This window comes from Ranitomeya imitator, chromosome 4 (genome assembly GCF_032444005.1).
Source record: "Ranitomeya imitator isolate aRanImi1 chromosome 4, aRanImi1.pri, whole genome shotgun sequence".
NCBI classification, from domain to species: domain Eukaryota; kingdom Metazoa; phylum Chordata; class Amphibia; order Anura; family Dendrobatidae; genus Ranitomeya; species Ranitomeya imitator.
The window spans coordinates 435,199,992-435,344,170 of NC_091285.1; the positions used below are offsets into that span (position 1 = coordinate 435,199,992).

General features: G+C 44.3%; 2 protein-coding genes and 1 long non-coding RNA gene across 16 annotated transcripts in view; all 3 read right to left on the minus strand.

The window, feature by feature from the left end:
• The window catches only part of LACTB (lactamase beta), a 101,765-nt gene extending 79,894 nt beyond the window's left edge, over window positions 1-21,871 (minus strand). Inside the window, exons 1-3 of the mRNA XM_069765579.1 lie at window positions 21,586-21,871; window positions 14,528-14,594; window positions 8,477-8,667 (exon numbers count right to left, since the gene is read on the minus strand). Of these exons, the coding sequence (XP_069621680.1) occupies window positions 8,477-8,667; window positions 14,528-14,594; window positions 21,586-21,771 (444 nt within the window). The 5' untranslated portion in view covers window positions 21,772-21,871. The remainder of the gene's footprint in view (window positions 1-8,476; window positions 8,668-14,527; window positions 14,595-21,585) is intronic.
• On the minus strand, window positions 17,180-18,600 carry LOC138674177 (uncharacterized). The gene is made up of 4 exons (XR_011320518.1): window positions 18,384-18,600; window positions 18,034-18,176; window positions 17,845-17,954; window positions 17,180-17,422 (listed from the first exon to the last, which is right to left on the minus strand). It is a non-coding gene; the product is annotated as an uncharacterized lncRNA (long non-coding RNA).
• A 27,367-nt stretch (window positions 21,872-49,238) lies between the features above and the next one.
• Window positions 49,239-106,764, minus strand: TPM1 (tropomyosin 1). Of its 14 annotated transcripts, none has more exons than XM_069765590.1 (10): window positions 106,342-106,764; window positions 105,216-105,341; window positions 79,915-80,048; window positions 77,969-78,086; window positions 77,804-77,874; window positions 76,352-76,427; window positions 74,127-74,189; window positions 73,943-74,012; window positions 73,452-73,530; window positions 61,261-61,437 (listed from the first exon to the last, which is right to left on the minus strand). In XM_069765590.1, exons 1-10 carry the CDS (start codon window positions 106,453-106,455, stop codon window positions 61,434-61,436), a joined length of 855 nt encoding a protein of 284 aa, XP_069621691.1. In that variant the 5' UTR covers window positions 106,456-106,764; the 3' UTR covers window positions 61,261-61,433. The 14 variants fall into 14 exon arrangements, with proteins under 14 accessions (XP_069621688.1, XP_069621693.1, XP_069621692.1 ...); XM_069765594.1 differs by lacking the exon at window positions 76,352-76,427 and adding an exon at window positions 76,993-77,068 and having other exon boundaries at window positions 106,342-106,590; XM_069765593.1 differs by lacking the exons at window positions 76,352-76,427; window positions 105,216-105,341 and adding exons at window positions 76,993-77,068; window positions 105,540-105,665 and having other exon boundaries at window positions 106,342-106,589.
• Window positions 106,765-144,179: the final 37,415 nt, after the last annotated feature.

The following is a 144,179-nucleotide window of genomic DNA, read 5'->3' on the forward strand; positions in this document are numbered from 1 at the left end:
AATGGGTCAGAAGAAAGATTTTACGGGCTCTGAAAAGTCCAAAATTGTGAGATGTCTTGCAGAGGGATGCAGCAGTCTTGAAATTGCCAAACTTTTGAAGCTTGATCACCGAACAATCAAGCGTTTCATGGCAAATAGCCAACAGGGTCGCAAGAAGCTTGTTGGGCAAAAAAGGCGCAAAATAACTGCCCATGAATTGAGGAAAATCAAGCGTGAAGCTGCCAAGATGCCATTTGCCACCCGTTTTGCCATATTTCAGAGCTGAAACGTTACTGGAGTAACAAAAAGCACAAGGTGTGCGATATTCAGGGACATGGCCAAGGTAAGGAAGGCTGAAAAACGACCACCTTTGAACAAGAAATATAAGATAAAACGTCAAGACTGGGCCAAGAAATATCTTAAGACTGACTTTTCAAAGGTTTTATGGACTGATGAAATGAGAGTGACTCTTGATGGTCCGGATGAATGGGCCAGAGGCTGGATCAGTAAAGGGCAGAGAGCTCCACTCCGACTCAGACGCCAGCAAGGTGGAGGTGGGGTACTGGTATGGGCTGGTATCATCAAAGATGAACTTGTGGGACCTTTTTGGGTTGAGGATGGAGTGAAGCTCAACTCCCAGACCTACTGCCAGTTTCTGGAAGACAACTTCTTCAAGCAGTGGTACAGGAAGAAGTCGGTATCGTTCAAGAAAAACATGATTTTCATGCAGGACAATGCTCCATCACGTGCTTCCAACTTCTCCCAATTTTGGGGGGTTTTGTTTTTGCATGTCAGAAATGTTTATTTCTAAATTTTGTGCAGTTATATTGGTTTACCTGGTGAAAATAAACAAGTGAGATGGAAATATATTTGGTTTTTATTAAGTTGCCTAATAATTCTGCTCAGTAATAGTTACCTGCACAAACAGATATCCTCCTAAGATAGCCAAATCTAAAAAAAAAAAACCACTCCAACTTCCAAAAATATTAAGCTTTGATATTTATGAGTCTTTTGGGTTGATTGAGAACATAGTTGTTGATCAATAATAAAAATAATCCTCTAAAATACAACTTGCCTAATAATTCTGCACACAGTGTATATTGTAAAAAACAAGTGAAACATAACCAGTTATTTTCTTGATGCTCATCTGAGTAATCTTATTTTTTTTTTAAAACGATAATATAGTTCTAGATATGTGGACCTTTTTGTTTAGTGATAAATTTTATGGTCCTTATCAAGGGGGTGTGGCTCACAGGGTAATTATGCAGAGCAGCAAAGACACACCCAAGAAAATAATGTGAGCCACGGTCCCTTGATAAAGACCATAAAAATTAGCACTTCGTAAAAAGGGCCCACGTTTCTGCAAAAGTATTGTGGATTTTATAAAGTATAAAAATAGAATACTTGAGCACAGTGAAAATAAAAATAAAAGCAAAAACTGGCCATTTATGACCCGGCCCTCATTAACTTGAGGAAGCCAATGTTATAAACAATTCAAGTTCTCCAACAAAGAGGGAGAACTACCTCTCTCTAAATCATGAGCCAGAAAAGGACAACTGCAAGCCTCCTGGCAGGTATCAGTGGGCAAGAAGCCCTGCCAATGAGGTCAGAATACTTTAAAATGGGTATTCCCATCTCCAAGATCCTACTACATCCCTAATATGTAGTAGGTGTAAGAATGATAATATTAACAACTACCTCGTAATAGAAATGTATAGTTTTTCTGATTTGCTATGTATCTTTCCTCTTGTGGAGGCATCGCAGGAACTTAAGTAACCACTAGCAACTATCTGTCAATCAGTGGACGTAACCATGGATACCCAAGGTCCCGCAATACCTGCACATGAGGAAAGAAACATACTGAATCAGAAAAACTATACTACATTTCTAATTGGAGGCATTTGCTAAAATTACTATTATTACACCCAGGGCCGTATTTGACCTTCATGCTGACCTAGGTACTTCATGGTCGCGCCCCTTACTGACGTCACACACTGAGTCTGTGCACACGACATCTATTTAAGGTATATCTACTCTGTAAAATGCTTTAACCCCTTTCTGCCATCCGACGAACTATTCCGTCCATGTGGGGTGGGCCTTAATTCCCATGGACGGAATAGTACGTCCAGGGCGATCGGCCGCGCTCACGGGGGGACCGCGGTCGGGTGTCAGCTGCCTATCGCAGCTGACATCCGGCACTATGTGCCAGGAGCGGTCATGGACCGCCCCCGTCACATTAACCCCCGGCACACCGCGATCAAACATGATCGCGGTGTGCCGGCGGTGCAGGGAAGCATCGCGCAGGGAGGGGGCTCCCTGCAGGCTTCCCTGAGACTCCTGCAGCAACGCGATGTGATCGCGTTGCTACGAGGGTCTCCTTACCTCCCTCCCTGTAGCAGGCCCGGATCCTGGCCGCGGCATCTGGGTCCTGCAGGGAGGGAGGTGGCTTACCAAGTGCCTGCTCAGAGCAGGAGCTTGGTAAGCCTGCACTGCTCTCAGACAGATCGGTGATGTCCCCCCTGGGACAAAGTAAAAAAAAAAAATTTCCACATGAGTAAAAAATAATATAAAAAAAATTCCTAAATAATGAAAAAAAAAATATTCCCATAAATACAATTCTTTATCTAAATATAAAAAAACAAACAATAAAAGTTCACATATTTAGTATCGCCGCGTCCGTAACGACCCAACCTATAAAACTGTCCTACTAGTTAACCCCTTCAGTAAACACAGTAAGAGAAAATAAAAAAAACGAGGCAAAAAACAACGCTTTATTATCATACCGCCGAACAAAAAGTGGAATAACACGCGATCAAAAAGACAGATATAAATAACCATGGTACCGCTGAAAGCGTCATCTTGTCCCGCAAAAAACGAGCTGCCATACAGCATCATCAGCAAAAAAATAAAAAAGTTATAGTCCTCAGAATAAAGCGATGCAAAATAATTATTTTTTTTCTATAAAATAGTTTTTATCTTATAAAAGCGCCAAACATAAAAAAATGATATAAATGAGGTATCGCTATAATCGTACTGACCCGAAGAATAAAACTGCTTTATCAATTTTACCAAATGCGGAACGGTATAAACGCCTCCCCCAAAAGAAATTCATGAATAGCTGGTTTTTGGTCATTCTGCCTCACAAAAATCGGAATAAAAAGCGATCAAAAAATGTCACGTGCCCGAAAATGTTACCAATAAAAACGTCAACTCGTCCCGCAAAAAACAAGACCTCACATGACACTGTGGACCAAAATATGGAAAAATTATAGCTCTCAAAATGTGGTAACGCAAAAAATATTTTTTTGCAATAAAAAGCGTCTTTCAGTGTGTGACAGCTGCCAATCATAAAAATCCGCTAAAAAAACCCGCTATAAAAGTAAATAAAACCCCCCTTCATCACCCCCTTAGTTAGGGAAAAAAAAAAAAAAAAAAAAAATGTATTTATTTACATTTTCCCATTAGGGCTAGGGTTAGGGTTGGGGCTAGGGTTAGGGATATGGTTAGGGCCAGGGTTAGGGTTGGGGCTAGGGTTAGGGCTAGGGTTGGGGCTAGGGTTAAGGCTACAGTTAGGGTTGGGGCTAAAGTTAGGGTTAGGATTACATTTACGGTTTGGAATAGGGTTGGGATTAGGGTTAGGGGTGTGGTTAGGGTTACTGTTAGGATTAGGGTTAGGGGTGTGTTTGGATTAAGGTTTCAGTTATAATTGGGGGGTTTCCACTGTTTAGGCACATCAGGGGCTCTCCAAACGCGACATGGCGTCCGATCTCAATTCCAGCCAATTCTGCGTTGAAAAAGTAAAACAGTGCTCCTTCCCTTCCGAGCTCTCCTGTGCACCCAAACAGGGGTTTACCCCAACATATGGGGTATCAGCGTACTCAGGACAAATTGGACAACAACTTTTGGGGTCCAATTTCTCCTGTTACCCTTGGGAAAATACAAAACTGGGGGCTAAAAAATAATTTTTGTGGGAAAAAAAAAGATTTTTTATTTTCACGGCTCTGCGTTATAAACTGTAGTGAAACACTTGGGGGCTCAAAGTTCTCACAAAACATCTAGATGAGTTTCTTGGGGGTCTAGTTTCCAATATGGGGTCACTTGTGGGGGGTTTCTACTGTTTAGGTACATTAGGGGCTCTGCAAACGCAATGTGATGCCTGCAGACCATTCCATCTAAGTGTGCATTCCAAATGGCGCTCCTTCCCTTCCGAGCCCTCCCATGCGCCCAAATGGTGGTTTCCCTCCACATATCGGGTATCAGCGCACTCAGGACAAATTGGACAACAACTTTTGGGGTCCAATTTCTCCTGTTACCCTTGGGAAAATACAAAACCGGGGGCTAAAAAATAATTTTTGTGGGAAAAATTTTTTGTTTTATTTTTACGGCTCTGCATTATAAACTTCTGTGAATCCCTTGGTGGGTCAAAGTGCTCACCACACATCTAGATACGTTCCTTAGGGGGTCTACTTTCCAAAATGGTGTCACTTGTGGGGGGTTTCAATGTTTAGGCACATCAGTGGCTCTCCAAACGCAACATGGCATCCCATCTCAATTCCAGTCAATTTTGCATTGAAAAGTCAAATGGCGCTCTTTCCCTTCCGAGCTCTCCCATGCGCCCAAACAGTGGTTTACTCCCACATATGGGGTATCAGCGTACTCAGGACAAATTGTACAACAACGTTTGGGGTCCATTTTCTCCTGGTACCCTTGGTAAAATAAAACAAATTGGAGCTGAAGTAAATTTTTTTGTGAAAAAAAGTTAAATGTTAATTTTTATTTAAACATTCCAAAAATTCCTGTAAAACACCTGATGGGTTAATAAACTTCTTGAATGTGGTTTTGAGCACCTTGAGGGGTGCAGTTTTTAGAATGGTGTCACACTTGGGTATTTTCTATCATATAGACCCCTCAAAATGACTTCAAATGAGATGTGGTCCCTAAAATAAAATGGTGTTGGAAAAATGAGAAATTGCTGGTCAACTTTTAACCCTTATAACTCCCTAACAAAAAAAAATTTTGGTTCCAAAATTGTGCTGATGTAAAGTAGACATGTGGTAAATGTTACTTATTAAGTATTTTGTGTGACATATCTCTGTGATTTAATTGCATAAGAATTCAAAGTTGGAAAATTGCGAAATTTTTCAAAATTTTCGCAAAATTTCCGTTTTTTTTCACAAATAAACGTAGGTTTCAAAGTCATCAAGAGATTAAAATAGGTGACCTAACCATTGGTTCATTGAGGAGAGGCCCAGTGATATAGAGACATGCTGTCTGCTCATTCACCCCTCCTCTTTACTGAAGGCGTTCACAGGGCAGCCAAAAGCAGGCAGGTCGCAGGCTTCAGAGCGAGCCTGCAGCTACATTGTGTGCACCCACACTGACACTTGGAGTGCGCTGCTGCACTCATCCAGTTATTCTGGTTTCAGACTTGCATGTTTTTTCAAATCAGGCAAAATCAGTTTTTTCAGCCAAATCCTGATCCTTTCAGAATCCAGTTTTTGCCCATTCACTTTAATGGTGTCAGGTAGAATCCAGTTACTTCAGGTTGCTCCCTGACACCATTAAAGTGAATGGACAAAAAAAATGGTTCCTGAAAGGATCAGGATTTGGCTGAAAAACCTGATTTTGTCTGACTTGAAAAAAAGACAAGTGTGAAACCAGCCTCAGTGACTTGCAAGCTGATTTAAGACAGCACTCACTTTTACTAATGGAGCGCTGACAATAAAGACAAGCTTTAGTATACAAATACGAGTGCTGCCAAACACCCTCATTTGCATATTACATCAAGTAGATTTAACTTTATAGCGCCAATAAAAACTATTCTATAGGAATATGCCCCCTAATCCCCATTCTAAAGCGTCAGCCTCCCCCAATTCCCCAGCCTGCATAGCACCAGCCTCCCCTGTCACCAGTATATAGCAGCAGCCTCCCCTGTTCACCAGTATACTGCAACACCAGCCTCCCCTGTTCACCAGTATACAGCACAGCCTCCCGTCACCAGTCTCCCCTATTCACAGTATACAGCACAGCCTCCCTGTTCACCAGTATACAGCAAAGCCTTCCCTGTTCACCAGTATACAGCACAGCCTCCCCTGTTCACCAGTATACAGCACAGCCTCTCCTGTCAGCAGTCTCCCCTGTTCACCAGTATACAGCACAGCCTCACCTGCCACCAGTCTCCCCTGTTCACTAGTATACAGCACAGCCTCCCCTGTCACCAGTCTCCCATGTTCACCAGTATACAGCACAGCCTCCCCTGTTCACCAGTATACGGCACAGCCTCCCGTCACCAGCCTCCTCTCACCAGTATACAGCACAGCCTTCCGTCACCAGCCTCCGCTCACCAGTATACAGCAGCCTCGCCTGTCACCACTCATCTCACCTGTATACAGCAGCAGCCTCCCGTCACCAGCCTCCTCTCACCAGTATACAACAGCAGCCTCCCCTGTCATGAGCCTCCTCTCACCAGTATACAGCAGCAGTCTCGCCTGTCACCAGCCTCCTCTCACCAGTATACAGCACAGCCTCCCCTGTCACCAGCCTCCTCTCACCAGTATACAGCAGCAGCCTCCCGTCACAGCCTCCTCTCTCCATTATACACCTTCCCTGTCACCAGCCTCCTCTGAACCAGTATACAGCAGCAACCACCAGCATACAGCACAGCCTCCCGTCACCAGCCTCCTCTCACCAGTATACAGCAGCCTCCCCTGTCACCAGCCTCCTCTCACCAGTATATAGCAGCTTCTCTTGTCACCAGCCTCCTTCAGCTCTATGAGCGCTCACCTGCTCCTGTGTCCTCCTCCCATGTCGTCTTCCTCCTCCTCTGCTGTGATGTCTGCAGTGAAAGATGATCTCATCCTCCTCACATGCACAGACGCTGCAGCACCTCGGATGCAGGGACATCTCGGACCCCGGAAATTGCTGCGCCACTACTTCCTGGGTTAGTCAGATCCCTGCATCAAGGTGAATATGGAGGTGCGCCCCCCCCCCCCCCCCCTCCTCCAAAAAAACACAACAAATTTCCTGGAATGTCTAATGGAGAGGAGGAGAGGTTAAAAAAAATTTAAATAAAATTTTCTTCCCAGTCTTGGTGCCTTTCCCTGCAGCCCGGCGCCCTAGGCATGTGCCCTCCAGTGCCTAGTGGCAAATACGGCCCTGATTACACTTACTACTAGTGTTGAGCATTCCGATACCGCAAGTATCGGGTATCGGCCGATACTTGCGGTATCGGAATTCCGATACCGAGATCCGATACTTTTGTGGTATCGGGTATCGGTTCCATAGGGATGTGTAAAATAAAGAATTAAAATAAAAAATATTGATATATTCACCTCTCCGGCGGCCGCTGGACATCACGCTTGTAACCGGCAGGCTTCTTGGTTTAAAATGAGCGCCTTTAGGACCTGCTAATGACGTCGCGGCTTCTGATTGGTCGCGTGCCGCCCATGTGACCGCCACGCGACCAATCAGAAGCCGCGACGTCATTCTCAGGCACTAAACTCCTAATTCTAGGAATTAAGGACCTGCGAATGACGTTGCGGCTTCTGATTGGTCGCGTGGCGGTCACATGAGCGGCACGCGACCAATCAGAAGCCGTGACGTCATTCGCACGTCCTAAAGGCGCTCATTTTAAACAAAGAAGCCTGCCGGTTACCAGCGTGATGTCCAGGGGCCGCCGGAGAGGTGAATAGGAAGGTGACGGGCACAAGGGGGCATTCTTTGCGTCTGGAGGAGAGAAGGTTTTTCCACCAACATAGAAGAGGATTCTTTACTGTTAGGGCAGTGAGAATCTGGAATTGCTTGCCTGAGGAGGTGGTGATGGCGAACTCAGTCGAGGGGTTCAAGAGAGGCCTGGATGTCTTCCTGGAGCAGAACAATATTGTATCATACAATTATTAGGTTCTGTAGAAGGACGTAGATCTGGGGATTTATTATGATGGAATATAGGCTGAACTGGATGGACAAATGTCTTTTTTCGGCCTTACTAACTATGTTACTATGTTACTATATATCAATATTTTTTATTTTAATTCTTTATTTTACACATCCCTATGGATCCCAGGGCCTGAAGGAGAGTTTCCTCTCCTTCAGACCCTGGGAACCATGAGAATACCTTCCGATACTTGGTGTCCCATTGACTTGTATTGGTATCGGATATCGGTATCGGCGATATCTGATATTTTTCGGGTATCGGCCGATACTATCCGATACCGATACTTTCAAGTATCGGACGGTATCGCTCAACACTACTTACTACATTTTGGGACAGGATCTTGGAGATGGGAAAACCCCTTTAATGTTAATCTAAGCAAATACTATAACTGGACTGCGGGAGGAGAGCAGCCTCTTTGTGTACAGAGATTAAAAACATGGGGACTTTTTTTGTCACCGTAACACAAACCTTTTGGCAAATTATCACTGAAGGAATTAACACCACATTGCTCTGTTTCTAATTTTCTAAACTGTAAAGGAATACTCATATTGGCACCGTCCACACCTTTTCACCTTCAAACTCCTTTTCTGGAAACTCCGGTACGTACTTCTGCACTGGTGCATCTAGATCTAGACGTCCCTCCTGCCACAGTTTGGCCAGTGCTGCCATAGTAAAGGATTTGCTAATACTGGCCACACGCATGACACTGTCTGGTGAACATGGAATCCGGTTCTCCACATCAGCAAACCCAAGTCCTATAGAAAAGAAGCACAACATTCAAGCAGGGCTGTGCAGTAGGAGTCGTGGAGTCAGAGTTAGTTTTGGTCGGAGTCGGAGTCGGAAGAAATGTACCGACTCCGACTCCAGCTTTAAAAAAAATGTATTAATATTTCATAATTGAACTTTCATATGAATTTTATAAATGTTACTCAAATATATATGTTCTATCAAACTATGAACAACAGTGATAAGCAGTTCTGCTAGAGATAGACATTGCTTACTTCTTGTGTGTCACTGTTCTCCACTGCCCTTATCTAATCTTATACTTGGTTAACCTCATGCTGCCCCAACCCCCCTACTTACAATGTATGAAACTGAAAGTGAAAATGAAAATCAAAGAACACAGCCAGTACATTTCAGCAGAATTTTTCATGTGCACTAAAAGAAATTGAGAAATTTGACCGTTCATCAAAAATAACAGTGCAACAAGCGATTCCTCTGTATCCTGACATTGTCAGAGATGTTGCCCGAGTGGTTACTGCTTTGCCACCAACCCAAGTTAGTGTAGAGAGGTTGTTCTCTGCTCTCAAAATAATTAGATCAGATTTGAGGGCATCCATGAAGGAGGATCTGACAGAGGCAATACTTTTTTCTGAGGACAAATTTATAGATTTCTTCTTATTAACTGCATAACAGTGTTTATTGCATATTTAATTACAAGAGTTTAGAAAAGTTTATAAAAGTTATTTGCTATATTCTAACTGTATTCTAATAAATATAGTTTTTGCTCTAAGTGGTCTGATTACTTATATGATGGTGAGAAACTGAATAAGCACGATGTTAATATTTGACAACAGTAAATTTATTGTTACGAATTGGCCATTTATGAAGGAGTCGGAGTCGGGGCCGGAGTCAGAGCATGATAAAATCCAGGAGTCGGAGTCGCAACTGTGGCTTACCGACTCCACAGCCCTGCATTCAAGACTGCTTAAGTTATTATATGGATTTAGCACATAATTTGAATGCCATCCCTGTAAAATCTTAAAGCGATCTTAAGTCCTCTACAGCCCTTTATTATATTCTTGCAAACAAGTTATTAATATTCCTACACATTTACAATAATCTATGCAGTGTGGGCAGAACGGTGGCTCAATGGTTTACACAGCAGCCTTGCAATGATAGGGCCCTGGGTTCAAATCCCACAAAGGACACAATGCATAATCATTTATTCACCCACTACTGTTGTAAACACTGACCAAATACTGACCGTGTGAACATGGCCTTATTCAGGAAGATGCTCCCCCAAAGGGATGTACTGGTACGTCATGGTGATCATGACCGGCGCAATCACTGCAGAAGCACTGCTTAACTGGCCGCGAAGCTCCTGCAGGAACAGCCAGGGCAAGCACCGACCCTGGCTGTTTGATCTACCATATGCCATTATCAATAGTTACCGTGGATTTAAGATTGTGCTCCCTCTCTCAATAAATCAGCCTACTTAAAATGAATAACCACTGGGTCAGCCATGTATGGCGGCTTGATAGACCCTAGGTTCTGCCATAAATAGGGTCTAACCTACCTTCTGTCAGTACCACATTGACAGGTCTCATACACTGCAATATGCAAGTTTTGAAGAGGATTGCAACGCTGATAAAAATAACAAATCCCATAGAGGGACTTCGTAAAGGAAAAATGTTAGGAAAATAATGCATTTTTATGTAAAACAACAACCATATTTTGCCATCTCTATGTCTGGACCTACCCAATCTAAATGTTATTGAATAAAAAAAATATTGCAGCTTAAACTTTTAACTCTTCTAACATCCTAACGAGAATGAGACTTTAAAAATGATGGTGCAATAAAGTAGACATGTGCTAAATGTTATTTAATTGCTATTCTGTGAAACTATATGCTACCAAGGCGTAAAATTTCAAAGTTTGAAAATTGTTATTACCACAACGTGACATATATCAGATACAAATTTTAGACCTGACCAGGAGGGTGAAAACAGACTTCAGTGGAAAGGGGTTAAAAGCCCACGTGGACAACCTCATGCTTGCTCTTAGTTATTACTGCTACTATATTTTGCTGTCAAGCAAACTTTGGGTAAAAATGGTGTGTTTTTAATGCATTCATATATGGATTTGCATTTTAACAGATTTCTCTATTGCCTTTTAATTTAGAAGTCAGGTTTCTGATTAGTGATGTTGTGCGGGTCCTAATTCTCTAACCTGCCCGTTTGCCTGTAGATTTTTTTTTTTTTTAAATCAAAACGTTTTCATTCAGCAGAAACAGTTCTTACAAATTAGATGGTACAGAAATTACAGCAAAGTAAGAAATCCAGCAACAGCAATTACAAGATTCCAGGATTTTTTTTACTCATTTGAATGTGCATACATTGACAAAATTCTATTGTAATCAAAATAAATAGTTATAGTCCCAAGTGGGAAGGTCAGAAACCAAAGAAAAAAATAGGATAAGCTGTAGGTATTAACATAAACAGAGAGAATCAATCCTCCCAGCACCCAGGTTGTACAGATGAGTATAGAGTTGTGCTCAAAAGTTTACATAGCCTGGCAGAATTTTTGCTTTCTTGGCCTTTTTTCAGAGAATATGAATGATAACACCAAAACTTTTTCTCCACTCATGGTTAGTGGTTGGGTGAAGCCATTTATTGTCAAACTACTGCGGTTTCTTTTTTTAAATCATAATGTCAACCCAAAACATCCAAATGACCTGGATCCAGTGGCGTAACTACCGCGGTCGCAGCGGTCGCCAGTGCGACCGGGCCCGGCAGGTCAGGGGCCCGGGCCCGGCAGGCAGGCACGGACTGGCAGTGCCTCCCCCCGCTCCAGGGCCTCCCCCCCCTTCCCCGCCGCCGCCGCCGCTGCCTTGAATACTCACCCTGCTCCAGCGATGGTCTCGGCGTCTGCACTGCAGCTCGTTCCTGCTTGAGCGGTCACGTGACACCGCTCATTAAAATCATGAATATGCGCATATTCATGATCTTAATGAACGGTGTCACATGACCGCTCAAGCAGGAAGAAGGTGCTGCGCCGGCGCCGCCGTCTGGAGTCGGGACAGAGTGCGAGGGATGTCGGCACGGCCGTGCAGTGGGAAGACAGGTGAGTATGAGGGACGGGGGGACGGGGGAACGGGGGAACGGGGGGGGGATGAAGGAGGACATAAGCCGGCGCGCCGAGCAGGAGCGGAGAGCTAAGCCTGCATACAGGGGGGAATATGAGCCATGCAGGGGGGAATATGAGCCATGCAGGGGGGGATATGAGCCATGCAGGGGGGGATATGAGCCATGCAGGGGGGAATATGAGCCATGCAGGGGGGAATATGAGCCATGCAGGGGGGAATATGAGCCATGCATACAGGAGGGGTAATATGAGCTATGTATATGGGATAGGAGGGAGATGAGCCATGCATACAGGAGGGGGGTCATTATACAGTATTGAGCATCATGTGTGGCCGTTATACAGTATGCAGCATCATGCGTGGCCATTATACAGTATGGAGCATCATGTGTGGTGGCCGTTATACAGTATTGAGCATCATGTGTGGCCATTATTCTATGAGGGTTACATTGAGTTGTATGGCAGGGCTGCAGGGGGGGGGCCCCATTTGGAAGTTCGCACCGGGGCCCCTAACTTTGTAGTTACGCCACTGCCTGGATCAAAAGTTCACATACCCCATTTCTTAATAACGTGTATTGCCCCCTCTAACATCAATGACAGCTTGAAGTCTTTTGTGGTAGTTGTGGATGAGGTTCTTTATTTTCTCAGATGGCAAAGCTCCCCACTCTTCTTGGCAAAAAGCCTCCAGTTCCTGTAAATTCCTGGGCTGTCTAGCATGAACTGCATGCTTGAGATCTCCCCAGAGTAGCTCAATGATACTGAGGTCAGGAGACTGAGATGGCCACTCCGGAATATTCGATTTGTTCTGCTGTAGCCAATGACAGGTCAACTTGGCCTTGTGTTTTGGATCGTTGTCATGTTGGAACGTCCAAGTACGTATCATACACAGCTTCCGGGCTGATGATTGCAAATTTGCCTCCAGTATTTGCTGATAACGTGCTGCATCTTTCCTTCAACTTTGACCAAGTTTCCTGTGCCTTTGTAGCTCACATATCCCCAAAACATCAGCGACCCACCTCCATGCTTTACAGTAGGAATGGTGTTCCTTTTATCATAGGCCCTGTTGACCTCTCTCCAAACGTTTATGGTTGTGGACAAAAAGTTCAATTTTAACCCTATCATTTCAAATTACCTTGTTCCAGAAGTTTTGAGCCTTGTCTCAGTGCTGTTTTGCATATTGCAGGCGAGATACTTTGTGGCATTTGCGCAGTAATGGCTTTCTTATGGCGACTCAACCATGCAGACCATTTTTCTTCAAGTGCCTCCTTATTGTGCATCTTGAAACAGCCACTCTGCTAGTTTTTAGAGATAGTCTAGTATTTCAGATGATGTTATTTGTGGGTTTTTCTTTGCATCCCAAACAATTTTCCTGGCAGTTGTGGACGACATTTTTTGTTGATCTACCTGACAGTGGTTTTGTTTTTACAGAGCCCCTGATTTTCCATTTGTTAATCACAGTTTGAACGCAGCTGACTGGCCTTATCAATTCCTTGAATATCCTTTTGTATCCCATTTTGTTTTATACAATTTAACTACCTTTTCCCGGAGATCCGTTGACAATTCTTTTGCTTTCTTCATGACTCACAATCCAGAAATGTCAGTGGCTGGATGAAAGATACAAGAGTCTGTCTGGATCCCAGAAACTCACTTAGCTTTTATGCACACACACTGATTACAAGCAAACAGATCTCAGGTGAGGATGTTACCTTTAGTAGCCATTCAAACCCATTTGTGTCAATTTCTGTGCATGTTATCAGGCCCAAATCACCAGGGTATGTAAACTTTTGATCAGGGTCATTTGGATGTTTTGGGTTGTCATTGTGATTTAAAAAGAGAACACATTTTTATACTTCCTTTTTCTTGTTGGTATGGTTATAGTCCCTGGAAGTGCTGTTGATATAGACAGGTTCCTTTTTGGATACATTATAATACATGGACCACATACATATCAAAAGCAGCAAAATAGTGAAATGTATTTTGTCTAACACAGTGTACTATTTTTAAACAAAAGTGTATTAAAAATAACATCTCTGGACAGCTGAACATGAATATGGACTACCCTGTTATGTGAAAAAACACTATTAACCTGTAGGTTTGAGGTTAATCTGCAGGTTAATAGCACTCTAAAGCTGCCCAGGGCTCGTGTTGAAAGCCCAGATGTGGGCGGAAATAAACTTTAATCCTGACGGCAGTCTCCGGCTTTCAGTCAGAGGCACGGTCAGTGCAGCTTCAGTCACAGCTTACAGCTGCCAATTTGTTCTGAACGGTGACTGAAGGCGCACCAGCCACACCTCTATGACTGAAAGCCTGAGGCTGCTGGGAGGATTAAAGTTCATTTACTCCCAGTAGCCAGGCTGTTAGTGCAAATGCCGGACAAAATCAGAACACTATTAACTTTCAGATTAACCCCATATCTGCACGTTAATAGCATTTTGTCATAATAGGTTTCCTTTAAAAGATGTTACATTTTACTAAAACAGGTTACGTACAAGTAGCTAAAAGAGACCACACAAAACTTGGCTTCTTGCTTTTTTTGTGGACACAATAATATTTGATCAGGCGACCAAAAACACACCTGTGTGATACAAAAGAGTGTTTTGTCCTCATGACCGTAAATTGTCCTAATCATGAAATACCAAAAACAGATGGCTCATAGTGCTCGGTCTCTTATTTTGCCTGTACAATGTTACATTAAAGTACACTGTAATGATAATGCTCTTATAGTCAAGATGAGATTTAGGGAAAACTTACCTTCTGTCCAAACAGTTTGTCCATCTACAGAAACACCCACCACTATTCCTGGAGATCCCACTTCATCCTGAAAAAGAATGAAGAAGGTCACATCACCGGACAGGTCATTTGTGGTCAAACCTAGTGCCACATCTACAATAAAAAGCTCCATAAAGATATTCTATTTATCGTAGGCCTTTCTTTGTTAACCCTTTACAGATACCCTCAAAAACATGCACACAACTTTCTTACAAGCAATCTTTGGACATCCTACTCTCCTCTACACATATTCGTTCCTCACACAACCACCTCCAAGATTTCTCCCGAATATCCCCCATCCTCTGGAATTCCACGCCTCAACACGTCCGATTATCCACCACCCTCGGACCCTTCAGACGGAACCTGAAGACCCATCTCTTCAGGAAATCCTACAGCCTGCAATAACCATTCTGCCGCTTCACCACCACCCGAGCTGCTGCACCCCCGACCTTCTGTTTCTTCCCCATTAACCCGTAGAATGTAAGTCCGCAAGGACAGGGTCCTCTCCCCTCTGTACCAGTCTGTCATTGTAAATTTGTTTACTGTAAAAGATATCTATAACTTTGTATGTAACCCCTTCTCATGTACAGCACCATGGAATTAATGGTGCTGTATAATAAATAATAATATTAATAACCATGTGTCCATAATCGTTTGTTTGTTCCTTTATGATGAAGGTGGAGCTCCCAATATAGCAAATAAATAATGTGCACCAGATGGTAGCTTAAATGTAGAGCATATACGACCCAGACAAAATAGACAAACAGTATTAGACACAAATACTGTGCCAATAACAATGTCAGTAAGCCGGCCTGATAGATATATATATATATATATATATATATATATATATATATATATATATATATATATATATATATATATATATACATATATATACCCTCTATACCAAATAAACCTAATGCAATACAAGAAATGGCAAACGCCGCATAACAAGAGTGTTAGTATTAAGACGAGCACAAGAAAATGCGGGGAAGAATAGTAAACATACCGCATACGATCATATAGAAGACAGTCTATTGTGCAACGATAATTACTCAGTTATAATGAGCTGATAATAGTAACACCAAGCAATAACAGCGATGAATAAACAATGCTCATTATACACCAAAGGTGCACCAAAAAGGGAGCACACTCAGATGATATGCGCCGGCGCAGCACAAGCAAGTGCACATTGGACGTCGCATGACAGATAATGTCGATATCAAGGTGGGCACTAGAGATGTGCGACGAAAGTAAATACATGTGCCACATACGGTCGCATAATGAGCACTCCCCTGTACCACGTTACGTACTCAAAAAGCAATCAATTAGATTATTGTGAAAACCATATCATGATTACGATGAATAAACGACGCTCGTATAACGCATGCGCACACTGCCAAAAGCAATACTATCCTCCAAGTACTCAAAAATATGAAGAGGATATAACAGAGTGATGTTTCTTTATTATTTGGGTCAATAAGATAACAATGGCAAGCAAACTGATGCACCCAAAAGGGAGGGAGATGAGGAGAGGGGAGGCCATAGACCCTTACAAACTATTTGCCAATGCTGAAAAATAGGAATAAACGATCATAAGAGAAGATAGGCAGATAAATATCTATATTTAGACATAGTGACAGTGGAGTATTGAGGGCAAATAAAATTGCCCATAAGAACCACATGCCGGATGTACTGAAGACCACATTAATCGTAACTACGAACTATGTGTTTGGGCTAGATAGAAAGGCCCCAGACAACAGCTTATAGAGACTACATGTTTGATGATATATATATATATATACCAAATTACGTCAATGTATAGGCTAATTAGCAAAAAAGAAGAGCAACAAACCCCATAACGAACAAAAGGAGGAAGTACCCCTGGTGGCAGAATATCTCAGATTAAAGTTTTTTATAGAAGCCTGTAAAAAGTAATTCCTCATTGAGGCCCTTTGGTGCAAGACTCTGTAGGTTAAATATCCACTTGGTTTCGCAGCGAAGTAGACTGTTAGTAATATCACCGCCTCTAATGTTAACCTGAACACTTTCAAGTCCCATAACTTTAAAACCAGACGTCTTGCCCTGATGAACATCCAAGAAATGTGTCGCCACTGATGATAAAACTTTTTTCTTCTCTCGATCCCTGCGGGCCGTTGAGATGTTGGACAGGTGTTGCTGTGTCCGTCTTCTAAGTTCTTGTTTCGTTTGTCCAACGTATATTTTCAGACAGTCGCAGAAGATCGCATAGATTATATTCCTAGATCTATAATTGAAGAATTCCCTAGGTCGAATCTGGAAAGAAAGGGTAGAGACAGAATAACCATCTTGTGCTATCATGTATTGGCAGATGGTGCAGTTGCCACACGGATACGAGCCATAAATCCTGGTGCCACTATTTAGTCTCGAGGTAGGCCTTTGGTAGTGGCTGTGGCACAGGGAGTCCCTCAAGTTTTTGGCTCTTCTGGCCACCAAACAGGGAGATCTTGACACAAAAGGCACTATTCTTTTCTCACTCACGAGAATATCCCAATTATTATTGAGTATTTTACGAATATCCGCCCACCGATTATTGTAGGTGGTAATCAAAGAGAGAGGACGGGGGGGAGTCACGTACCTTTTTCGTACTCCTATCCTGCTGTAAGGCATGTTGAAAAGCACCCGAGATAGCCCTTTGGGGGTATCCTCTCTTCTTAAACCGATTCGAAAGATCTTTAGCCTGTTGCAAAAAGTCTGTTTCAGTACTGCAGTTTCTTCTTAGCCGGAGGAACTGTCCCTTTGGGATCCCATTTTTCAAATGATATGGATGAAAACTTGTATAGTGGAGGAGACTGTTAGTTGCGGTAGTCTTTCTGAACAGGGAACTTGTGATACCTGAGTTTTCAATAGAAAGTTTAAGATCCAAAAAAAATCAACGGTATGATCTGAAACAGCAGAGGTAAGTTTGATATTAAGTGAATTATCATTGAGGTCCATAATAAACCTCTTACATGCCTCCAAAGGGCCAGTCCATAACAGCAGAATGTCATCGATGTAACGTTGCCAAACAAGTACATTGGATGTAAACGCCCGATGTTTATAAACGATTAGCTCCTCCCACCATCCAAGAAATAGATTGGCATACGATGGTGCACAGCGTGCACCCATCGCTGTACCAAATAACTGCCGAAAAAACTTTATATCGAAGACAAAATAATTTTTGTCAAAGATAAAAAATAAGAGTTTAAAAATGAAGTCTTTATGTACAGTAACTCGATTTGAGTCTTTCTCAAGAAACTATGTGATAGCTTGCATACCTGATTGATGCCGGATACTCGTATAAAGAGATTCCACGTCCATGCTCACTAGGTATGTACCCTCAGGGATCTCCAAAGTCTCAAAAATTTGCATTAGGTGAGTCGAATCCCTAGTGAAAGATTTTAAAGAGGTGACCAGAGGTTGAAGAAAATGGTCCACGTAAATACAGGGTCGCTTAAAAATACTACCTATGCCGGAGACTATTGGTCTGCCAGGTGGTTCAGTTAGAGACTTGTGGATCTTGGGTAAAGCGTAAAAGGTGGGTACCACAGGATAAGGTGTCGTCAAGAAATCAGCCTCCTTCTTTGTGATGGCGTTTTCAAAGAGAGCCCTATTAATGAGTCAATTTTGTCCTTAAAAAACAATGTAGAGTCTGAGGGCAGCACCGTGTAATATTGCCCTCCATAAAGATGGTGCGTGATCTCTTTAACATATAGTTCATGTGGCCACAAGACAACATTCCCTCCTTTATCTGCTTCACGTACTATAAAGTCGTTATCGGTTATCAAGCGCTGCATAGCCTCTCTTTCGGTCTTACCCAAATTGTCTTGTTGGTGTGGGTCCGGTCTGAGTTTTTCAATGTCTTTACAAACTTTGTCAAAAAAGATTTGAACTGCTGGAAACAGAGAAAACGAAGCAGTTGCTTGAGAAGGTAGTCGTCTGGTAAATCTGTCAGAAATATCTTGAGATTCGTTTTCCTGCAACAGTTCCAAAAGATCACAAAACACTTGTCTCATTATCAGGCAAGGTATCAATGAGAGATGGTTGATGGTATAATAATTTGAAAGTTATTTGGCGACAAAACAGATACACATCTTTAACCAGAATAAATTTATCAAGTGGGTTCATGGGAGAAAAAGAAAGACCTTTCGAAAGCATCTGTTTTTCAATATCTGATAATACATAAGTAGATAGATTTACAATTTGCAGATTACCTTCTGATCCATTGTCACTTGGTACATCTCTCAGTGTTTCTTGTTGTATCTCGTCTCCCTCCTGTAGGGCAGTGACCAGTTCCTGTGTCCTCTGCCCTTCTTTCGAATGTAGCTTGGTTTTTCTGCGACCCCTCAGACAGCGCCTTCTGCGTCGCTGGGGTCCGAGGATAAAAAAAATCACTCGAAGACATGTCTTGTCTGGGGAGGGGTTCAACCATGCCCCTGGGTTCTTCCAAAAGGGGGCGTCTATTGCCCCGATGGGACCACCTATATGCCTTTCCATTGCTGTAGTCTGTTTTGTCTCTGTGGAATTTACTCCTTTTCCGATTAATAATCTCCTTTTCATAAGTGTCAATTAGATTTTTAAGTTTCAGTTGGAACGGGTTGACAAAAGTCTCATTATCAAAATCCACAAGTGTACCTTCACAGATCTTAATCCAATTTTTAATTTTAATTAACAACAACTGGTCATGTTCGATAAGCATATCGATCAATATGGTGGAGCATAGGCACCATAGGCACAGGCAAGTCCTGTTTCCCAAGTTTTTTGAAAGTCAGAGGTAGCCTCCCATGCTGGGAAGATCTGTACACTTAGCCCACTGGGTACAAACCCTGCTTTTTTATACTCCTCGAGACTCCTGATGTTCCACCATACTTTTGTAAGTGACTTATGCAGACTAATGATCTTCTGTGATAATGTCTGAAAATCCGATTCCTTACTAGGCTCACCCACAATAGTACTGCCAACATTATCAAATAGGCCCAAAGCCCTATTGCGCCATGCTGTTTCTCTGCTAGAGAGATCCATGCTTAGGCTGAGCTATTCCCTTTTTTGCTCTATGTTTCGTATTTAGTGCACTATTTATTCAGAGCTCATAGGTTTTTTTCTTATTTTTTGTATTTTTTTCTTTTGTCCTGGTTTAAATATTTTTTGCCATTTCTTGTATTGCATTAGGTTTATTTGGTATAGAGGGTATATATACATATATATAGTTATTATATCAGGCCGGCTTACTGACATTGTTATTGGCACAGCATTTGTGTCTAATACTGTTTGTCTATTTTGTCTGGGTCATATATGCTCTACATTTGAGCTACCATCTGGTGCACATTATTTATTTGCTATACTGGGAGCTCCACCTTCATCATAAAGGCCATAAGGACAACATGCCTATAGAGTAGTTATTGTATTTCCATCAACAGAGCAGCTGCATATCTAACATATCTATGTAAAAATATTTTATGCTATTTGAATGGTATATGCCACATTATATGTTTATACATTTCTTGGAATAAGCTTTTTTGGTCTTGGGGGGCATACCCCATTTGGGGTATGTACCATTTTGGTTTTTAAATGTTTTTAATTGTTTGGTGTGTCCTGTTTGACCATAATAAAATTTATTAGTGTATTTATTTTTTGGTGATCCCTGGTCCTTTGTATGTTTCTTTTCTTCTTTTACATTTGTTTGACATAATCCAGGTGGATCCCAGTTTTGCTATAGAACGATGGTGCCCTCCACCCTCCCTGTTTTTGGCACAGAGAGAGAGCGCCCGCGCAGGCACAGAGAGAGAGAGCGCCCGCGCAGGCACAGAGAGAGAGAGAGCGCCCGCGCAGGCACAGAGAGAGAGAGCGCCCGCGCAGGCACAGAGAGAGAGAGCGCCCGCGCAGGCACAGAGAGAGAGCACCCGCGCAGGCACAGAGAGAGAGCGCCCGCACAGGCACAGAGAGAGAGCGCCCGCACAGGCACAGAGCCTTACTTCTGAAAACAAAAGGATAGGGTGTTGAAATGCCAACTGCCTGATCCTTCTCTCCCCTGGCGTCGGGAGGCCACCAACACAACAGATTTTTAACCGGGATTTTGCCAAAGCCATTGGACGCGGCTTACTTTAGCCTGTAGGTGCATGATGATGATGATGATGATAAATTATATGGACAGGTGTGACTGTGACTTAGACTGGGGTCACACTTGCGAGTAACTCGCACATCAATACCCGACACTGCCCCTGGCTCTAGGGAGTGGAGCATTCAGCTACATAGAAATACATGCAGCGACACACTCCGGTCCTGAGGGGCGGTGGCAGTGCCGGGTATTGATGCGCGAGTTTCTCGCATTGCACTCGCAAGTGTGACCCCGGCCTAAGGGTATGTGCACACGATGCGGATTTTGCTGCGGATCTGCAGCAGTTTCCCATGAGATTACAGTACAATGTAAACCTATGGGAAACAAAAAACGCTGTGCACATGCTGCGGAAAAAAACACGCAGAAACGCAGCGTTTTATTTTCCGCAGCATGTCAATTTTTTTGTGCGAAATCCGCAGCGTTTTTACATCTGCTCCAATAGAAAACTGCAGATGTAAATCCGCAGCGGAATCCGCAATAGAAAACGCGATAAATCTGCGGTAAAAAAAAACGCAGCGGTTTTTCAATGCGGATATATCAAATCCGCTGCGGAAAAATCCGCAGTGAACCTTTCTACGTGTGCACATACCCTTAAAGGGGTTGTCCAGAGACACTTTCCATACCAACCAGTTTGGAGAGAACCATGCACGGGTCCTAATAATTGGAGAGGGGCCCACATGGTGGCTTCTGGGCCGCCCTCCTCGCAGTCATGGCTTTCTTTCCACGCCTTTTTATACTGAGTGGAAGAATATTCCCGGACAAGCCCCCTACATTATAGTCCTGTCCCCACAGACACCAGTGACCTGTCAGATACATGCCCCCAACACTGCCAGGCCCACAGAATACAACGCTGCAGAGCACGTTGGCGCCATACACTGCTCCGTGCAGCACGTCCTGCCGTTACCTTCACTCTGCTGAGCAGCTCCCTGCTCCTGGCTATGGCAGCGCTGTAGGCCTCACGGACTTTCCTGGGTTTCTTCCCGTCTTCCTCTACGGGCCCTTCAGCAACTTTAGCTGCTGCTACAGCGAGACCGAGACCGAGCAAGACCCGGGGAAGGCCGCGGGCGGGTCGCGTGATTCGGGAGAACATATTCGGGCGCCCGGCACCTCCTCGTCCTAAATGTTACACACAAAACCGGGCTCTAAAGCAGGAGAGACCGAGGAGGGCTGGGCCTTAGATTCCCCCCTGCAGAGATTTGGTACAGACCACTACTATAATAAAGTACCGCAGGACTAAGCCAAAGGCGCAATCGGGGGGAGCACTGTCACTATAGTGAGAGGTAGAAGGCCTGGAATTCATAGTCTATATAGTTTACAATGGTTATTTACGTGGAAAGTGACATTGTTCCGTTCAGTGTCTGCTCGAACCGACCTCTGTGCAGAGCTAAAAAGAAACCAGCAACACAAAACAGTCATTGGTTTTTCTTCACTAGTCGTAAATACTGTGGACATCTAAGCACATTAGGCTGTGTTCACACATTGCGTTTTGCCGCAGATTTTATGCAAGTATTTACGACTAGTGAGGAAAAACCAATTACTGTTTTGTGCTTCGCGTTTCTTTTTAGCTCTGCGGAACAAAACGCAGCGAAAGTGCTGAAAACCGGACCTATCTGCTGATCACCAGAGAATTCCGCCTTTTGTCTTTTCTGAACCCGCTATACTGTTCCTGAGTAGACATGAGCGAACATCGTCGGCTCCCTCCTTGTTCGGCAAGCTATAGCGCTTCCCGAATAGCGGCATCGGTAACCCGCGTACCTGGAGCGCTCCGACAATCAGGCGCCCGGCGCCGCAGCTGCATGTGACACTGCTGTATAACAGTCCTAATACACGGGCTCTCCATGCATGTACTATGACTGCCACACCGCATGCAGCTGCGGAGCCAAACAGATGATTATCGGCGCGCTCCAGGTATCCGGGTTACCGATGCAGCTATTCGGGAAGCGCTATAGCTTGCCGAACAAGGAGGGAGCCGACAATGTTCGCTCATGTCTACTCAGGAACAGTATAGCGGGTTCAGAAAAGACAAGAGCTTGCCGAACAAGGAGGGAGCCGATGATGTGCTCTCATTTCTAATCCTGAGGTAAGGGCCTTTTTTTTACTAAAGGGGTTGTCCAGTCTAAATCGATATGTCTGCAGTCACTTTGTGTCACTGCAGACGTTGCGGATTTTGCTGCGGATTCGCAGCGGCTTTCCATGCATTTACAGTACCATGTAAACCTATGGAAAACAAAATCCGCTGTGCCCATGCTGCGGAAAAAAACGTGCGGAAACGCAGCGGTTTATTTTCCGCAGCATGTCAATTCTTTGTGCAGGTTCCGCAGAGGTTTACACCTGCTCCATAAGGCCGGTTTCACACGTCAGTGGCTCCGGTACGTGAGGTGACAGTTTCCTCACGTACCGGAGCCACTGACACACGTAGACACATAAAAATCAATGCATCTGTTCAGATGTCATTGATTTTTTGCGGACCGTGTCTCCGTGTGCCAAACACGGAGACATGTCAGTGTTCGTGGGAGCGCACGTATTACACGGACCCATTAAAGTCAATGGGTCCGTGTAAAGCACGTACCGCACACGAACGTTGTCCGTGTGCAGTCCGTGTGCCGTGCAGGAGACAGCGCTACAGTAAGCGCTGTCCCCCCCACTGGTGCTGAAGCCGCGATTCATATCTTCCCTGCAGCAGCGTTTGCTGTAGAGAAGATATGAATATTAGTGTGTAAAATCAATATCCAGGTCCCCACCCCCCTCTCACCCCCTGTGCATACCCCCCCGCTGTGATTAAAATACTCACCTAGCTTCCGGATCCCTCGCAGCGTCCTGTCCTGGCCGCACCTTGCACTGTATGAGCGGTCACGTGGGGCCGCCGATTACAATCATGAATATGCGGCTCCACCTCCCAAAGGGGGTTCGCACAGGGGGTGGGAGGGGGGTGGGGACCTGGATATTGATTTTAGACACTAATATTCTTCTCTACAGCAAACGCTGCTGCAGGGAAGATATGAATGGGGCTTCAGCACGATGCCGGGGACAGCGCTAAACTTTAGCGCTGTCTCCGGCACGGTGCGTGTGGTACCCAGTGGGCACACGGGCGGCACACGTGTGCCACACTGATGTGCCACAGAAACGCACCGGCACACGGACACGGATAATTCCGGTACCGATTTTTCCGGTACCGGAAATATTTGGACGTGTGAGACTGCCCTAATAGGAATCCGCAGATGTAAAACCGCAGGTGGAATCGGCACAAAATCCGCAAAAAAATTGCAGTAATCCGCAGTGCGGTTTACCGGCGGATTTACAAAAACAGGAGCGTAAAAATCCACAGAGGTTCCATCAACGTGTGCACCTACCCTTAACCCTCTGTCAGGGGCAATATGTTTCATAACGAGTTTAGGGGCATTGCGCCTGTCCGGCACAGGCTAGAAAATTGCCTATATTTTCCTTTTTTTAAAATGTCAATGCTCTAAAAGTGATCAGTTACCTTAAAGGGACTCTGTCACCTGAATTTGGCGGGACTGGTTTTGGGTCATATGGGCGGATTTTTCGGGTGTTTGATTCACCCTTTCCTTACCCGCTGGCTGCATGCTGGCTGCAATATTGGATTGAAGTTCATTCTCTGTCCTCCATAGTACACGCCTGTGCAAGGCAAGATTACCTTGTGCAGGCGTGTACTATGGAGGACAGAGAATGAACTTCAATCCAATATTGCAGCCAGCATGCAGCCAGCGGGTAAGGAAAGGGTGAATCAAACACCCGAAAACTCCGCCCATATGACCCAAAACCAGTCCCGCCAAATTCAGGTGACAGGTTCCCTTTAATAGGAATGTAATAAATGACAATACACATAATCAGTTGGAAAAAAAATGTTTAATAACCAGAAAAGTAATATGTTTCTATGTCTTGAGCATCCTCCTCACTCTCTCCATCTTGATCTGTATCAGACACATCTGGACATTCTTCCACATCATCTTCTGAATAAATGCCACTTTCTTCCCCTAAATCTTCTAGCTGTAAGGGGTCTGTCTCATGATCAAGCAGTATATTTTGCATTTGCTCAACATGAAGGACATTGGATAAGTCAAATATTCTCCTCGCCATTTCATAATTAAAGCAGAAGCAAGAGACAATATGTGTTAGGGCGCAATGTGCCTGAGAAGCACAATCTTATTTCTAACAAAACCTTCTATGACTAATCCACAAATTTAGCACTTGCTATTCATAAAACAAGCTAAGAAAACAATTGGGATGAATAAAAACAGCAAATACTAACCGTCAAAGGTGTGACGCATTCAGGGACAATGAGCCTGAGAAGCCAAAACACTGATATCTGATCTCCTGCAGCTCAGCAGCACAAGAGGCTTCTCAGGTTTCACACAGCCTTTAAAGTTAGGAAGGTACTGGGAGGAGGGTGTTTCCCAGACAAACCACTGAAAATAGAGAAATGAAGCTAAGTGAGCTGCGCCTGTCAGATCAGTTGCCCCTGACGGAGGGTTAGTTCCTCCAGTTCACATACTGTGTGATGCAGAGGCTCGCCGGTTTCTGAGCCAGGACCAGAGTGTATGTATGAGTTAGGCCGGGATCACACACAGCGAGATACGGCCAAGTCTCACAGGTTAAAACCAAGCTCTGGCACCGGCACTCCAGAGCGGAGCATGCGGCCGCATAGCAATACATGGAGCTGCCGGTGCCAGAGCTTGTTTTTAACCTGCGAGACTCGGCCGTATATCGCTGTAGTGTGACTCCGGCCTTATACATAGTCTCGGCCAGTTGATGCGGCCTCACTTCCATACATACAGTACCTTCCATACATACTCTCCGTTCCCAGCTCAGAAACCTGCAGCGCGCAGTGCATGAACTGGGGGGATTCATAAGTCTAGTCACACAGAGTAACTGCACACTTATCGATTTGAACCAGACAACCCCTTTAAGTGCTACGTTTGGTCTTTACTAAGTGGGTGTGGCTTACTTGGGTATCGGGGCGTGTCATTTGCCTGCTCTGCATAATTACCCTGTAAGCCACACCCCCTTAGTAAAGACCATAAAAATTAGCGCTAAATGAAAAGGCCCATACCTCTGGAAGTATATGACAGATTATAAAAATAAGAAAAAACTGCAGACTCTCAGGAACAGAAGTAATACACTCAAAATCAGGCTTCTTTTGACCTAGTGACAAGTCTTTTTTTAAAGGGGCTGTGAAGAACCTATCCAACACCCCCATGCAGTAGCGTAACTACCAGGGGGGCAGAGGGGGCCATTGCCCCGGGCCCTGCGCTTTGAGGGGGCCCACCTTGCTATGTATGCCATGCATAATCTACATGGAAAAAATGCTAAACGAACGTATGATCCAATGCTACTTATAAAGCTGGGGGAGATATTTCCAGGACCGCCAATGTGTGACTATGTGCACCCCGTCAGGAACGAAGGAACTTTTTGGGTCCGAAACACGCGTCGGGGTGCACATAGTCACACATTGGCGGTCCTGGAAATATCTCCCCCAGCTTTATAAGTAAGTAGCATTGGATCATATGTTCGTTTAGCATTTTTTCCATGTAGATTATGCATGGCATACATAGCAAGCCGTCTCTTATATAACTTGCACATTGCACTTTCTGGTTTAATTTCTTGCATATTTTATACACATAGAATTTGCATAGCAACTCGTTCCTTATATAATCTGCACGTAGCACTTTCTCTTTTGCATCCCCTGCATGTTATATGTTATATTTCACACACATATAAATCACTTCACTCGTGTGGTAATTTACATCTGTTTTATAATTACACATGTTTTATACATTCAGGTTCTGCTTTGTATTTTTTTATATATATAAACCTTATTTTTATATATTTTTTGCATATGATCTCTACTTCTATACCTACAATTTTATTTACTGGGGTATCCAGTTTATATATACAAAATATTTTTGACCTGCCTAGTGCAAATTGGAAACTGCACTAATATAATATATATATATATATATATATATATATATATATATATATATATATATATATATATATATATATATCCTTGATATGTGCACATAAAAAAACATATGGTATAACTATACATATACAGTTAGGGCCAGAAATATTTGGACAGTGACACAAGTTTTGTTATTTTAGCTGTTTACAAAAACATGTTCAGAAATACAATTATATATATAATATGGGCTGAAAGTGCACACTCCCAGCTGCAATATGATAGTTTCCACATCCAAATCGGAGAAAGGGTTTAGGAATCATAGCTCTGTAATGCATAGCGTCCTCTTTTTCAAGGGACCAAAAGTAATTGGACAATGGACTCTAAGGGCTGCAATTAACTCTGAAGGCGTCTCCCTCGTTAACCTGTAATCAATGAAGTAGTTAAAAGGTCAGGGGTGGATTCCAGGTGTGTGGTTTTGCATTTGGAAGCTGTTGCTGTGAGCAGACAACATGCGGTCAAAGGAACTCTCAATTGAGGTGAAGCAGAACATCCTGAGGCTGAAAAAAAAGAAAAAATCCATCAGAGAGATAGCAGACATGCTTGGAGTAGCAAAATCAACAGTTGGGTACATTCTGAGAAAAAAGGGATTGACTGGTGAGCTTGGGAACTCAAAAAGGCCTGGGCGTCCACGGATGACAACAGTGGTGGATGATCGCCGCATACTTAATTTGGTGAAGAAGAACCCGTTCACAACATCAACTGAAGTCCAGAACACTCTCAGTGAAGTAGGTGTATCTGTCTCTAAGTCAACAGTAAAGAGAAGACTCCATGACAGTAAATACAAAGGGTTCACATCTAGATGCAAACCATTCATCAATAACAAAAATAGACAGGCCAGAGTTAAATTTGCAGAAAAACACCTCGAGAAGCCAGCTCAGTTCTGGAAAAGTATTCTATGGACAGATGAGACAAAGATCAACCTGTACCAGAATGATGGGAAGAAAAAAGTTTGGAGAAGAAAGGGAACGGCACATGATCCAAGGCACACCACATCCTCTGTAAAACATGGTGGAGGCAATGTGATGGCATGGGCATGCATGGCTTTCAATGGCACTGGGTCACTTGTGTTTATTGATGACATAAGAGCAGACAAGAGTAGCCGGATGAATTCTGAAGTGTACCGGGATATACTTTCAGCCCAGATTCAGCCAAATGCTGCAAAGTTGATTGGACGGCGCTTCATAGTACAGATGGACAATGACCCCAAGCATACAGCCAAAGCTACCCAGGAGTTCATGAGTGCCAAAAAGTGGAACATTCTGCAATGGCCAAGTCAATCTCCAGATCTAAACCCAATTGAGCATGCATTTCACTTGCTCAAATCCAGACTTAAGACGGAAAGACCCACAAACAAGCAAGACCTGAAGGCTGCGGCTGTAAAGGCCTGGCAAAGCATTAAGAAGGAGGAAACCCAGCGTTTGGTGATGTCCATGGGTTCCAGACTTAAGGCAGTGATTGCCTCCAAAGGATTTGCAACAAAATATTGAAAATAAAAATATTTTGGGTTATTGTTGTGAATTCTGTGGCTGAATTCACTCCTGTGGTCACAAGTGGTACTGCAGCTTCTGAGCTTCCTCCCTCAGGTGTTCTGGTGAGCTCGTTAACTGCTTCATTACTTAACTCCGCCTGATGCTGCTATCCTTGCTCCTTGTCAATGTTTCAGTGTTGGATCTGAGCTTCTCCTGATTGTTCCTGTGACCTGCTGCTCTGTATAGCTAAGTGCTTTTTGCTTTTTTGTTGCTTTTTTTTCTGTCCAGCTTGTCTTTTGTTTTGCTGGAAGCTCTGAGACGCAAAGGGTGTACCGCCGTGCCGTTAGTTCGGCACGGTGGGTTTTTTTTTGCCCCCTTTGCGTGGTTTTGCTTTAGGGTTTTTTGTAGACTGCAAAGTTCGCTTTACTGTCCTCGCTCTGTCCTAGAATATCGGGCCCCACTTTGCTGAATCTATTTCATTCCTACGTTTTGTCTTTTCATCTTACTCACAGTCATTATATGTGGGGGGCTGCCTTTTCCTTTGGGGAATTTCTCTGGGGCAAGTCAGGCCTATTTTTCTATCTTCAGGCTAGCTAGTTTCTTAGGCTGTGCCGAGTTGCCCAGGTAGTTGTTAGGCGCAATCCACAGCCGCTTTTAGTTGTGTTTAGGATAGGATCAGGTGTGCAGTCTACAGAGTTTCCACGTCTCAGAGCTCGTTCTTGTATTTTTGGGTATTTGTCAGATCACTGTGTGCGCTCTGATCGCTAAGCACACTGTGTTTCTGGATTGCCTTCATAACACCTGTCATTAGCAAACATAACAGTACAAGGAGCCCAACTAATGATTCTCAATAGAGGGAAAGAAAAAGTTCTGACATCATTTTTTTTTTTTTTTTTTTTCTGCTCTGTGTTCACTTTTTCTTTTTCCCCTAGACATTTGGGTGATTCTGGACACAGGTGTAGACATGGATATTCAGGGTCTGTGCTCTTCAATGGATAATCTCGTTATAAATGTACAAAAAATTCAAGATACTATGTTAGAACCAAGAATTCCTATTCCTGATTTGTTTTTTGGAGATAGAACTAAGTTTCTAAGTTTCAAAAATAATTGTAAGCTATTTCTGGCCTTGAAACCTCATTCTTCTGGTAATCCTATTCAACAGGTTTTGATTATTATTTCTTTTTTGCGTGGCGACCCTCAAGACTGGGCATTTTCTCTTGCGCCAGGAGACCCTGCATTGAGTAGTGTCGATGCGTTTTTCCTGGCGCTCGGATTGCTGTACGATGAGCCTAATTCAGTGGATCAGGCTGAGAAAAATTTGCTGGCTTTGTGCCAGGGTCAGGATGATATAGAAGTATATTGTCAGAAATTTAGGAAATGGTCAGTACTCACTCAGTGGAATGAATCTGCGCTGGCAGCTTTGTTCAGAAAGGGTCTCTCTGAGGCTCTTAAGGATGTCATGGTGGGATTTCCTATGCCTGCTGGTTTGAATGAGTCTTTGTCTTTGGCCATTCAGATCGGTCGACGCTTGCGCGAGCGTAAATCTGTGCACCATTTGGCGGTACTGCCTGAGGTTAAACCTGAGCCTATGCAGTGCGATAGGACTATGACTAGAGTTGAACGGCAGGAATACAGACGTCTGAATGGTCTGTGTTTCTACTGTGGTGATTCCACTCATGCTATTTCTGATTGTCCTAAGCGCACTAAGCGGTCCGCTAGGTCTGCCGTCATTGGTACTGTACAGTCCAAATTCCTTCTGTCCATTACCTTGATATGCTCTTTGTCGTCGTTTTCTGTCATGGCGTTTGTGGATTCGGGCGCTGCCCTGAATCTGATGGATTTGGATTATGCTAAACGTTGTGGGTTTTTCTTGGAGCCTTTGCGGTGTCCTATTCCATTGAGAGGAATTGATGCTACACCTTTGGCCAAGAATAAACCTCAATACTGGGCCCAGCTGACCATGTGCATGGCTCCTGCACATCAGGAAGTTATTCGCTTTCTGGTGTTGCATAATCTGCATGATGTGGTCGTGTTGGGGTTGCCATGGCTACAAACCCATAATCCAGTATTGGATTGGAATTCCATGTCGGTATCCAGCTGGGGTTGTCAGGGGGTACATGGTGATGTTCCATTTTTGTCGATTTCGTCATCCACCCCTTCTGAGGTCCCAGAGTTCTTGTCTGATTATCAGGATGTATTTGAAGAGCCCAAGTCCGATGCTCTACCTCCGCATAGGGATTGTGATTGTGCTATCAATTTGATTCCTGGTAGTAAATTCCCTAAAGGTCGATTATTTAATTTATCCGTGCCCGAACACGCCGCTATGCGCAGTTATGTGAAGGAATCCCTGGAGAAGGGACATATTCGCCCATCGTCATCACCACTGGGAGCAGGGTTCTTCTTTGTAGCCAAGAAGGATGCTTCGCTGAGACCGTGTATTGATTACCGCCTTCTTAATAAGATCACTGTGAAATTTCAGTATCCCTTGCCATTGTTATCTGACTTGTTTGCTCGGATTAAGGGGGCTAGTTGGTTCACTAAGATAGATCTTCGTGGTGCGTATAATCTGGTGAGAATCAGGCAAGGAGATGAATGGAAAACTGCATTCAATACGCCCGAGGGTCATTTTGAGTATCTAGTGATGCCGTTCGGACTTGCCAATGCTCCATCTGTGTTTCAGTCTTTTATGCATGACATCTTCCGTGAGTATCTGGATAAATTCCTGATTGTTTACTTGGATGACATTTTGATCTTCTCAGATGATTGGGAGTCTCATGTGAAGCAGGTCAGAATGGTTTTTCAGGTCCTGCGTGCTAACTCTTTGTTTGTGAAGGGATCAAAGTGTCTCTTCGGTGTGCAGAAAGTTTCATTTTTGGGGTTCATCTTTACCCCTTCTACTATCGAGATGGATCCAGTTAAGGTCCAAGCCATCCAGGATTGGATTCAGCCGACATCTCTGAAAAGTCTGCAAAAGTTCCTGGGCTTTGCTAATTTTTATCGTTGCTTCATCTGTAATTTTTCTAGCATTGCCAAACCATTGACCGATTTGACCAAGAAGGGTGCTGATTTGGTTAATTGGTCTTCTGCTGCTGTGGAAGCTTTTCAGGAGTTGAAGCGTCGTTTTTGTTCTGCCCCTGTGTTGTGTCAGCCAGATGTTTCTCTTCCGTTCCAGGTCGAGGTTGATGCTTCTGAGATTGGAGCAGGGGCGGTTTTGTCACAGAGAGGTTCTGATTGCTCAGTGATGAAACCATGTGCTTTCTTTTCCAGGAAGTTTTCGCCCGCTGAGCGTAATTATGATGTGGGCAATCGAGAGTTGCTGGCCATGAAGTGGGCATTCGAGGAGTGGCGTCATTGGCTTGAAGGAGCTAAGCATCGCGTGGTGGTATTGACTGATCATAAGAACTTGACTTATCTCGAGTCTGCCAAGCGCTTGAATCCTAGACAGGCCCATTGGTCGTTATTTTTTGCCCGCTTCGACTTTGTGATTTCGTACCTTCCGGGCTCTAAAAATGTGAAGGCGGATGCTCTGTCTAGGAGTTTTGTGCCCGACTCTCCGGGTTTATCTGAGCCAGCGGGTATCCTCAAGGAAGGAGTCATTGTGTCTGCCATCTCCCCTGATTTGCAGCGGGTGCTGCAAAAATTTCAGGCGAATAAACCTGATCGTTGTCCAGCAGAGAAACTGTTCGTCCCTGATACTTGGACTAATAAACTTATCTCTGAACTTCATTGTTCGGTGTTGGCTGGTCATCCTGGAATCTTTGGTACCAGAGAGTTAGTGGCTAGATCCTTCTGGTGGCCATCTCTGTCACGGGATGTACGTACTTTTGTGCAGTCCTGTGGGATTTGTGCTAGGGCTAAGCCCTGCTGTTCATGTGCCAGTGGGTTGCTTTTGCCCTTGCCGGTCCCAAAGAGGCCTTGGACACATATTTCGATGGATTTCATTTCTGACCTTCCCGTTTCTCAAAAGATGTCAGTCATTTGGGTGGTCTGTGATCGCTTTTCTAAAATGGTCCATCTGGTGCCCTTGGCTAAATTGCCTTCCTCCTCTGATTTGGTACCTTTGTTCTTTCAGCATGTGGTTCGGTTGCATGGCATTCCTGAGAATATTGTTTCTGACAGAGGTTCCCAGTTTGTTTCAAGGTTTTGGCGAGCCTTTTGTGGTAGGATGGGCATTGACCTATCCTTTTCCTCGGCTTTCCATCCTCAGACTAATGGCCAGACCGAACGAACCAATCAGACCTTGGAAACATATCTGAGATGTTTTGTTTCTGCAGACCAGGATGATTGGGTGTCCTTTTTGCCGTTGGCTGAGTTCGCCCTTAATAATCGGGCCAGCTCGGCTACCTTGGTTTCTCCATTTTTTTGCAATTCTGGGTTCCATCCTCGTTTCTCTTCAGGACAGGTTGAGTCTTCGGACTGTCCTGGTGTGGATTCTGTGGTGGATAGGTTGCAGCAGATCTGGACTCAGGTAGTGGACAATTTGATCTTGTCCCAGGAGAAAGCTCAACTTTTCGCTAATCGCAGACGCCGTGTGGGTCCCCGACTTCGTGTTGGGGATCTGGTTTGGTTATCTTCTCGTCATATTCCTATGAAGGTTTCCTCTCCTAAATTTAAACCTCGTTTTATTGGTCCGTATAGGATTTCTGAGGTTCTCAATCCTGTGTCTTTTCGTTTGACCCTCCCAGACTCCTTTTCCATACATAATGTATTCCATAGGTCGTTGTTGCGGAGATACGTGGCACCTATGGTTCCATCTGTTGAGCCTCCTGCCCCGGTTTTGGTGGAGGGGGAATTGGAGTATATTGTGGAGAAGATCTTGGATTCTCGTGTTTCTAGACGGAAACTCCAGTATCTGGTTAAATGGAAGGGTTATGCTCAGGAAGATAATTCCTGGGTTTTTGCCTCTGATGTTCATGCTTCCGATCTTGTTCGTGCCTTTCATGCGGCTCATCCTGGTCGGCCTGGGGGCTCTGGTGAGGGTTCGGTGACCCCTCCTCAAGGGGGGGGTACTGTTGTGAATTCTGTGGCTGAATTCACTCCTGTGGTCACAAGTGGTACTGCAGCTTCTGAGCTTCCTCCCTCAGGTGTTCTGGTGAGCTCGTTAACTGCTTCATTACTTAACTCCGCCTGATGCTGCTATCCTTGCTCCTTGTCAATGTTTCAGTGTTGGATCTGAGCTTCTCCTGATTGTTCCTGTGACCTGCTGCTCTGTATAGCTAAGTGCTTTTTGCTTTTTTGTTGCTTTTTTTTCTGTCCAGCTTGTCTTTTGTTTTGCTGGAAGCTCTGAGACGCAAAGGGTGTACCGCCGTGCCGTTAGTTCGGCACGGTGGGGTTTTTTTTGCCCCCTTTGCGTGGTTTTGCTTTAGGGTTTTTTGTAGACTGCAAAGTTCGCTTTACTGTCCTCGCTCTGTCCTAGAATATCGGGCCCCACTTTGCTGAATCTATTTCATTCCTACGTTTTGTCTTTTCATCTTACTCACAGTCATTATATGTGGGGGGCTGCCTTTTCCTTTGGGGAATTTCTCTGGGGCAAGTCAGGCCTATTTTTCTATCTTCAGGCTAGCTAGTTTCTTAGGCTGTGCCGAGTTGCCTAGGTAGTTGTTAGGCGCAATCCACAGCCGCTTTTAGTTGTGTTTAGGATAGGATCAGGTGTGCAGTCTACAGAGTTTCCACGTCTCAGAGCTCGTTCTTGTATTTTTGGGTATTTGTCAGATCACTGTGTGCGCTCTGATCGCTAAGCACACTGTGTTTCTGGATTGCATTAGCAAACATAACAGGTTATGTTTATTTGTCCAATTACTTTTGACCTCCTAAAATGTGGAGTGTTTGTAAAGAAATGTGTACAATTCCTACATTTTCTATCAGATATTTTTGTTCAACCCTTCAAATTAAACGTTACAATCTGCACTTGAATTCTGTTGTAGAGGTTTCATTTTAAATCCAATGTGGTGGCATGCAGAGCCCAAATCGCGAAAATTGTGTCACTGTCCAAATATTTCTGGCCCTAACTGTACATAGCTATTTTATCCTAATATTTTATTGGTTACTGTCGGTTACTATACAATAATAAAAGTGATATATTGAAATATTCCCTGTCATCTTTCTTCTATTCTGGCTTGATTCATGTTCGGTGCATGTTTTCTCTGTTCTTTTAGTGGTTTCACTATACTACTTTGACACAGGTGGTGGCCGGGTTTACTATTGATATTTGTTTATGGGTGGACTATCCATACATTGGTTATTCCCTTATATGTAATACCTGGTTTTACTCCTGTGTCCACTTTGAATTTATACTACAGAGTCTGCCTATGAGGGGGTCTGCCTTATACTACAGAGTCTGCCTATGGGGGGGCTGCCTTATACTAGGGTCTGCCTATGGGGGGTGGGTCTGCCTTATACTACAAAGTCTGCTTATGGGGGCTGCCTTATACTACAGAATCTGCCTATTGTGGGGGCTGCCTTATACTACCGATAGAACTTAGCAAAATGAGGAGGAGTTGGTGATCCACAGTGTTGAATGCTACAGAGAGATCCAAGAGAATCAGCAGGGGGAAGTGACCATTAGATTTAGCCGTTTAGACCATTTAGATTTAGCCGTTAGTAAACCATTAGAGACTTTAGTGAGGGCAGTATCAGAGTGTAATGAGCGGAAACCAGATTGTAAAGGGAGAAAATTTCCTGTCCGATATGGTCAAATTATTCTTTGACATAAATGCCTTTTGGATTTTCTCCAGACATTTGGTACACCTGGAACACCGCTGTAGGAAACGTGTTTGCAGCGTGTGCCAGGGTTGTCTGTGGCAATTTGTTCTATGTGTAGGAGGTGCACATGGCGCTCCCGCATAGCGTCCTGCTCCGGTGCCAGTGGCTGCTTAATGCTTCACAAGCAGAGCAAGCACAGCTGCCGGAATACTCTCTGGGACCGTTAATCGCAGAGAGCGGTGAGTATCCATTTCTCTTCAGTTGTGCACACTGTCAGTCGCCTGCTTTCTGCTGCTGCCGGTGGTCATGTGTGCTGATACTTAAGAAATGAATATTCTGAATATTCATTTCTCTTAAGTATCGGCACACGTGACCGCCGGCAGCAGCACTAAGGCTACGACTGACAGTGTGCGCTACTGAAGAGGAATGGATATTCACCGCTCTCTGCACTGAACAGTCCCGGTGAGTATTCTGTCAGCTGTGCTCTGCTTGTGAGCAGCGCATGACATCCCTGCCATGCGCTGTTTACAAGCATTAAAGCAGCTGCTGGCACCGGAGCAGGACAATGCGAGGGAGCACCGTGTAGGTGAGTGTAATTTTGTTTTTAATCTTTCCTGATGGGGCCATGGATACCAGGAACAGGATGGGGCCAATTATAAAAGAAAAAGGATGGGATCAACATTCCAGGAACAGGATGGGGCCATTTATACCAGAAAACTTAATATGAATTGCCCTCCACGCCCATGGGCGTGGAATGCAGTGCATATTTATTTCTCTTTAGCAGCAGGCACAGGAGTTAGCCGGAGCCACCAGCTCCAGTCTCCTGTGACCCGATGCTCTATCGAAACTCCTCCCCCACCTCAGTCAGAGCCCATACATCCGGACTATAAGACGCACCCCTCATTTTCCTCCACAGTTTGAGGGAAAAAGTGCGTCTTATTGTCCGAAAAATACGATAGTAAGCTATGAAAGGCAGAACAAGGAGGTTAGAGATAAAAGAGGAGTGGAAGATGGGGAGAAGGGATCACCAATGGGAATGTTAAAGTCTCATGATTAGGGTGGGGATGTCACAGGATAGAAAATGTGGAAGCCAGGTGGCAAAGTGATCTGGGAACTGACATGAGGGGCCCAGAAGACGATACACATCCGCCACTTGAAGGGAGAATGGGCTGTAGAATCTGACAGCGTGGACCTCAAAAGAAAGGAAGATAAGTGAGGGAACTTGGGGGATAACCTGAAAAGTACATTTTCTTGATAGGAGCAGACCAACACCTCCACCTGGCCTGTTGTCAGATCTCGGGGTATGAGAGAAATGTAGGCCACAATATGAGAGAGCAGCAGCGGTGGTGTCTGACTGCTGGATCCAGGTTTCAGTAAGCGCTAGAAGGTTAAGGTTACTTTTGTATACTTACTATTCTCAGGTGCTGCAGCTCAGCTCCTACTGAAATGAATGGAAGCTGTGCTTCAGCGGCCAAGAAAGGCCAATTGGCAGTGTGCATGCTCCAAACACTGTGTCCATCCGGCCACCACAGGAGCTGCAGACCGTGGACAGTCTGTAAAGTTAGGGCACTTTTTTGCCCCGTCAGTAAAGAAATATACAGTTTTTTTCTACTGTAATCCTCACCACTTTACAGTGAATACAGCTGATGCCTTCATATGAGAATTATGGGCTGAGTAATGATTTATTATGGTTTTCCAATGTGTCAGCAAAAAATATTGTCTGTCTGATTTTTTTTATAAGCTTTCCAAAGAAAATAATAAGTCAAGTTGACAACCCTGCCTGATATTGATGACCTATCTTTTGGATACAATTTACAGTTGTAGGCCAATTTGAGCACCCATATTATGGATGCAAGTCTGAATCTGGCCTTATAATTGCAGCCTGTGTGAGTGATACATGTGGCAGGCTGGCCTCCTCTCCTACTGCTGTTTGACGGATTTCTCAGACAATAAAAAAAAATTAGCGCTGCCCTAGTGTGGTCATCCATGGCAGTCAGTCTCCGCTCCTACAGCTGGGATCCTGGACACTCCAGTTGTTCACTAGGCACCATGTTGTGCAATGTTCATACATACGGGTTTGGTTGCATTTTTTTCTGCATGAAAAACTGAGGCTATGGCAAGGAAACTTTAATGTAAAATATGCATGTTCTTCCTGTATTTTTTGTTTGTGCCAAGCCAATTTGATCTCGGTGGGGAAAAATGCAGTACAAACAGAATTTACAATGCTGTATTTAAAAAAAAATTGCATTGCACAAAATATACAAAAAACTGCATTAAAAGATGCAGAATGAACGTCAATAAATGCAGATTTCAGATGCTGTATTGCAAAGTGGTTAAAGAAGGGCAGCATAAATTATAATCTGCACCACTGGTCAATCTGTTGGGTCCATGGTATGGGTGAGGTTTGGTAATATTGCAATCATTTTGATGATTCTGTAATACTCTCTGCAGATGTAGATCCGACACAATATAGGAACAGAGACTCTGATTCCAGCTATAAGTTCCTTAGCATGTCGTTTTGCTGATTAAATACAAATCAGTATTTTATCAGCAGGAGATCACCACTACAGGACAACTGGCCACATGCATCCTGGTCCAACCAAGCTCCCAGAATGTATGAGCAGCATATGGGATGGGATTATACACAGCTCATAACTGAGCTATGCTAGATCTGCAGTAGAGAATACAGATTCCATCATAACTGCAGCACCAAGAAAACTATGTGATACATCGCTGTCCCGGCCCCTGACCCACCTTGTCAGCCTAAACTTCTGGTGCAATCCCTTCTGCTTTCAAACATTCCATTATCACACCTATCCTCAAGAAACCATACTTCGACCCAACCTCTGCGTCCAGCTATCACCCCATATCGCTGCTCCCGTTCGCCTCCTAACTCTTTGAACAGAATATTTCCATGGTTGAACTTCCCCCCATCTCTCATCTAACTCACTCTTTGATGACCTACAATCTGGCTTCTGTTCCCAAGATCCCACCAAAACTGCCCTGACCAAAATACTAACTTACTGCATTTTTTTTTACTCCACTAGTTCCTCTATAGGATGTCTGTTCAAAGTGTCTGCATTGCAGAGATGAAATATCCTGCATTACAACTACTGTTAGAAGGGTAAAATCATTGCAGCTAAATCAAGGATTTTTATCCTCTTGGTACAAACTAAAGTTAGTTTTCGGTCAGAATTTAGCATGGTTTGCATGTCATGGATCCTAGAACATGCTTGGTCATGAAAAAGAATGTTATTCTGAAGAAGAAAAAAACATGTTTTCCTACAGCCTTGTAGGAAGTGTTTCTTGCAGAATGCAATTTTAAATAAAAAAAAAAAAAGCAACAAGTGAACAAGCCTTGAGATTCTGAAGTGTCCTGTATGTTAATTTAGAATTCCATGTCACACATTGTATGCAGGCAAGGCAGAATTTTAACACAGATATGAGAACCCTAGTGGAGTGATGCCAACCCTCACCATCCTGGAAAACACTGAGGCACTTCTCAACTTTTCCACGTCAGGGTTGGGTTAAAAAAAAAAAAAAAAAAACTCCAACAAAATATCAACATCTGATGATCCACCAGGGCACCATCAAGTCAATCAAATGAACATGGTACCACAACAAACCTGCCAAAAGAGGGCTGCCCTCAAACTCTCAGCCTGGGCAAGGAGGGCATTAATCAGAGAGGCAGCACAGATCAAATGTAACTGAAGGAGATGCAAAGTTCCCAAGCAGAGACTGGAGTTCTGTCCAATCACAAAAAATCCATACAGGTCATAGTGGTGAGTACAAAAGTAAACTTTTTGGACAAGGTAAACATGTCTGACGCCAATCAAAACATCTCATCATCCCAAGAACACCATCCCCACAGTGAAACATGGTAGTAGCATCATGCTGTAAGGATTTTTTTTGGCAACAGGGACAGGAAAAATGGTCCAGGAAAAATGGTCCAAGTTGAGGGGAAGATGGATGGTGCGAAATGCAGGGATATTCTTGATCAATACTTGTTTCAGTCTATCAGTAATTTGAAACTAGGATGGAAGTTCATCTTCCGACAAAACTATGACCCTAAACAAATTGATAAAGAAACACTTGAGTGGTTTAAGAGGAAACGTGTAAATGTTTTGGAGTTGTCTAGTCAAAACCCAAACTTTAATCCAATTGAGAATCTGTGGTCAGACTTGACGTTGCTGTTCAGAGGAAACCATCTAACCTGAAGGAGCTGCAGCAGTTTTGCTTTGAGGAATGGGCAAAAATCCCAGTGGCAATATGTGGAAAGCTCAGACTTATCCAAAGTGACTTGCAGATGCAAGAGGAGGCTTTACAAAGTACTGATTTTAGGGGGAGGAGGGGTGAATACATATGCACATGCCAATTTGTAGTTATTTGATCCAATACATTTAAGCCTATATTTTTCTCATTTCACTTCAACTTACACTATTTAGTGCTGATGCATTACAAAAATATGTACACAAAGGTTGTAATGCAAAAGAATAGGTAAAAAGCTGGGGGGGGCGAGTACTTTCACAAGCCACTGTGTATAAGTAATATAAATATTATTCGCAAGCCACTGTGTAAAACATTATTTACACAGTGGCTTGTGAATGTATTCCCGCCCTTGCCTTTTTACCTTATGTTGCATTACAACCTGTGTACAAATTTTTGTAATGCATCAGCAATAAATAGTGCAAGTTGGTTACGTGAAGTGAGAAACATGGGCATAAATTAAATTAATTGGAGATATGTATATTATACACTGCACAAAAAAATAAAGGGAACACTTAGGCTATGTGCACACGTTGCAGATTCGTGTGTGCATTTTTCCGCAGTTTTTGAAAAATCCGCAGGTAAAACGCACAGCGTTTTACCTGCAGATTAACGGCGGATTTCCAGCTTTTTTGTGTGGATTTCACCTGCGTTTTACCACCTGCCGATTCCTTTACAGGAAAGGGTGTAAAACGCTGCGGAATCCGCACAAAAAATTGAAATGCTGTGAAAAAGTTTCCGCGCGGTATTTTCTGCACCATGGGCACTGCGAATTTGGTTTTCCATAGGTTTACATAGTACTGTTAGGCTACTTTCACACTAGCGTCGGGCAACGTCCGTCGCAATGCGTCGTTGTGGAGAAAAAACGTATCCTGCAAAGTTGCCCGCAGGATGCGATTTTTCTCCATAGACTTTCATTAGCGAAGCATTGTGACGGATGCATCGTGTTTTTGCAGTCCGTCGGGTAAAAAAAAAAAAGTTCCATGCAACGTTTTTTTGTCCGTTGGTTCCGCTTTTTCCGACCACGCATTCGCGGCCGGAACTCCACCCCTTCCTCCCCAGACCTTACTATGGGGCAGCGGATGCGTTGAAAAACTGCATCCACTGCCCCGTTGTGATTTTATTTCACAGTATGCGTCGGTATGTCCGCCCGACGCACTGCGATGGGCCCGTACCGACGCTAGTGTGAAAGTAGCCTTAACCGCATGGAAAACTGTTGTAAATCTGCAAGGGGCCAATCCGTTGCGGATCCTCAGCCAAATCCGCAACGTGTGCACATAGCCTTAAACAATATAACTCCAAGTAAATCAAACTTCTGTGAAATCAAACTGTCCACTTAGGAAGCAACACTGACAATTTCATATGCTGTTGTGCAAATGGAATAGACAACAGATGGAAATTATTGGCAATTATCAAGACACTCAAAGGAGTGGTTCTGCAGGTGGGGACCACAGACCACATCTCAGTACCAATGCTTTCTGGCTGATGTTTTGGTCACTTTTGAATGTTGGATGTGCTTTCACACTCGTGGTAGTAGGAGACAGACTCTACAACCCACACAAGTGGCTCAGGTAGTGCAGCTCATCTATGATGGCACATCAATGCAAGCTGTGGCAAGAAGGTTAACAGTGTGTCAGCGTAGTGTCCAGAGGCTGGAGGTGCTACCAGGAGACAGGTCAGTACACTAGGAGCCGTGGAGGGGGCCGTAAGAGGGCAACAACCCAGCAGCAGTACCGCTACCTCAGCCTTTGTGCAATTAGGAACAGGAGGAGCACTGCCAGTGCCCTGCAAAATGACCTCCAGCAGGCTACAAATGTGCACGTGTCTGCACAAAGTTAGAAACCGACTCCATGAGGATGGAGTGAGTGCCCGACGTCCACAGATGGGGGTTGTGCTAACAGCCCAACACCGTGCAGGATCCTTGGCATTTAGAACACCAGGATTGGCATATTCGCCACCAGCGCCCTGTGCTCTTCACAGATGAAAGCAGGTTCACACTGAGCAAATGTGACAGAGTCTGGAGATGCCGTGGAGAGTGATCTGCTGCCTGCAACATCGTTCAGCATGACCGGTTTGGCAATGGGTCAGTAGTGGTGTGAGGTGGCATTTCTTTGGAGGGCCACACAGCACTCCATGTGCTCGCCAGAGGTAGCCTGACTGCCATTAGGTAGAGATGAGATCCACAGACCCCTTGTGAGACCATATGCTGGTGCAATTGGCCCTGGGTTCCTCCTAATGCAGGACAATGCCAGACCTCATGTGGCTGGAATGTGTCAGCAGTTCCTGCAACATGAAGACATTAAAGCTATGGACTGGCCCGCCCGTTCCCCAGATCTGAATCCGATTGAACACATCTGGGACATCATGTCTCGCACCATCCACCAACGTCACATTGCACCATTGACTGTCCAGGAGTTGGCAGATGCTTTAGTCCAGGTCTGGGAGGAGATCCCTCAGGAGACCATCCGCCGCCTCATCAGGAGCATGCCCAGGTGTTGTAGGGAAATCATACAGGCACATAGAGGCCACACACACACACTACTGAGCATCATTTCCTTGTCTTGAGGCATTTTCACTGAAGTTGGATCAGCCTGTAACTTCATTTTCCACTTTGATTTTGAGCATCATTCCAACTCCAGACCTCCGTGGGATATTAGATGTGACTTACGTTGATCATTTTTAGGTTTTATTAACACATTCCACTATGTAATGAATAAAGGTTTACAACTGGAATATTTCAGTGACATCTAGGATGTGGGATTTTAGGGTTCCCTTTATTTTTTTTGAGCAGTGTACATACATATGCAGTAGAGTTCAAAACACATGAGCTAATCACAAAATATTTACTAGTTTTTATGTCCATGAATTGGGCACACTTCTAATTCAAAATATGGAGAAATGTATGTAATTTTAACTACTTTACAGAAAATAAAATACAAGGCTGTTCAAAAAAAATAAAAAAAATATAGTATCTGCATTTGTCTTTACAAACTCAATATGTACTTTTTTGTGGATTTAGTATTTCTGCAAATCACTAACCTAATATTTAGGCTGCCGTCACACTAGCAGTATTTGGTCAGTATTTGACATCAGTATGTGTAAGCCAAAACCAGGAGTGGGTGATAAATGCAGAAGTGGTGCATATGTTTCTATTATACTTTTCCTCTATTTGTTCCACTCCTGGTTTTGGCTTACAAATACTGATGTAAAATACTGACCAAATACTGCTAGTGTGACGGCAGCCTTAGTTGTATATCCACAGTTTTTTAGAATTGCTTCACATCTATGTTGCATAGAGTCAACCAACTTCTGGCAGTTGTCTCCTGTTATTCCAGCCCAGGATGCTAGGACTACATCCCACAATTTGACATTTGTTGGCTTTGAGTCAGAAACAAAAAAATTTTAATGTCACCCTACAAGTGTTCTATCGGATTAAGGTCCAGGGATTGGCCACTCCATAACCTCAATTATGTTAGACTCGACCAAAGATTTTGCTCGTTTACTCGTGTTTTTAGGGTTGTTGTCTTGTTGAAACACCCATTTCAAGGGCATATCCTCTCCAGACGAAGGCAACATGACCTCTTCCAGTATTTTAATATATACAAACTGGTCCATGATCCCTGGAATGCAGTGGAGAGGTCTGGAACCATAGTAAGAGAAACATGCCCATATCACATGCTTGCAACACCATGCTTCCCTGTCTTCAGAGTGTACCATGGCTAGTCTGGTGAACTGCCTGGGGCTCTTGGACCCAGAAAGAACAAAATTTTACTTACATCAGTCCACAATGTTTCTCCATTTCTCTTTAGGCTTTGCGGGGCTTCTTGCTTCTTCAGGCATCTTCTAACTGTCACAGTACTCACAGGTAACTTGAGACTGTCTTTGATCATCCTGGAGCTGATCATTGGATGAGCCTTTGCCATTCTGTTTATTCTTCCATACTTTTGAATGGTAGTCTTAAGTTTTCTCTCTGGTTTGGCTTTCCATTTTAAAGCATTGGAGATCATTTTAGCTTTACAGCCAATCATTGACTGCACTTCTTTACAAGTTTTACCCTCTCCAATCAACTTTTTAATCAAAGTATGCGGTTCTTAATGTCTCGAACCACCCATATTTCTCAGGCTTTCAAGGAGAAATGCATGTACAACATGTCCTGGCTTCACCCTTATATAAGGGCCACCTGGTTCACACCCGTTTCTTCACAGAATGATTGACCTCACTAATTGATCTCCCCACTGCTATTATTTTGAACACCCCCTTTCAATTATTCTAATACACAGACTGAAATATGCAGATCATAAATGCCGAGCGTTGATTTTCTTAGAATCTACTGCACCAACTGGTAAATTTTGACATGTGGCAATATAATTTATGCCAAAACTGATTACATAGTAACATACATAACATAGTAACATAGTTAGGAAGGCCGAAAAAAGACATTTGTCCATCCAGTTCAGCCTATATTCCATCATAATAAATCCCGAGATCTACGTCCTTCCACAGAACCTAATAATTGTATGATGCAATATTGTTCTGCTCCAGGAAGACATCCAGGCTTCTCTTGAACCCCTCGACTGAGTTCGCCATCACCACCTCCTCAGGCAAGCAATTCCAGATTCTCACTGCCCTAACAGTAAAGAATCCTCTTTTATGTTGGTGGAAAAACATTCTCTCCTCCAGACGCAGAGAATGCCCCCTTGTGCCCGTCACCTTCCTTGGTATAAACAGATCCTCAGCGAGATATTTGTATTGTCCCCTTATATACTTATACATGGTTATTACATAGTAACATAGTAAGGCCGAAAAAAGACATTTGTCCATCCAGTTCAGCCTATATTCCATCATAATAAATCCCCAGATCTACGTCCTTCTACAGAACCTAATAATTGTATGATACAATATTGTTCTGCTCCAGGAAGACATCCAGGCCTCTCTTGAACCCCTCGACTGAGTTCGCCATCACCACCTCCTCAGGCAAGCAATTCCAGATTCTCACTGCCCTAACAGTAAAGAATCCTCTTCTATGTTGGTGGAAAAACCTTCTCTCCTCCAGACGCAAAGAATGCCCCCTTGTGCCCGTCACCTTCCTTGGTATAAACAGATCCTCAGCGAGATATTTGTATTGTCCCCTTATATACTTATACATGGTTATTAGATCGCCCCTCAGTCGTCTTTTTTCTAGACTAAATAATCCTAATTTCGCTAATCTATCTGGGTATTGTAGTTCTCCCATCCCCTTTATTAATTTTGTTGCCCTCCTTTGTACTCTCTCTAGTTCCATTATATCCTTCCTGAGCACCGGTGCCCAAAACTGGACACAGTACTCCATGTGCGGTCTAACTAGGGATTTGTACAGAGGCAGTATAATGCTCTCATCATGTGTATCCAGACCTCTTTTAATGCACCCCATGATCCTGTTTGCCTTGGCAGCTGCTGCCTGGCACTGGCTGCTCCAGGTAAGTTTATCATTAACTAGGATCCCCAAGTCCTTCTCCCTGTCAGATTTACCCAGTGGTTTCCCGTTCAGTGTGTAATTGTGATATTGATTCCCTCTTCCCATGTGTATAACCTTACATTTATCATTGTTAAACCTCATCTGCCACCTTTCAGCCCAAGTTTCCAACTTATCCAGATCCATCTGTAGCAGAATACTATCTTCTCTTGTATTAACTGCTTTACATAGTTTTGTATCATCTGCAAATATCGATATTTTACTGTGTAAACCTTCTACCAGATCATTAATGAATATGTTGAAGAGAACAGGTCCCAATACTGACCCCTGGGGTACCCCACTGGTCACAGCGACCCAGTTAGAGACTATACCATTTATAACCACCCTCTGCTTTCTATCACTAAGCCAGTTACTAACCCATTTACACACATTTTCCCCCAGACCAAGCATTCTCATTTTGTGTACCAACCTCTTGTGCGGCACGGTATCAAACGCTTTGGAAAAATCGAGATATACCACGTCCAATGACTCACCGTTGTCCAGTCTATAGCTTACCTCTTCATAAAAACTGATTAGATTGGTTTGACAGGAGCGATTTCTCATAAACCCATGCTGATATGGAGTTAAACAGTTATTCTCATTGAGATAATCCAGAATAACATCCCTCAGAAACCCTTCAAATATTTTACCAACAATAGAGGTTAGACTTACTGGCCTATAATTTCCAGGGTCACTTTTAGAGCCCTTTTTGAATATTGGCACCACATTTGCTATGCGCCAGTCCTGCGGAACAGACCCTGTTGCTATAGAGTCACTAAAAATAAGAAATAATGGTTTATCTATTACATTACTTAGTTCTCTTAGTACTCGTGGGTGTATGCCATCCGGACCCGGAGATTTATCTATTTTAATCTTATTTAGCCGGTTTCGCACCTCTTCTTGGGTTAGATTGGTGACCCTTAACCCTGCTGTTCTGTTCGGTCTGGGGAGACCTATTTTGAACTTTGGTATTTTTTGGGGTGTTCAAGATGCGGTTCTGAAACTTGTGGTTGATTGACTTAAATGAGGATGGGTCGGTCGGCCACGGGTTTCAGAGCCGCATCTTGAATATTTTAAAGAGTATTGAAGTTCAAAGTCGGTCATTTTTGACCAACAGAACAGCAGGGTTAATATAGGGTTTTCATTGTTTCTTGGGATTTCACCTAGCATTTCATTTTCCACCGTGAATACCGTGGAGAAGAAGGTGTTTAATATGTTAGCTTTTTCATCCTCATCTACAACCATTCTTTCCTCACTATTTTTTAAGGGGCCTACATTTTCAGTTTTTATTCTTTTACTATTGATATAGTTGAAGAACAATTTGGGATTAGTTTTACTCTCCTTAGCAATGTGCTTCTCTGTTTCCTTTTTGGCAGCTTTAATTAGTTTTTTAGATAAAGTATTTTTCTCCCTATAGTTTAGAGCTTCAATGGTGCCATCCTGCTTTAGTAGTGCAAATGCTTTCTTTTTACTGTTAATTGCCTGTCTTACTTCTTTGTTTAGCCACATTGGGTTTTTCCTATTTCTAGTCCTTTTATTCCCACAAGGTATAAACCGCTTACACTGCCTATTTAGGATGTTCTTAAACATTTCCCATTTATTATCTGTATTCTCATTTCTGAGGATATTGTCCCAGTCTACCAGATTAAGGGCATCTCTAAGCTGTTCAAACTTTGCCTTCCTAAAGTTCAATGTTTTTGTGACTCCCTGACAAGTCCCCCTAGTGAAAGACAGGTGAAACTGCACAATATTGTGGTCGCTATTTCCTAAATGCCCAACCACCTGCAGATTTGTTATTCTGTCAGGTCTATTAGATAGTATTAGGTCTAAAAGTGCTGCTCCTCTGGTTGGATTCTGCACCAATTGTGAAAGATAATTTTTCTTGGTTATTAGCAGAAACCTGTTGCCTTTATGGGTTTCACAGGTTTCTGTTTCCCAGTTAATATCCGGGTAGTTAAAGTCCCCCATAACCAGGACCTCATTATGGGTTGCAGCTTCATCTATCTGCTTTAGAAGTAGACTTTCCATGCTTTGTTATATTTGGGGGTTTGTAACAGACCCCAATGAGAATTTTGTTACCATTTTTCCCTCCATGAATTTCAACCCATATGGACTCGACATCCTCATTCCCTTCGCTAATATCCTCCCTTAAAGTGGACTTTAGACAAGATTTTACATAGAGACAAACCCCTCCTCCTCTCCGATTTTTACGATCCTTTCTAAACAGACTGTAACCCTGTAAGTTAACTGCCCAGTCATAGCTTTCATCTAACCATGTCTTGGTTATTCCCACTATGTCAAAGTTACCTGTAGATATTTCTGCTTCTAGTTCTTCCATCTTGTTTGTCAGGCTTCTGGCGTTTGCGAGCATGCAGTTTAGAGGATTTTGTTTTGTTCCAATCTCCTCACTGTGGATTGTTTTAGAAATGTTCTTACCTCCCTTCTGAGTATGTTTTCCTGGGTCGTCTTTGTTCGAGTCTAATGTTTTTCTTCCCGTCCCCTCTTCTTCTAGTTTAACGCCCTCCTGATGAGTGTAGCGAGTCTTCTGGCGAATGTGTGTTTCCCAGGTTTGTTGAGGTGTAGTCCGTCTCTGGCGAGGAGTCCATCATACCAGTAATTCACACCGTGGTCCAGGAATCCAAATCCTTGTTGTCTGCACCATCGTCTTAGCCAGTTGTTTGCATCAAGGATCCTGTTCCATCTCCTGGTGCCATGCCCGTCTACTGGAAGGATAGAAGAAAAAACTACCTGTGCATCCAGTTCCTTTACTTTCTTCCCCAACTCTTCAAAGTCTTTGCAGATTGTCGGTAGGTCCTTCCTTGCCGTGTCATTGGTGCCAACATGTATCAGAAGAAATGGGTGGACGTCCTTGGAGCTGAAGAGCTTTGGTATCCTATCGGTCACATCCTTGATCATCGCACCTGGAAGGCAGCATACTTCTCTTGCAGTTATGTCCGGTCTGCAGATGGCTGCTTCGGTGCCTCTCAGTAGTGAGTCTCCCACCACCACCACTCTTCGTTGCTTCTTGGCTGTACTTTTTGCCGTCACTCGTTGCTGTGTGCCCTTTTCTTTTTTGCTTGCTGGTATTGCTTCATTCTTAGGTGTGCCATCTTCATCCTCTACAAAGATTTGATATCGGTTCTTCAGTTGTGTGGTTGGTGATTTCTCCATGGTCTTCTTGCTTCTTTTGGTCACATGCTTCCACTCATCTGCTTTTGGAGGTTCTCTGACACTTTTTGCACCTTCTGTGACCAGTAGAGATGCTTCTGTTCTGTCTAGAAAGTCTTCATTCTCTTTGATGAGTTTCATTATCATGAGTTTATTAGATCGCCCCTCAGTCTTTTTTCTAGACTAAATAATCCTAATTTCGCTAATCTATCTGGGTATTGTAGTTCTCCCATCCCCTTTATTAATTTTGTTGCCCTCCTTTGTACTCTCTCTAGTTCCATTATATCCTTCCTGAGCACCGGTGCCCAAAACTGGACACAGTACTCCATGTGCGGTCTAACTAGGGATTTGTACAGAGGCAGTATAATGCTCTCATCATGTGTATCCAGACCTCTTTTAATGCACCCCATGATCCTGTTAGCCTTGGCAGCCGCTGCCTGGCACTGGCTGCTCCAGGTAAGTTTATCATTAACTAGGATCCCCAAGTCCTTCTCCCTGTCAGATTTACCCAGTGGTTTCCCGTTCAGTGTGTAATGTTGATATTGATTCCTTCTTCCCATGTGTATAACCTTACATTTATCATTGTTAAACCTCATCTGCCACCTGGTTAGTTATATTGGACTGCTATTTTGAACACTACTGTATATAGCCTTCACTCTAATGCAGAGGTCCCCAACGTTTCTGACCTTGAAAGCCACAGTCAGCTCAGAGAGGGTTGCGAGCCATATTCACTCTTGAGAGAGGGTCGAGAGCCACATTCAGCTCCCACTCCTCACGATAGTGGCAACCAAAGCCCCCATTACAGGCATAATGGTAGCCAAAGCTTTTCCACAAAAGTCACCCCAAAGCAGAATACTAAGATCCAGGGGTTCCCACAATACCCACATTCAGTATTCTCCTATACAGCACTCCCAAGTCACTGTCACATCCAGCTTCATAAAACCTATGACAGGTATTGTCATCTTGTCTCCCCATTGTCATCATGTCTTTCCAATTTTGATGCTGGATTTTTAAATTGGACTTTTTACTGAAATGGAGTTTCACGCTGGAGATTTATTTTCCTGCATCTTGTCTCCAGTGTACCATACTTAAATCATCCCCAAAACCCTAAGACCAGTATATGTGCATCCAGATCTGCTCACAAAGTTCACCATTTTCAGATGTGCTCTTCATACCTGTTTGCTAGAACTGGAGCTAATGCACCAAGCTGAGAGACATCCGTGAGCCGCAATTTATGTGACCGCGAGCCACGTGTGGCTCCTGAGCTACAGGTTGGGGACCCCTGCTCTAATGGGAATAGACACCGCATGCATTGCTGGCTCATTCATTGCAATTGGGACTAAACCCCAAATATTCACCTCTTCTATAATAACATGCTAGGGGAATCAAAAGTTATAGCTATAAAAAATAAATTGTGAACCTAGTAGCAACATACATGATCCAATCAGACAGCAAAGCTTATTAAGACACAAAAATATAGAAAATTTCAAGTGTGCTTTTTATTTCATATTACAAGGTTTTACAGTTTTGGTTCATATCTAAAACTTGTGTAAAAATAAAACAAAATAGAAGTGAGGCATTGCAAAGATTATGTCCGCATTGTTAATCGCTCCCAATTTTACATTTTTGTGGACTAGGTAGAACATCTGCATTCAGTTAAAAAAATACCCTACAGGGGAGGAGGAATGCAGTCAGACCATATAAAAATTCCCAGGACCGATGTCAGATTATTCTTAGGTTGTTATTAACTGGAAGACGATAAGTCTACACTAACCATTCTCAAATTTCAGATTTTAAATTAGAAACAGCTTAAATAATCTAAAGTCTAAACAATCATTGTACATTACAACAGAATGTAAATTCCAATAACCCTTTATATAGCAAATATTGGGTTTGCTCCATACTGCCTTCTTTTTTACGTGAATATACATATTTCATATAAATCAAGATCTAGCTTTGGCTTTGTCCTCATCACTATATATGTCCTCAAAGTAACAGTTAGAAAAACAAATATTTCATGAACTGGCCCAAAGTTTTAGATGGACTATGAAATCTCAATTGCTCCTTATACTTTCTAGTGTAAACAATAGTCAATGTCCCATGATGGATCTCCCTTTACTCCAGTCTCCTGGCATGACTATACATTCTAGAGGTACAGGAATTTGGACCAGATATTGAAATAGGTGAGGATTTTGTAAGACAAAAATATTATGACTAACCGAATTTTAATAAAAATAGGCAGGCAGATACCCATACAAACCGTTAAAAAGACGTTTTGGAAAAATTTTGGCCATGAACAGGCCACCCATACTTGGCACAATGGCTAACTGCATTTTAATCTAGCCCTTCCCTGTTTAAATCTGTTGACATAAAGACACCATTTATTCTTTAGTCATTTGTAAAAAGGGAAGGAGGGGGAAAAAAAAAAAAGAAAACAAATCCATTCCAATCCCAGCCCTGCTCTTTTTCTTTCAAAAACTGCAATTGTAGGGACTTGTCAAGCAGTGTCTTCAGAAAACCAGATGTCACAGGTAAATGCCAGCAGACCGTTTTACATGTTGTTCAGCTCCTGAAGTGTTTGGTCCAACATCTGATGCATATTTAAATTCTCTTCTTTTGCATGTGCCACTTTTTCTGTGTGTGTGTGGGGGGGGGGAAAACACAAAAAAGTTGAAAGTATGAAAATTATGTATTGAGCAATCTAAATCACGACAATACTATTAAAGACACAAACCAAATATATTAGAGAAATATACACTATTTACATGCATTATAAAAAAAAAAAAAAACACCCCAATTCATCTACATGTATATACTGAATTTAAATAAAGTTACTAAACACCCTACGGGCAGCCTCATTAACCCTGCTGTTCTGTTGGTCAAAAATGACCGACTTTGAACTTCAATATTCTTTAAAATATTCAAGATGCGGCTCTGAAACCCGTGGCCGACCGACCCATCCTCATTTAAGTCAATCAACCACAAGTTTCAGAACCGCATCTTGAACACCCCAAAAAATACCAAAGTTCAAAATAGGTCTCCCCAGACCGAACAGAACAGCAGGGTTAACTGTGAATAACCAATATATCTACAATTTTGGAAGGCACGGCTACAAAGCCTATTTTTAACCAATCAGGAACCTTGTCTACGGAGATCCATTGTTTCCATGCTAGGGTAATGAGGACCAAGTGGATTAAGCTGATGTACCTTATATAAAAACTAAATACCTGCAATTCTCAGGCATTTAAAAACTGTCTAATATCTATGAAGCCACATTTACCAAACTGTACATAAATCACATTTCCTTTATATCAGAATATTTACTCCTATTGAAAATTATATCTCCATGCAATGAGAGGGTATGTATAACATATGCAGTTACACAAGAAACTAAACACTGCATCGCGTACAACCAACAAGGACAAGTCATGTTATATGGATCATGTACAACCAACAAGGACAAGTCATGTTATATTGATTTTAGAGTTAGTAAGTACAGTTAGAGTTACATTAAAGAGGTATTCTAGTAGGAACAAGTTATCTCCAAGTTCAGGGTCAGTGAGGGTCTGAATGATGTTCATAGTTACACATGTTGGAGGAAAAAAAAAAAAAAAAAAAAAAACACGACGAGTCCAAGTTCAACCTATCTCCACCAATTCAGAATATGGCACGTCAATTCCTTCTAGAATGGAACGGAAGTCCAAGTTTAGCCACCTTTCCATTCATTCTCTATGCAACCAGGGCGCTGTACTCACATTCCTTGTGAGGTTGAGAATGTGCATTGCTGCTCTATTTCAATATGGATTAGTGCCTCGTTCTGGTGATCAGTGGAAATCCCAGTGGTCAGACCCCCATTGACCCAAAGTGAATCCTGTCGATAGGTGAACTTCTTCCTACTATCTCTTTAAAGCATACGTTAACCATAAAGAGTAATTTTAGATACTTTGCTTTTTGACAAGATTACATGCATTCTACTCTAGCTCCACCAATTTTGCTTGTTGGTAAACAGTACAGAGGAGTTTATGGCCTAAATGGTTCCAGAACCATCTACTGTATAATCCAGTATTATTATCCATCTGTCACTGTATAATCTAATCTACTGTGACAGAATCCACAATGCATCATTTAGGTGGAATCTTTCCCAACATGCAGAAGTGACTGTTTCTAATGGAAACCTGAAGAACTATGGCTGAGGTCTAACAGTCAAGACTAACTACATATGACTTCCAGTGCTGCAAACCCTTTATATAATTGTGTGGGCCATAAAAATCTAAAGGTTAACATACGCTTTTTAAGTAGTTATAGGTGAGATTTAGTGATGAGCGAGTGTACTCGTTGCTCGGGTAATCTCCGAGTATTTGTTAGTGTTCGGAGATTAAGTTTTCATCTCCGAAGCTGAATGATTTACAACTACTAGCCTGCTTGATTACATGTGAGGATTCCCTAGCAACCAAGCAACCCCCACATGTACTCAGGCAGGCTAGTAGCTGTAAATCATGCAGCTGAGGCGATGAAAACTAAATCTCCGAACACCAACAAATACTCGGGAGACCACCCGAGCAACGAGTATACTCGCTCATCACTAGTGAGATTCATAAAAACAGATGACAATCAGACCGTGGAAAGCACAGGGATTTTTTGGGACTAAAACACGCGACATCCTTAGAATAAGCCACAAGTCTTTCTGTCCTGCATTAATAGAAATCTACATTTAGACTTCCATATGAGCCCAGTATTCCTTAGTAAACAAAAAACAAACATGCTGTACAAGTTATTTTCACACCACACCATTAATGTTATAGCTGATCCAGACAAGTACAGGTCATATCTGGTTAAGTGAAAGGATTACATACAATACCTTTTCTGGGTGGAAACTGTACAAAAATCACGTGACGGCTTCAAAAGTCACCAGAGCTCATTCCAGCTTAGTCTAACTCCATGTGTAGACATGAGATGTTTAACATGGTTGCTTTTAGTATCACCAGATCCTACACCGAAAACAGGCAGACTGCCTACATTTTATTTATTTTACCAAGCTGTATAGCGCCATTAATTCTACAGCACTTTATAGATATCATCACTGTCCACGATGGGGCTCACACTCTAAACTTCCCATCAGTATGTCTTCGGAATGTGGGAGGAAACCCACACAAATATGGGGGAATGTACACACTCCTTGCAGATGTTCATGTCTATGCACAGTGGCAAAACTGTGGTTTTCGATGTTGTGGGCCCACACTTTGTTCACCCACATAAACAGGTAGGGAAAGATGGTGCTGGGATATCGAGGCTGTGTGCACACATTGCAGATTTGGTGCATTTTTTTTCTTTGCAGATTTTCTAGATAAACCTGAAGCAATCCTGATGGCAATGTGAATGAGATACCTGAAGTGTCACGCACACGTTTAGTATTTTTCAGTAGCAGAAAGTCTGGCTTGCCAATTCTGCTTTTCACCATTGACTTCACTCAAATCAGACAAAAATGCACGTTATTTCAGCTGCATTTTTCCTCTAAAGAGCTGCAGAAATTTTAATCAATGTGGGCACATAATCTTACAGTTCTTTATTAGAATAACCAGTAGGTGGTTGGCACAAACACCCCATTTAATGCACTTTGCCCACAGGTAAAGAAAGCATTACTTGACATTGTCACAGTACCAATTTGCACTGCCACGCAGTATTAAAACTGGTCCTAACTAGTATTTGTACAGCAATTCACAATAGGACCTCGCTATAACAGTTATCAATGAGATATCACAGTGACATGGGTCAACAGTTACAGATAAAAAAAAAAACATCTTGTTGCGATTTAAGAAAACAGCCTTAAACTTTTCATCTCATTTGACATTCATTTTGCAGCTATGTTCACACGTTCCTGATTTCCCCTCCTTTTTTTTCAGGACTAAAAACCGCAGCTCTTGGCAGAAAACGCAGGTCCTTTTTTTGATGCGTTTTGATGCGTTTTTTTATGCAGTTTACTATGCAAAGTCTGTGTTTTCTAGGAAGTTTTTTTAGGGTTAAAATGGCTGAAAATACCCTAACCCTACCCCTATTCTAACCTTAGTGGGAAAAAAAAAAAAATTCTTAATTTTTTTATTGTCCCTACCTATGGGGGTGACAAAGGAAGGGGGGGGGTCATTTACTATTTTTTTTATTTTGATCACTGAGATATAACCTATCCCAGTGATCAAAATGCACTTTGGAACGAATCTGCCGGCCGATTCGGCGGGCGCACTGCGCATGCGCCCGCCATTTTGCAAGATGGTGGCGCCCAGGGAGAAGACGGCCGGACGGACACTGGGAGGCCGGGTATGTATAGAGGGGGGTGGGGGGGAGATGAGGGCACGGGGGGGGGGGGGGAAATTGGGGCACGGGGGGGCAGCCACACTGCAGCGGTTCTGCACCACAAACCGCAGAAAACCCGCAGATATTTTTTTCATCTGTGGGTTTTACCTCACAATGGAGGTCTATGGGTGCAGAACCGCTGCAGTTCCGCAAAAAGAAGTGACATGGTACTGCTTTTTTACCGCGGCTATTCAGCGTGGCTTTTTTCGCGATTTTCCGCAATGTGGGCACAGCAGTTCCTGTTTTCCATAGGGTACATTGTAATGTACCCTGCATGGAAAACAGCTGTGGACCCGCAGCGGGAAAATCGCGGCGATTCCGCATGAAAAAAAGGATGGTGTGAACATGGCCTAAAAGTTTTTTTTCTGGATGAAAAATGAAAATTGGATTAAAGAAAAAAAAACAAAAACACATTCTAATGTAGCCTCTCTATACAAATACCGATTCGGATAATTCATCCACCGAGTTTTTAGAGCACTTGTGCTTTCCTTCTCCCGGCAAAAAGTATTAATTTCTTGGTCAGTGTATAAGATCATTTAGGCTACTTTCACACATCAGGCACAATCCGGCAATTTTTGGAAAAACGGATCCTTTTTTTACGCCGGATCTGTTTTTTCCCCAAAGAGTTGTATTAGCGCCTCTCTCTCACCAAGAAATCAAAAAAAAAAAAAAAATCCATGCGCATTGAACAACACCGGATCCAGCTAAAAAAACGGATCTGGCGCATCAGCTTTTCACAATTTATGTCGGATCCTTTTTAAAAAAAAAAAAAAAATTAGCCGGATTTAGCCTGAAAACAAAAAAAACTGATGTGTGAAACTAGCCTTCCCTACACAAGATCTGGGATCCAGGAAGTTGGTTACTTCTAGGTTGCAGCCAGATTCAATCAGATTATTTGCACCGATTACAGATCTGAAGTTTATTTTGAATGCAGTGAATTTTTTTTTTTTTTTTTTGCCAAATTGATAAAAAGTAACATCGGATCTGTCTTTTTAAGCTGTTCTGTAATAAGAGGGATTTGCGGCCTCTAGCAGCAGTACGTTGTATCCACAGAACACTCCCATAACAGGGGTGCGCAGGCCTCAAGACCGGACTACTACCTACAACTTGTAAGTAATTCGTGTCAGAATGAACTTTCACATGAACCGAACGGTCAGACATGCTTACAGATGCATCAGACAGAAACTGGCCCAAAACACAGCTTCAAAGAAGGAAAGTTTATTTTCTTCAGATTTCAATGGCTAGTGTGATTGAAACCATGTAAGAATCAGAAAAACAGCATGTGGCAGCCGGAGACTTAACAGTGTGACAAGTATTGGCAAGTGCAGTGATATACACCTCAAACATAAGGGACTGTTCACACTTTATATGGTTTGAAATATTGTAATGAAACGTGTAAACAGGGATCAGCCGTTCATCAAATCTGTACATGAACTTAAGAACCACTTGACTTACAGATACACTGGAGGGGCAATCAAACCTGGCACTAATGTAGTGAAACATGCCTGAAACAGCAACAATAACTCAAGTCCAAAACTACAAACTAAAGCCATTCCTGGTTTTCATGGATAACCCCTCTTACCCATGAGCAGTCCGGACAGGGGAAGGTCACGATGAAAAAAAAAAATAAAAACACATGGGTGCAGTCAAGATCCCCCTTCTTGATCTAAAATGTTAAGCCCTGATAAAAAAAAAAAAAAAAAAAAAAAATTATATATATATATCTCTATCTCTCTATCTTCTACTACTCCCGTGCCAGGGCCATAGCAGCGTTGTCAGCCCTCACACATTCCCAGGGCTCTCGTGCAGTTTTAACATGCGAGCCCTGCGCCCAATTAGCGCTGGTGTAACAGTCTCCGGACAAATTTTACATCAGGAGGAAGTGAGCAGCCATAGCCCTGGCTTCCTCTACATGTTCAATTTGACAGAGTGGAAAAAGTGCTGCCAGCGCAGACTGTGCGCCAAGCTCACATCATTCAGGGACCTAAAGGTAAACTAATAACATTTGCAGACAAGCAGAGCTAGAGGGATAGCTAAGGGTACCGTCACACTGAAACGACGCTGCAGCGATACGACGATGTCGATCGCTGCAGCGTTGCTGTTTGGTCGCTGGAGAGCTGTCACACAGGCAGCTCTCCAGCGACCAACGATCCCGAAGTCCCCTGGTAACCAGGGTAAACATCGGGTTACTAAGCGCAAGGCCGCGCTTAGTAACCCGATGTTTACCCTGGTTACCAGCGTAAATGAAAAAAAAAACAAACATTACATACTTACATTCTGTGTCTGTCCTCCGGCGCTGTGCTCTCCTCTGCACTGTCAGCGCCGGCCAGCCGGAAAGCAGAGCGGTGACGTCACCGCTGTGCTTTCAGGCTGGCCGGCGCTGACACAGGATGCAGGAGGAGTGCAGAGAAGCAGAGCGCCGGGGACAGACAGCTGAAGGTAAGTATGTAATGTTTGTTTTTTTAACATTTACGCTGGTAACCAGGGTAAACATTGGGTTACTAAGCGCGGCCCTGCGCTTAGTAACCCGATGTTTACCCTGGTTACCAGTGAAGACATCGCTGAATCGGCGTCACACATGCCGATCCAGCGATGTCAGCGGGAGATCCAGCGACAAAATAAAGTTTCAGACGATCTGCTACGATGTACGATTCTCAGCGGGGTCCCTGATCGCAGTAGCGTGTCAGACACCGCGAGATCGTAACGATATCGCTGGAACGTCACGGATCGTGCCGTCCTAGCGACCAAAGTGCCACTGTGTGACGGTACCCTTACACTAGAAAAAACAGAATGCATTCAGAAGGATCTAGATAAGATTGAACAATGGGTAGCGACTAATCAAATGGTATTTAACAGGGAGAAATGCAAGGTTCTACATCAAGGAAAAATAAACATGAAAATTACATCTATAGAATGAGAGAAATAAAACTACACAGCAAGTGTGAAAAAGACTGGGGTATACTAATAGATCACAGATTGTGCAAATGGGGATAATGATGATTCCTCTACACTGACATCCCTTCAGATATTTGTAGACCGCTATTAAAGGTACCGTCACACTGAACAATATCGCTAGCGATCCGTGACGTTGCAGCGTCCTGGATAGCGACATCGTGGTGTTTGACACGCAGCAGCGATCTGGATCCTGCTGTGCCATCGTTGGTCGGCGCAGAAAGTCCAGAACTTTATTTAGTCGCTGGACTCCCACTGAATCGGCGTGTGTGACGCCGATTCAGCGATGTCTTCACTGGTAACCAGGGTAAACATCGGGTTACTAAGCGCAGGGCCGCGCTTAGTAACCCGATGTTTACCCTGGTTACCAGTCTAAATGTAAAAAAAAAAAAACAAAAAAAAAAAAAAAACACCACTACATACTTACATTCCGGTGTCTGTCCTCTCCGGCGCTCTGCTTCTCTGCACTGTGTAAGCGCAGCGGCCGTAAAGCACAGTGGTGACGTCACCGCTGTGCTCTGCTTTCCGGCCGGCGCTTAGTGCAGAGAATCAGAGCGCCGGAGAGGACAGACACCGGAATGTAAGTATGTAGTTTTTTTTTTTTTTTTAAACGTTTACGCTGGTAGCCAGGGTAAACATCGGGTTACTAAGCGCGGCCCTGCGCTTAGTAACCCGATGTTTACCCTGGTTACCCGGGGACTTCGGCATCATTGGTCGCTGGAGAGCTGTGTGACAGCTCTCCAGCCACCACACAGCGACGCTGCAGCGATCGGCACCGTTGTCTAGATCGCTGCAGCGTCGCTAAATGTGACGGTACCTTTAGTCTCTTAGCCTTCTTTTTTGCACGCTAAACATTCCCAGATCCTTTAACTGTTCCTCATAGGACATACTTTGCAGTCCGCTCACCATCCTGGTAGCTCTTCTCTGAACTTGCTCCAGTTTTTCCATGTAGTGTCTCTTTTTTTGTTGTCTGTTAGCCAGCATAAGTGCATGTGGGGGTTCCCTAGCAACCAGGCAACCCCCACATGTACTTATGCTGGCTAATGTAAATCATTCAGCTGCAGCAAGAAAAGCTAAAACTGAGCACTTAAAAAAAAAAAAAAATACTCGGAGGACCCCTGAGCATGCTTGACAAATCGAGTAACGAGTATATTCGCTCATCACTATACATGAGTCAACAGTGTGATGCAGCAGCAAAAAAGGTAAACACATTTATAGGATGTAATAAGAGAAGCAGAGTCTAGATTACAAGAAAGTAATTATCCCCCTCCACTCCTCCTTGGTCAGACCTCATCTGGAATACTGTGTCCAGTTCTGGGCACAACAACAACAAAAAAAGAAAGACTACACGGAAAAACTGGAGCAAGTTCATAGAATAGCTACCAGGATTGTGAGCGGACTGCAAAGTATGTCCTACGAGGAACAGTTAAAGTATCCGGGAATGTTTAGCTTGCAAAAAAGAAGGCCAAGAAGAGACTTAATAGCTGTCTACAAGTATCTGAAGGGATGTCACAGTGTAGAGAGATCATCATTATCCCCATTTGCACATGGAAACACGAGATGTAATGGGATGAAACTGAAAGGGAGAATATACAGATTAGAGATTAGAAAAATCTTTTTGACAGTGGGGATCAATGAGTGGAACAAGCTGCCATGAGAGGTGGAGCGTTCTCCTTCAATGGAAGTCTTCGAACAGAGGCTGGACAGACCTCTGTCTGAGATGGTTTAGTGAGTCCTGCATTGAGCAGAGGGTTGGACACGATGATCCTGGAGATCCCTTCCAACTCTAACATATGATTTGTGAACAACTGCACAAGAGCCCTGGGAATGTAAATGTTCCGATGAAAAGGAAGGGGTTACAGACAGCTGGGTGGAGCTGCGTTTACTGATAAGAAACCTTCAAAAGAGGCAACATCTGGTTCCTGTACACGATCACTACTGACTCACTCTTCCAATTACCATCCTGCTAATAACCCTAATACTGAGGTATGGGATTACAATGACTGCAGGAAGACTATGGAGAATGTATTAAGATGGCAAACAGAACTCTCCCTACTAACATACACGTTTAGATATGGACCGTCACATCTGCTAGTGACCCAGCTCCAGTTAGGATGGAAGAAAAGAGTTTCCAAGACAGTCTAAGGCTGGGTGCACACGATGCGGATTTGCTGCGGATCCGCACTGTGATGTACAGTACAAGGTTATTCAATGGGATAAAAAAAAAAAAAAAAAAAAAAAGCTGTGCAGATGGTAGATGGTGCGGAAAAATCAGTGCGTAATTGCTGCGGATTTCAAAGAAGTGCATGTCACTTTTGTGCGGATCTGCAGCGTTTCCACACCCCTCCATGATAAAAACCCGCAGTGGCAAAAACCGTAGAAAATTCGCATCAATTCTGCATAAAAACCGCACAAAATCTACGGCTGCGGATTCTGCCAGGAGATGCGGATTTTGTGCAGAAAATTCTGCACCTCTTTTGCTACGTGTGCACATAGCCCAAGGCCTCGTTCACATGTTCAGTATTTTACCTCAGTATTTGTAAGCAGAACCAGGAGTGGAACAATCAGAGGAAAAGTATAATAGAAACATATGCACCACTTCTGTATTCATCACCCACTCCTGGTTTTGGCTACAAATACTGATTGTGTGAACGTGGCATATGGGAGCATATCAAAGTTTGACAACAACCAGATCAGATAGAGAAAGGTCCCAGGAGGAACTGAAAAATTGCAACAGGATATGCACCAACAAAAGGCACCTTATTTTTTCACATTCCACGAGTGCTGTTTTTTTTTTCAGATAATTAAAATATGACACTGTACTTTTTTGTATTATAGCCATTGCATGACTTGTATCCTGTACACATTGTTTATCCTAAAAAAAAGTCACATATTCAAGACAGATTTTAGGTTCATTTGGGGAGAAATTGTACTTCCTTTAGTGTTACCAAATAAAAACCATAAAATTTTTTTTAAAAAAAAAACACAGTGCGCTATTAGGCTATATTCACACTTAGCGGTTTTTACCGCGGAACCGCTGCGATTTTGATGCTGCGGGTCCGCAGCAGTTTCCATAGCGTTTACAGTAACATGTAAACCCTATGGAAACCGCAAACCGCTGTGCACATGCTGCGGGAAAAACCGCGCGGGAACGCAGCGGTTTACAACCCGCAGCATGTCACTTCTTTGTGCAGAATCGCTGCGATTCTGCACCCACAGGAATACATTGAACCGCTTACTTCCGCATGGGGCTGTGCCCACGTTGCGGGAAGTAAGCGGATAATGTGCGGGTGGTACCCGGGGTGGAGGAGAGGAGACTCTCCTCCAGGCCCTGGGAACCATATTTGGGGTTAAAAAATAATAAAAATTGGTTATACTCACCCTCTGATGTCCGGAGCTCCTGGGCGCTGCACGCGGCCGTCCGGTCAGAGTTGCTGTGCGACCGTGACGTCACGAAGGGTCCTTCTCCCACAGCATCTTTGGAACCGGACCGCCGGGTGCAGCGTCGAGGAGATTGGGACGTCAGAGGGTGAGTATAACCAATTTTTATTATTTTTAACATTACTATTGATGCTGCATATGCAGCATCAATAGTATAGGCGGAAACCCGCAGCGGAAACCGCGGAACAAACCGCGATAAATCTGCAGGGAGAACCGCAGTTGTTTTGCCCTGCAGATTTATCAAATCCGCTGCGGGAGAACCCGCAGGGACCCGACGCAAGGTGTGAACATAGCCTAAGGCTGTGTGCACACGATGCAGATTTAGTGCAGATCTGCAGCGTTTTTTTCCGCGCAGAAATGATGCAGACCCGCACTGTGATTTACAGTACAATGTAAATCAAGGAGAGTGGGCTATCAAACTTTGTTAGCCATCTTTGCAATAGCCATAAAAGACCTGGCATAGCTAATGAATTGTGCATGATTGCTGCCCCTCTTCATCAAAGGCTTTAATCCCACCACTCTATTTGTTCAAGGAAGCAAAACTCTTTATGACCCCAACAACCCTTTGACATGCGAGTACTTGAAGGCATGTTCCCACTATAATTATTCTGACAGTATAAAGTGGCGACATCACGTTGATAAATGGTTGTGTAGGTGGTGTATAACACACAGATGTCCTACAAGTGTAAAAAGTACAGATTTGCTGTTTTATTAAAGTATCATTTAAGGCATTCAATAAATAATGCAGAAAAGCGGAGAGAAAATACACAGTGGGTCTTTATTTTACAGAGTGTCTGTACAGCAGAAAAGTGACTGGAGGATTACTACAGAAAGATGGATGCAAGAGGTTCCAGAAGAGACTAGAATAGGACAGCATAGACAGGTGTATCCAGCCCAGGTAGGAGAGAGCTGACCATAGGTAGCAGAGCACTTTATCTGTACAGAGAGGGGAAAAAAAGAAATCAAAATAGAGTCAAATAAACAAAACACCTAGGCCTTGGTCACACAGCAGTTTTAATGCTAATAAAGTTAATAAAATTAGTTCCAAGAAGAGTTAAAATTGTTTGTTCTTAATTTAGGAAATACTTCGGGATTTGGTTAAAACACAAAACTGAGCTGTGTGAACCTAGGCTAAAGAATTCTCAGATCAGGTAAGCAGGAGCGAGGTCAGGCTTTCGGGGTGCTATACCAAAGTTAATACTTTGAAGTGGCAAACATGCATTTTCCGTGCACAGAAAAAAAAACCTATCAAATGCTAATAAATGTACAGACTGCAAGCAACCTGGTCTGTGAAGTATCGTGGCATTTAAAAGGAAATGCCATGAAAAGGCAGTCCAATCTGCAAGCACCGTGTTATAGCGCAGAGCGCAGTAAATTATATACGGTAGTTATGGGAAAAGATCCAGAGTGACTTGTGTTTAAATTATACTTCTCCCTTTCTGGGATTTTTGGTCCAGTAAGCGAGCCCCATCAGTGACTGAGACCTCTTTTACAAAGAAATCCATCAGTCACTTCTAGGACCAGCCACTGGACCAGTGAGAGCCATCTCTGTATGCACATCGATAGCCTTCTATAAGTCGCCAATTGGTCAGTGGGCGGTCCCATCAGTGATTGACAGCCAGCTCTGTATGCACATTTATACACAAAGCTGTCAACCAATCTGAACACCCCCTTGACTGAAAAATTCCAGAGGTTTACAAGATGAAACCACGGGTTATACTGAATCTTTTCTCACAAAACTATACATCAATCTGCTCAGCTCCCCCTGCTCTATAACATGGTGCCTAAAGACTACTGCATTTTTATGGGGACCAGTTGCGTTTAATCCACAGTTAGACTTTTACACCCCCTCAAATGAAATCCGAATGGCAAAGTTCTAGAATGCTCCATGAAATATGGAATGTTATTACATTGGTGATACGTTCTTACCCTACCTAGAATCTACACAGTAAAGCTAGTGTAAATGTTATGCCTCTTGTTCTTAAGGGTACCGTCACACAGTGCAATTTTCATCGCTACGACGGTACGATCCGTGACGCTCCAGCGTCGTAGACTGCTGTCACACTTTGCAATCTACGACGCTGGAGCGATAATTTCATGACGTATGTGTGATGTAGAAGCCGTTGGTTACTATGCGCACATCGTATACGATATATGTTACACCATGCAATCATGCCGCCACAGCGGGACACTAGACGACGAAAGAAAGTTTCAAACGATCTGCTACGACGTACGATTCTCAGCGGGGTCCCTGATCGCAGGAGCGTGTCAGACACTGCGATCTCGTAACTATATCGCTCGAACGTCACGAATCGTGCCGTCGTAGCGATCAAAATTGCACTGTGTGACGGTACCCTTAGTCCAACACCTATTAGATTTGGCATCACTTTTGACTAACAGGAGATAACTGCCCTTTGCTAGACCTAGCCTAAGCATGTTTAGGCTATTGCCTAGACACAAGTGCATCAGTCAGTAAATCAGATAAGAGCCCCTTCTTGTGGATACTGCATGGAGCCTAAGCATTAGGGCTCATACTCACTTGCGCGAGACTGATGAGTCTCGCACGGCAATACCCGGCGCTGCTGCCAGCACTCAGATCGGAGCGTGCGGCTGCATAGCAAAACATGCAGCCGCATGCTCTGCTCCTCTGTGCCAGTTGCAGTGCCGGGTATTGCCGTGCGAGACTCATACGAGTCTCGCGCAAGCGAGTATGAGCCCTTAGATGAATGCTGGTCAAACTGCTAATATCTTCTGGGGGAAGGGGTGGTATCTCCACTCACCACCCGCCTCAAAAGTCAGGGCAAAATAGGATTGGGCATGTTGGATTCCACCATCCTTCATTTTGTTCTCGGAGCAGGAAGCTACTTAAAATTCTGGTGAGCATGTATACATGTATGGGAATAGGTGTATGATTGCGTGTGTTGTCAAGAGGAACAGCTATCACCTAAACAAGCTTCAGAAAACAGCGATCTAAGGTGTTGACAGATCACTTTGTCATTTGGCAGCTTGGCAGTCCTGGAGGCCAAGATCACATCCCAGGGGAAATAAAATGAAGGACAAATCCTGGTAGGTGGCTTTCCTAACCAGTGTATACAGGGTTTTCCCTACTACAGCTCAGATACACCCTCCTAAATTATTGGGCCCTTGCAGCCGAGACACCCCCAAAAAACTGAGACCTACAGCACATGTAAGCACCACTGCCTTTACTATAATGCTCTCAGTCACCCGACAGTGAACTTGAAGGGAGTTTTGCTGAAGTTGCTTGCAGAGCAGGTTGCCGAGGGAGTCACAGTGCAGAAGACCTGCTGTTGTGTGATATGTTGTCACACAAAATGGGAACTTCTTTTTAAAGTAATTTAGGATCGTTCCAAGCATAGGTACAAATTGATCCCATATATATCAAAGAGCATTTATAACCAGCGTGTCTATATATGCACACATTCATGTATAGATGGAATACCGTATATATTCTGTGAGCGGCCACGTTTCTACGTCTACCAGCTTGCTCAAGTCTGCAGACAGAAGTCCTTTACTTTTTACTGCTCTGTGGGTGTGGAGGGGAAGGAGTAATGACGGCCTTCCATTTTCAGGATCTCTTTTGAAAAAAGGTTTGTAGCATTTTTTTTTATGTAAAAGGAAGTTTCAGTTAAACACTGAATTCAAGTTGATGTTACCAGGCTTGGACTGGCCACATGAGAATCCTCCGATGGGCCCCATGCAAGAGTGGGCCACCACCCTCTTATATGAGCAGTACTTTGTACTTTATACATGAATCACTATGTACAGACACAGGTGGCATCTTATTCATTTAACCCACCAAGTTCATCTTTATATAAATTGGTGATTGAGGATGTCATTTGTACGTAGTTGAAAAGTGGGGCCCTGGAGTTGGGTCTAGTGGGCTGAACTGTTCGTCTGACAACTACCTTCTCTGACTTTCCCCATACACATTTGGCTCTACACATTGCATGTAATTACTATGGTTCAAGAGCAATAAGCCAATGCTAGGCAACAGCTTATCCTCTGAACAACGGATTAGGAGGCACAGTGGAAGACCACATCAAGCCAACCTCCTTTACATTGGCCATCCGGCAGATTTTGGCATACACCTAAAATGGTTGGCCAGCTTCACCAAAATCAGCGCCCATACAGCTTTGGTTTAAGGTGTATGAATATGTAAACATTTTTCAGTTTGACAACCTACCCATGATCTAAGGGAAGAGTATGTCAGTATGAGACTATTTCTTTGAAACAAGTGGCCAATATAAGAGATTATTATCTAAAATCAAGCAATGAAACTCATGTAAAAATTAACGCTAGTTTACATTTCAGGACAAACAATGCAGGCAATCACAGGATTTCAATCTATAGCTGCACAGTTAAGAACTTACAGCTCGGCTGTCAACATTCACAAAGGCATTTACACCCCAAATGTTGCAGAAAGTTTGTGACTTGTGATTTTTCATCATTCCAGTCATCAAGTGGGCAGAGCTAAAGCCCCTCCCTGCAATTTCAGTAAGAGTTAACGGAGTAAGTTATGCCAGTCCCCGAGATATGTCCAATTTATTAAGTGGCGTACTCCTGATCCAGGACTTTCTCTTCATATCTAAAATCGGGGACAGTGGCGTCAGTGCTGATTGGGCACCAGCGTCATGTGCCAACACCGCACAAGAGTGACTGCTGACACTGTGGGAACAGCGCTGGCATAGGAGGAGTGTAAGGATTTTTTTGTTTGCTTTTTTTTTTTTTTTTAATTGGGGGCAAGCATGACAAGAAGTTGCCCAAGTAGTGGATAACTTCTTAAATGAATAAACGCAAAGTATTTTATGTATGTAGGGTCTCCTAATATGGCTCATTTCAGTACCATCCTTTGGCAATAGCATCTGTTAAGGAATCTTTTTGAGAGTGAATGGGCAGAATAGAGCGCAGATTTGAAGTGTGCTTTTGTTTTAAGAATAGTTCTAAGGTGGGTTTCACATTAGCGTTTTGAGAAGCTGCAGACTTCCTCCGTGAAGCCCTGCCCTCGGCCACACCTCCACCGCTAGCTCTGCCTACTTCTGCATGTGGCCTGTGTACCCATCTTTAACATTAGGTCCGCAGGTCGTGCCGCTGTATGCGGATGCTTCCGCATGCGTCATTTTGACGATGCAGCGGCCAGCGTAGGACGCAGCTTGTAGCAATTTTTTTTTCTCCGCATCGTCAAAACGATGCATGCGGAAGCATCCGCATACAGCGGCACGGCCTGCGTACCTAATGTTAAAGATGGGTACGCAGGCCGCATGCAGAAGTAGGCGGAGCTAGAGGCCGGGGCTTCACGGAGGAAGTCCACAGCTCCTCAAAACGCAAGTGTGAAACTAGCCTTAGAATTCTAGATAAGTAAAGTTATCTTTTTATGCAGTTTGGGAAAATGTCTACAGGTTCTTTTTTTTTCCTGAAAAGCTCTTCATGAATTGCCCAATTAACTTCAGTTTGACAGAAACTTGAATATTCGTTTCCAGTCTGTAGCTTTCCAAGTGAAGTTCTAGTATTGAAGAGACGTTGCTGGCACATTGTGTTCAGTGGAAGCCGTGAAAAACATCCAGTAGAGCACTTGTGAATATGGATTCAAGGGCAGGTATGGCCTCTTAAATCTCCAATGCCTACATGTAGACACATTAGAACCTGAATCTTGATGTTGTATGATATTAAAGGGCATTGTCAGTAGGCTCAAATCTCCCAAGCAGTCTATATGGGTATTTAGGTCACAGAAAGTTGACTAAAATAAGACCTTGGATTGCAGATTTCGCGTTATTCCAGAGAATTCCACATTGTTCTTAATACATAAATTAGCTGTTAAGATCTATGGGCTGGACATAGATCTCCCCAAGAGTCGGTCTCTGGAGCTTATTTTACATTAAAGGGGATGTTACCAGTGAGATATGTGAAAGACGTCTCACACTGGTAAAGCCCCATTCCATTCAAAACAAGCTCTGGAGGCAGATTCTCAGGTAGATCAGTGTCCGGCTCATAGATCTGAACTCATTTCCACATTAGCAAAAACAGCTTTCTTGGGAATTGGATCACATATCAAAAGTATCATTTTATTCAGTTTCCCCATTACCTGGCATGCCCATTTAAAAGGCTTAGGAGGGTCGATCCTACTGTCAGATTCCCTTTAAGACTTCTGCACACCACCCAGCTAAATAGAATGACATCAGTCCACCCCTCCTACTTTAAATGCAGTTAAGTAAAACACAAACTGTTTAAAAAAAAAAAACAAACTCAGCACACCAAGAATTCATGCTTGTGTAAAAAAAAACGAAATTTAAAAAATTATCTGATGGACATCAAATCATTGGAAAGGAGCATCATACAGTAACTGCCCAATATAAGTGGGGGTTTAGTAAATATTTGTGCCCATCTCTGGTCAAGGTGTTGTAGAGCACTAATGGGTGGCAAAAACACGTTGAATTTTTATGGAGGTCATGATGCTTTTCTTTAGATACTTTTAAATGTAGAGATTTAAAGGTGCATTCCTAGGAACGCTCGTTTTGAATAACTGTCAAGTGAAATGATCGTTTTAGTTTGCACAAAAGATTGTTGCTGTAAACAGGACTGGCGCTGCCAAGAACAGTGGCAGCCCATGTGCACTGAACAGCCATTACTGATAATTCAGTGCGCATCTGAAAAAGGTTCAACCTTAGTAAAGAGGCTATTAAACAGCCATACATATGTTGCCAACTGGCGGTTTAGCTCTGGTCATTGACAGTGTAAATTGACCCTTACACATATTTCAAGCCATGCGATTCAAAGATTCCTTTTTGAAACACATGGTCTGCAGTGTGAAAAAAAAAAAGTGTTTTTTTTTTTTTTTAAATACTGGGAAAAAAAAAAAAACAACAAATGGAGGAGGTCTGTGGGAGCAAAGCGCCATATTAAGAGCACTCAAGGTTTAAATGACACAAAGCAACTATGCACCATTTGTCTGTTTCAATACAAACTTTAAAAGTGGCTGTCCTGTGATAAGTCTTAGGTTGGTAGGGGTCGTGGGCACTTTTATCTCGGTTTGTATGGAGCATAGTGCCTGATCTCAACATTCCTGACTACTGCTCTACTCATTCCCTATGGGGCTTCCAAATTTTTCCCTCAGTCCCATAAAGAAAGAATGGTGGTGGTCTGGCATGCAAACGGCCACCATTCGAAAAGGGGATAAGAAGTACCACATTTTGCCAAATCAGTGAGGGTCTCACAGTCGCACCCCGACAAGTCTTTAAGAAGCTCACCTATCCACTGAATAGATGATAACTAGTCTTCACTAGTCAATCTCTTTAAAGTAACATCTTGCCTAGTTAAAGGGAACCTGGCAGCAGGATTGTGCTCAGTAACCTACAGACACTGGCAGGTCAGCGCCGTTATACTGATTAAAATGATACCTGGGTGATGAAGTCAGTCTTGTGGTTGTTTATCCCTTAAAGACCACCGATACGCGTTTTAACGGTGGCAGTTAAGGGTAGTTAAACCACAGCGCTGTTAATAAGCGGCGCTATGGAAAAAGTGTATAGTGCTCCCCAGAGTTGGAATTTCTCCAGGTTATCGGCTAACGGGGGGCCGAGACCCCAGAGAACATGATTCGGGCAGGGTTTTACTGCCCTTGGTGTTGCGACTGCTGTTATTAGGGCTTGTTTTCACTTGCAAGGAACACGTCCGTGTCTCGCATGTGGAAACGAAGCTCTGGCGCCGGCACTGTGGAGCGGAGCGTGCGGCCGCATAGCAACACATGCAGCCGCACGCTCCGCTCCGGAGTGCTGGCACCAGAGCTTCGTTTCCACATGCGAGACACGGACGTGTTCCTCGCAAGTGAAAACAAGCCCTTAATGGTATAACAGCACCAGCAAAAATAAGTACGATTTTCCATTTAATTTCTCTCCCCTCTGATGAGAAATAGGGTCCCCCGATCACACCCCCTCCCCGGTAACTGTGGTTTCCCTGCATGCCTCCGTGAAGTCCCCCGGGCCGCCATCGTCTTCTTCTGGGAGAAAATGGCAGTCGCATGCGCAATGCGCCCTCCAAATTCTGCTGGCTAGCACCCGGCAACAATAGGAAAATGTAGAGAAAAATAAATGAAATAAAAAAAATAAATACATTCATTTCCATTAGGGTTATAGTTGGTCTAGAATTGGGATTAGGAGTGTGTTGGGGTTAGGGTTGGAGTTAGAATTGGGGGTTTTCCACTGTTTAGGTAAATCAGGGGGTCTCCAAATGCGACATGGCGCCACCCTTGATTCCAGCCAATTTTGTGTTTAAGAAGTCAAATGGTGCTCCCTCCCTTCTGAGCCCTGCCATGCGCCCAAACAGTGGCTTTCCACGACATACGGGTTATCAGCGTACTCAGGAGAAATTGCACAACAAATTGGGTCCATTTTCTCATGATACCCTTGTGAAAATAAAAAAAATTGGTACCAAAGTAATTGTGAAAAAAGTAAAAAAAAAAAAAAAATTCATTTTTTTCCTTCCTCATTGCTTTAGTTCTTGTGAAGCACCTGAAGGGTTAATAAACTTCTTGAATGTGGTTTTGTGCACCTTGAGGGGTGCAGTTTTTGAATAGTGTCACTTTTGGGTATTTTCTATTGACCCCCCAAAGTCACTTCAAATGTGATGTGGTCCTTTAAAAAAAATAAAATACATTTAAAAAAATATATATGGTTTGTAAAATTTGAAAATTTGTTGGAAAAAATGATAAGTCGCTGGTCCACTTCTGACCCTTATAAACTTCCTAACAAAAAAAAATAATTGTGTTACCAAAATTGTGCTGATGTAAAGTAGACATGTGGGAAATGTTATTTCCTATTTTGTGTGACATCTCTGATTTAAAGGCATAAAAATTCAAAGTTTGAAAATTGCTACATTTTCAAAGTTTTCTGTTCTTTTTTCCAAATAAACGCAAGTCATATTGAAGAAATTTTACCACTAACATGAAGTACAATATGTCACGAAAAAAAACCAGTCTCAGGATAACCGGGATCCGTTGAAACATTCTAGAGTTATAACCACAAAGGGACAGTGGTCAGAATTTTAAACATTGGCCTGGTCACAGCAAATTGGCTCTGTCACTAAGGGGTTAATCTTTATTTCCAGATTTGAGTTAATGATATGCTCGTGATCTGGGGAGGTGTGTGTGTGTGTGTTCTGCTTAGATATTCATCTGTATGGGTTCCGACAGGTCATTGATCCCCAAGTGACGTACGTGTGTGCATTGTTCATTATGTAAATTTAAAAAAAAAAAAAAAAAAAATCCTCCTCCAAGATGGCACAGTAGCAGCTATTGGAGGGGGGAATTTAAAGGGACACTGTCACCTGAATTTGGAGGGAACAATCTTCAGCCATAGGGGCGGGGATTTCGGGTGTTTGATTCACCTTTTCCTTACTCGCTGGCTGCATGCTGGCTGCAATATTGGATTGAAGTTTATTCTCTGTCCTCCGTAGTACATCCCTGCACAAGGCAATCTTGCCTTGCGCAGGCATGTACTATGTAGGACAGAGCATGAACTTCAATCCAATATTGCAGCCAGCGGGTAAGGAAAGGGTGAATCAAACACCCGAAAACCCCGCCTCTATGGCTGAAGATTGTTCCCTCCAAATTCAGGTGACAGTGTCCCTTTAAGGATAACATCACAAATTAGTTAAACACATACATGCAGAATGTTTTTTTTTTTTTTTTTAACTATGAGGTGCATCTCAATTATAATATCAAAAAGTTAATGTATTTCAGTTCTTCAATACAAAAAGTGAAACTCATTATATAGAGTCATTACAAAGAGAGGGATCTATTTCAAGTGTTTATTTCTGTCAATGTTGAGGATTATGGCTTACAGCCAATGTAAATCCAAAAGTCATTATCTTGGGAAATTAGAATACTTTATAACATTAGCTTGAAAAAATTATATTCAAATCCAAAATATTGGCCTACTGAAATGTATGTTCAGTAAATACACTCAATACTTGGTCGGGGCTCCTTTGGCATCAATTACTGCATCATTGCAGCGTGGCATGGAGGAGATCAGCCTGTGGCACTGCTGAGGTGTTATGGAAGCCTAGGTTGCTTTCATAGCAGTCTTCAGTTGGTCTTTGATGGGTCTGGTGTCTCATCTTCCTGTTGACAATACCCCATAGATTCTCTATGGGGTTAAGGTCAGGCGAGTTTGCTGGCCAATCAAGCAGAATGATACTGCTGTTTTAAAACCAGGTATTGGTACTTTTGGCAGTGTGGGCAGGTGCCACGTCCTGCTGGAGAATGAAATTTCCATCTACAAAAAGCTTGCCGGCAGAGGGAAGCATGAAGTGCTCTAAAATTTTCTGGTAGACGGCTGCGATGACTTTGGTCTTGATAAAACACAGTGGACCTACATCGGCAGACGACATGGCTCCCCAAACCATCACCGATTATGGAAACTTCACGCTAGACCTCCAGCAGCTTGGATTCTGTGCCTCTCCTCTCTTCCTCCAGACTCTGGGACCTTGATTTCCAAGGTCTAGTGTGAAGTATCCACAATCAATGATTGTTTGGGGAGCCATGTCATCTCCTGGTGTAGGTCCACTGTGTTTAATCAAGACAGAAGTCATCACAGCCGTCTACCAGGAAATTTTAGAGCACTTCATGCTTCCCTCTGCTGACCAGCTTTTTGGAGATGGACATTTCATTCTCCAGCAGGACTTGGCACCTGTCTACACTGCCGAAAGTTTAAATACCTGGTTTAAAAACAACAGTATCGCTGTGCTTGATTGGCCAGCAAACTCACCTGACCTTAACCCCATAGAGAATCTATGGAGTATTGTCAAGAGGAAGATGAGTGACACCAGACCCAACATTGCAGACGAGCTGAATGCAGCCATCAAAGAAACCTGGTCTTCTATAACTCCTCAGCTGTGCCACAGGCTGACAGTCTCCATGCCACACCGCATTGAAAGGAGCCCTGACCAAATATTGAGTGCATTTGCTGAATATAAATTTCAGTAGACCAACATGTCGGTTTTTAAGTTCATTTTTTCAAGCTGGTGTTATATAAAAGTATTCTAATTTACTGAGATAATGACTTGGGTTTTCATTGGCTGTAAGCCATAATCATCAACATTAACAGAAAAAAAAAAAAACACTTGAAATGGATCACTCTGTTTTTGTAATGATTATATAATATACGAGATTCACTTTTTGTGTTGAAGAATTGAAATAAATTAACTTTGTGATATTAGAATTTTGTGAGAAGCACCTGTATATTTATATTATATTCATTATGTAAAGTAGGGGTCAGGTCAGTGAGGGATCAGTGACCCGTCAGAAGCCATACAGATGAATATGTAATCAGAGCACCACATGCAGCCCCCCACCAAAGGCCGCCCAGGAACACGAGAATCTCATTAACTAAAAGCTGAAAATAAAAGATTAAACAACCACAAGACGAATTTCATCACCCACGGTATCATTTAAATCAGTATAACGGTGCCGACCGGACACTGCACAATCCCGCTGACAGGTTCCCTTTAAAAGAATAAATACTCACACTGCTGAAAAAAAATGTCACAGAAAAAAGTGGCATTTTTACAAAAACAAACGTATGAAATCGGCCATAAGGTGATTTCAATGGCATTAAAGTGGTAAGGCAAATGTGTATTAGAGCTATTAGTTTTCCTGTCTGAAAGATTTTAAAAAAGATAAAAAAATATAAAAATAAAAAAATAAAAAAAAAAGCATAGAAGCTGCATGCAATGGCTCCACCCAACTATAATGCAGGTTTTGTTTGTATAACAGAGAATATGTCACATTCTAGATTTAAGTTATTTGCATGGCTATATCCTGTGATAACATAGCAGCTTAACCTTCCTGTGAGACAGAAGGGTATAACATGTATTTACTCTAGTAATTTTTGTACGTGGTTTCTAGTATCTATAAGATAAGTGCACAGATATCAGTTCATTTTAATTCATGGTCAGCATAAATAATGTGTATATCAGCTTATTATTATTTGGACAAAAGTAAGTGGACACTTTTTAATATGTCTTATGTGAATTGAGAACGACAAGCTACATATTCACAGATACACATGCTCTTGAGAAAGCCACTATTGTCAGGTCATGATATATATTTGTGGTCAAAGTGTAGACTTCACAGCTTCCAAAGTCATAATATTCAAACCTTAATAAAGTAACCAGATAAAAGTGCATTTTTTCCTGTATGAAAATATATTTGTTTTAAAATCTCGGCATGTATGGAGCTCCAACATTACAGGATTTGTACTTAAGTGTTACAATACATTCTAATTTCTATATAGAATATTGTAAGTACATTTGTAAATTCTCATAGGCAAGTGTTATTCTAGCCACAATCTTAGGTTGTGCCCAAATAAGTATGTAGTTTACACCATTTATGTACACAGCAGGCTATCCTTACAAAAATGTTATGTTGAGAGGAGCCATTGATGTTTGCATTATATTTAGGTCCCCCACATTAGCACACAGTGAAAGGTATGAGGCTTTTATATAAAGAAGAAAGAAGCAAGACAAAATATGGTAAAAAAAAAAAAAAAAGCAAAGTTTACATCTGTTTAACACACTGGCTTTCAAACAAATCTAAGGAGAAAATTGAGGCTCAAGAAAAAGGTAAAACATTCAATTTCACTTGTACTACGGATCCTGCGCATCATATTAACCAGGGGGCTATTTTTTTTTAGCCATAAGTGGTTTCTATCTTTTAATTTTTTTATAAAAAGGTACAGAATTATGCCAATATACCATGATAGAAGTAGATCTCAAATTAAGCCAGTTGTTTAAACAGAGGTAAGTGGAACTAAAAGTAAGCCAGAAATGTGCAAAAGTAAAAGAAAAAAAAAAATTAAGGTGTGAGGGTAGGATGTGAGTTTTATTAAGCGAGCAAAGAGGGTAAGAACATAAGCAAAGAAAACATAGAAAGGGGAATTTACATTGAGGTCATGTCATTGAGAGCGTGATCCAGTTCTTCACTGATGGCTTTGTACTTCAGTTTCTGGGCATACAGTTCATCTGCTCAAAGTGAAGTTTAGGGAGAGATTGAAGGGGGAAGACACAAAAGGAAAGGATGGAAAGTGAAAAAGACAAGAAATTGTGGTGGGAGGAGGACAAGAGGGAAACAAAATAGGAACAGGAAAGATGAATAAAAGGTACGGTGAGAAGGGAGTCCAGTGTTCGTAAGCACCATCCAGGTACAGGATGAAGAAGCAGACAGCGTGGTGGAGAAGCAGTGAAGAGCCCGGCATGGAAATACAAATTATGCATAAATAAAAAGAAGAAAAAGAAAGACAGATTAGAAGAAAAAAAAAAAGCAACAGAAAAGACAAAACAACCTCCAGGATATTTTTTATAGGACTAAAAAAAGAATTTGGACATTTTAAAACATTTCCACATTTCGATAAAACAAGAGAAAGAAAAATCATACCTTCTAAGTCATCAATGGACTTTTCCAACTTGGCTACTGTCCTCTCAGCAAACTCAGCACGTGTCTCAGCCTGAAGAACAAAAAAAAAAAAAAAAAAACGAACATGAGTGTCCAACTAGTGTATCCAGTCTCCTAGCGGCACACAGCACCAATAGACCATGACAGACAAAACAGCAGAACTTGCCTCCTTCAGCTTGTCTGTAAGAACCTTGATTTCCTCCTCATATTTGTCCTCTTTCTGGGAGTACTGTAAGGGGAAACAAACATGTTTAGCAGCCGGATCAATAAGATGAGGCAAACTGGATTCAGGGATTATTAAAAGCACCAAGGACAACATACACACTCTTAGGACTAACACTCCGCACCATTAAGACAAATGGGTCTACATTAAGTTTTTGTCCATCAAAGTTCTACATTATTTTCTTTTATGGGCAAAGAATACCTGTAAGAAATATTATCCCTAGGGAGATCATACAGACTTAGAATAAATGTGGTCATGAAGCCATGTTCTAAAACACCATGAACTGCTCAAAAAAATAAGGGGAACACTTAAACAACAGAATATAACTCCAAGTAAATCAAACTTCTGTGAAATCAAACTGTCTACTTAAGAAGCAACACTGTTTGACAATCAATTTCACATGCGGTTGTGCAAATGGAATAGACAACAGATGGAAATTATTGGCAATCAAGACACTCAAAGGAGTGGTTCTGCAGGTTGTGACCACAGACCACATCTCAGTACCAATGCTTTCTGGCTGATGTTTTGGTCACTTTAGAATGTTGGTTGTGCTTTCACACTCATGGTAGCATGAGACAGGCTCTACAACCCACCCAAGTGGCTCAGGTAGTGCAGCTCATCCAGGATGGCACATCAATGTGAGCTGTGGCAAGAAGGTTTGCTGCGTGTCAGTGTAGTGTCCAGAGGCTGGAGGTGCTACCAGGAGACAGGCCAGTACACCAGGAGATGTGGAGGGGGACGTAGGAGTGCAACAACCCAGCAGCAGGACCGCTACCTCAGCATTTGTGCAAGGAGGAACAGGAGGAGCACTGCCAGAGCCCTGCAAAATGACCTCCAGCAGGCCACAAATGTGCATGTGACTGCACAAATGGTTAGAAACCGACTCCATGAGGATGGCCTGAGTGCCCGACGTCCACAGATGGGGGTTGTGCTCACAGCCCAACACCGTGCAGGACGCTTGGCATTTGCCACAGAACACCAGAATTGGCAAATTCGCCACTGGCGCCCTGTGCTCTTCACAGATGAAAGCAGGTTCACACTGAACACGTGAGACTTGACAGTCTGGAGACGCCGTGGAGAGCGATCTGCTGCCTGCAACATCCTTCAGCATGACCGGTTTGGCAGTGGGTCAGTAATGGTGTGGGGTGGCATTTCATTGGAGGGCCGCACAGCCCTCCATGTGCTTGCCAGAGAAGCCTGACTGCCATTAGGTACCGAGATGACATCCTCAAACCCCTTCTGAGACCATATGCTGGTGCGGTTGGCCCTGGGTTCCTCCTAATGCAGGACAATGCCAGATTACATGTGGCTGGAGTGTGTCTGCAGTTCCTGCAAGATGAAGGCATTGAAGCTATGGACTTGGCCCGCCCGTTCCCCAGATCAGAATCCGATAGAGCACATCTGGGACATCATGTCTCGCACCATCCACCAACGTCACGTTGCATCACAGACTGTCCAGGAGATGGCGGATGCTTTAGTCCAGGTCTGGTAGAAGATCCCTCAGGAGACCATCCGCCACCTCATCAGGAGCATGGCCAGGCATTGTATGGAGGTCATACAGGCACGTGGAGGCACACACACTACTGAGCATCATTGCCACTGAAGCTGGACCAGCCAGTAATTTGATTTTCCACTTTGATTTTAAGTATCGTTCCAAATCCAGGCCTCCATTGGTTAATAAATTTGATTTCCACTGACTTTTGCATGATTTTGTTGTCAGCACATTCAACATTGTACAGAACAAAGTATTCAATGAGAATATTTCATTCATTCAGATCTAGGATAAGTTATTTGAGTGTTCCCTTTATTTTTTTGAGAATATGATCTCTCTCTCTCTCTATACAGTCATTCATCAAACTGTTGTCCTCCAAGACAACTGACTATTCTGCTTCTGTCTGAAAACTAAATATACTTTGCTTAATAATTTGCATCTCTGGCTTCTCTAAACAAAATGTTTTTACTGGCAGGTAAAGAATTAAGGAGGGACCAATGTGTGTAGACTGTGCTATCTACAAACAATCTGAGTGGCATGGATTTGGTTATGTTCTAGCAACAGAACATTCACGTCTGACGTGACAGCGGCAACATGGTGGGTCCACAGATCCATCTTTAAAGTGTGCAGGTCACCACACTTTCCGCTTCGGTCAGAATATATATTGCCGTCCTACCTTTTCTGCCTGGGCCTCCAGAGATTTCAGGTTGTTGGTGACAGTTTTCAACTCCTCCTCAAGCTCCGCACATTTGCTATTTGCATGGGTGAGGTGACAGGCAGAGGTGGTAGGAGTAAAAAAAAAAAAAAGGAAGGAAAGATGGAGTAGGGGTGGGGAAAAGAAAAAAAAAAACAAAAAAAAAAAAACGGAGATTGAAAGGAGAGAATAGAATGAAAAACCAAACCAGATCAAAAGGAGAATTACAAAGCCAATATAAAAGAAAAAAAGCTGTGTCACAGTGTAAAAGATGCAGAGCTATAAATTAAAGCGATATAGAATTTGAGAAACTAAGTGACGAAATCGTCACAACGGTACAGGTGGAAAAGAAACTAATAAGCGTTCCATTGAAAATCGGTGCTATTATGCAGTTTCCTCATGGTTGTAACTTCTGCATAAAAATCACATCTTTTACATGTGCACAATACAGCTTTTTCTCAGCTTGAGAGAGTCACGTACCAATGAAAGAAAAAAAATAAATCCTAACAGGATACAGGGGAGCACTGCAGTGAGGAAAGTGTGGAAAATACTGCTGTACAGCAAGTTAGGAGATGTGAAGCCCAGCAGCCAAGGATAAAGAGGGCCCAGACTGGCAGCAGTACCTTCTCCTCAGAGGCTAGTAACGTTTTCAACGTTTGGTCCATTATTCTCAGCTGATCATCATGCTGGCGGTATTGTCTATTAATGAGTGCATGAAATAAGGAAGGCGTGCACAAGCCATTCACAATATGTGGAGCATGCAAAGAAAAACACATTGTTACACGTGAACGCGGGATAAAGCAAATACACATTATCTGGTAGAGCTAGCACTGTGTGGTCAGCAGGAGTTGGGTTATCAGCTCTGAAGTGTGGCAATAATATGCATCTTCACATATGAAGATGGCCTACAGAGGATGCTGCACTGCTTTATTATGGCCTGGCTACAGCCTGCGTTATAGGTCAGAGCTGCATTCACAATGCTTCAAGCCTCAGATCTGACATCTAGCAGAATTCATTGGTTGTACACCAAGGTCTGTGTGGCCATTGGATGACATGATCAGGATAGGTTATCAATGAGAAGGAAAGTGGTCCAACTCCCTTCCTTTTAATGAGGCTGCACTGCAATTCCCTGCAGAGTGGGGGTCACGGTGCAGGGAAGAAGAGTACATGGAATAGATGAAAACTAAGTATGTGTAATGTATATTACTTCAATGGTAATGGATCATACATATGTAAACTGTAAGTGTTCATTCAAGGGGACCTTAAAAATACAAGAAGGGGCTTTTGTCTTTCACAACAGATAACACCAACTTGGGAGGGTCTTCAGGATGCTCTAAAGCATGCAATGCATTCATGGGGAAAGCAACTCCAGGATGATGTTCTGGGTGTGTATTAGGTGAAAAGGGATGCTGATGGAGACATGCCGCCACTCACCTCTCTGACAGTTCAGCACGTTCCTCCGCACGTTCCAGGTCACCCTCAATGATCACCAACTTACGGGCAACCTATTACACAGAAGGGGCATGTGTTATAGCATGTCATTTACACAAGCTATAAAATGTAGAAGAATAATGAAGTCTTAAGTCTTTGTGTCCTCACCTCTTCATATTTGCGGTCAGCCTCCTCAGCAATGTGCTTGGCTTCCTTCAGCTGGATCTCTTGCAGCTCCATCTTCTCTTCATCCTTCAGGGCTCTGTTTTCAATGACCTTCATGCCTCTGAGATACAACAAGACACCCATCAGTGAACAAAATTGTACTGGGTAAACCACAACAATAGTCAATAGTATCAGGTGTGGACAAATGCTGAAAACAATGTAACCCTCCATACAGAAACACTGGCTGTTTACATTGCAAACAATACGAGAGTTGATGCAATCAGGATGGAGCGAATCAGCAGTTCGCTGTCATGAAAGCTTCTAACAATAAGATTTGGTCAAACATTAATGAATGAACCAATCTGAGCTTTATAGAATGGAAAGAATATTCCATGACATTAAATGGTCTCTTCACCACCTCTGTTTTGATGAGAACCTGTCTGCTCTCTCCTGTCATGTCGATCTCCATAAATAATTAATCTTAATCTGTGTTGTCGAGTTACTTTGTTAGGCTACGTTCACATTAGCGTTGTGCGGTGCTGCATCGGGCGCAGCCGCGGCGACGCATGCGTCATGCGTCCCTATATTTAACATGGGGGCGCATGGACATGCGTTGTCTTGCGCTTTGTGACGCATGCGTCATTTTGGCGCAAGCGACAGGGCGCAGAGGACGCTGCATGATGCAGTTTTTTCTGCGCCAAAAATCATGCAAAAATGAACGCATGCGTCACAAAAAGCCGCTTTTTGCATGCGTTGTGTCGCAGACGCAGCACCGCACAACGCAAATGTGAACGTAGCCTTATTCCTCCCTGCTGCAGGTGTGACCCTACAAAGTCTGACAATATCCAATCAGTGCAGACCGTTAAGCTGCAGGGACATGCCTCTGACAAATTGAATAGTAACACCCATTTGTTCACTTCAGCAGGAACAGAGGAAGAGCACAAGCTAACAATTCTGGATAAATTTTTGTAATCCAGGGAGAATACAAGTGTATATTACGGCGCAGTCAAACCGCCGTATAAAGCAGACAGATCAGAACGCAGTGCACGGACCGGCCAGCGCTCTCCCAACCAGAGCGTGACAGCTGCATAGAAATACATGGAGCCGTCAAGCTCGAGTTAGAGAGCCACCAGTCAGTCCATGCACTGCGTTTCATCTTGGGCCCACTTATATGGCACGGACTGCGGCCTTAAAAACAGACCTCAGATGTCATGGAAAGTTCTCCTTATAGAGGCTTCTAGCTAGAATGGAAACAGGGCCTACATATCAATGTTGCTCAAAATCACAGTACTTGGGCATTTAGTCTATGTGCACACGTTGCGGATTGGGGTGCAGAATTTGCCGCACAAAATCCACAGGTGCGGATTTGCCGTGGATTTTGTGCGGTTTTGATGCAGATTTTCTGCGTTTTTTACCCCTGCGGATTTCTATTATGGAAGGGGTCAGAAACGTTGCAATTCCACCCAAAAGAAGTAGCATGCTACTTTTGTTCCCCAGCGGTTTTCATGCAGATTTTTCCGCACCATTAGCACAGCTTTTTTTTTTCCAATTGATTTACATTGTACTGTAAATCACTGTACGGACCTGCAGCGCTTCTGCGTGGAAAAATCCGCTGCGGATCCGCACAAACTCCACATCGTGTGCAAACAGCCGTAAAGAGAATTGGTCACCAGGTTTCACAATACAAACAGCATTTTTATTATTTTTACACAAATACACTTTCAAAATCCATGTCAAAATGGATGTACAGTATAATCCTCAAACTGAAACATTTTTAGGAGTCGAGCTGACTAGACCTGCAAAAAGTTTCCTGGGTGTATTATTAAAATGTAATAAAAGGGCGATACATCCATTGTGCAGTTTTTTGACAAGCAGCAGCCTTATCAGGACCAAGATCATTCCATACACTATGACGTTTGTTTTGATAACACTGATTACTGAGGTCTTACCTCTCACTCTCATCTGCAGCCTTCTCAGCTTCCTCCAGTTTCTGAAGGGCTGTGGACAAACGCTCCTGAGCACGATCCAACTCCTCCTCTACCAGCTGGATACGCCTATTCAATGAGGCTACATCTCCTTCAGCCTAGGTGAAGAGAGGAAAAGTAATGCAGTCAGGAGAAGATTAATGCTGCCCACAAAGCTGGAACTAGAATGCCCATTTCCTGCCAGGTAAATATCACATACGAGGGACTGCTACAATAGGAGCATTGTACAACTGCAATAACTGACAACTAAAGGGATGCACTGGATTCTTCTACATTAGGCTTTCAGACCTTACAATCACTGGCCTGATTGAAGAACAACAACTTGGAACAAGGTTTCCTCTCCATGTATTTAAAAGAAACGCCTCATATACTATTATATAGGAAACCCGTGACTATAAATCATGTACTTATAGAGGTAATGAAGGAACTGTTCCTTCATTGCCTCCAAGTACAAGGTTTCCTCTCCAGTCCAACATTATGAAGAAAGAATACAGCTGTAGCATTTACCATTAAAGGGAACCTGTCACCCCCAGAATCATATATGAGCGGCAGCCACCGGCATCAGGGGCTTATCCACAGCATTCAGTAATGCTGTAGATAAGCCCCCGATGTATCCTGAAAGATGAGAAAAAGACGTTAGATTATACTCATCCAGGGGTGGTCCCACTACGGTCCGGCACCTCCCATCTTCATAGGATGACGTCCTCTTTGTCTTCCTGTCGCGGCCCCGGCACAGGTGTACTTTATGTGCCCTGTTGAGGGCAGAGCAAAGTACTGCAGTGCACAGGAGCTGAGTCTCTGACCTTTCCCGGAGCTACTTTGCTCTGCCCTCAACAAGACAGACAAAGTATGCCTGCGCTGGAGCCGCGGCAAGAAGAGGACGTCACCGTAAGAAGATGGGAAGCCCTGGGTGAGTATAATAACTATTTCTCATCTTTCAGGATACATCGGGGGCTTATCTACAGCATTACAGAATGCTGTAGATAAGCTCCTGATGCCAGTGGCTCATATACGATTTTGGGTGTGACAGGTTCCCTTTAACGTCACTTTTGGACAGAGATGGCTGTATTAAACATTTATCATTTTTTTTATCTGAATACTTATAGGTCCAGATCCAATAAACGGGTTTGCCAAGAATTCTGGCAAATTTGAAATGTCGCAATTTTTTTTTTTTTTTTTTTTAACAACTCTTAGGGGGTCCAAAAAAGAGAGCTAAATGACATTTTTATGCTAGTCCTGGCCAGCTTTACCAACTTGGAAAAGTGTGTGGAGCCTAGCGGGCACTGGGCCTGGCAGAGAAATTCATCATAATTTATGGCACAAAAATAATGCAAATTCTAACACAAGGACTCCAGTCCCTGACTGGAATACATTTAAGTTAACAGTCGTGTTGAGCGAATGTGCTTGGATAAGCTGTTATCTGAGCATGCTCGGGTGCCAAGTATCTTCGGTGTGCTCGAGTAAGTCCACGCGGCTGCATGTCTCACAGCTGTTCGACAGCTGCAACACATGCAAGGATTGTCCAACAAACAACCCCGGCGACTCGACCATAGCACACGAGCGTACTCTGATAACACCTTATCTGAGCACATTCGCTCAACACTAGCTAACAGAAATTTGCACCAATTGGATTCCATACTCCAGCAGACATGAATCAAGAGTGGTGCGCAAATTTCCAGTCTTGATTAATCTGGTGCCAATTATATCCAACAGGTTGTATTCGGAATGATGTTCCCTTTAATAATCAGTATGTATTCATGATAATGTTTTAATGGCCGCTCTACACAGATTTACTATTTTGCTGAGGTCTTTGTTGAAGGTCCCCAGACATGCACACATTATACAAGGTAAGGCTTAGAAAGTCGCTATATAAGCCCTCCTGTTCTTCCTGGTAAAACCTACGCATTCAATTATTAGGACATTAAAAAGGAGGAAAAAAAAAAATCTAAACAAATACTGATTACTAGTCACATACTGATTAGCAATCTCCATCGTGTCCAAAAGGTCTGATATTTAGGAAGTTGCAGAAAAAGTGTCAACTAAATGGAGCACATCAGCATCATCTGTTCATCTATAGATTTCACATGATACACAAGGGTGTGTGCCGAAATGGAGATGTAGGATGTGGTCACACACCTCAAACTAGATATAAATACTTTGTAACTTCCCCTTTCAAAAAAAAAAAAAAAAAAGCCAACGAGATATCTGGGTTCCTAACCGTTCATACAGAAGATGAGGCCCCTACATATCAGAATGAATGAAGAATATTCCCTTTCTGCACGTAGCAATAATCCCTAGACACTGCCAAGCATATGGGATGCGGCACTCCTGCCACATACAGAAGAAAACCTCCATGCCTAGCCATTGGGGTTCCTGGAGTGTTTGCTGAGCAAAGGAGTGCCCGCCCTACAAAACTATGTGTACGCAATTAACCCCTACTGGACAAAACCTGCTTTCTAGTCATTACACGTAGATTTGTCGCTGGGTTAGGCACCAACTTCCTGATGGGAGGACAAGCATTTACAACTATGGGGGCGGCATACAGAAGCCCCGGGCTGCCAATCCCCCAAAACTCAACTCCCCAATATAAACTTTTTGGCTTCAATTCACAAAGACTGTTGATTTTCACACCAGTGTATTGTATTCAGACACTCCCAATTTATTAAAAGTTGCACACTTCTTAATGAATTAGGAGCGTCCAAGGCCTCTTTCCGTCACAATGCGTCGTTTTGTGAAAAAAACGGATCCAGAAAATGTTTTTGCTGGATCCGTTTTTTTCTCATAGACTTGTATTAGCGACGGATGGCCACACGTTTCATCCATAGTGTGCGGGATCTGTTGTAAAATTGCTGTCCGTCGGGCGGAGACGACGCACATAGAAACGTTTTTTGTGCATGTCAGAAAATCACTCATTGATGGATCCTGTGCTGTCCGTCGTTGGCTATAATGGAAGCCAATGGGCACAGGATCCGTCGCCAACTGTCAAAAGCAGGAGTTCAGCGACGGATGCCATCTTGAAACTGAGCGTGCGCAGGAAGAATTTCCAGTCAGGGAAATTCTCTCTCGTTCTCTCTTTTTACTATTGATGTTGCCTACGCAGCATCAATAGTAAAAAGATATAATGTTAAAAATAAAAAATGGTGATATTCTTACCTTCTGGCGTCCCCCGCAGCCGTCCCGATGCTCCCGGCAACTCCCGTTCCCAGTAATGCATTGCAAAATGACCCGATGACGTAGCGGTCTCGCGAGACTACTACGTCATCACAGGTCATTGTCTCGCAAGGCATTACTGGGAACGGGAGTTGCCGGGAGCATCGGGACGGCTGTGGGGGGCGCCAGAAGGTAAGAATATCACGATTTTTAATTTTTACAATTTTTAACATGGGTTGTGTTGTGTATGCGTTTTCGCAGCGGAAAAACGCGGCGAAGACGCATACACAACAAGTGCACATAGCCTCGACGGAGCCGTCAAAAAAACGAACCCAGTGCACCTGGTTTTTACAATCTGCACAGGATCAGTCTTTTCAACATTTTGACAGATTGTGACAGATTGTAAAAAATGGAAGTGTGAAAGAGGCCTAACAAGTGGATCTAACAAGATCTTACTCCAGTCAGGGACTGTAATAAGACTTCTGGTGTATGGGTACGCCACAGCTCGTCAGGAATGTGTCAAAAGATGTTAAGATTTTTGCACAACTTCAATTTTTGTGAAATTTTGCAACTTTTCAAGGTACGCCAGTGGCAAATTTACTTTGAAGAATAAGGACAATAATGTCCACAGAAGAAGCACATAGGGATACACGTTTTCACCCATCAGTTTTGCTCAGCAGAAAGAATTAGCCAAGTAAAGGATCTGTTGTGCCTCATCTTCAGCATCATCTAGGCAAAACGTTCCCCAAAATATTAGTAATGTGAACAGAGCCTATGATAATTTGGCCCCAAGAAAGGGGATACTTTACCTACAGCAGAATTTCCAGCCCCAGGTCATATTGCTGCCATTATTAAATTAGCAGTTATTTGTCTACTTGCCAGCCCGACCTAACTGGATTACAATTAATTGCTGGGCGCTGTCAGATCAAGCGCCAGTGCATTGCTCTTTACAAGATGTAAGGCCGTCCTCAACTAGTCCGCTTTACCGGTTTGACAGTAATGTGTGAGGTGACCTGGGAGCAGCCAAACCTGAAATGATTGAGTGATAGATTGTATAACTGTAGTCGTAAGATAAGGAAAACCTCCTGACAAGTGGCACTAAAACTACACCCTCTATGACAAAGTCTTAGGCCGAGTGCACATTATCTGGAAGGGGCAGCGCTTTGGACGCAGTGTATGAACGCAGGTGAATCCGCATGTGATCACTGAACTGCGAGGATTCACCGAGTCCAATACATTATATGGGTGAAATTGATCTCGCGCAGGCTCACGTCTCTGCAAGAGAAATAGACATGGTGCAGTCTGTAAAGAAGCGCCACATGTCCGTCTCCGCGGATGAGCCACGGGCGTCTCTGGACACAGTGGGCATGGGAATTCTTGAAATCCCATCCACTATGCTGTAACAGGTGGACGTGGCACAAGTACGCAGCATCCAACCTGCGGCAACTTGGGATTGCGGGCACATGCCCTGACTCACACACTGCAGATGAAGTCCCTATTTTTCACCAGGTGAAAAGTAGCCAGGCTTTGATTTCATTTTTACCCCTTGGTATTTTTTTATTATTATTTTTATTCTTTAATCTGCTACACTGTTCTGGCCATTTTACTTAGTGCCAATTTGCATTCTCTTTATAAGCAGGCATGGCTCACAGGGCAATAATGGCGAGGAATATAAGAACACTCCAGAGATTCCTGAGAACCGCACCCCATTAGCAAGACCAGAAGAAAAATAAAAGGTCCAGATAAAGAGTATAAGGACACGTGGACGAGGTATAATTTCTACATGGCTTTCAGCAGACTTCTCACCAAAATCCATTTTATTAACAGTTTTTAATGGGCACATGACCTGATATATATATATATATATATATAGCACTACCTGTAGCCAAGCACAGATTAGCCTCAATGAACGGGGCTAATCCACATGCAGGCCTGCGGGGCGCCAGAGACAAGAAGTCTGGACTTTTACCACGTGCTCACTGGCAAAGAATGGCAGATTTTCCCTATGAACATACCCCAAATCTTTACATTACACCCCCTCCCATTTTTAGGATCCAGTCCTGGTTTTGATTTACAAAAATCAATAGATAATGCAGACCACATTTCCAGCTTGTGACTGGGGCCTGAAGGAAAGGCTTCTCAAAATGGGAGAGAAAATTAAATATGAGCACCCAGGACAAGGACCGGGATCCAAGATATAAAAGGAAATATACAGTAGGTGTTGAGGAGTTAAAAAAGCTCCAGTCACTAAATAGAGGTAACACTGGCTAAATATTTGCATGCCACTGATATAGGTGTAGAGTTAACCATTTGCATCCAAGGTCATAGGGTCTGGGAGGACAACTTTATTCTTAAACACGATTTATAATAAGGAGCCGCGTAATCAGTGACTTACACCTTTATAGGGACCGGGGCGAGCACAGAGCATAGTAACCACAAGTATGGGTCAATAGTGAAGACAGCAGCCTTCAAAGTAATGCAGAAGTGAAGAGTGTGCGGAGACCCGCGCGGCAATGTAATGCAGTCCTTCCTGTTGTGTCACTGGAGGATTGCAGGGAAGGACAAGGCTATATAGTCAGTGAGCGGACCGGGGGTATGGCCTTATAAGGAGAGGAGAGGGCAAGAAAGCGCCCAAGTGCCCAGATCCAGCCGCAAGGCCGCCGGACACAGGCGTGTGGGAATAATATATACTGTATATTCCAGCTAGGATCACATGGGGGCAAATCTAATATATTACATAGTGTCATTCCATCAATGGGCCAAGGGAGATCGAAGACTGGAAAAGTGAGAAATGCCAGCGGCACGTCGCCCGCTTACTACCCTGGATGCCTGGGGAGTCGCCCGCTTACTACCCTGGATGCCTGGGGAGTCGCCCGCTTACTACCCTGGATGCCTGGGGAGTCGCCCGCTTACTACCCTGGATGCCTGGGGAGTCGCCCGCTTACTACCCTGGATGCCTGGGGAGTCGCCCGCTTACTACCCTGGATGCCTGGGGAGTCGCCCGCTTACTACCCTGGATGCCTGGGGAGTCGCCCGCTTACTACCCTGGATGCCTGGGGAGTCGCCCGCTTACTACCCTGGATGCCTGGGGAGTCGCCCGCTTACTACCCTGGATGCCTGGGGAGTCGCCCGCTTACTACACTGGATGCCTGGGGAGTCGCCCGCTTACTACACTGGATGCCTGGGGAGCACCGGAGCTCACATACAGCAGCCCCTCACCTGAAGGGAGGAGACCCTACAAGTCAGGCGACACACACTGCCTCTGCCATCGGGCGCGGTGCCAGGCGGGCACACTCACCTGTCCGCCCCCACAGGCAGACAGTGCCAGCACCACGCCCAGGAGCATGCGGCAGCTGAGGAGTTAACCTCCTCCTCCTCCAGAGGAGCCCGGCCGCATGCCGCACATTCCCGGCGCAGCGCCCCCTCCGGCTGCCTGGATACCTCTGCCCTGGAGACTGCGAGCTCTGGGACAGGCGGTCTATTAACCATGTAGGAGCCAATGACGAAGAGACCCCAGAGACTGAGGTGTTCCCCCAATACAGCCCTGCTGCCAGCTATGGCAGGCGAGGCCACGGCGCTTACCGCCTCCCGCAGCTTCTTCTCCGCGTCCCGCTCCTGCTGCAGCCGCTCTGCCCGCTCCTCCGCCGCATCCGCCTGGTCCTGCAGGCTCTTGATCTTCCTCCTCACGGCCTCCAGAGAGGTCATACCGGCCATTCGTCCCGCGCTCACACTACTCACTTCCGGCCTGTACTCAGCCCGAACCGCACGCTGTGAGGAGAGGGCTCCGTCCCCGGTAATTCTCCGGCTGCTCAGTCCGCACACAGGAAGTCTCCTCCTTACATAGGCTCCGGCCCCTTCAGTTAACCCTATCATTACAGGAGACTGCTCCCTGAAGTGGCGGAGGGTGCTAGCCCTCGGTGGGTGCGGTACCACCTTACATGTGCCCCTGCACTGTATGAAAGGAGGGGTGATACCGTGATTAAGCCCCTCACCAGGGAGTGATGCCCCCAATGATTCAGAAAGCGCGGACGCTACTGCCACCTGGTGCTAGAATGCCGGCATAGCAGGGCGCGCCACAGGTGACAGCATCCTGGAGAATGGCTGCTGCTGGGGGCTCAGCTGTGACACGTGACTATTAGTGGATATTGGGGGCTCAGCTATGACACAATAATAATAATAATTTTATTTCTATAGTACCAACATATTCTGCAGCGCTTTACATTAGTTAGGGGACTTGTGCATACAAAAGACATTACAGCATAACAATAATCACATAGATCACAGATACCAGGAGGAGTGAGGGCCCTGCTCACAAGCTACAATCTATGGGGAGATAGGGGAGACACAGGAGGGGGATGGTAACAATTGCTTTCATTGTTTGGACCAGCCATAGTGTAAAGATCGGGTGTTCATGTAAGGCTACTTTCACACTAGCGTCGTACGACGCACGTCGCAATGCGTCATTTTGCAGAAAAAACGCATCCTGCAAAGTTGTTTGCAGGATGCGTTTTTTCTCCATAGGCTTGTATTTGCAACGGTTGCGTCGTGTTGTGGCATACCGTCGGCACCAAAAAACGTTGCTTGTAACGTTTTTTGGTGCTTTGTGTCCGCCATTTCCGACCGCGCATGTGTGGCCGGAACTCCGACCCCTCCTCCCCGGAGCTCACAATGGGGCAGCGGATGCGTTGTAAAACTGCATCCGCTGCCCCCGTTGTGCTGCGCTTTCACTGCATGCGTCGGTACGTCGCCACGACGCATTGCGTCGTACGACGCTAGTGTGAAAGTAGCCTAATGCTGCATGATCCGGTCACCAACCAGTATATGTAACAGTACAGACACAGAGTGCTATTAAATGTATAAAGGGTGTGAGAAAATGATACGAGGAACCTGATTATGGGAAAAATTTTGAATGGGAACACAGGGATAGATAAGTATGGTAAGGCGGTAGGCCAGTCTGAACAAATGCGTTTTTAGGGCACGCTTAAAACTGTGGGGACTGGGGATTAATCGTATTAACCTGGGTAGTGCATTCCAAAGAATTGGCGCAGCACGTGAGAAGTCTTAGGCTATGTGCACACGTTGCGGAATGGGGTGCAGAATTTTCTGCACAAAATCCGCATCTCCTGGAAGAATCCGCAGGTGCAGATTTGCCACGGATTTTATGCAGTTTTTATGCGGAATTGATGCGGATTTTGTGCGGATTTTCTCCGGTTTTTACCACTGCGGATTTCTATAATGGAGGGGTGCAGAAACACTGCAGATCCGCACAAAAGAAGTGACATACACTTCTTTTAAATCGCAGCGTTTCCGCACGGATTTTTCCACACCATCTGCACAGCTTTTTTTTCACATTTATTTACATTGTACTGTAAATCACAGTGCGGATCTGCAGTGTTTCTGCGCGGAAAAATCCGCTGCGGATCCGCACTAAGTGTATGTGCACACGTTGCGGATTCTCTGCGGATCCGCTGCGCTTTTTGAGGTGCAGAAACGCTTCAGATCTGCAATTGATTTACAGTACAATGTAAATCAATGAGAAAAAAAAATGCTGTGCACACTTTGCGGAAAATCAGCTGCGGAAACGCTGCTGTTTAAAAGAAGTAGCATGTCACTTCTTTTTTGTGAATCTGCAGCGTTTTTGTACCCATTCCATTATAGAAAACTGCAGGGGTAAAAAACGCAGCAAATCCGCAAGAAAACCGCAGCAAAAATGCACAAAAAACGCTGCAGAACCGCACAAAAAACACGACAAATCCGCAGGTGCGTTTTCTGCCAGGAGAGGCAGAATCCGCACCAGAAATTCCTAAGCCTAATCCGCAACGTGTGCACATAGCCTAAATCCGCATCGTGTGCACATAGCCTTAGAGACGGGAGTGGGAGGTTCTGATTATTGAGGATGCTAACCTCAGGTCATTAGCAAAGTGTAGAGCACGGGAAGGGTGGTAGGCTGAGACCAGGGAGGAGTTGTAGGGTGGTGCTGAACGTGCAGCGCTTTGTGGGTGAGGGTAATAAGTTTGTTCTGGATTCTGGAGTGGATGGGTAACCAGTGCAATGACTGGCACAAGGTAGAGGCATCGGTGTAACGATGTATGACACGTGACTATTACTGGTTATTGGGGGCTGAGCTGTGACATACATGACTATTAGTGGATATTGGGGGCTCAGCTATGACACATGACTATTAGTGAATATTGGGGGACTCAGCTATGACACGTGACTATTAGTGAATATTGGGGGTTCAGCTATGACACGTGACTATTGAGGGCTCAGCTATGATAAGTGACTATTATTGGTTATTGGGGGCTCAGCTGTGACACAGGTGACTATTAGTGGTTATTGAGGGCTCATATGACATGTGACTATTAGTGGATATTGAGGGCTCAGATATGACACATGTGTCTATTAGTGATATTGGGGGCTCAGATATGACACACATAACTGTTAGTGGATATTGGTGGCTCAAATATCACAGGTGACTATTAGTGGATTTTGAGGGCTCAAATATGACACTTGACTATTAGAGCATATTGGGGGCTCAATACGGCAAATGTGAGTACTATAAGTAATAACAGGTGATTTTCTGGGAGTATTCCTGTGTCACTATACTTTTTATGCTTTTCCTGTTATTCCCTATAAGGAGGCTGCAGGCGGACTGTGACTGTGCAGACACTGGGACATATAACTATTCTTACCATAGGGAATAATTACATTTACAGCCTGTAATGTGACAGAAAAATCACCCTTCCGCCCCTTCGTATAAGTGGCATATGGCGAGTGCATCCAGAATCACCAATTCTGCCCTCACCTCCCCGCAGGTACCTCTCGTCACCTGTGCAGGGCGCATATGAACTTGCACCAGGTAACAGGAGTTTTTTTGAGATGTTCCAAACAGAACTGTGGAGTCGGAGCCCATTTTGGTGGAGTCGGAGGTTTGGCTTACCGATTCCACAGCCCTGGTAGGAGGGAGTCGGAGTTGGAGTCTGTGTCATGGAAATTGAGGAGTCGGAGGTTTGGCTTACCGATTCCACAGCCCTGGTAGGAGGGAGTCGGTGTTGGAGTCTGTGTCATGGAAATTGAGGAGTCAGAGGTTTGGCTTACCGATTCCACAGCCCTGGTAGGAGGGAGTCGGTGTTGGAGTCTGTGTCATGGAAACTGAGTTGGAGTCGGAGGTTTAGCTTACCGACTCCACAGCCCTGGTTCCAAAACAACTACTTTTTCAAGTGGAAAACGCTTTGTGAAACCCTCCTTTTTGGGGAGTTTTAAAGGAGTTTTTTTCCCTGAAAAGTTTTGTAATATGCACTTTTTTTTCTCTCACAGGTTCCTTCCCGTATGCACAGCAAAGTAAGTACCCCATAGAAATGAATTGAAAGTTTTCCAAGTGTTGAGGAAGATTTTAAGAACAAATTTGCTAAAAGAAATCCTTGAAAAATGTCTGCAGGAACATAGGGCCAAAGTAGAATGTTTCCACTTCCTTTAAGGGCTTGTTCAGACCAGTGTATTGTATGGACATGAGCTGTCATGTGTGCCATGGACCGCACATTCACCCATTAGAGCCCAATTTCCCACATGGAGCGAGGTCACTGAGGAAAGAAATGGCAGCATGCACTACTCTGGTGTACGTTATAGATCAGACTAGTTACTGCACTTGTCCGATATGCGGTGGAGCACGCGGAGCTGCTCACTGAGCCAGTCATGTCACAAGTTTTAGTGTGGCCGTGTGATCCTGAACTATAGCAATAGTCATCAATCTGTGTCTTATCAGCTGTGAGACTACAACTTCCAGCATTCGGCTATCACGGCACACTGGGAGTTGTAGTTTCACAACAACTATATGTTTTATACAAGGAGCAGTTTATGATACCAATCTGTAAAGAACAAGTGGAAAATACTACAGTATTTGTAGTTCAAAACATTTGCAAGATTTTTTTTTTCCAAAGCCATTATTGAATCCGGTAGGTTCTAATCCTGGTTTGGGGTCAAAAATCAGGGACTACATGACAGATGTATGAGGGCAGTATAAGTAGGCATGAAGAAGCCTCTAAGAAAGTGACAATCTGTGGTCACCAGTAGTGGACTTCCCCAGACATCACTGAGGTGGCTTACTAAAGGACCACTACTTCTACTCACAGAATTCTGGCTCTTAGGCCAAGTTCACACATTCAGTATTTTATATCAGTATTTCTAAAGGTACCGTCACACATAACGATATAGTTAACGATATCGTTGCTTTTTGTGACGTAGCAACGATATCGTTACCGAAATCGTTATGCGTGACAGCGACCAACGATCAGGCCCCTGCTGGGAGATCGTTGGTCGCTGGGGAATGATCAGAACTTTTATTTTGGTCGCTGATCTCCCGCTGACATCGCTGAATCGGCGTGTGTGACGCCGATTCAGCGATGTCTTCACTGGTAACCAGGGTAAATATCGGGTTACTAAGCGCAGGGCCGCGCTTAGTAACCCGATGTTTACCCTGGTTACCATTGTAAATGTAAAAAAAAAAAAACACTACATACTTACAGTCCGGTGTCTGGTCACGTTCCTCGCCTTCAGCTTCCCGCACTGACTGTGAGTGCCGGCCGGCCGTAAAGCAGAGCACAGTGGTGACGTCACCGCTCTGCTTTACGGCCGGCCGGCGCGCCGCTCACAGTCAGTGCGGGAAGCTGAAGGCGAGGGACGTGACCAGACACCGGAATGTAAGTATGTAGTGTTTTTTTTTTTTACATTTACAATGGTAACCAGGGTAAACATCGGGTTACTAAGCGCGGCCCTGCACTTAGTAACCCGATGTTTACCCTGGTTACCCGGGGACTTCGTTGGTCGCTGGAGAGCTGTCTGTGTGACAGCTCTCCAGCGACCAAACAGCGACGCTGCAGCGATCGGCATCGTTGTCTATATTGCTGCAGCGTCGCTTAATGTGACGGTACCTTAAGGCAAAACCAGGAGTGGAGCAATCAGAGGAAAAGTATAATAGAAACATATGCACCCTTCTCTATTTATCACCCACTCCTGGTTTTGACTTAGAGATACTGATGTAAAATACTGACCAAATACTGCTAGTGTGAACTTGGCTTTATGCATGAAATTAGTGTAGGCAAAAAGTGCCAGTATGGTGGGAGAAGCTACACAGCAGTCGCTAGGATTGAATGTTGGCGAGGATTTCAAACTGATTGTTCACAGTTTTGCAGTTTCACCAGCAGAACTGCATGGCCTGAACCAGTGTATTTGATTTAGGCTGGGGTTACACTTGCGTGTGCAATGTGAGAAACCCGCGCATCAATACCCGGCACTGCCGCTGGCGGTTTGGACCGGACCGTTCAGCTGCATGCTCCGGTCCCGAGTGCCGGGTATTGAGGCGCGAGACTTGCGTGAATTTCTCACATTGCACACAAGTGTGACCCCGGCCCTTACGGAAAACTAGACGCCACCATGGATTTCAGCCAACTAGTGGCCACTACATTGAGCCTTATCCTTCTAGCACGTGAGGAAAAGCTACTGGATCGGTGGACATGGGCAACATTGGCATTTAATGTTTGTCTAACTTTTTATGTAAAACTCAGTCTTCAATTTTTTAATATGGTCACACATTCAAGAAGAAAAAAATCCATGCAGTTTTTTTGTTTGTTGCAAATTTACTGCAGATTTCTGTGAATTTCAAAAGGGAGATATCTAAAGAGAAAATCCGTACAAAGATCCACTGATCTAAAAATCTGCAAAGCAAGTGAAGTTAGGCTCAGAAATGATCTGCAGCGTGTGGTGAGACTGTTATAATCTCATTCACTTGCTGCTGTTGTCATCCACTGTGAATTCTTTTACATCAGTATTTGTAAGACAAAACCAGGAGTGGAACAATTAGAGGAAAAGTATAATAGAAACATGTCACCACTTCTGTATTTATCACCCACTCCTGGTTTTGGCTTACAAATACTGATGTAAAATACTGACCAAATACTGCTAGTGTGACGGCAGCCTAAAGCTGCACAGAAATCCGTAAGGTATAAAACAGCCCACACTCTGTAATGTAGCTAATTGGTCCTAAAGGGTTAGCACTAAGGAAGCAAAGAACTGTAATACAGGCATGGGAACAAACCGTGTTACATCATATTGTCACCCCATGTAACATTGACTTCTGTTGCCGCTATTTTTTACATACAACGCATTTTAGTCCTCATTCACAAGTCAAGGTATTTTTGCATACAAGAAAAAAACGGAACCATTTTTCTTTAGTGTGTGGTGCATGGAAAGTGTAAGGAGAGAGAGAAAGCTGGGCATATAGGAAAGGTATATTTACATGAGACCTTTTTATTGATACCTTGTTATTTTTATGAATTTTACAACTCGTATAAATTTACGAAGCAGCATGGAGGGGCCACAGACAAGTGTTAGGGGTTATTTACTAACAAAAAGAAAAATATTCCACCCATATGAATCAATGCCTATTAATACAATCCATACAATGAGAGTAAATGGCTATTCACGATAATATGGTGTGATGCAGTGACCCCTGTGGCAGCTAGGGGGCGCTGTGAGTGCTCCTTGGGATGTGCATGGAGGCATATCTATTGTGATAATCGTGGTTAAACAGTGACTGGCTGTGTTGTGAATGGCTGATATGTGTTGCAGAGGGAGTCTGCGTAGTAAGTCTGATGCAATGTTGTTGTTCTGGGACCTGTAGTCCCTCAAGAGTGTGTATATGTATGATGTAGTTGTAAGGGAGACTTACTAGGCTAGTTGTGCAAGATGGGCGGAACAAACTAGCCACACATCCACACTCCCATCCAGGGGAGTGGTTAAGGGTATATAATGTGACCAGGGTGTGGGTCACATGTTCCCATGTGGTTCCAGTGGAAGGTCCCGGAGAGCCTGTGTGTTGCGAGGTCCTGGGAGTAGGATTGGATCCCTGAATAGCACACTGAACCACCTGTGTTGGATTTCCTGGGAGTAGGAGTCCTGAATAGCACATGGTGGGGCTTTGGACCTGGTGTGTTGGATTTCCTGCGAGTAGGAGTCCTGAATAGCACACTGAACAACCTGTGTTGGATTTCCTGGGAGTAGGAGTCCTGAAGAGCACATGGTGGGGCTTTGGACTTGCTGGTGGCCTGGGGTGTTGGTCTGATGTCCTGAATAGCATCTGGACAGGTCATATGCCTGGGGTATTGGTCTGACGTCCTGAATAGCACCTGTACAGGTTATATGCCTGGGGTGTTGGATGAGGTCCTGAATAGTACCTGGACAGGTCATATGTCTGGGGTGTTGGACTAGGTCCTGAATAGCACCTGGACAGGTCACATGTGCGGTTCATGTGGGGAAGCTACCGTCCTTCGGTGGGTATGGACTGACTAAGATATGCTGCCCAGGCAAGTTGGTGACCCCTGTGAGGCAGCTTTCCCGGAGGAGTGGACTGACAAGGAGTCAGCAGGTGGAGCAGGAGCTCCCGTCAGGGACCTATACAGACTGTTGGTACTTGTAATGTTCTATGAACTGTGTGGTCTCCCACGGTGACTGAACGGAGTGAGGTTCGGCGTGTTTAGAGACCGTGGCCCAGTGTCATATGCGCTGTATGTGACTTGGGACACTGGTGAAGTGTACGGCGTACGGACACCCATGGTAACTGGGCGAAGTGAGAGGTCCAGCATGTTTAGTGTCTGTGAAGCAAAGCCGTAAATGAAGTGTTTAAGACAAAGCTGCAAGTTAATATCACCAGTTGGTGCCTATTGTGTTTGATGAAATGTATAATGTGAACTGTGCACAACTCGGTTTATGACACTTTAATAAACCGTATAGACTGTGTTTAAGCGAAAAATCGTGCCTGACTACGTTAATCCCGTGCCAAACGAGTGTCCCCCAATACACTTAGTGAGAGCAATCTTACAATGGATTGTTATACTTTTACAGTTTATGGTGCATCCACATATGCTTGTTAATGTCCAATTGCTTTCTGATACAGGAAAGATACTGTACGTATCTTGGTACCATGTTAGCCAGTGGATAGAAAAATATGTAGAGTCATCAGTGGTTGATACCTTTTAATGGCTAACTGAAAAGATGGTAACAAATTGCAAGCTTTCAGACTACTCAGGTCTCTTCATCAGGCACAGACTAAAATAAATTCAGAATAATCACATATTTATGACAAGACAGGTGACGTGAAGCAGAATTACCATTTTGTCAGTGATAAATAGATATGTCCATAAATATTGGAAGAGTTCATAGATAAGGAATGTTTTATTGTCCTCTGATTGGGGTCTGGTTCATAGTCTGGATTGCTGGCGCTTTGGACGAAGCGGAAAACCCGCTCCGCCCAAAGCGCCACCCCCTTCTGTACACGCGGTGATTCCAGATGTGTTCAACAGACATGCTGCGTTCTAAAAAGATACGCCACATTGCCGGAAACGCAGGGCCGCCGGATGCGTGTTCGCACGCATAGTGGAGAGGGGATTTCATAAAATCCCCTCCACTATGCTGTAACATCTGGACACTGCGGGTTGAGCGCTGCGGTTGTACGCAGTCAGAGGACAATAAAACATTCCTCATCTCTGAACTCTTCCAATTTTTATGGACATAACTGTTTATCACTCACATAATGGTAATTCTGCTTCACGTTACCTGTCTTATCTATGGCATTTTTCTGTGCTATGTTGTGTATAAATATGTGATTCTTCAGAATGTGTTTTAGTCTTTGCCTGATGAAGAGACCTGAGTAGTCTCGAAAGCTTGCAATTTGTTACCATCTTTTCAGTTAGCCATTAAAAGGTATCAACCACTGAGGACTCTCAATTCTAAATATTTTTCAATTGCTTTCTGATAATTTCCGACCCATAGGGTATGTGTCCACGGGCCTGATTACATCTGGATTAGCTGCGGATTGAACTCTGCGTACAACCGCACCGCTCAACCCGCAGCAGCCAGATGTTACAGCATAGTGGAGGGGATTTTATGAAATCCTGTCTCCACTATACATGCGAACACGCATCCGGCGGCCCTGCGTTTGCGGACATCTTTTTAGAACGCAGCATGTCTGTTTACCTTGCGGCAACACTCCGTTGCCGCAAGGTAAATAACAGGGTCCTATGTATAGCGTGCAGCGATTCCGGATGTGTGCAATGAACACATCCGGAATCACCGCGTGTACAGAAGGGGGTGGGCTTTGGGCGGAGCGGGTTTTCCGCTTCGTCCAAAGCATCAGCAATCCGGACTATGGACACGCACCCTTAGGCCGGTTTCACACGTCAGTGTCTCCCGTACGTGAGGTGGCAGTTTCCTCATGTACCGGAGCCACTGACACACGTAGACACATAAAAATCAATGCATCTGTTCAGATGCCATTGATTTTTTGCGGACCGTGTCTCCGTGTGCCAAACACGGAGACATGTCAGTGTTCGTGGGAGCGCACGGATTACACGGACCCATTAAAGTCAATGGGTCCGTGTAAAGCACGTACCGCACATGGACGTTGTCCGTGTGCAGTCCATGTGCCGTGCAGGAGACAGCGCTACATTAAGCGCTGTCCCCCCACTGGTGCTGAAGCCGCGATTCATATCTTCCCTGCAGCAGCGTTTGCTGTAGAGAAGATATGAATAAGTGTGTTTAAAATAAAGATCTATGTGCCCCCCGGCCTCCCACCCCCTGTGCGCCCCACCCCCACCCCACCGCTGTTCTGAAAATGCGCTGCTTTCTCTCCTGGCCAGATCTTCTCCTGTATGCGGTCACGTGGGGCCGCCGATTACAATCATGAATATGCGGCTCCACCTCCCAAAGGGGTGGAGCCGCATATTCATTATTGTAAATGAGCGGCCCCACGTGACCGCTCATACAGTACAAGGTGCGGCCAGGACAGGGCGCTGCGAGGGATCCGGAAGCTAGGTGAGTATTTTAATCACAGCGGTGGGGGTGCACAGGGGGTGGGAGGGGGGTGGATACCTAGATATTGATTTTACACACTAATATTCATATCTTCTCTACAGCAAACGCTGCTGCAGGGAAGATATGAATGGGGCTTCAGCACGATGCCGAGGACAGCGCTAAACTTTAGCGCTGTCTCCTGCACGGTGCGTGTGGTACCCAGTGGGCACACGGGCGGCACACGTGTGCCGCTCGTGTGCCACACTGATGTGCCACAGAAACGCACCGGCACACGGATAATTCCGGTACCGATTTTTCCGGTACCGGAAATATCTGGACGTGTGAGACTGCCCTTAGAGTGTCTCGGATCCATTCACATATCTGTGAAAATGACAGATCCGAGAATGAGACCAGTGACACTCAGAGCATGTCGTATTCTGATCCGATGTTGATGTTGTTCCCACGTTCGGTATTTGGTCAGTGTTTTAACTCAGTATTTATAAGCCAAAACCAGGAGTGGGTGATAAATACAGAAGTGGTGCATATGTTTCTATTATAACATAGTAACATAGTAACATAGTTAGTAAGGCCGAAAAAAGACATTTGTCCATCCAGTTCAGCCTATATTCCATCATAATAAATACCCAGATCTACGTCCTTCTACAGAACCTAATAATTGTATGATACAATATTGTTCTGCTCCAGGAAGACATCCAGGCCTCTCTTGAACCCCTCGACTGAGTTCGCCATCACCACCTCCTCAGGCAAGCAATTCCAGATTCTCACTGCCCTAACAGTAAAGAATCCTCTTCTATGTTGGTGGAAAAACCTTCTCTCCTCCAGACGCAAAGAATGCCCCCTTGTGCCCGTCACCTTCCTTGGTATAAACAGATCCTCAGCGAGATATTTGTATTGTCCCCTTATATACTTATACATGGTTATTAGATCGCCCCTCAGTCGTCTTTTTTCTAGACTAAATAATCCTAATTTCGCTAATCTATCTGGGTATTGTAGTTCTCCCATCCCCTTTATTAATTTTGTTGCCCTCCTTTGTACTCTCTCTAGTTCCATTATATCCTTCCTGAGCACCGGTGCCCAAAACTGGACACAGTACTCCATGTGCGGTCTAACTAGGGATTTGTACAGAGGCAGTATAATGCTCTCATCATGTGTATCCAGACCTCTTTTAATGCACCCCATGATCCTGTTTGCCTTGGCAGCTGCTGCCTGGCACTGGCTGCTCCAGGTAAGTTTATCATTAACTAGGATCCCCAAGTCCTTCTCCCTGTCAGATTTACCCAGTGGTTTCCCGTTCAGTGTGTAATGGTGATATTGATTCCCTCTTCCCATGTGTATAACCTTACATTTATCATTGTTAAACCTCATCTGCCACCTTTCAGCCCAAGTTTCCAACTTATCCAGATCCATCTGTAGCAGAATACTATCTTCTCTTGTATTAACTGCTTTACATAGTTTTGTATCATCTGCAAATATCGATATTTTACTGTGTAAACCTTCTACCAGATCATTAATGAATATGTTGAAGAGAACAGGTCCCAATACTGACCCCTGCGGTACCCCACTGGTCACAGCGACCCAGTTAGAGACTATACCATTTATAACCACCCTCTGCTTTCTATCACTAAGCCAGTTACTAACCCATTTACACACATTTTCCCCCAGACCAAGCATTCTCATTTTGTGTACCAACCTCTTGTGCGACACGGTATCAAACGCTTTGGAAAAATCAAGATATACCACGTCCAATGACTCACCGTGGTCCAGTCTATAGCTTACCTCTTCATAAAAACTGATTAGATTGGTTTGACAGGAGCGATTTCTCATAAACCCATGCTGATATGGAGTTAAACAGTTATTCTCATTGAGATAATCCAGAATAACATCCCTCAGAAACCCTTCAAATATTTTACCAACAATAGAGGTTAGACTTACTGGCCTATAATTTCCAGGTTCACTTTTAGAGCCCTTTTTGAATATTGGCACCACATTTGCTATGCGCCAGTCCTGCGGAACAGACCCTGTCGCTATAGAGTCACTAAAAATAAGAAATAATGGTTTATCTATTACATTACTTAGTTCTCTTAGTACTCGTGGGTGTATGCCATCCGGACCCGGAGATTTATCTATTTTAATCTTATTTAGCTTATTATACTTATTATACTTTTCCTCCGTTCCGCTCCTGGTTTCACCTTACAAATACTGATGTAAAATACTGACCAAATACTGAATGTGGGAATGTTGCATTAGATTGGCCATACTCCGTGGGTCTGTGAGCTGTCCGATAAAAAATCTGACAGAACACCGACCTTCTGTGTGCATGCCTCCTTATACATAAAGACAGACTGGGTACATCAATGATAAATATTTGGATACATCAATGAAAGAAATATATGATGATGACCAGATGAATAGGATGACTTACTGGATCCTGATTATGGCAGTGCAATCATCAAAAGTTTTGCTAACCTACAAGTAGTGAGTTTATGATATATTGCTGTGGATGAAATTATAATATTAGACATGTATATTATTTATCATCAAAATAAAGGAAACACTTTATGTTATGCTAGCTATTTTATATGTTCCTGCTCGGTGGGACCTTTGACTATTACTTCCTTTCTTTGCAGAATATCACAGGATATATTCAGGCTGTACTATTGAGTTAGTGTTATCTTCCTTTTATCTATGAACTTTGGAATCATCATTGGCCTGCTGGAAAACTGCAAAAGTCAAATACTATCTTGAAGACACTAACTATACTGTTAGAAAGGTTTTCTTATCCAAATACTGCAGTTCGGGTCTGTCCACAAAATATGGTTTTATAGGGTCTGTGAATGATCCATTGAGGGCAATTATGATCTCTTTTTTCCCCTCCTTTTCATCCTGATTTTAGTCTTTTACTGAACAGACAGTGCTTGCTTATCATTAGCCTATTTCAGCGCTGCACATTATTTTACAGTTCCAGCAGAGGGCGCTAGTTGCTGCGTTATTAAGATGTACAGTAGTTGTAGCCTATAGTATGAGCTCACATCACAAATCATTTTTAGTAATTCATTTTCACATGTTAAGGCTTCATTCAGACGTCAGTGATTTTTCTTGTGCGCAAAACAAAAAAATTGTCATCGTTGTTTTTGATCCGATTTTTATCAGTGCTTGGTCAGTGTTTCAGGTCTTATCATCAGTGTTTCATCAGTGATTTTTTTGTATGAAAAAATAATTATTGTTGTCAAGCTTCTCACCCTCAGCACAGAGATTGCACACAGATGGCAATGTGTGCTGTCAATGCTTTTTTACGAACTTGTAGACGTGCATTGACGAGTTTGAGCTCCATGACTATAAAACAGATAGGTCTGTTTTTTTGAGGACCTCTCGGGCACGTGAACAGCCACATAGAGTATAATGGGTATGCATTCTATGCATGAAAACCACGGTTAGAACGTGTGCCTGATTGACTGACTTTTGAATGAAGCCTTAGGCTCCTACATTTGCATTCAGGACCCTATGAATCAGTCTTGCAGAACATATAGACATATGTATGCAGCTCTATGTCTATACAGTTGCATATGTCTGCTACTGACTGCAATAAAATAAAACAGTAAACCGCAGGGTATACGTTTTCTAATAAACAGTTTTTGGAAGTGCACTCTACTATCTGCTAACTACCTGCCTGTTCTGCCCTGCCACAATCTGCTCCTGCTCAGAGCGGTCATGGACCACTCCTGCCGGCGATTCTCCTCCTTCTGGTGACACCCCTTCTTTTGGTGATGCCTCGTTGACAGAGCAGACTAGAAGAGAAAGAACTGCTCTCTTTACGTGAGGTCAATGAAAACAGAAAAAAAGACGCCGGAGCCAGAAAAGATTATTGCACGGCAGAACAGGGAGGTAGTTATGCCAGTCAGCTTTTAGCCCCATAGCAAAAAATGCCAAAGTCCTGGACAAACCCTGTAAAGGGAATCTGTAACCAGGATTTCACCCCCAAACTATCAATATATGCATGTAGCGCTTTCAAAGCTCTGCCTCCTCCTGCTTGATTGATGGCTCCTTTGCCTGAAGTAACACAGCAGGTCGTCTCTTAGGGTATGTGCACACTTGCAGATTTCCTGTGGATCCGCAGCGTTTTTTTCCGCGCAGAAACGCTGCAGATCCGCAAGTGATTTACAGTACAATGTAAATCAATGGCAAAAAAAAATGCTGTGCTGATGGTGCAGAAAAATCTGCACAGAAAATGCAGCAGATTAAAAAAAGGACCATGTCAATTCTTTGTGCAGATCTGCTGCGTTTTAGCACCCATTCCATAATAGAAATCTGCAGGGGTAAAAAAAGGAAGAAATCTGCACAAAAATCTGCACATACCAAAAAAAGGCGCAGATTCTGACCTGCGTTTTCTGCCAAGAAATTTAGACTCTGCACAGAAAATTCCACAGTCAAATCTGCAACGTGTGCACATAGCGTTAAGCAGGAGACATTGGTGGGCGGGTAATAGAGCTGGAGTGACAGAGGCTTCAGATCGACAGTCTAATTTTCATATTAATTCAAACGCTTATTTCTCAGGACGGATTGGTCATGCAAGGGTGATGATGGACTTGTCTTTGAAAGAGCACATGTAAATAGTTTTTTGTAGGATGGGTGGGGGTTAAAATCCTGCTAACAGATTCCCTTTAAGAGGAACTTTTAGTAAAAATAAATAGCGTTTTCCCATTGTAATTATTCAGTAGATTGATGCACTGACTATGCTGATGTCGGCCATAACACAGTTTTGCTGTATGGTTTCACAACATCACAGCACAATGCAAATGAATGGGGTGGCATTGCTGCCTGCAAAGTACTGAGACCGTGACAAAATCACATCAAGTTGTATTTTTTGTGACTTGCCTGACGTAGCACCCTGCGGGTTGGAATGCAACCTTATACACTTATGCTTCAGTGTGGCAGCAGCATAGAGTGCGCGACTTGTGTCACAGCCAAAGTTGGCATCTAGCCCCGGCCTAATGCGTGTTTGTGGGGCATAATGCTGTGATGTTATGTTCTGATGGAACTATAACTTTGGCATAACTCACATTGTGGTTGGAGGCTAGCGGTCAATAATTATGTATGCTTCTAGGGAAAGGAAGATAACGTCAAGACCCCATACTGGATCATGGATTCTCTATTTTCTGTCCTGTCAGGCTATGTGCACACGCTGCGGATTTTGCTGCGGATCCGCAGCAGTTTTCCATGTGTTTACAGTACCATGTAAACCTATGGAAAACAAAATCCGCAGTGCACATGCAACGGAAAATACCGCACGGAAACGCTGTGGTTTATATTCCGCAGCATGTCAATTCTTTGTGCGGATTCCGCAGCGTTTTATACCTGCTCCTCAATAGGAATCTGCAGGTGTAAAACCGCAGGTGAAATCCGCACAAAAACCGCGGTAAATCCGCGGTAATTCTGCAGTAAATCTGCAGTGTGGTTTTCCTGCGGATTTACCAAAATCAGTGCGGAAAATTCCGCACACCATTCCGCAGCGTGTGCACATAGCCTAAGTGTTTGTGATATTAGGCTTAGCCTTAGGCTGCCGTCACACTAGCAGTATTTGGTCAGTATTTTACATCAGTATTTGTAAGCCAAAACCAGGAGTGAAACAAATAGAGGAAAAGTATAATAGAAACATATGCACCACTTCTGTATTTATCACCCACTCCTGGTTTTGGCTTACAAATACTGAGGTAAAATACTGACCAAATACTGCTAGTGTGACGGCAGCCTTAGGCTTAACCCATGTGTACAATAGAAAAGTCTGAAATCATGGCTTCCATCACTTTATTGTGATACACACACACTACATTTTATAGTCATTAATAAAATAGACCTTACATGAGAAGTGAAAACAGATTTTTTTAAAAAACCCTAAAATAAAGTGCTGTAATGTATAGATAATTAGTGTATGTGTTCATTATTGTGCTTGTGCCAGCTTTCAATATCCTGCCTTTCAGGTACCATCCTGGCAGTGGGTGAAGTGTGTCTGTGGAATATTTAATTCTGCTTATTACATTGCTATAGCTTTAGGCTTTCCTGTAATTACCCAATTCATTAAGACAAGTCACTACAAGAGATTTCACTTTGTTAAATAAACACCAATAACTATTCTTAGTCCACACTTCCAAATGAATCTGCGCTCACTGTCTGGATTGTGCATAGAGAGTGATTTCTAAATAGTCGACATACTTTTCCTTATAAGGAATATCTGCCTGGAATCCATATGCAGCGCAGTGCGGCCACAATACAGAATGTTCCATTGTATCACGGCCCTACACACCACTCACATTACACCTCACCCCATGCTCTATTCATCGTATTTTACAAACATTATTAGAATGAATTTTTAAAGAATCTTTTCTTTCACTCAGACTTCTACTCATATACTGTGTAGGTTAATTCTCACATTAGATAGATGGATAGACATAAATAAATACACATATATAAACATAAGTAAATATATAGATTTGCGGACGTAGATGCATGCATGCCTTATTAGGCAATGGTATATTCATATAGCTATCTATAGATATCTGTCTATGTGTATAAATATATATATATATATATATCATGTACTGCAGTTATATGCACATATATCTATATAAATATGTATATATATATATATATATAGTCATGCATATATATTGAGCTATATATTTGTATAGTGCCTAAATAAATGTCTACAAAGTATATGAAAATATTTAGAATTGAGAGTCCTCAGTGGTTGATACCTTTTAATAGCTAACTGAAAAATACACACATATATATATATATATATATATATATATATATATATATATATATATACATATATATATATATATATATATATATATGTATTGTGTCTGAATAAATATAAAAAAAATATATATATATATATATGTATTAGGTTATTTTGTGCTGATGAAAAGACAGGAAGAGCCTGGCTGATGTACAGGGGGATGTAGAGGGGCCCTCATGTATGCTGAGACTGTATAGTGTAAGACCCTCCTCCCCAGCACAGTTATTCACATTTGACAGGGAGCAGACAGCTGAGGGCCAGAGTCTTGAGTGTATACCATATAAAGCTAGGAGTTATATATAAACCAAGTGTATTCCTATCTCTGCGCTCTGCAGGGACAGCAAGTATCATCTTCCTCCTTCCTTTACAGTAAGGACTAGATTTCTCCTTGGCACATGTATGACAGCATGGAAGAAAGTGGTCACTGCAAAATTTATATGGCTCTTGTCATCTAGAAAGATTCTCATCTGTGTGACCTCATTACCCAACAATGGCTGCCATCAAGGCTCAGGTCCATAAGCCTTTATACATTGTTCTCCTAGCTGTTGCTCACCTTGTACAAACAGACAGAGCTGAATCCAAAGAAAGCTCGGTCTACCCCTCCCAGATAATTATTGCACAAATGTAGCAGTTTATAGCTTTTTAGGGGACACTGGACTCTTACAGAAACAGACCGGTGACCTTATACTACTGAGCAGCTGTAAAGGGCAACAGAAGGCCTGTGCTGGAAAGTATGGCGCCTGATATAGTTGGGCGTCCAACAAACCGCTATCTCGTGAAATGTTGGAACTAAACCATCAGTGAAAATAATATTCTTATACATTTAGGAAATGCATTCTAATGACCACTTCTAAATGAGAAATGGCCGTGGAGGCATTGTATGTGTTTTATTAACAGTCTTACCCATAATAGGATATACTGTGCAGTCATGTATTGGCCTTCACTATATATCTACAAAGGACTGCTCTTTTCGTGTATTGTACCTATTGTCATATTAATTGTTTAACGCATTGGAAATTTGTATGCATTCTGCTCCTAAGAAGTAGGAAACTGCAATAAACAAATGGTAGCAATATATATATATATATATATACATATATATATATACACTCACAGACAAACTTATAAAAGTTCTAATATATGTAATATATGCAGAGATATTATATTATATATATATATAGTTTCTACACTTTATAGAATCCAATATCAGACATATGCCATTGGATAGAGTGCTCTTTCTGTTAAAAGAGTGGACTCTTCATTTTACACACTTTGCTTTCACTATAGGTATTTTCTCTATATCCAGATGATACTGAAAAACCCTAACCGTACAGTGCTCTTTTGTGATGCATGCAGAATAATTAAAGGGGAAGAACATCTGAATGAAACAAGTGCAGAGCTTAGTGTCATAGCAGAAAAAAACATGGGGGGACTTTGTTCAACCTCAACTTACGTCAGTGGCCTTCTTCTCGGCAAGTTCCAACTTCTCTTGGGCATCCTTCAGGGCTTCAGAGTATTTGTCCAACTCATCTTCAGTACCTTTGAGTTTCTTCTGCAGTGCTACAAGTTCATCCTCCAGCTGAGACAGGGTTGTACAGGTACCATTGGGGTGGAGGGGGTAGTGGGTGGACGGACGAGGGCAGTGACATGGGGCAACAGGGTGTGGCAGCAGGCAACAAAGGTGCAGAGGGATAGGACAGAACAGGTACCACAAGGAGAGAGAGAGAGATAAAGAGAGAAGATAGTTAGATAGGTTGACCTCGGTACAGCCTTATACCTTAGTAGCCTTCTCCTCTGCAGCTAGGAGGCTTTCTTCAGCCAGGTGATGGTCATCCAAAATCTTATCTCTCAAGTCCTCTGTCTCCCGCAACTGCTTTTCCAGTTGGGCAATCTCTTCCTCTAACTAAGTGGTTTCAGTTTTAGAGGAGGAAAAAAATGAAAAATTAAAAATGTTTAAACTATACTGAACTATATAATATTCTTTTTTTATCATTTTATGTTATTTATTCTAACATGAAAAAAAAATCTAAGTATTAACTATGTGACTTACAATAAAAAGGCGTATTCACTAAGGGGCAAGGGTGAATGACATAGAGTCAAGCATGGTAATAACACTAGAATTGTCCTTTCTTAGTATACACCTTTACCTTTGGGAACAAGCCTTTTCATTCCATAATTAACCATGTGATAACCCTCCTTATAAAAAAAATACAGAACTAGAAAAAAAAATCCCAAACTCTTCTGCTACTGGCGAGGAGAATGAAACCACAAATCTGAACTTCTGGACATCAAACAGTTAACTACATGTCGATATAATGGAGAATTGCCAGTTTCTCCAGCCCAGGAAGGGAAAAAACATTCTTTCCAAGTACTTTGATACTAAAAACGTGCCCATAAATGGAACACATAGAGGTGATCTATAGTAAGACATGAAGAGCTTTTCTCCCAGTACTATGGATGAACTATGGATTCATTATGACTGAGATAGAAGTTCTTGTGGCTACAGGCAGGACCAGGGTGGCATGAGATGTCCTCTATTGGCACTGCCATGGGAAGTGGAGGAAAGGATCCAAGCAGACCTGTTTGCTCTTGTCCTCTGCTCCCTTCTTGTCGGCTTCAGCCTGTTCTGCTCTGTCCAAGGCATTTTCCTTGTCGAGCTTGAGCATCTGCATCTTCTTCTTGATGGCGTCCATGGCTGCTGGTCTTTGGTTTGGGGGGAGTCACACAGAGAAACGGGACAGAGAACAGGACCTGGGAGGATGCAGAGAGGTTCAGCTCCTCTTATTCTGAGCCCTGGGCTGGAGTGCAAACTCTCAGCTGTTCCAGCCTCAGAAATATGTACCAGGGAAGGCAGAGGGGGGCAGGCACATTCCTCAGGATACCCAATACTTTTTTGGGAGCCTGTCCCAGTGCTGGCTTTTTTTTAAGGCTAGCTCCTTCTATTCGCTGCAGCCGACCATTTGACTGCATTTGACTATATAAGGGGTGTGATGGGCAGAGGCATACATTGGGTGGGCAGGAGGGGGCTGGGGAGCAGTGTGTTCCTATTTCTAAACCTCTAGGCATGAAGCTGGAAGGGGAGGTCTCTGGACTTGGGACGTCTCAGGATAACGTCTTCAAGTAACGATAGTCTTCCTGAAGGCAGCCCTGGGATTAAAGATGAGAGAAGTGTCAGCAGCAGCACAGCTTTCTAGTCACACATGCACTGATGATGAGGGTATTACAGGCCATGCATCCATACTGCTGCATTCATCAGACATAGCCCAATGTCAATCTGACAATCTGAGCCCGCTGCATGGCCCATGTACCAGCACTAGAGTCCTTGTCACTAACAATAGGAAGTGATTTCAGAGTAATCTTAGAACACACATTTGTATACTCGGTTAGAGTCACAAAGATGATTTTTATTACCAGTCTTTAAATATGTATTAATTTGAGTTATATCTGCAAGAAGATGTTGATGGCTACGTCTCCACAATCAGGATTTTGCATTATTTTCGCTGCATCCAATATGCTGCGTTCTGATCACGCAGGTAATCTGCATGTGTTCAGTGCATCATGCGGATTTACTGCATCTAATGACTGGCTATGGGTGGCAGAAAGGGGTTAAGGAGCGTCAAATGGAACACAGTGGGCCTGAGATTTCTATAAATCCCATCCATTGTGCTTGTAACCTAAAACACAGCGTTTTGAATGCAGCGCAGGTGAGCTGCATCCAAAATGCTGCTATTCCGGATTATGGGCACGCACCCTTATGTTTCATGATAAACAAGCGGGGTCTGTATGTCTGCTTTGTCATATCTGTACTCCACTTCTGAAATTCTGTCTGCACACATTGATGTTGCCAGGCTTGGAAAAGCCCACAAGGGAACAGGTGAATATACCCTTGTGTGTCCCTGTGCAGGACTGGGCAAACCGCATGATATTTTTTCAGGATATCCTGTTTTTAAATTTGTGTGTTTTTTGATACATTATTCTTTTAATGGAATTATAAAACAGATTTATTCACCATTAATTCCACAGCACTTTACAAACATTAACATTATCATCACTGTCCCCATCCTGATGATATATACGGTATACACGTCCTCCATTCTGGAATATATTTCCATCATATATATATGATATATATACATATACAGGGTCGGACTGGCCTGGCGGGGTATCGGGGAAATCCCTGGTGGGACCTTGGCTGTGGGAAGGAGAGGAGAAGAAGGAAAGGAAAAATAAAAAAGGTCTACAGTTTTTAGGGGCTCGGGCCCTTTACAAGCGCAGGCAAAGTATGTGCAATGACACGCGCACGCAGCGTTCTTTGCCTGAACCGCCGCGGCGCATGTTCCGATCAATACTGAACAGTGTGCGCCCGTCATCACTGGCGTATGACATCAGAGTCATGCACCGCATGCGACGGGCGCACACATTCACCGCCAGCCTCTGCTGTGTCGGTGGCCATTTTTCTATGTGCGCGCCGGTCCTGCAGAGAAGGAGGATGCCGCCCAGCGCTGGGAGCGCAGGAAGGTAAGAGGAATCTTTACTTTTTTCTTGTTCTCTCTCTATCTCCAAGGGGCCAGGATGGAGGCACATGGGAGGGGGACCAGGATGCAGACACATGGGGGGACCAGGATGGAGGCATATGGGGGGACCAGGATGGAGACACATGGGGGGGACCAGGATGGAGACATATGGGTGGACCAGGATGGAGATGCCTCGGGGGGGGGCAGGATGGAGGCAAATAGGGGAACAAGGATGGAGACACATGGGGGGGACCAGGATGGAGACACATGGGGGGCCAGGATGGAGACACATGGGGGGGGCCAGGATGGAGACACCTGAGGGGGCCAGGATGGAGACACATGGGGGGACCAGGAAGGAGACACATGTGGGGGACCAGGATGGAGACACATGGGGAGACCAGGATGGAGACACATGGGAGGGGCCAGGCTGGAGACACATGGGGGGCAGGCTGGAGACACATGGGGGGCCAGGATGGAGACACATGGGGGACCAGGATGGATAAACGGGGAGGCCAGGACAAGGGGCCAGGATGGATACATATGGGGGGCCAGGATGGAGACACATGGGGGGCCAGGATGGATACATATGGGGGGCCAGGATGGATACATATGGGGGGCCAGAATGGATATATGGGGGCCAAGATGGATGTATGGGGTCTAGGATGCAGATATATGGGGGAGTCAGGATGCATATATATGGGGGAGCCAGGATGCATATATATATACAGTACAGACCAAAAGTTTGGACACACTTTCTCATTTAAAGATGTTTCTGTATTTTCATGACTATGATAATTGTACATTCACAATTGATGGCTTCAAAACTTTGAATTAACACATGTGGAATTATATACTTAACAAAAAAGTATGAAACAACTGAAAATATGTCTTATATTCTAGGTTCTTCAAAGTAGCCACCTTTTGCTTTGATGACTGCTTTGCACACTCTTGGCATTCTCTTGATGAGCTTCAAGAGGTAGTCACCAGGAATGGTCTTCCAACAATCTTGAAAGAGTTCCCAGAGATGCTTAGCACTTGTTGGCCCTTTTGCCTTCAGTCTGCGGTCCAGCTCACCCCAAACCATCTCGATTGAGTTCAGGTCTGGTGACTGTGGAGGCCAGGTCATCTGGCGTAGCACCCCATCGCTCTCCTTCTTGGTTAAATAGCCCTTACACAGCCTTGAGGTGTGTTTGGGGTCATTGTCCTGTTGAAAAATAAATGATGGTCCAACTAAATGCAAACCGGATGGAATAGCATGCCGCTGCAAGATGCTGTGGTAGCCATGCTGGTACAGTATGCCTTCAATTTTGAATAAATCCCCAACAGTGTCACCAGCAAAGCACCCCAACACCATCACACCTCCTCCCCAATGCTTCGCGGTGGGAACCAGGCATGTAGAGTCCATCCGTTCACCTTTTCTGCGTCGCACAAAGACACGGTGGTTGGAACCAAAGATCTCAAATTTTGACTCATCAGTCCAAAGCACAGATTTCCACTGGTCTAGTGTCCATTCCTTGTGTTCTTTAGCCCAAACAAGTCTCTTCTGCTTGTTGCCTGTCCTTAGCAGTGGTTTCCTAGTAGCTATTTTACCATGAAGGCCTGCTGCACAAAGTCTCCTCTTAACAGATGTTGTAGAGATGTGTCTGCTGCTAGAACTCTGTATGGCATTTACCTGGTCTACTCTGAGCTGCTGTTAACCTGCGATTTCTGAGGCTGGTGACTCGGATAAACTTATCCTCAGAAGCAGAGGTGACTCTTGGTCTTCCTTTCCTGGGGCGGTCCTCATGTGAGCCAGTTTCTTTGTAGCGCTTGATGGTTTTTGCCACTGCACTTGGGGACACTTTCAAAGTTTTCCCAATTTTTCGGACTGACTGACCACTCGTGTTTCTTAGCTGCTTTTTTTCTTGCCATAATACAAATTCTAAGTCTATTCAGTAGGACTATCAGCTGTGTATCCACCAGTCTTCTCCACAACACAACTGTTGGTCCCAACCCCATTTCTAAGGCAAGAAATCCCACTTATTAAACCTGACAGGGCACACCTGTGCAGTGAAAACCATTCTCGGTGACTACCTCTTGAAGCTCATCAAGAGAATGCCAAGAGTGTGCAAAGCAGTCATCAAAGCAAAAGGTGGCTACTTTGAAGAACCTAGAATATAAAACATAATTTCAGTTGTTTCACACTTTTTTGTTAAATATATAGTTCAACACGTGTTAATTCATAGTTTTGATGCCTTCAGTGTGAATGTACAATTTTCATAGTCATGAAAATACAGAAAAATCTTTAAATGAGAAGGTGTGTCCAAACTTTTGGTCTGTACTGTATATATATATTGTCCAGGATGGATTTATGGTAGGGTGAGGCAGGACAAGGGACCAGTATGCATATATATGACAGACCAGGATGCAAATATGTAGGGGCCAGGAAGGATATATCGGGGGCCAGGATGGATATATATGAGGGGGCCAGGATGCATATATGGGGGGCCAGGTTGGATATAAGGGGGGGCAGGACAAGGGACCAGGATGGATCTATGGGGGGCCAAGATGGATATGTGGGGGGACAGGACAAGTGACCAGGATGCATATATATGGTGGTCCAGGATGCATATATGGGGGGCCAGGATGGATATATGGGGGGCAGGATGGATATATATGAGGAGGGGCCAGGATGAATATATATGGGGAGGGGTAAGGATGGGTATATATGGGGGGGGCAGGTTGCATATATGGGGGAGCTAGGACAATAGACCAGGAAGGATATATGGGGGTCCAGGATATACTGTATGGCGGGCAGGATAAGGGACATATGAGGGTCAGTATATATAGCTGTGGGGGGCGGGATGGATATCTGGGGGCCAGGCTATGGCATAAAATAAAGGGGGCCAGGCTGGGCGAGATTATTAAATAAGGGGGGCAGGATGAGGAACTAAATTACTGTTTGAGGGCTAGAATGAGAAACATGCTCTATTAGTTTATGGTGACAAGTGGGGAACATAATTTCTTTAGGGTCCAATTAGGGACATGATTACTACTGTAACATAATTTACTTTTTAGGAAACTGTTTTCATGGAGTGAGCAAAATTGGGGTCATGTTACTGTGCAGGGCGGCACTACGTCGCTGACATAGTGTAGAAGTCAGGAGAAAAGTGGGGAAAGTGCTCTGGAAGCGATCAGCTATTGATGACTGTTATTTTTTGCAGAGACGAGTCGTGGCTGGAAGAAGTGATGGTGGACTGTGCTGGTTGAAGAAGAAAAGCGAAGATGAAGGACTTCAACTACAGACGTCACTGGTGAGTCAGTGTATTACGTGTACACATACACTATATACTATGTACAGAGTTCCTCTGTATAATGTCACCGGTGATCACTATTACCTATACACTATATACAAAGCATCTGTGTATAATGTCACTGGTGATCACTGTATTACCTGTATACTGACACTATATACAGAGCTCCTGTGTATAATGTCACCGGTGATCACTGTATTACCTTTACACTGACACTATATACTGAGCTCCTGTGTATAATGTCATTGGTGCTCACTGTATTATCTGTACTCTGACACTATATACAGAGCTACTGTGTATAATGTCACTAGTGATCACTGTATTACCTGTACACTGACAATATATACAGAGCTCCTGTGTATAATATCAATGGTAATCGCTGTATTACCTTTACACTGACACTATATACTGAGCTCCTGTGCATAATGTCACTGGTGATCACTGTGTTACCTGTACACTGACACTATATCCTGTGTATGATGTCACTAGTGGTAATAAAATCGTTAGTATTGTGGTTTGTATTCATGATCAGTATTGTAATATTCAGTCACTGTGTGGTGGTAATTTGTGATCTGGTCACTTGTATGTGGTATTATTTCGTCCCTATATGCTGGTAATATGTCATATTATTCGGTCACTATATGGTCTGATCATGGTGTGGCGTATTTGTTCCTTGTATGTGATATTATTCGGTCACTATGTGATGCTAATGTTTGATCTGGTCATGGTGTCGCTGTATTTGTTCCTTGTATGTGGTATTATTCGGTCACTATGTGGTCTAGTCATGGTGTGGCGTATTCCTTGGATGTGGTATTATTCAGTCACTATGTGGTCTGGTCATGGTGTGGCGTATTTGATCCTTGTGTGTGGTATTCAGTCACTATGTGGTGCTAATGAGTGATCTGGTCAAGGTGTGGCTGTATTTGTTCCTTGTATGTGGTATCATTCATTGACTCTGTGGTCCGGTCATGGTGTGGCAGTATTTGTCCCTTGTATGTGGTATTATTCGGTTACTATGTGGTCTAGTCATGGTGTGGTGGTATTTATTCCCTGTATGTGGTGGTATTGGTGTTGGTATAGGGGATTGTGTTGTGTATGGCGGTCTGTTATGACCTGGTGGTTAGGAGCACCAGGAATGACCTGATGGTTAAACTCACAGGACAAGCTCTGGGAAGTGGGAACTTTGCTGACCGCAATCCCTAATCCTATCACACACACTAGAAATAGCCGTGGAGCGTAACTAACAGGCCTAGATGCCTCGGCACAGCCTAAGAATTAGCTAGCCCTGGAGATAGAAAATAAAGCCTACCTTGCCTCAGAGAAATTTCCCCAAAGGAAAAGGCAGCCCCCCACAAATATTAACTGTGAGTTAAGATGAAAGCCACAAACACAGAAATGAAACAGGTTTTAGCACAGGGAGGCCAGACTAACTAAATAGACAGAGGATAGGAAAGGTATCTTTGCGGTCAGCACAAAAACTACAAAAGACCACACAAAGTGTGCAAAAAGACCCCCGCACCGACTCACGGTGCAGAGGCGCCACCCTGCATCCCAGAGCTTCCAGCTAGCAAGACAAAATCATGAAAGCAAGCTGGACTAGAAAACCATGAACAGAAAATAACAAACGGGGACTTAGCTTCTTGCAGGAAGAGACAGGTCTCCAGAAAGATCCAAGAGCGAACTGAACCAGCACAGGAACATTGACAGCTGGCCTGGAGTAACGATCTGAGTGGAGTTAAATAGAGCAGCCAACCAAAGGATAAACCACGTCACCTGTGTAAGGAACCTCAGAAGCAGCAGCTTCACTCACAGCCACCAGAGGGAGTCCATGGACAGAACTCGCCGAAGTACCATTCACGACCACAGGAGGGAGTTCAACAACAGAATTCACAACAGTACCCCCCCTTGAGGAGGGGTCACCGAACCCTCACCAGAGCCCCCAGGCCGATCAGGATGAGCCAAATGAAAGGCACGAACTAGATCAGCAGCATGAACATCAGAGGCAAAAACCCAGGAATTATCTTCCTGACCATAACCCTTCCACTTGACCAGGTACTGGAGTTTCCGTCTCGAAACACGAGAATCCAAAATCTTCTCCACCACATACTCCAACTCCCCCTCGACCAACACTGGGGCAGGAGGATCAACGGAGGGAACCATAGGCGCCACGTATCTCCGCAACAACGACCTATGGAACACATGGATGGCAAAAGAAGCAGGAAGGTCCAAACAAAATGACACAGGATTAAGAATTTCAGAAATCTTATATGGCCCAATGAAACGAGGCTTAAACTTAGGAGAGGAAACCTTCATAGGAACATGACGAGATGACAACCAAACCAAATCCCCAACACGAAGTCGGGGACCAACACAGCGCCGGCGGTTAGCGAAACGTTGAGCCTTCTCCTGGGACAATGTCAAATTGTCCACCACATGAGTCCAAATCTGCTGCAACCTGTCCACCACCGTATCCACACCAGGACAGTCCGAAGGCTCAACCTGCCCTGAAGAGAAACGAGGATGGAAACTAGAATTACAGAAAAAAGGAGAAACTAAAGTAGCCGAGCTGGCCCGATTATTAAGGGCGAACTCAGCCAAAGGCAAGAAGGACACCCAATCATCCTGATCAGCAGAAACAAAGCATCTCAGATATGTTTCCAAAGTCTGATTAGTTCGTTCGGTTTGGCCATTAGTCTGAGGATGGAAAGCCGAAGAAAAAGACAAATCAATGCCCATTTTAGCACAAAAGGACCCAAATGACCGACATCCTTTGAGAAACAGGGAGATCAGAAATAAAATCCATGGAAATATGCGTCCAGGGCCTCTTCGGGACCGGCAAGGGCAAAAGCAACCCACTGGCACGAGAACAGCAGGGCTTAGCCCGAGCACAAGTCCCACAGGACTGCACAAAAAAACGTACATCCCGTGACAAAGAAGGCCACCAAAAGGATCTAGCCACCAAATCTCTGGTACCAAAGATTCCAGGATGACCAGCCAACACCGAACAATGAACCTCAGAGATAACTCTACTAGTCCATCTATCAGGGACAAACAGTCTCTCCGCTGGACAACGGTCAGGTCTATCAGCCTGAAACTTCTGCAGCACGCGCCGCAAATCAGGGGAGATGGCAGCCAAAATTACCCCCTCTTTAAGAATACCCGCCGGCTCCGGATCACCCGGAGAGTCAGGCACAAAACTCCTTGACAGGGCATCAGCCTTCACATTCTTAGATCCCGGAAGGTATGAAACCACAAAATCAAAACGGGAGAAAAAGAGCGACCATCGAGCCTGTCTAGGATTCAACCGTTTGGCAGACTCGAGATAAGTTAAATTCTTGTGATCCGTCAAGACCACCACGCGATGTTTAGCTCCTTCAAGCCAATGTCGCCACTCCTCGAATGCCCACTTCATGGCCAACAACTCTCGATTGCCAACATCATAATTGCGCTCAGCAGGCGAGAATTTTCTAGAAAAGAAGGCACATGGTTTCATCACCGAGCCATCAGAGCTTCTTTGCGACAAAACAGCCCCTGCTCCAATCTCAGAAGCATCAACCTCGACCTGAAACGGGAGCGAAACATCTGGCTGGCACAACACAGGGGCAGAAGAAAAATGACACTTCAACTCCTGAAAAGCCTCTACAGCCGCAGAGGACCAATTGACCACATCAGCACCTTTCTTGGTCAAATCAGTCAACGGTTTAGCAATACTAGAAAAATTAGCGATGAAGCGACGGTAAAAATTAGCAAAGCCCAGGAACTTCTGCAGGCTCTTCACAGATGTCGGCTGAGTCCAATCATAAATGGCCTGAACTTTAACAGGGTCCATCTCGATAGTAGAAGGGGAAAAAATGAAACCCAAAAATGAAACCTTCTGAACTCCAAAGAGACACTTTGACCCCTTCACAAACAAGGAATTCGCACGAAGGACCTGGAACACCATTCTGACCTGCTTCACATGAGACTCCCAATCATCCGAAAAGACCAAAATGTCATCCAAATATACAATCATGAATCTATCCAGGTACTCTCGAAAGATGTCATGCATAAAGGACTGAAACACAGATGGAGCATTAGAAAGCCCGAATGGCATAACCAGGTACTCAAAATGGCCCTCGGGCGTATTAAATGCTGTTTTCCATTCATCACCCTGTTTCATTCGCACAAGATTATACGCCCCTCGAAGATCTATCTTGGTGAACCAACTAGCCCCCTTAATCCGAGCAAACAAATCAGACAACAGCGGCAAAGGATACTGAAATTTGACTGTGATTTTATGAAGAAGGCGGTAATCAATGCAAGGTCTCAAAGAGCCATCCTTCTTGGCCACAAAAAAGAACCCTGCTCCCAATGGTGAAGACGACGGGCGAATATGACCCTTCTCCAAGGACTCCTTTATATAACTCCGCATAGCGGTGTGTTCTGGCACCGATAAATTGAACAGTCGACCCTTAGGAAACTTACTACCAGGAATCAAATCAATAGCACAATCACAATCCCTATGAGGAGGTAGGGCACCGGATTTGGGCTCATCAAATACATCCCGGTAATCCCACAAAAACTCAGGGACTTCAGAAGGAGTGGAAGACGAAATTGACTGCAATGGAACATCACCATGTACCCCTTGACAACCCCAGCTGGACACAGACATTGATTTCCAATCCAATACTGGGTTGTGGACCTGTAGCCATGGTAACCCCAAAACGACCACATCATGCAGATTATGCAACACCAAAAAGCGAATATCCTCCTGATGTGCAGGAGCCATGCACATGGTCAAATGAGTTCAGTACTGAGGCTTATTCTTGGCCAAAGGCGTAGCATCAATTCCTCTCAATGGAATAGGATACTGCAAGGGCTCCAAGAGAAAACCACAGCGCCTGGCAAACTCCAAGTCCATCAAGTTCAGGGCAGCGCCTGAATCCACAAATGCCATAACAGAATAGGACGACAGAGAGCAAATCAGAGTAATGGACAAAAGAAATTTAGACTGTACAGTACCAATGGTGGCAGACCTAGCGAACCGCTTAGTGCGCTTAGGACAATCGGAGATAGCATGAGTGGATTCACCACAGTAAAAACACAGCCCTTTCCGACGTCTGTGTACTTGCCATTCAACTCTGGTTAAAGTCCTATCACACTGCATAGGCTCAGGCCTATGCTCAGAGAATACCGCCAGATGGTGCACAGCTTTGCGCTCACGCAAGCGCCGATCGATCTGAATGGCCAAGGACATAGACTCATTCAGACCAGCAGGCGTGGGAAATCCCACCATGATATCCTTAAGGGCTTCAGAAAGACCCTTTCTGAAAATTGCCGCCAGGGCACACTCATTCCACTGAGTAAGCACAGACCACTTTCTAAACTTCTGACAGTACACCTCTGCTTCATCCTGACCCTGACACAAAGCCAGCAAGATTTTCTCTGCCTGATCCACTGAATTTGGTTCATCATAAAGCAATCCAAGCACCAGAAAAAACGCATCAACATCACGCAATGCAGGATCTCCTGGCGCAAGGGAAAATGCCCAGTCTTGAGGGTCACCACGCAACAACGAAATAATGATTTTTACTTGTTGAACGGAGTCACCAGTGGATCGGGGTTTCAAAGCTAGAAACAGTTTACAATTATTTTTGAAATTCAGAAACTTAGATCTATTCCCAGAAAATAAATCAGGAATAGGAATTCTAGGCTCTAATATAGGATTCTGAACCACAAAATCTTGAATGTTTTGTACCCTTGCAGTGAGATGATCCACACAAGAGGACAGACCTTGAATGTCCATCTCTACACCTGTGTCTAGGGGAAAAGAAAGCCAAAACACAGTACATAGAAAAAAAAATGGTCTCAGAGCTTCTCTTATCCCTCTATTGAGATGCATTAATACTTTTGGCCAGCTGTACTGTTATGACCTGGTGGTTAGGAGCACCAAGAATGACCTGATGGTTAAACTCACAGGACAAGCTCTGGGAAGTGGGAACTTTGCTGACCGCAATCCCTAATCCTATCACACACAGTAGAAATAGCCGTGGAGCGTACCTAACAGGCCTAGACGCCTCGGCGCAGCCTAAGAATTAGCTAGCCCTGGAGATAGAAAATAAAGCCTACCTTGCCTCAGAGAAATTTCCCCAAAGGAAAAGGCAGCCCCCCACAAATATTAACTGTGAGTTAAGATGAAAGTCACAAACACAGAAATGAAACAGGTTTTAGCACAGGGAGGCCAGACTAACTAAATAGACAGAGGATAGGAAAGGTATCTTTGCGGCCAGCACAAAAACTACAAAAGACCACGCAGTGTGTGCAAAAAGACCCCCGCACGACTCACGGTGCAGAGGCGCCACCCTGCATTCCAGAGCTTCCAGCTAGCAAGACAAAATCATGAAAGCAAGCTGGACTAGAAAACCATGAACAGAAAATAACAAACGGGAACTTAGCTTCTTGCAGGAAGAGACAGGTCTCCAGAAAGATCCAAGAGCGAACTGAACCAGCACAGGAACATTGACAGCTGGCCTGGAGTAACGATCTGAGTGGAGTTAAATAGAGCAGCCAACCAAAGGATAAACCACGTCACCTGTGTAAGGAACCTCAGAAGCAGCAGCTTCACTCACAGCCACCAGAGGGAGTCCATGGACAGAACTCACCGAAGTACCATTCACGACCACAGGAGGGAGTTCAACAACAGAATTCACAACAGCGGTCATTTGTTCTCTCTGATATCAATTAGGAGAAGATTCTTTATTTCCATTAGAGGTTAAATACTTTGTACACAGCGGCAGAGATGCACTAAGGCTACGTTCACACTAGCATTCGGCTAGTGTGTGTCGCGCTAGCGTCGGGCGACGCAGCGGCGACGCACGCGTCATGCGCCCCTATGTTTAACATGGGGGACGCATGCGTTTTTGCTTGTTGCGTTTTCCGACACGTGCGTCTTTTTTGACGCTAGCGTCGGACCAAGAAAACGCAACAAGTTGCATTTTTCTTGCGTCCGATTTTCGTCAAAAAACGACGCACGCGTCGAAAAACGCAGCGTTTTTGCGTGCGTTTGCACGCGTTTTTCGGTGCGTTGTGCGTCGCGTCGCCAACGCAGCAGCGCACAACGCTAGTGTGAACGTAGCCTTACAGGGGGTTTCCTGTGAAAAAATTAATCACCTCTCAACAGGATAAGTAATAACATTTTGATTGGTGGGGTCTGACTACTTGAACCCAATTGGCAGAATGTGGAACTTTTTTTTCTCATTAGACTGGAGTAGCATGTACAACTCAATCACTGATCCATTCATTCCCTCAGTGGCTACACTTGTTTTTTTCTGGAAGCCCCAAAGAGAATGAATGGAGCTGAGGTCAGATATCCCACCTGCTGCTTCATTTTAAAATGGGAATAAGTGTTCTATCCATGATCAAACTTCCTCATTCTTATGATCAGTGCAGTTTCTAATGGTTGGACCTAAGTGATCACTTATCCTGTGGAGCCCATGGATCAGTGATAACTTGTTTTAACTGTAGCATAGCGCCTACTACATGTCTTGGGGGATACTCGCTTGGCACGGGATTAACGCACACAGGCACGGATTTCTTATAAAACAGAGTCTTTTAGGTTTATTTCACACAACATGAAGCACATCCTCAGGAACTTGGCAACAGCTTGAACACCATCTGGACATATTCAACTTCACCACAGTTCATCTTTGACCCCGGTCAGCATAAGACACGGACCTCATCCGTTACCTGCTGGCGACCTTCACAGGTTCCTGGACACCTCTTGGCCTCAGAGGTGCCCCATTCACAATGTCTCTCTCTTTTAACCCCGGTCAGCATAACACAGATCCCTTTCCATTACCTGTTGGTGCCGTACAGGTTTCTCAGATACCTCTCCTCCACGGAGGTGTCCTTCAGACGTTTCTCACTCTGACCCCGGTAAGTACAACACGGATCTCCATCCGTTCCACACACTAGCATGTGCTACCCTGTTTCCCCGAAAGTAGGACCCCCCCGAAAGTAAGACAGGGTGGGGATTTCGGGGGGGTCCTCCAATGTAAGGCCTCCCCCGAATGTAAGGCAGGGTTGGGGGGGCCGCTGTGAAATGTAAGGCCCTTACCTTTGGGCCGCCGCTGTCCCCCATTGGGTCCCCAGGCTCCAGAGGTGTCCTCAGGTGCAGCTGGGCGGGTCCAGTGCTCATGGGGTTAACTCGCCGTGTTAACCCCGCAATCCGCCCAGCTCAACAGCTCATTGGCCGCCCCTGCTCCCCACGTCACCGCCGGCCCCCGGCTCGAGCGCTAATTGGCCAATCAGCTCGAGTGCTGATTGGCCCAGCAGCTCGAGCTGTAATTGGCCGCCCCAGCCCCACGTCACCGCTGTTTCCCTGCTGATTGGCACAGCGTTCCCTGCAGCACAGGCCTTCCGCACCCACAGCCGCACCGCAGAGGAAAACGTCCAGCATTTAAAAACCAAGTAGGGAAACATGTACTGTATAGGGTATGGGGCTGTGTGCAGTGGGATACGGCACTGTTATGGGGTATGGGGCTGTGTGCAGTGGGATACGGCACTGTTATGGTATGCAGGCAGAGGGTATACGGCAATTACCGTACAGTACCGTACCGTAGTGTGTACGGTAGTAACAAGATATTCTTGATACGCTACATTTGTTTTATTCTACTGTTTGGTGATGACCGACTCTTCAGCATGTTAATAAATGTTGATTTATTGGTTAAAAAGAAATTGTCATTTTTTTTTCGGCTAATGTAAGACCTCCCCCGAAAGTAAGACAGGGTGGGACTTTTTGGGGTAAAATTAATGTAAGACAGGGTCTTACTTTCGGGGAAACACGGTAGGTCCAGAGCCCTGCCATGTGCTCTTCAGGAAACCTATTCTCCAGGACTTCCAACACAGGCTTCCAGGACCTTCCGGCATAGACCATTCAGGTCCACACTCCAAGACCAAAACATGAACATGTGACCCACACCCTGGTCACATTATATACCCTTAACCATTCCCCTGGATGGGAGTGTGTGGATGTGTGGCTAGTTTGTCCCGCCCATCTCACACGACTAGCCTAGTAAGTCTCCCTTACAACTACATCATACATAAACACACTCTTGAGGGACTACAGGTCCCAGAACAACAAAATTGCATCAGACTTACCACGCAGACTCCCTCTGCGACACATATCGGCCATTCACAACACTGCCGGACTTTGTCTCATCAGAATTATGCCTCCAAGTGCATCTTGCAGCGCACACACACAGCACCCCCTGGCTGTACCATTGGTCACTACACCACATACCTCCCCCCTTTGTTCAACCCTATCGGGTTGGACACACGACATAAACCCGGGGTTCCGATACCGGGAACCCACGTCACCTCCCCGGCTCCCAGCGGTACTGACCCCGGTTTGTCTGCCTTGGTCTTCAACCCTTGTGTCACCGTCCGTCTGTGTCACCAGACCCTTTTTTGTCAACTCACTGTCCACATGTACCCCTTCATGTGACCTTTCTCTCCAAAGTCGGCTTCCCCGATTGACACGGTCATAAGTCCCACTTACAGTTGAGCCGACTGTCTGGTCTGAGTCTGACCCTTCGCTACTACGTCTGCTACCAGGTCTCCCACCTCGGTCACTCAGCCCTGAGCTAACAGAGGAGTCACTTCCTTGGACTTTTCTATTCTTTAGGGAATCTTTTCGTATCTCTCTACCCTGGGTTTGAAAAGTTCGCCATCTTATATTCTGCAGCTGCTTATTAATTTTCAGACAGTCTAGTCTTAGCTGCTCTATCTCCTTCAGATATGTCACACGGTATTCAAGAAGCATTCGAATGTTGCTGAGGCCATTCACTGAGCCAATTACACCAAATGGAACCATCTCATCTTCAACAGCTACCTGGACTTCGCCAACATCTGGAATCCTCACTCTTGCCACACCGGATCTATTCACCAGGTCCTGCATCACTTTTCCAAATCTACCAATGACTTTCCCCACCAGATTTCTGGGTACTCGAACTACGTCTTCCACAAAGCCCAGCCGATTTTGCGCTTTCCTGGCATGCTCCAAATGTCGAGCTGCTTCCTTGTTCCTCAACAGGATCATCTGTTTTGTGCGAAGACATTGCAGGTGCATATCCTTCAGGACAGCCACCCGCTTTACTGTGACTTCCTTAGTGGACAGTATCTCCAATTTTTTCGTCTCTGGTGCCCAGTTCACACTATGCACTTCGACTCCATTCTTAAAGGCCTCATGCACACCTTTACCGGTACAGGCTTCTTGCACAACTTCGGGTGCATCTATCACACACTTGAAGAGCAGGGTCTCACTCTCTTCATGGACGGGCGGCTCCCGTTTTACCTCGGACCTTTCCATCAAGACCTCTGCCGCGACCGGACGACTGTCTTGTTCTGCTTTTAGTGCCAATTCTTCCTCCGCTTTACACTCTTCCAGACCCCTAGCCAGGCTAGGCATTGGCAGCTTCACCTCGTTACCATTTTGGCACCGACACGGTAAGTCTGCAACCACCATCTTCTCCTCTTGCGAAAGACCTCTTAATGCTTCTCTGAGCACTTCCACATCTTCCCTTAAGGCCTTATTCACACTTAGCCACATTGACAGGTGACCTCTGTGTTCAGAGACTTCCTTCCCCAGCTCATCCACCCTGTGCTCAGCCACTTGTCTCAGGACCCTTTCTCGTTCAACATGGTCTTTCACTGTCTCTTCAATCATCTCTATTTCGTGATCCTGTTCTCTTTTGGCTAGCACGTGTCGCACCATCGCTTCTTTAAATATACTTTCAGATGGGCCAACTTGCTCACCCACACTCTGCTGCTTCAGAGTTTTACCTATTTCTTCATTAACAGGTTCAATCACTTTGCCTCTTTTACGCCTCCGGCGACGGAAGGAAGACTTGCCGTTTGTTTCTGAGTCAGCCTTAATGCACTCTTTTCTGCTGGCATCATCATCTGAATGGAAATCACCATCACCTAATCGGTCATCCTGTAACCCGCAGTCGCCCCTTACACAGGTCATACTTTCTGCTATGGCTGCCCCTGCCATCCTGACTTTACCTTGTGGAGCACTGTTGTTCCCCTGTGTCAGTGTTTCTGTCAGCACAACCTCGTACTCAGCTCTAGTGGTTGTTACTGGCCATGACATGTCACAGTCACCCCCAGAGTCAGTTTTACACCCCACAACATGGTGAACTTTCCAATTGCCCTCTAACCGGGTGTCAGCTTCAGAGACTTTATTAACCATGTCACTTATAGTCTTCTTGGGGTACCCACCAGGTGACATGTCCGTACATTGGGCAGACGTTCCCTCCCCACTGGTCAACCTGACATCTGACCCTTCAAAAAATGCTTTGAGGTACGCAACCTTACCAGCCGAGAGCCCTCCATTCTCCTGCTGTAAAGAAGCTCCCTTCTCCCACAAGTCTGTGAATAGCCCAGAGTCCCGGCCAATTATCACCGGACAGAGTAAGTTTGAGACTATGGCAACATCATGTTATGCAATGTCCCTGTTTGTCTCAAGGGTCACCCTGGCCACTGGATAGTCCTTAGTGACCCCATGGATGCAGATAACCCCAATCTTCCTATTTGGTACTACCCATCCGCTGGGCGCAACCCTCACCAAAGTCACTGAGCTCTCAGAATCAACCATCCCAAATATCTCTTCAGCGTTTATCATCAGGACACACGGCCGTAAACTCTCGCCAGGTGAATAGCTCACATAGCAGACTGGACACACATAACTTACATGCCCTGGGCAACAATTCGTCTGCGGCACCCCTTTAGGATGCTCTGCCCCTTTTTGGTCAATCATCCCCGTTTGGGTCACCGCCTACTTTTATGGACACCACCCCTTCCCCGGGGTACACCCAACAGTACCAGTTCACACAGTACAGAAAAAAACACGTCTCTTTGGGTCGCAGCGGCCCTTTAAGAGTGCACGGAAAAAAAAATGTTTTCCTCATTCTTATGATCAGTGCAGTTTCTAATGGTTGGACCTAAGTGATCACTTATCCTGTGGAGCCCATGGATCAGTGATAACTTGTTTTAACTGTAACATAGCGCCTACTACATGTCTTGGGGGATACTCGCTTGGCACAGGATTAACGCACACAGGCACAGATTTCTTATAAAACAGATCCTTTTAGGTTTATTTCACACAACATAAAGCACATCCTCAGGAACTTGGCAACAGCTTGAACACCATCTGGACATATTCAACTTCACCACAGTTCATCTCTGACCCCGGTCAGCATAAGACACGGACCTCGTCTGTTACCTGCTGGCGACCTACACAGGTTCCTGGCCTCAGAGGTGCCCCATACACAATGTCTCTCTCTTCTAACCCCGGTTAGCATAACACGGATCCCTTTCCATTACCTGTTGGTGCCGCACAGGTTTCTTAGATACCTCTCCTCCACAGAGGTGTCCTTCAGACGTTTCTCACTCTGACCCCGGTCAGTACAACACGGATCTCCATCCATTCCACACACTAGCATGTGCTAGGTCCAGAGCCCTGCCATGTGCTCTTCAGGAAACCTATTCTCCAGGACTTCCAACACAGGCTTCCAGGACCTTCCAGCATAGACCACTCAGGTCCACACTCCAAGACCAAAACATGAACATGTGACCCACAGCCTGGTCACATTATATACCCTTAACCACTCCCCTGGATGGGAGTGTGTGGATGTGTGGCTAGTTTGTCCCGCCCATCTCACACAACTAGCCTAGTAAGTCTCCCTTACAACTACATCATACATAAACACACTCTTGAGGGACTACAGGTCCCAGAACAACAAAATTGCATCAGATTTACCACGCAGACTCCCTCTGCGACACATATCGGCCATTCACAACACTGCCGGACTTTGTCTCATCAGAATTATGCCTCCAAGTGCATCTTGCAGCGCACACTCACAGCACCCCCTGGCTGTACCATTGGTCACTACACCACATAACCAAAGAACCCCATTAATGTAAACTACCGTAATTATACATCCCAGTTATGGGGGCGCAAAGTAGATGTGCAGAAGCCGCCTGTGTTTTACAGTCGATGGTCCACTATAATCAGGATATCTACTGACAGATATTTGGATATACTGTAGCTGTGGGGTGGGGGTAGGCCCCTAGAGTCCATTCTCCTGGTGGGCCAAGACACCCCAGTCCGACCCTGTATATATGCCCTCCATTCGGGTATTTATGTCCCTCATCCTGGCCCCATCCTGATATATATCCCCCATCCTGGTATATGTGTCATATTTGTATATATCAGCTGTCATGTGCCTGGAAAAGTGCGTGCACAGCGACGGAGCCTGCACCAAACAAGGGGAACCGACTTCGGTGTACTATTATGCCTGATGTCGGAAAGAGGTTAAGCACCAATGTCCTTTGAAAAGCCGGCAATTCATCTGCCGCATACAGTAAAATCACAGAGTGACAGGTTGGAATAGAATAGATAAGATTATTTTTGTGAAAAAAATGGCGTGAGCTCCCATGTCATTTTCTTAACTAGCAGAGGGAAGGCCGATTGAGCTGCCCAGGCTATTAATATCAGCTCACAGCTGTATATGGATTGCCCCCAAACACAAGGCCACGCGTTTCGGTACTGGGCCTCTCTGGTTCGGTTCTGAGGCTGTCACGGTGGCTAGACCCGGTCTGCGACCCTGCTAAGGGGCGTCCAATAAAGGTGATGCAGTCTGTCAGGGGTTCGTGACGCCACCTGCGGTGTTCGGTCAGGATGACCGATGCTGCTGTGGGGTCCGCTGGGGTGATGGAATGGCAGCTGGATGGTATACCTTCCCACAGGTGAAGTATGTCCCCAGGGCTTCCCAGTAAGGTGGATGGTGATAGTGTGAGGTGCAGTCAATAACGAGGACACAAGGTTGCAGTCTCTTTACCTCTTTACTGAAGACTTCAGGATCCTCAATCCAGAGCACGTTTAACAGGACTATCAGAGACAGGCCGGCCTGATGGGCACTTCCAGAGTTTCCCTCGCAGATGGAAATCGTTGCCCACCACTAGCACCTGTGTGTTGTAGTCCTATCCTGCTGAGCATTCGGAATAGTCCTCACAACTGCTGTTCTCGTTCGTTCATTCTCTACAGCTCTCTCTCTCTTTAGTTCCAGATGTTGCTAGTTTCTCGTCCCCCAGTATGTTTTGGCTAGGACGCACCCGTATGACGGGAAGGCCTGGAGGTCTTCCGGGACCCTAGAGATGCCCCTCTCCCACTGTTGCCCCCTATGTCTTCTTAGGAAATTTAAGGTAGACATCCAACCTATAATTAACTGTCCTGCGGAGTTTGAAGTAAGGCCTAAAGTCAGTTACTCCCGTGGTGTTCCGGCCACCGGCTACGCGCCTCAGTAGGATGTTGCCTCGGTCTCACGGCACGACTCCTACTGGTACTCCTTTTAACTTGATCTCGTTTACACAATATCCTTCGCTTCGTGTCTCTTTCTTAGGATACCGCCGCAAGGAGGTGCAGGCGCGGTTCCGTTCTGTTCTGTTCGCTAGGCACCTGCCAGGTTCCCACGCCTGACAGGGACCCCCCTGTGTCTTCTCCCTGCAACATCCCCTGCCACGGGATGTTGCCTGAATCCAACCCAGTCAGCTTCTGACTAACTTCCTATCCAACCCCTAGTTTTACCAGTGTGAGGAGGGGCCCAATAAATAAAGCCTTTTGCTCCCCCTAGTGGCCGGAGTGTGAAGTGTAATATGTGCTGGTGATACCTGGTCAGGACAATTCCTTCAGTGCCATCAGACGTAACATCACTCCCTTTAATGGCAGAGTGTCATACTGCAACGACCAGATCTCTGGGGTGCTGCACATACTTAGCCTTTACTGGCTATTAAAATAGGGGATCCTAAAGAAATTGACTTACTGTCCCCCTAAAACTAATAACCAGCAAAGGCTCTGCAGACAGCTGCGGGATTATATTAATAGCCTAGAAAGGGGTGAATGATACTGGCCCCCCAGGCTAAAAACATCAGCTGTCAGCCATCCCAGAAAAGGCACATCTATAAGATGTGACATCAGCATGAGCGTGGTGGGAGATTTTCTCACCGCGCTCGTTCTGATGTCAGAAAGGTGAAGTGAGTTCATTGGCTGTGACCTCTCAGGACCTGTCTGATGGCACGTGAGCAGCAGAACTTTCTCACGCTTGCGGTGCGGTGAGATAGGTAATAGGAGTTCACAGGGAGACACTGTAGGAGTTCACAGGGAGACACTGAGCACATGCTGCTTAGTGTCTCTGCTGGTTGACAGGCTGTATGGTCGTATCATGCAACCATGCAGCCTGACATCTATATGTAGCAGAGCTATACCAGTCGTGGGACAGATGGATTGTCATCTCTGTGGAAAGGTGAGGAATATGGTTGTTTGTTTTTTTAACTCTTTTGCAGATGACAATGGCGTTGGAGGAATGGGTGATGCAGTACATATGGTTTAATTAAGATTTATTATAGGAGTCTTTCATTTTTTCAATTAAAGGACTTTTTTCTGGGTGTATGTGTTTTTATATGATATGACTATGGGGTTAGTAATGGGGTGTCTTATTGACGCCTTTCTATTATTAACCTCAGGGTTTGATATCACCCGACAATACAAAGGTGACATCAATCCCCCTGCTACAGGGCAAGTGGGAAGAGTGAGGCTAAGTGCCAGAATTGGCATATCTTAGAGATGCACCTTTTTTGGGGCGGCTGAATGCTGATATATCAATGGCCCCTTGCTAGGCTATTAATATCAGCCCCCAGCTGTCTGCAGAGCCTTTGCTGGTTATTAATTATAGGGGACACTACATCATTATTTTAGGGTCCCACATGTTAATAACCAGTAAAGGCTAAGTGTAATGACACCTGAGGAGCCTAGGGGGTGATTCCAGGGGCCCCGGAACTGAGCGCAGGGAGTGTGAGAGCTAAAGCGTGCAGTGTGCACAGGACCTGACACTAAACAGTCACCTGATCACAGGGGGAGGAGCTACCACATGTGAGGACTGGGAAGCAGCTGAGAGCATGGAATTAGGGGCACAAAACATAAACGTAGTAAAATGGAGAGCCAAGGGTCAAAGCCAAACGAAAGCAAGGTACCTAGGAATGAGACAGCGAGTGAACCGAAACGAGCCAAGGGGTAGGAGAACCAGGAAGGACAGGGCAGTTCAGAGCAGGACCCAGAGGCAGAAGTCGGGACAAACCGGGTCATACACAGAAAAGCTCACACGCACAGAGGCACAACAATTACAGATGAGTAACCTGGGTCAGCAATCCCTAGCCGAGAAAACAGAAGTATCACTGACACTGGACCCAGGAACTACAAGTGTTGTGATCCGGTGACCTAGGAACTGCATGAGAACTTTCACTGGAGAAAGTGGCCACTGTACTGACCGCAATCCTGAACTTAACACCGCACTAGAAGTAGCCGTGGAGTGTACCTAACACACCTAGACACCTCGTCACAGCCGGAGAACTAAATACCCCTAAAGATGGAAATAGGAATACTATCTTGCCTCAGAGAAAATCCCCAAAGGATAGACAGCCCCCCACAAATATTGGCGGTGAGTCGGAGAGGAAAAAACATACACAGGCAGAAAAACAGGATTAGCACAGGAGGCCACTCTAGCTAGATAGGACAGGATAGGACAGAGTTCTGTGCGGTCAGTAAAAAACCCTTCAAAACATCCACAGTAGAATATACCAAAACTTCCTACATCTACTAAAAGATGCAGGAGCGTATATCTGCAACTCCAGTGAATCCTACAATCAGAGTAGGAATAAAACTGAAACAAGCACATCGGCAGTGTGCCACAGAAACAAAAACCAAACACTTATCTTTGCTGAAATTGGCAGCGAGCAGGAGAAGCCAGAAAGTGATCCAACACTTCACAAGAAACATTGACAACTGGCAGGGACTAAAGAGTCCAGCAAAGCTAAATACCCCAGTCAGCCATGCAATTAGCGGATACAGCTGTCCAATCCTGCAGTCCAGGCCCAACTGCATTACCATCTACAACCACAGGAGAAAGCCCAAAAGCAGAATTCACAACATACAAGTATTAAATAGCCGCCCCAGAACCAAAGAGAGGCGCGCTATCTTAACCCTGACCTGACCAGGACGGAGCTAGAACCACCCCGTCCTGAGTCATGATATTAACTATACAGTTGTGAGCTGATATTAATAGCCTGGGAAGCTCTATGGGTATTACCCCCTTCCTAGGCTATAAACATCTGCCTGACAAAAATTACTAATGACTTACTCACAGCCAAAGCTAACAGACAGTTCTCCATCCTCCTCCTTCTTGACCTGTCCTCTGCTTTCGACACAGTCGACCACCTCCGACTGCTACATATTCTTTCTTCTCTTGGCATCAAAGACCTCGCCCTGTCCTGGATTGCCTCATACCTTTCTGACCGCACATTTAGCGTTTCCCACTCCCACACCACCTCCTCATCCCGCCCTCTCTCTGTTGGAGTCCCTCAGGGCTCTGTCCTAGGGCCCCAACTTTTTTCCATCTATACTCTTGGCCTAGGACAACTCATAAAGTCCCACGGCTTCCAGTACCACCTGTATGCGGACGACACTCAGATCTACCTCTCTGGCCCAGATGTCACCTCTCTGCTGTCCAGAATCCCGAAGTGTCTGTCAGCCATATCCTCCTTCTTCACCTCTCGCTTCCTAAAACTCAATGTAGACAAAACCGAACTCATCATCTTTCCCCCATCTCACGTATGCCCCCTACCTGACCTATCTATTATGGTAAACGGCATCACGCTCTCCCACACCTGAAATCCGCTGCCTCGGGGTAACTCTCGACTCTGCCCTGTCCTTCAAACCGTACGTCCAAACTCTTGCCACCTCCTGTCGCCTCCAACTCAAAAATATTGCCAGAATCTGTTCCTTCCTCAGCCCACAATCTACCAAAACTATTGTGCATGCCCTCATCATCTCCCGCCTCAACTACTGCAACACCCTCCTCTGTGGCCTCCCTGCTAACTCTCTTGCACCACTCCAGTCTGTCCTCAACTTTGCTGCCCGGCTAATCCACCTCTCTCCTCGCTACTCCCCTGCTTCTCCCCTCTGCAAATCCCTCCACTGGCTCCCCATTCCTCAACGAATCCAATTCAAACTACTAACACTGATCTACAAAGCCATCCACAACCTGTCCCCTCCCTATATCTCTGAACTAATCTTCCAATATCTTCCCTCACGTAATCTCCGATCCTCCCAAGACCTCCTACTCTCCTCCACACTTATTCGTTCCTCACACAACCACCTCCAAGATTTCTCCCGAATATTCCCCATCCTCTGGAATTCCATGCCTCAACACATCCGACTATCCACCACCCTCGGCTCCTTCAGACGGAACCTGAAAACCCATCTCTTCAAGAAAGCCTATAGCCTGCAATAACCATTCTGCTGCCTCACCATCGCCAGAGCTGCCGCCTTGCCATCGCCAGAGCCGCCTCCTTGCCCCTACCTTCTGTCTCTTCCCCACAGAATGTAAGTCTGCAAGGACAGGGTCCTCTCCCCTCTGTACCAGTCTGTCACTGTAAACCTGCTTACTGTAATCGATATCTATAACCCTGTATGTAACCCCTTTCTCATGTACAGCACCATGGAATTAATGGTGCTATATAAATTATTAATAATAATAATCTGCCCCCAGCCATCGGCTTTCCTTCTGGTTAAGAAAATTAGGCGTGAGTCCACGCCAATTTTTTCAGAAAAATAATCTTTCATTAATTAAATACATGTACAGTAAGCTGCACACACACTGTATTAATTGTATGTGTCACTGACATCTATAGTTGAAACCTGATGTTTACATACACTATGTAAAAATACATATATGCATGTTTTTCTCAATATCTGACACGAAATCAGAATAAACTTTTCCCATTTCGGTCAATTAGGATTACCATAATCTATATACATAATTGTCTAAGGGGTACTTCCGTCTGTCTGTCTGTCCTTCTGTCACAGTTATTCGTTCGCTGATTGGTCTCGGCAGCTGCCTGTCATGGCTGCCGCAACCAATCAGCGACGGCCACAGTCTGATTAGTCCCTCCCCTACTCCCCTGCACTCACTGCCCGGCTCCCGCTCCGTAATCCTCACCGCTCACACAGGGTTAATGGCAGCGGTAACGGCCCGCGGTGTAACGCGCTCTGTTACCGCTGCTATTAACCCTGTGTGTCCCCAACTATTTACTATTGATGCTGCCTATGCAGCATCAATAGTAAAAATAGGTCATGTTAAAAATAATTAAAAAAAACAAAACCTGCTATACTCACCCTCCGCCGCCTTTCTTGCTCCTCGCCACGCTCCCGGGACCGCTCCATTGCAAGCGGCAGCTTCCGGTCCCGTCCCAGGGCTGGTGTGCGGCAAGGACCTGCCGTGACGTCACGGTAATGTGACCGCGACGTCATTATAGGTCCTGCTCACACCAGCCCTGGGACTGCAAGCTGCCGCTTGCAATGGAGCGATCCCAGGAGTGTGGCGAGGAGCGGCAAAGGCGGCGGATGGTAAGTATAGCAGGACTTCAACGGACTATAGGTGAGTATATGTTTTTGGGGTTTTTTTAAGTCTCTATGCTACGTGGCTCTGTGCTGGCCAATATACTACGTGACTGGGCAATATACTATGTGGCTGGGCAATATACTACGTGGACATGCATATTCTAGAATACCCGATGCGTTAGAATCGGGCCACCATCTAGTTATTAATATTTGCCAAATGCCAGAATAACGAGAGAGAATGTTTTAAGGCATTGTGATTACTTACTGTAAAGTCAAAAGTTTACATACACTAAGATTACTATGCCTTTAAACAATTCTGGACTCACCATATGATGACATGTGTTTGGAAGCTTCTGGTATGTTTTTTGGCAACATCTGAGTTAATTAGAGACGCATCTATGGGTGTATTTTAATGCACACGTGAAACACACTGCTTCTTTGTGTAGTATTATGGGAATGTCTTAAGAAATCAGCAGAGATATCAGGAAGAGAAATGTGGACTCGCACAAGTCTGGATCATCAATTTCAAGTTACCTGAAGGTGCCTTTTTCATCTGTACAAACAATTATACACAAGTACAAACAAGATGGGAATGTCCATCCATCATACCGCTCAAGAAGGAGACGAGTTCTGTGTCCTAGAGTTCAACGTTCTTTAGTCCGACATGTGCATATCAACCCAGGGACAAAAGCAAAAGACTTTGTGAAGATAATGGCTGAAACTGGTAAGATTGTGCCAATATCAACAATGAAACGAGTACTGTATCAACATGGGCTGAAAGGCCACTCTGCCAGGAAAAAGCCATTACTCCAAAACAAACATAAAAAAAGTCAGATTAATGTTTGCAAATGCACACAGGAACAAAGACCTTAATTTTTGGAGATGTCATGTGGTCTGATGAAACTAAAATTTACTTTTTTGGGCATAATGATCTTGGTTAGGTTTGGAGTAAAAAGGGAGAAAAATGGAAGCCTAAGAACATAATCCCAGCTGTGAGACATAGGGGAGGCAGCATCATGTTGTGGGGTTGTTTTGCTGCAGGATGGACTGGTTCTCTTTACAAAATAGGTTGGCATCATGAGAAAAGAAGGTTATGTGGCAAAACTTAAACATCTTCTCAAGACATCAACCAGGAAGTTAAAGCTTGGGCAGAAATGGTTCTTCCAAATGGACAATGACCCGAAGCATACTGCCAAAATTGTAACAAAGTGGCTTAAGATAACAAAGTCAATGTTTTGGAATGGCCGAAAACGCTGCCAAGTTCTACTCTATAGAAAAGAGGAGAGGTTAAAGAAAAGCAGCTTCAGTAGACACAGGACTCTCTTCAATGTACAGTTGTGCTCAGAAGTTTACATACCCCGGGAGAATTTTTGCTTTCTTGGCCTTTTTTCAGAGAATATGAATGATAATGCCAAAACCTTTTCTCCAGTCAAGGTTAGTGGTTGGGTGAAGCCATTTATTGTCAAACTACTGTGTTTTCTCTTTTTAAATAATAATGACAATCCAAAACATCCAAATGACCCTGATCAAAAGTTCACATACCCCATTTCTAAACACCGTGTATTTCCCCCTTTAACATCAATGACCGCTTAAAGTCTTTTGTGGTAGTTGTGGATGAGGTTCTTTACTTTCTCAGATGGAAAAGCTGCCCACTCTTCTTGGCAAAAAGCCTCCAGTTCCTGTAAATTCTTGGGCTGTCTAACATGAACTGCATGCTTGAGATTTCCCCAGAGTGGCTCAATGATATTGAGGTCAGGAGACTGAGATGGCCACTCCAGAACCTTCACTTTGTTCTGCTGTAGCCAGGTAAACTTGGCATTGTGTTTTGGACAGTTGTCATGTTGGAACATCCAAATACATCTCATGTGCAGCTTTCGGGCTGATGATTGCAAATTTGCCTCTAGTATTTGCTGATAACGTGCTGCAGTCATCTTTCCTTCAACTTTGATCAAGTTCCCTATGCCTTTGTAGCTCACACATCCCCAAAATATCAGTTATCCACCTGTGTGCTTTACAGTAGGAATGGTGTTCCTTTCATCGTAGGCCTTGTTGACCTCTCTGCAAATGTAACGTTTATGGTTGTGGCCAAAAAGTTCAATTTTGGTCTCATCACTCCAAATTACGGTGTTCCAGAAGTTTTGAAGCTTGTCTCTGTGCTGTTTTGCGTATTGTAGGCTACATACTTTGTGTCATTTGCACAGTAATGGCTTTCTTCTGGCAACTCGACCATGCAGCCCATTTTTCTTCAAGTGCTTCCTTATTGTACATCTTGAAACAGCCACACCGCTAGTTTTCAGAGAGTCCAGTATTTCAGCTGATGTTATTTGTGGGTTTTTCTTTTCTATCCCAAACAATTTTCCTGGCAGTTGTGCATGAATTTTTTGTTGGTCTACCTGACTGTGGTTTTGTTTTTATAGAGCCCCTGATTTTCCATTTGTTAATCACAGTTTGAACGCTGCAGTGTATGCCTGTTGCATGTAAACTGATGTGCACAGTGGACTGTTTACAGAATACCTGTCTGGAGTTTGTATATACAGTTGTGCACTCTGTTTATGCAGCTGTACAGTGTGTGTATACAGGTGTGCAGTTGTACAGTGCGCATGTAAGTGTACAGTGTGTGTATACAGGTGTGCAGTGTATGTATGTACAGTGGGTACGGAAAGTATTCAGACCCTTTTCAATTTTTCACTCTTTGTTTCATTGCAGCCATATGGTAAATTAAAAAAAGTTCATTTTTTCACTTTAACGTACACTGCGCCCCACCTTGACTGAAAAAAACAGAAATGTAGAAATTTTTGCAAATTTAATAAAAAAGAAAAACTGAAATATCACATGGTCATAAGTATGCAGACCCTTTGCTCAGACACTCATATTTAAGTCACATGCTGTCCATTTCCTTGTGATCCTCCTTGAGATGGATCTACTCCTTCAGTGAGGCCAGCTGTGTTTATTTAAACTGATAGGACTTGATTTGGAAAGGCACACACCTGTCTATATAAGACCTCACAGCTCACAGTGCATGTCAGACCAAATGAGAATCATGAGGTCAAAAAAACGGGCACAGTGGCTTCCATAATCCTTGAATGGAAGAAGTTTGGGACCTCCAGAAGTCTTCCTAAACCTGGCCGTCCAGTCAAACTGACCAACCATGGGAGAAGAACCTTTGTGAGAGAGGTAAAGAAGATCAAGCCAAGATCGCTTTGGCGGAGCTCCAGAGATGCAGTAGGGAGATGGGAGAAAGTTCCACAAAGTCAACTATCAATGCTGCCCTCTACCAGTTGGGCTTTTATGGCAGAGTGGTCTAACAGAAATAAGACTCCCTGGTCTGATGAGATAAAGATAGGCCTTATTAGTGATAATTCTAAGCGGTATGTGTGGAGAAAACCAGATACTGCTCATCACCTGCCCAATACAATCCTAACAGTGAAACGTGGTGGCATGGTGGGGGTGTTTTTTAGCTTCAAGGACAGGAACATTGGTTGTCATTGAAGGAAACATGAATGTGGCCAAGTACAGAGATATCCTGGATGAAAACCACTTCCAGAGTGCTCTGGATCTCAGAGTTGGCTGAAGGTTCACCTTCCAACAAGACAATGACCCTAAGCACACAGCTAAAATAACCAAGGAGTGGCTTCAGAACAACTCTGTGACCATTCTTGACTGGCCCAGCCAGAGCCATGACCTAAACTCAATTGAGCATCTCTGGATACACCTGAAAATGACTGTCCACAAACGTTCACATCCAACCTGACTGAATTGGCGTGGATCTGCAAGGAAGAATGGCAGAGGTTCCCCAAATCCAGGTGTGAAAAACTTGTTGCATCATTCCCAAGAAGACTCATGGCTGTACTAGCTCAAAAGGGTGCTTCTACTCAATACTGAGCAAAGGATCTGAATACTTATGACCATGTGATATTTCACTTTTTCTTTTTTATTAAATTTGCCAAAAAATTTTTTAGGCAAGGAGGGGTGCAGAGTGTACATTAATGTGAAAAAATGAACTTCTTTTGAATTTACCAAATGGCTGCAATGAAACAAAGAGTGAAAAATGGAAAGGGGTCTGAATACTTTCCGTACCCACTGTAGGTGTACAGTGTGTGTATGTAGGTGTACAGTGTGTGTATACAGGTGTACAATATGCGTACGTAGGTGTACATTGTGCATATACAGGTGTGCAGGTGTACAATGTGTGTACAGGTATGCAGGTGTACAGTGTGTGCAGATGTACAATATTTGTATGCAGGTGTGTAAGTATACAACGTGTGTATGCAAGTGTACATTGTGTGTATGTAACAAGGTGGCATGGGGTGGTATTCACGGGCGAGTCTACTTAAAGCAATAGTCCACAAACACCCCAGCCCCTTGCACATGAAACACAGACAGGACAGACACAACCCCAGGTGAGTTACCTCTTCTCCACAGTCACTGCAGTCCAGGCATTCAGGATCCAGGAACACAGTTATAATCCAACAGGGAAACTACCGTATTTTTCTGACCATAAGACGCACTTTTTTCCTCCAAATTTGAGAGGAAAGTGTGGGTGCGTCTTATGGTAGGGATGTAATGTGGAGAGGGGGCAGCAGCGAGTGGGATTGCACTGGGAGGCAGGAGGCAGAAAAATGTCCATGCCGGGCTTCAGGAATCAGCACTGGGGAAACCACATGGTCCCGATCATTAAAGTGCAGTGAACAATCATTAGCTGCTTCCCCGCCCACCTGTCAGCTGAGCGGTGAGTCAGGAGCAGCAAATGAATACTCCTTCACAGGGACACACATGGTCTCCCCAGCACTGGATTCCTGCAGCAGCTGGGGAGATCTGTGTGTCTGGTGGAGGAGGCAGCAACAGGGGCCAGAGGGGACAAGATCGTGGCATACCTGCCTGCCTGGGCTGTGCTTGATGCTGAGTGCTCCAGCACAAGGACCTGTGTGATGTAATGAAGAGGGCGGCCTGGAGCATCACATGGCAGCACAGAGCCCTCCCTCTTCTGATGTCATCACAGGTCCTGCAGACACCACACTACAATCTGCAAGTTTACTCCTGTGCTGTGGAAAGGCAACAAGAGGGAGCGCTTTGTGGTGTCATGGGATGGGATGCTCCAGCATTTTACCTCACCACAGTGTGGCTGGCTGCCACATTTAAAAGGTTAGTCACTACAACACACAATAAAGCACTCTGCCACTTCTGTGGTGAACTATAACTCCCAGCATGCCATAGGTTCTGCAGGACATGCTGGGAGTTATAGTTCTCCCAATGGGATCTCAAAGAAGCACTCCAGTGTTATTTTTCAGTGCTGGAAAATATAAGCCCTGTGCCCCCATTCTTATACTCACCCTCCAGCGTCTTCATATAGTACTTTACAGACACCACACTGGTCCCGCAGCACCATCTTCTACCCGCAGATTCCAACATAATAACATACTATTCTATATAATAACACCACATATAATAGTATGTTTATGTTATTAAATATGTTACCACCTTTTTTGCTTCAAATATTTTTTTCCCTATTTTCCACCTCTAAAACCTGGGTGCGTCTTTTAGTCCGGTGCGTCTTATAGTCTGAAAAATACTGTATTTTTAGGATAAACGAGGTAAAAAAAGGTATGAAAGGTAGTTGCAGTAAATATGGTAAAACTTCCTGCTCTTTCCCCATTACTCTTCACCACCATATCAGCAGCAGCAATGGCGGCAGCAATGGTGACTGTCTTCAGTGACAGTTCCTATTCCAACTTGTGAGTGCTGATAGTCCTTAGCAGGGCACCACAGAGTCCTGTGCCCACTTCACTGCCTGTAGGTCTGGGGCAGCACTCTCTGATCCCTCCAGGGGTCCATCCAGCTCCCAAAAGGGGAGCACATCCTGCCACAGGCACACTTGCCTGGGCTCTTATCAGGAAGTAGGAGCTTCCTGCTCCCTTGAGGCTGCAAGTCCAGCCCTCTTCTTTAACCCCTTACTTTCCCTAAGCTAAACACACAGTTATACAATACAGGCTAAGACAGTACAGAATAAAAGGGATATTACACATATAAGAAACATTGCAAGCACAGTACATTAATCCATAACAGTTACATGGCATAAGCGGTTAACAACATTAATATGTTAACATACAGGTACACTGTCTGGGTACTGCATAAAGTACACAGGACCAGGCTGTAGAAGAGAGGAGACAATGAGGTTTTCCGCCACCTCCTTACATGTATACAGATGTGCAGGGCATGTGCAAAATGTGTCTGATGTGTGTATTGGCGTGCAGAAAGGAGTGTGTATAGAATTTCTATCTGGAGTGTGCGCATAGAGGTGTGCAGTGGGTGTGTCAGAAGTACATACAAAGTGCACAGTGTGTCTATATAGATTCATAGCGCGTGACCAATTGTGCACAGGATGTATCTCTAAAGTGTGTGTCTACAGATGTGGGGTGTGTGTAATTGTGAGTCTGTATTGTGTATATGTACCTATGCTGTGAATGTACATATAAAATGTTTGCAAGGTCTTTCAGTTCATGATATTCACGTTTTATTTTTAATAGTAGGTGTCACAATAAAGCTTGAATATTTGACATCTTTCATACTAAAATGCACAGAAGTGAGGAACGGTTTACATAGATCGCATACACAAATAGTTTGCGCTCTTCTGTTATACCTTGTCTCTTCTTACACAGAGGACCTGCTGACAGGCGGTGATAAATCCCATATCGTTGTTGTATTGGGAGACCAGAAACACTGTGTAAATTTTGGACATGTCTTCTGCAGGTCTTGCATATTGTCTTGTGATTCTACTATTGACAATAATGATACATTTTATGTATTTTATACGAGCACTATATAATAAACTGAGATGGAGAATGCAGGTAAAGATGTAAATATATACACTAATCTAATGTGAACGATGGTTATGTGTATTCCTAATCCTCAATTTCACAAGCACCCTTTCAAACTCTCTATGTATAAATTAATATTTTTTTTATTCCCCCAAATTTACAAGTGGAGAAATAAAAAAAAAGTACAGAAAATGAAATAATGCTTACAATGGCATGGCAAGAAAGTATCCTGTCTTTACACACACACAAAAAAGCAATAACATTTTTTGCCTAGTGTTTTCCAACAACTTGACGTGATGGTTAGCACTATTTTAACAATGCATACCTACCACTGTTTCAAATCCAGTAGCACAATCCTGGAGTTGGGATACCCCAAATCTCAGGAGGTCAGACATATGTCTTAGTTTCAAATGTATTTGAGTCCATAGGAGGCAGACACAGTTGAACTTAGTGGTGGAGCAGGTAGCTGTCTCCCTATCCAGCCTGTAATTACCAACAAATGTAAGCAGTCCTTTAAGGATAAGAATTCCACACAAATGATTATCCAGGGGGGAAAATAGGCCCTACTTAAGGGATGCAGTAAAGCATGACTTTTATTCATTTTAATTAAAATGCGGTCTATACTATTTAAAATTACGGTACTAGCGTGATCTTGCATTTTTCCAATAATTAACCAGATTCATACAAATAGATAACTTTCCCCATTTGGCTAAATGTATTAACCCCTTCCCGACCTTTGACGCATACGCTGCGTCATGAAAGTCGGTGCCATTCCAACCCATGACGCAGCATATGCGTCATGGAAAGATCGCGTCCCTGCAGATCGGGTGAAAGGGTTAACTCCCATTTCGCCCGATCTGCAGGGACAGGGGGAGTGATAGTTTAGCCCAGGGGGGGTGGCTTCACCCCCTCGTGGCTACGATCGCTCTGATTGGCTGTTGAAAGTGAAACTGCCAATCAGAGCGATTTGTAATATTTCACCTAAAAAAAATGGTGAAATATTACAATCCAGCCATGGCCGATGCTGCAATATCATCGGCCATGGCTGGACACACTAATGTGCACCCACCCCACCCCTCCGATCGCCCCCCCAGCCCCCCGATCTCGGTCCTGTGCTCCGCTCCCCCGTCCTCCTGCCCGCTCCCCCCGTGCTCCAATCAAACCCCCCCGCACTCCGATCCCCCCCCGCACAGCGATCCCCCCCCCGCACAGCGATTCCCCCCCGTGCTCCGATCCACCCGCCCGCACAGCGATCCCCCACTCCGTGCTCCAATCCACCCCCCCCCCGTGTTCCGATCCACCCCCCCGTGTTCCGATCCACCCCCCCGTGCTCCGACGCCCCCCCCCGTGCCCTGATCTCCCCCCCCTTATACTTACCTGGCCTCCCGGGGACCGTCCGTCTTCTTTCCTGGGCGCCGCCATCTTCCAAAATGGCGGGCGCATGTGCAGTGCGCCCGCCGAATCTGCCGACCGGCAGATTCGTTCCAGAGTGAATTTTGATCACTGAGATAGATTATATCTCAGTGATCAAAATAAAAAAAAAAAGTAAATGACCCCCCCCCCCTTTGTCACCCCCATAGGTAGGGACAATAAAAAAAATATTTTTTTTTTCCAGTAAGGTTGGGGTAAGAACTAGGGTTAGGGTCAGGGGTAGGGTTAGGGGTAGGGTTAGGGTTAGGGGTAGGGTTAGGGGTAGGGTTAGGGGTAGGGTTAGGGGTAGGGTTAGGGGTAGGGGTAGGGTTAGGGGTAGGGTTAGGGTTAGGGTTAGGGTTTCGGTATGTGCACACGTATTCTGGTCCTCTGCGGATTTTTCCGCTGCGGATTTGATAAATCCGCAGTGCTAAACCGCTGCGGATTTATGGCGGATTTACCATGTTTTTTCTGCGCATTTCAATGCGGTTTTACAACAGCGATTTTCTATTTGAGCAGTTGTAAAACCGCTGCGGAATCCGCAGAAAGAAGTGACATGCTGCGGAATGTAAACCGCTGCGTTTCCGTGCAGTTTTTCTGCAGCATGTGTACAGCGATTTTTGTTTTCCATAGGTTTGCATTGAACTGTAAACTCATGGGAAACTGCTGCGGATCCGCAGCGTTTTCCGCAGCGTGTGCACATACCTTTAGAATTAGGCTATGTGCACACGGTGCGGATTGGCCGCTGCGGATCCGCAGCAGAGTTCCATCAGGTTTACAGTACCATGTAAACATATGGAAAGCCAAATCCGCTGTGCCCATGATGCGGAAAATACCGTGCGGGAACGCTGCGTTGTATTTTCCGCAGCATGTCAATTCTTTGTTTTACACCTGTTCCTCAATAGGAATCCGCAGGTGAAATCCGCACAAAAAACACTGGAAATCCGCGGTAAATCCGCAGGTAAAACGCAGTGCCTTTTACCTGCGGATTTTTCAAAAATGGTGCTGAAAAATCTCATACGAATCCGCAACGTTGGCACATAGCCTTAGGGCTAGGGTTGGGTTGGAATTAGGGTTGTGGTTAGGGTTAGGGGTGTGTTGGGGTTACGGGTGTGTTGGGGTTAGGGTTGTGATTAGGGTTACGGCTACAGTTGGGATAAGGGTTAGGGGTGTGTTGGAGTTAGAATTGAGGGGTTTCCACTGTTTAGGCACATCAGGGGGTCTCCAAACGCAACATGGCGCCACCATTGATTCCAGCCAATCTTGTATTCAAAAAGTCAAATGGTGCTCCCTCACTTCCGAGCCCCGACGTGCACCCAAACAGTGGTTTACCCCCACATATGGGGTACCAGCATACTCAGGACAAACTGCGCAACAATTACTGGGGTCCAATTTCTCCTGTTACCCTTGTGAAAATAAAGAAATGCTTGCTAAAACATCATTTTTGAGGAAAGAAAAATGATTTTTTATTTTCACGGCTCTGCGTTGTAAACGTCTGTGAAGCACTTGGGGGTTCAAAGTGCTCACCACATATCTAGATAAGTTCCTTGGGGGGTCTAGTTTCTAAAATGGGGTCACTTGTGGGGGGTTTCTACTGTTTAGGCACACCAGGGGCTCTGCAAACGCAATGTGACGCCCGCAGACCATTCCATCAAAGTCTGCATTTCAAAAGTCACTACTTCCCTTCTGAGCCCCGACGTGTGCCCAAACAGTGGTTTACCCCCACACATGGGGTATCAGCGTACTCAGGAGAAACTGGACAACAACTTTTGGGGTCCAATTTCTCCTGTAACCCTTGGGAAAATAAAAAATTCTGGGCTAAATAATTATTTTTGAGGAAAGAAAATGTATTTATTATTTTCACGGCTCTGCATTATAAACTTCTATGAAGCACTTGGGGGTTCAAAGTGCTCACCACACATCTAGATAAGTTCCTTTCGGGGTCTAGTTTCCAAAATGGGGTCACTTGTGGGGGATTTCTACTGTTTAGGCACATCAGGGGCTCTGCAAACGCAACGTGACGCCCGCAAAGCATTCCATCAAAGTCTGCATTTCAAAACGTCACTACTTCAATTCCGAGCCCCGGCATGTGCCCAAACAGTAGTTTACCCCCACATATGGGGTATCACCGTACTCAGGTGAAACTGGACAACAAATATTGGGGTCAAATTTCTCCTGTTACCCTTGGGAAAATTAAAAAATTCTGGGCTAAATAATTATTTTTGAGGAAAGAAAACGCATTTATTATTTTCACGGCTCTGCATTATAAACTTCTGTGAAGCACTTGGGGGTTCAAAGTGCTCACCACACATCTAGATAAGTTCCTTTCGGGGTCTAGTTTCCAAAATGGGGTCACTTATGGGGGGGTTTCTACTGTTAAGCCACATCAGGGGCTCTGCAAAAACAACGTGACGCCCACAGAGCATTCCATCAAAGTCTGCATTTCAAAATGTCACTACTTCACTTCCGAGCCCCGGCATGTGCCCAAACAGTGGTTTACCCCCACATATGGGGTATCAGCGTACTCAGGAGAAACTGGACAACAACTTTTGGGGTCAAATTTCTCCTGTTACCCTTTGTAAAATAAAAAATTGCAGGCTAAAAGATCATTTTTGAAAAAATAATTTTTTTTTTTATTTTCATGGCTCTGCGTTATAAACTTCTGTGAAGCACTTGGGGGTTCAAAGTCCTCACCACACATCTAGATTAGTTCCTTTGGGGGTCTAGTTTCCAAAATGGGGTCATTTCTGGGGGATCTCCAATGTTTAGGCACACAGGGGCTCTCCAAACGTGACATGGTGTCTGCTAATGATTGGAGCTAATTTTCCATTTAAAAAGCCAAATGGCGTGCCATCCCTTCCGAGCCCTGCCGTGCGCCCAAACAGTGGTTTACCCCCACATATGGGGTATCAGCGTACTCAGGACAAACTGGACAACAATATTTGGGGTCCAATTTCTCCTATTATCCTTGGCAAAATAGGAAATTCCAGGCTAAAAAATCATTTTTGAGGAAAGAAAAATTATTTTTTGTTTTCATGGCTCTGCGTTATAAACTTCTGTGAAGCACCTGGGGGTTTAAAGTGCTCAATATGCATCTAGATAAGTTCCTTGGGGGGTCTAGTTTCCAAAATGGGGTCACTTGTGGGGGAGCTCCAATGCATAGGCACACAGGGGCTCTCCAAACGCGACATGGTGTCCGCTAACAATTGGAGCTAATTTTCCATTCAAAAAGTCAAATGGCGCGCCTTCCCTTCCGAGCCCTGCCGTGTGCCCAAACAGTGGTTTACCCCCACATATGAGGTATCGGCGTACTCGGAAGAAATTGCCCAAAAAATTTTATGATCCATTTTATCCTACTGCCCATGTGAAAATGAAAAAATTGAGGCGAAAAGAATTTTTTTGTGAAAAAAAAGTACTTTTTCATTTTTACAGATCAATTTGTGAAGCACCTGAGGGTTTAAAGTGCTCACTAGGCATCTAAATAAGTTCCTTGGGGGGTCTAGTTTCCAAAATGGGGTCACTTGTGGGGGAGCGCCAATGTTTAGGCACACAGGAGCTCTCCAAACGCGACATGGTGTCCGCTAACGATGGAAATAATTTTTCATTCAAAAAGTCAAATGGCGCTCCTTCCCTTCCGAGCCTTACCATGTGCCCAAACAGTGGTTTACCCCCACATGTGAGGTATCAGTGTACTCGGAAGAAATTGCCCAACAAATTTTATGATCCATTTTATCCTACTGCCCATGTGAAAATGAAAAAATTGAGGCGAAAAGAATTTTTTTGTGAAAAAAAAGTACTTTTTCATTTTTACGGATCAATTTGTGAAGCACCTGGGGGTTCAAAGCGCTCACTATGCATCTAGATAAGTTCCTTGGGGTGTCTAGTTTCCAAAATGGGGTCACTTGTGGGGGAGCTCCAATTTTTAGGCACACGGGGGCTCTCCAAACGTGACATGGTGTCCGCTAAAGAGTGGAGCCAATTTTTGATTCAAAAAGTCAAATGGCGCTCCTTCCCTTCCAAGCCCTGCCGTGCGCCCAAACAGTGGTTTACCCCCACATATGAGGTATCAGCGTACTCAGGACAAATTGGACAACAACTTTTGTGGTTCAGTTTCTCCTTTTACCATTGGGAAAATAAAAAAATTGTTGCTAAAAGATAATTTTTGTGACTAAAAAGTTAAATGTTCATTTTTTCCTTCCATGTTGCTTCTGCTGCTGTGAAGCACCTGGAGGGTTAATAAACTTCTTGAATGTGGTTTTGAGTACCTTGAGGGGTGCAGTTTTTAGAATGGTGTCACTTTTGGGTATTTTCAGCCATATAGACCCCTCTAACTGACTTCAAATGTGAGGTGGTCCCTAAAAAAAATGGTTTTGTAAATTTCGTTGTAAAAATGAGAAATCGCTGGTCAAATTTTAACCCTTATAACTTTCTAACAAAAAAAAATTTTGTTTCCAAAATTGTGCTGATGTAAAGTAAACATGTGGGAAATGTTATTTATTAACTATTTTGTGTCACATATCTCTCTGGTTTAACAGAATAAAAATTCAAAATGTGAAAATTGCGAAATTTTCAAAATTTTCGCCAAATTTCCGTTTTTATCACAAATAAACGCAGAATTTATTGACCTAAATTTACCACTAACATGAAGCCCAATATGTCATGAAAAAACTATCTCAGAACCGCTAGGATCCGTTGAAGCGTTCCTGAGTTATTACCTCATAAAGGGACACTGGTCAGAATTGCAAAAAACGGCAAGGTCTTTAAGGTCAAAATAGGCTGGGTCATGAAGGGGTTAAACACCTTACTGAAACTATGCTATCCTACCTAAGCCATGGCTGCAGTCCATGGATTTTATCACTATATGGGTGTATATACAGGCTTGGACTGGCC

Bases quoted from the DNA above. Each gene is read 5' to 3' on its own strand.
- TPM1 (XM_069765595.1), bottom strand. From the start codon at position 106,455: ATGGACGCCATCAAGAAGAAGATGCAGATGCTCAAGCTCGACAAGGAA. The intron at 105,342-105,539 runs GTATAAGGCTGT...ACCCTGTCTCAG, and splicing joins CAGAGGAGAAGGCTACTAAG to CTGGAGGATGAACTTGTAGC. The intron at 77,069-77,803 runs GTGAGTGGCGGC...ACTCATTAATAG, and splicing joins CGTGCTGAACTGTCAGAGAG to ACAATACCGCCAGCATGATG.